The sequence below is a fragment of the Hemiscyllium ocellatum genome, chromosome 10 (genome assembly GCF_020745735.1).
Source record: "Hemiscyllium ocellatum isolate sHemOce1 chromosome 10, sHemOce1.pat.X.cur, whole genome shotgun sequence".
NCBI classification, from domain to species: domain Eukaryota; kingdom Metazoa; phylum Chordata; class Chondrichthyes; order Orectolobiformes; family Hemiscylliidae; genus Hemiscyllium; species Hemiscyllium ocellatum.
The window spans coordinates 15,130,808-15,252,703 of NC_083410.1; the positions used below are offsets into that span (position 1 = coordinate 15,130,808).

The 121,896-nt window shown below is 42.1% G+C and overlaps 1 protein-coding gene across 1 annotated transcript; it reads left to right on the forward strand.

Moving 5' to 3' along the window:
* The first annotated feature begins 44,067 nt into the window (after positions 1-44,067).
* efcab2 (EF-hand calcium binding domain 2) lies at positions 44,068-120,233 on the forward strand. Its single transcript, XM_060830809.1, has 7 exons — positions 44,068-44,103; positions 52,320-52,404; positions 69,405-69,477; positions 73,346-73,425; positions 98,703-98,745; positions 99,965-100,031; positions 120,040-120,233. Exons 1-7 carry the CDS (start codon positions 44,079-44,081, stop codon positions 120,153-120,155), a joined length of 489 nt encoding a protein of 162 aa, XP_060686792.1. The 5' UTR covers positions 44,068-44,078; the 3' UTR covers positions 120,156-120,233.
* Positions 120,234-121,896: the final 1,663 nt, after the last annotated feature.

Consider the following 121,896-nt stretch of genomic DNA (forward strand, 5'->3'; position numbering starts at 1 on the left):
TCCACTGACTGTGCATCATCGACTGGGCTGTTTCTGGATTACTAACTAGCTTCCTCTGACTGAGCATCATCGACAGGGCTGTTACTGGGTTACTAACTAGATTCCTCTGACTGTGCATCATTGACAGGGCTGTTACTGGATTACTAACTAGAGTCCACTGTCTGTGTATCATCGAGAGGGTTGATGCTGGATTACTAACACGATTCCACTGACTGTGCATCATCGACAGGGCTGTTACTGGATTACGAACGAGATTCCTCTGACTGTGCATCATTGAAAGGGCTGATGCTGGATTACTAACTAGATTCCTCTGACTGTGCATCATTGACAGTGCTGTTACTGGATTACTAACTAGATTACACTGACTGTGCATCATTGACAGGGATGTTACTGGATTACTAACTAGATTCCACTGGCTGTGCATCATCGACAGGGCTGATGCTGGATTACAAACTCGATTCCACTGACTGTGCATCATCGACGGGGCTGTTTCTGGATTACTAACTAGATTCCTCTGACAGTGCATCATCGACAGGGCTGTTAATGGGTTACTAACTAGATTCCTCTGACTGTGCATCATTGACAGGGATGTTACTGGATTACTTACTAGATTCCTCTGACTGTGCATCTTCAACAGTGCTGTAACTGGATTACCATCTAGATTACAGTGACTGTGCATTATCGACAGGGTTGTTACTGGATTATGAACTAGATTCCTCTAACTGTGCATCATTGACAGGGCTGTTACTGGATTCCTAACTAGATTCCTATGACTGTGCATCATTGACAGGTATGTTACTGGATTACTAACTAGATTCCTCTGACTGTGCATCGTCGACAGAGCTGTTACTGGATTACTAACTAGATTCCACTGACTGTGCATCATCGACAGGAATGTTGCTGGATTTCTAACCAGATTCCACTGACTGTGCATCATTTACAGGGCTGTTACTGTATTACTAACTAGATTCCACTGACAGTCTGTGCATCATCGACAGGGCTGCTGCTGGATTACTTGCTAGATTCCACTGAATGTCCATCATCGACAGGGCTGCTGCTGGATTACTAACTAGACTCCTCTGACTGTGCATCATCGACAGGCCTGCTGCTGGATTACTAACTAGATTCCTCTAACTGTGCATCGTCGACAGAGCTGTTAGTGGATTACTAACTAGATTCCTCTGACTGTGCATCATTGACAGTGCTGTTACTGGATTACTAACTAGATTACACTGACTGTGCATCATCGACAGGGATGTTACTGGATTACGAACGAGATTCCTCTGACTGTGCATCATCGACTGGGCTGCTGCTGGATTACTAACTAGATTCCACTGACAGTGCATCCGCAACAGGGCTATTACTGGATTACGAACGAGATTCCTCTGACTGTGCATCATTGACAGGGCTGTTACTGGATTACTAACTTGATTCCTCTGGCTGTGCATCATCGACAGGTCTGGTGCTGGATCACTAACTAGATTCCACTGACTGTGCATTATCGACAGGGCTGCTACTGGATTACGAACTAGATTCCTCTGACTGTGCATCATTGACAGGGATGTTACTGGATTACTAACTAGATTCCTCTGACTGTGCATCATCGACTGGGCTGCTGCTGGATTACTAACTAGATTCCACTGGCTGTGCATCATCGACAGGGCTGATGCTGGATTACAAACTTGATTCCACTGACTGTGCATCATCGACGGGGCTGTTTCTGGATTACTAACTAGATTCCTCTAACTGTGCATCATTGACAGGGCTGTTACTGGATTCCTAACTAGATTCCTCTGACTGTGCATCATCGACAGTGCTGTTACTGGATTACTAACTAGATTTCTCTGGCTGTGCATCATTGACAGGGTTGTTACTGGATTACTAACTAGATTCCACTGACAGTGCACCATCGACATGACTGATGCTGGATTACTAACTCGATTCCACTGACTCTGCATCATCGACAGGGCTGTTACTGGATTACTAACTGGATTCCACTGACTGTGCATCATTGCCAGGGATGTTACTGGATTACTAACTAGATTCCTCTGACTGTGCATAATCGACAAGGCTGCTGCTGGATTACTAACTAGATTCCACTGGCTGTGCATCATCGACAGGTCTGGTGCTGGATCACTAACTAGATTCCACTGACTGTGCATTATCGACAGGGCTGCTACTGGATTACTAACTCGATTCCATTGACTGTGCATCATTGACAGTGCTGCTGCTGGATTACTAACTGGATTCCACTGACTGTGCATCATTGACAGGGATGTTACTGGATTACTAACTAGATTCCTCTGACTGTGCATCATCGACAGGGCATCTGCTGGATTACTAACTAGATTCCACTGACTGTGCATCATTGACAGGGCTGCTTCTGGATTACTAACTAGATTCCTCTGACTGTGCATCATTGACAGTGCTGTTACTGGATTACTAATTAGAGTCCACTGTCTGTGCATCATCGAGAGGGTTAATTCTGGATTACTAACTCGATTCCACTGACTGTGCATCATCGACGGGGCTGTTACTGGATTACTAACTAGATTCCTCTGACTGTGCATAATCGACAAGGCTGCTGCTGGATTACTAACTAGATTCCACTGGCTGTGCATCATCGACAGGTCTGGTGCTGGATCACTAACTAGATTCCACTGACTGTGCATTATCGACAGGGCTGCTACTGGATTACTAACTCGATTCCATTGACTGTGCATCATTGACAGTGCTGCTGCTGGATTACTAACTGGATTCCACTGACTGTGCATCATTGACAGGGATGTTACTGGATTACTAACTAGATTCCTCTGACTGTGCATCATCGACAGGGCATCTGCTGGATTACTAACTAGATTCCACTGACTGTGCATCATTGACAGGGCTGCTTCTGGATTACTAACTAGATTCCTCTGACTGTGCATCATTGACAGTGCTGTTACTGGATTACTAATTAGAGTCCACTGTCTGTGCATCATCGAGAGGGTTAATTCTGGATTACTAACTCGATTCCACTGACTGTGCATCATCGACAGGGCTGTTATTGGATTACGAACTAGATTCCTCTGACTGTGCATCATTGACAGGGATGTTACTGGATTACTTACTAGATTCCTCTGACTGTGCATCTTCAACAGTGCTGTAACTGGATTACCATCTAGATTACAGTGACTGTGCATTATCGACAGGGTTGTTACTGGATTATGAACTAGATTCCTCTAACTGTGCATCATTGACAGGGCTGTTATTGGATTCCTAACTAGATTCCTATGACTGTGCATCATTGACAGGTATGTTACTGGATTACTAACTAGATTCCTCTGACTGTGCATCGTCGACAGAGCTGTTACTGGATTACTAACTAGATTCCACTGACTGTGCATCATCGACAGGAATGTTGCTGGATTTCTAACCAGATTCCACTGACTGTGCATCATTTACAGGGCTGTTACTGTATTACTAACTAGATTCCACTGACAGTCTGTGCATCATCGACAGGGCTGCTGCTGGATTACTTGCTAGATTCCACTGAATGTCCATCATCGACAGGGCTGCTGCTGGATTACTAACTAGACTCCTCTGACTGTGCATCATCGACAGGCCTGCTGCTGGATTACTAACTAGATTCCTCTAACTGTGCATCGTCGACAGAGCTGTTAGTGGATTACTAACTAGATTCCTCTGACTGTGCATCATTGACAGTGCTGTTACTGGATTACTAACTAGATTACACTGACTGTGCATCATCGACAGGGATGTTACTGGATTACGAACTAGATTCCTCTGACTGTGCATCATCGACTGGGCTGCTGCTGGATTACTAACTAGATTCCACTGACAGTGCATCCACAACAGGGCTATTACTGGATTACGAACGAGATTCCTCTGACTGTGCATCATTGACAGGGCTGTTACTGGATTACTAACTTGATTCCTCTGGCTGTGCATCATCGACAGGTCTGGTGCTGGATCACTAACTAGATTCCACTGACTGTGCATTATCGACAGGGCTGCTACTGGATTACTAACTCGATACCATTGACTGTGCATCATTGACAGTGCTGCTGCTGGATTACTAACAGGATTCCACTGACTGTGCATCATTGACAGGGATGTTACTGGATTACTAACTAGATTCCTCTGACTGTGCATCATCGACTGGGCATCTGCTGGATTACCAACTAGAGTCCACTGTCTGTGCATCATCGAGAGGGTTAATTCTGGATTACTAACTCGATTCCACTGACTGTGCATCATCGACGGGGCTGTTACTGAATTACTAACTAGATTCTACTGACTGTCCATCATTGGCTGGGCTGTTACTGGGTTCCTAACTAGATTCCTCTAACTGACTGTGCATCATGGACAGGGCTGCTGCTGAATTACTAACTAGATTCCACTGACTGTCCAACATCGACAGGGCTGTTACTGGATTACTAACTAGACTCCTCTGACTGTGCATCATCGACAGGGCTGCTACTGGATTACTAACTAGAATCCTCTGACTGTGCATCATCGACGGCCTGCTGCTGGATTACTAACTAGATTCCTCTAACTGTGCATCCACAACAGGGCTATTACTGGATTACGAACGAGATTCCTCTGACTGTGCATCATTGACAGGGCTGCTACTGGATTACTAACTTGATTCCTCTGACTGTGCATCGTCGACAGTGCTGTTACTGGATTACTAACTGGATTCCACTGACTGTGCATCATTGACAGGGATGTTACTGGATTACTAACTAGATTCCTCTGACTGTGCATCATCGACAGGGCTGTTACTGGATTACGAACGAGATTCCTTTGACTGTGCTTCATTGACAGGGCTGTTACTGGATTACTAACTAGATTCCACTGACAGACTGTGCATCATCGACAGGGCTATTCCTGGATTACTAAGTGAATTACACTGACTGTGCATCATCGACAGGGCTGTTACTGGATTACGAACTAGATTCGTCTGACTGTGCATCATTGACAGGGCTGTTACTGGATTACTAACTAGATTCCTCTGACTGTGCATCGTCGACAGTGCTGTTACTGGATTACTAACTAGATTCCACTGACTGTGCATCATCGACAGGGCTGCTACTGGATTACGAACTAGACTCCTCTGACTGTGCATCATCGACAGGCCTGCTGCTGGATTACTAACTAGATTCCTCTAACTGTGCATCGTCGCCTGAGCTGTTAGTAGATTACTAACGAGATTCCTCTGATTGTGCATCATCGACAGTGCTGTTACTGGATTACTTACTAGATTCCTCTGACTGTGCATCATCAACAGTGCTGTAACTGGATTACCATCTAGATTACAGTGACTGTGCACTATCGACAGGGTTGTTTCTGGATTATGAACTAGATTCCTCTGACTGTGCATCATTGACAGGTATGTTACTGGATTACTAACTAGATTCCTCTGACTGTGCATCGTCGACAGAGCTGTTACTGGATTACTAACTAGATTCCACTGACTGTGCATCATCGACAGGAATGTTGCTGGATTTCTAACTAGATTCCACTGACTGTGCATCATTTACAGGGCTGTTACTGTATTACTAACTAGATTCCACTGACAGACTGTGCATCATCGACAGGGCTGCTGCTGGATTACTTGCTAGATTCCACTGAATGTCCATCATCGACAGGGCTGCTACTGGATTGCTAACGAGACTCCTCTGACTGTGCATCATCGACAGGCCTGCTGCTGGATTACTAACTAGATTCCTCTAACTGTGCATCGTCGACAGAGCTGTTAGTGGATTACTAACTAGAATCCTCTGACTGTCCATCATCGACTGGGCTGTCACTGGGTTCCTAACTAGATTCCTCTAACTGACTGTGCATCATCGACAGGGCTGCTGCTGGATTACTAACTAGATTCCACTGACTGTCCAACATCGACAGGGCTGTTACTGGATTACTAACTAGTCTCCTCTGTCTGTGCATCATCGACAGGGCTGCTACTGGATTACTAACTAGAATCCTCTGACTGTGCATCATCGACAGGCCTGCTGCTAGATTACTAACTAGATTCCTCCAAGTGTGCATCGTCGACAGAGCTGTTACTGGATTACTAACTAGATTCCTCTGACTGTGCATCATCGACAGTGCTGTTACTGGATTACTAACTAGATTACACTGACTGTGCATCAACAACAGGGCTATTACTGGATTACGAACTAGATTCCTCTGACTGTGCATCATTGACAGGGCTGTTACTGGATTACTAACTTGACTCCTCTGACTGTGCATCGTCGACAGTGCTGCTACTGGATTACTAACTGGATTCCACTGACTGTGCATCATTGACAGTGATGTTACTGGATTACTATCTCGATTCCACTGACTGTGCATCATCGACTGGGCTGTTTCTGGATTACTAACTAGCTTCCTCTGACTGAGCATCATCGACAGGGCTGTTACTGGGTTACTAACTAGATTCCTCTGACTGTGCATCATTGACAGGGCTGTTACTGGATTACTAACTAGAGTCCACTGTCTGTGTATCATCGAGAGGGTTGATGCTGGATTACTAACACGATTCCACTGACTGTGCATCATCGACAGGGCTGTTACTGGATTACGAACGAGATTCCTCTGACTGTGCATCATTGACAGGGCTGATGCTGGATTACTAACTAGATTCCTCTGACTGTGCATCATTGACAGTGCTGTTACTGGATTACTAACTAGATTACACTGACTGTGCATCATTGACAGGGATGTTACTGGATTACTAACTAGATTCCACTGGCTGTGCATCATCGACAGGGCTGATGCTGGATTACAAACTCGATTCCACTGACTGTGCATCATCGACGGGGCTGTTTCTGGATTACTAACTAGATTCCTCTGACAGTGCATCATCGACAGGGCTGTTAATGGGTTACTAACTAGATTCCTCTGACTGTGCATCGTCGACAGGGCTGTTACTGGATTACCATCTAGATTACAGTGACTGCGCATTATCGACAGGGTTGTTACTGGATTACGAACTAGATTCCTCTAACTGTGCATCATTGACAGGGCTGTTACTGGATTCCTAACTAGATTCCTCTGACTGTGCATCATCGACAGTGCTGTTACTGGATTACTAACTAGATTTCTCTGGCTGTGCATCATTGACAGGGTTGTTACTGGATTACTAACTAGATTCCACTGACAGTGCACCATCGACATGACTGATGCTGGATTACTAACTCGATTCCACTGACTCTGCATCATCGACAGGGCTGTTACTGGATTACTAACTGGATTCCACTGACTGTGCATCATTGCCAGGGATGTTACTGGATTACTAACTAGATTCCTCTGACTGTGCATAATCGACAAGGCTGCTGCTGGATTACTAACTAGATTCCACTGGCTGTGCATCATCGACAGGTCTGGTGCTGGATCACTAACTAGATTCCACTGAATGTGCATTATCGACAGGGCTGCTACTGGATTACTAACTCGATTCCATTGACTGTGCATCATTGACAGTGCTGCTGCTGGATTACTAACTGGATTCCACTGACTGTGCATCATTGACAGGGATGTGACTGGATTACTAACTAGATTCCTCTGACTGTGCATCATCGACAGGGCATCTGCTGGATTACTAACTAGATTCCACTGACTGTGCATCATTGACAGGGCTGCTTCTGGATTACTAACTAGATTCCTCTGACTGTGCATCATTGACAGTGCTGTTACTGGATTACTAACTAGAGTCCACTGTCTGTGCATCATCGAGAGGGTTAATTCTGGATTACTAACTCGATTCCACTGACTGTGCATCATCGACCGGGCTGTTACTGGATTACTAACTAGATTCTACTGACTGTCCATCAACAACAGGACTATTACTGGATTACTAACTAGATTCCTCTGACTGTGCATCATTGACAGGGCTGTTACTGGATTACTAACTAGATTCCTCTGACTGTGCATCGTCGACAGTGCTGTTACTGGATTACTAACTGGATTCCACTGACTGTGCATCATTGACAGGGATGTTACTGGATTACTAACTAGATTCCTCTGACTGTGCATCATCGACTGGGCTGATGCTGGATTACTATCTCGATTCCACTGACTGTGCATCATCAACTGGGCTGTTTCTGGATTACTAACTAGCTTCCTCTGACTGAGCATCATCGACAGGGCTGTTACTGGGTTACTAACTAGATTCCTCTGACTGTGCATCATTGACAGGGCTGTTACTGGATTACTAACTAGAGTCCACTGTCTGTGCATCATCGAGAGGGTTAATTCTGGATTACTAACTCGATTCCACTGACTGTGCATCATCGACGGGGCTGTTACTGGATTACTAACTAGATTCTACTGACAGTGCACCATCGACGGGGCTGTTACTGGATTACTAACTAGATTACACTGACTGTGCATCAACAACAGGGCTATTACTGGATTACGAACTAGATTCCTCTAACTGTGCATCATTGACAGGGCTGTTACTGGATTACTAACTAGATTCCTCTGACTGTGCAGCGTCGACAGGAATGTTGCTGGATTTCTAACTATATTCCACTGACTGTGCATCATAACAGGACTGTTACTGTATTACTAACTAGATTCCACTGACAGACTGTGCATCATCGACAGGGCTGCTGCTGGATTACTTGCTAGATTCCACTGAATGTCCAACATCGACAGGGCTGCTGCTGGATTACTAACTAGATTCCTCTGACTGTGCATCGTCGACAGTGCTGTTACTGGATTACTAACTGGATTCCACTGACTGTGCATCATTGACAGGGATGTTACTGGATTACTAACTAGATTCCTCTGACTGTGCATCATCGACTGGGCTGATGCTGGATTACTATCTCGATTCCACTGACTGTGCATCATCAACTGGGCTGTTTCTGGATTACTAACTAGCTTCCTCTGACTGAGCATCATCGACAGGGCTGTTACTGGGTTACTAACTAGATTCCTCTGACTGTGCATCATTGACAGGGCTGTTACTGGATTACTAACTAGAGTCCACTGTCTGTGCATCATCGAGAGGGTTAATTCTGGATTACTAACTCGATTCCACTGACTGTGCATCATCGACGGGGCTGTAACTGGATTACTAACTAGATTCTACTGACTGTCCATCATTGGCTGGGCTGTTACTGGGTTCCTAACTAGATTCCTCTAACTGACTGTGCATCATCGACAGGCCTGCTGCTGGATTACTAACTAGATTCCTCTCACTGTGCATCGTCGACAGAGCTGTTAGTGGATTACTAACTAGATTCCTCTGACTGTGCATCATTGACAGTGCTGTTACTGGATTGCTAACTAGATTACACTGACTGTGCATCATCGACAGGGATGTTACTGGATTACGAACTAGATTCCTCTGACTGTGCATCATCGACTGGGCTGCTGCTGGATTACTAACTAGATTCCACTGACAGTGCACCATCGACATGACTGATGCTGGATTACAAACTCGATTCCACTGACTCTGCATCATTGACAGGGCTGTTACTGGATTACTAACTAGATTCCACTGGCTGTGCATCATCGACAGGTCTGGTGCTGGATCACTAACTAGATTCCACTGACTGTGCATTATCGACAGGGCTGCTACTGGATTACTAACTCGATGCCATTGACTGTGCATCATTGACAGTGCTGCTGCTGGATTACTAACTGGATTCCACTGACTGTGCATCATTGACAGGGATGTTACTGGATTACTAACTAGATTCCTCTGACTGTGCATCATCGACTGGGCATCTGCTGGATTACCAACTAGAGTCCACTGTCTGTGCATCATCGAGAGGGTTAATTCTGGATTACTAACTCGATTCCACTGACTGTGCATCATCGACGGGGCTGTTACTGAATTACTAACTAGATTCTACTGACTGTCCATCATTGGCTGGGCTGTTACTGGTATCCTAACTAGATTCCTCTAACTGACTGTGCATCATGGACAGGGCTGCTGCTGGATTACTAACTAGATTCCACTGACTGTCCAACATCGACAAGGCTGTTACTGGATTACTAACTAGACTCCTCTGACTGTGCATCATCGACAGGGCTGCTACTGGATTACTAACTAGAATCCTCTGACTGTGCATCATCGACAGGCCTGCTGCTGGATTACTAACTAGATTCCTCTAACTGTGCATCGTCGACAGAGCTGATGCTGGATTACTAACTAGATTCCTCTGACTGTGCATCATCGACAGTGCTGTTACTGGATTACTAACTAGATTACACTGACTTTGCATCCACAACAGGGCTATTACTGGATTACGAACGAGATTCCTCTGACTGTGCATCATTGACAGGGCTGTTACTGGATTAATAACTTGATTCCTCTGGCTGTGCATCATCGACAGGTCTGGTGCTGGATCACTAACTAGATTCCACTGACTGTGCATTATCGACAGGGCTGCTACTGGATTACTAACTCGATACCATTGACTGTGCATCATTGACAGTGCTGCTGCTGGATTACTAACTGGATTCCACTGACTGTGCATCATTGACAAGGCTGATGCTGGATTACTAACTGGATTCCACTGACAGACTGTGCATCATCGACAGGGCTATTCCTGGATTACTAAGTGAATTACACTGACTGTGCATCATCGACAGGGCTGTTACTGGATTACGAACTAGATTCGTCTGACTGTGCATCATTGACAGGGCTGTTACTGGATTACTAACTAGATTCCTCTGACTGTGCATCATCGACAGTGCTGTTACTGGATTACTAACTAGATTACACTGACTGTGCATCAACAACAGGGCTATTACTGGATTACGAACTAGATTCCTCTGACTGTGCATCATTGACAGGGCTTTAACTGGATTACTAACTTGATTTCTCTGACTGTGCATCGTCGACAGTGCTGTTACTGGATTACTAATTGGATTCCACTGACTGTGCATCATTGACAGGGATGTTACTGGATTACTAACTAGATTCCTCTGACTGTGCATCGTCGACTGGGCTGATGCTGGATTACTATCTCGATTCCACTGACTGTGCATCATCGATTGGGCTGTTTCTGGATTACTAACTAGATTCCTCTGACTGAGCATCATCGACTGGGCTGTTACTGGGTTACTAACTAGATTCCTCTGACTGTGCATCATTGACAGGGCTGTTACTGGATTACTAACAAGAGTCCACTGTCTGTGTATCATCGAGAGGGTTGATGCTGGATTACTAACACGATTCCACTGACTGTGCATCATTGACAGGGCTGTTACTGGATGACTAACTAGATTACACTGACTGTGCATCATCGACAGGGCTGTTACTGGATTACGAACGAGATTCCTCTGACTGTGCATCATTGACAGGGCTGATGCTGGATTACTAACTAGATTCCTCTGACTGTGCATCATTGACAGGGCTGTTACTGGATTACTAACTCGATTCCATTGACTGTGCATCATTTACAGTGCTGCTGCTGGATTACTAACTGGATTCCACTGACTGTGCATCATTGACAGGGATGTGACTGGATTACTAACTAGATTCCTCTGACTGTGCATCATCGACAGGGCATCTGCTGGATTACTAACTAGATTCCACTGACTGTGCATCATTGACAGGGCTGCTTCTGGATTACTAACTAGATTCCTCTAACTGTGCATCATTGACAGTGCTGTTACTGGATTACTAACTAGAGTCCACTGTCTGTGCATCATCAAGAGGGTTAATTCTGGATTACTAACTCGATTCCACTGACTGTGCATCATCGACGGGGCTGTTACTGGATTACTAACTAGATTCTACTGACAGTGCACCATCGACAGGGCTGTTACTGGATTACGAACGAGATTCCTCTGACTGTGCATCATTGACAGGGCTGATGCTGGATTACTAACTAGATTCGTCTAACTGTGCATCATCGACAGTGCTGTTACTGGATTACTAACTAGATTACACTGACTGTGCATCATCGACAGGGCTGTTGCTGGATTATGAACTAGATTCTTCTGACTGAGCATCATTGACAGGGCTGTTGATGGATTACTAACTAGATTCCTCTGACTGTGCATCATCGACAGGGCATCTGCTGGATTACTAACTAGATTCCACTGGCTGTGCACCATCGACATGACTGATGCTGGATTACTAACTCGATTCCACTGACTCTGCATCATCAACAGGGCTGTTACTGGATTACTAACTAGATTCCTCTGACTGTGCATCATTGACAGGGCTGATGCTGGATTACTAACTAGATTCGTCTAACTGTGCATCATCGACAGTGCTGTTACTGGATTACGAACGAGATTCCTCTGACTGTGCATCATTGACAGGGCTGATGCTGGATTACTAACTAGATTCGTCTAACTGTGCATCATCGACAGTGCTGTTACTGGATTACTAACTAGATTACACTGACTGTGCATCATCGACAGGGCTGTTGCTGGATTATGAACTAGATTCTTCTGACTGAGCATCATTGACAGGGCTGTTGATGGATTACTAACTAGATTCCACTGGCTGTGCACCATCGACATGACTGATGCTGGATTACTAACTCGATTCCACTGACTCTGCATCATCAACAGGGCTGTTACTGGATTACTAACTAGATTCCTCTGACTGTCCGTCATTGACAGGGCTGTTACTGGATTACTAACTATATTTCTCTGACTGTGCATTGTCGACAGTGCTGTTACTAGATGACTAACTAGATTACACTGACTGTGGATCATCGACAGGGCTGTTACTGGATTACGAACTAGATTCCTCTGACTGTGCATCATCGACAGTGCTGTTACTGGATTACTAACTAGATTACACTGACTGTGCATCATCGACAGGGCTGTTACTGGATTACGAACGAGATTCCTCTGACTGTGCATCATTGACAGGGATGTTACTGGATTACTAACTAGATTCCTCTGACTGTGCATCATCAACAGTGCTGTAACTGGATTACCATCTAGATTACAGTGACTGTGCATTATCGACAGGGTTGTTACTGGATTACAAACTAGATTCCTCTAACTGTGCATCATTGACAGGGCTGTTACTGGATTCCTAACTAGATTCCTATGACTGTGCATCATTGACAGGTATGTTACTGGATTACTAACTAGATTCCTCTGACTGTGCATCGTCGACAGAGCTGTTACTGGATTACTAACTAGATTCCACTGACTGTGCATCATCGACAGGAATGTTGCTGGATTTCTAACTAGATTCCACTGACTGTGCATCATTTACAGGGCTGTTACTGTATTACTAACTAGATTCCACTGACAGACTGTGCATCATCGACAGGGCTGCTGCTGGATTACTAACTAGATTCCTCTGAGTGTGCATCATCGACAGGGCTGCTGCTGGATTACTAACTAGACTCCTCTGACTGTGCATATCGACAGGCCTGCTGCTGGATTACTAACTAGATTACACTGACTGTGCATCAACAACAGGGCTATTACTGGATTACTAACTAGATTCCTCTGACTGTGCAACATTGACAGTGCTGTTACTGGATTACTAACTAGATTCCTCTGACTGTGCATCATTGACAGTGCTGTTACTGGATTACTAACTAGATTACACTGACTGTGCATCATCGACAGGGATGTTACTGGATTACTAACTAGATTCCTCTGACTGTGCATCATCGACTGGGCTTCTGCTGTATTACTAACTAGATTCCACAGGCTGTGCATCATCGACAGGGCTGATGCTGGATTACAAACTCGATTCCACTGACTGTGCATCATCGACGGGGCTGTTTCTGGATTACTAACTAGATTCCTCTGACAGTGCATCATCGACAGGGCTGTTACTGGGTTACTAACTAGATTCCTCTGACTGTGCATCGTCGACAGGGCTGTTACTGGATTACTAGCTAGAGACCACTGTCTGTGCATCATCGAGAGGGTTAATTCTGGATTACTAACTCAATTCCACTGACTGTGCATCATTGACAGGGCTGTTACTGGATGCCTAACTAGATTCCTCTGACTGTGCATCATCGACAGTGCTGTTACTGGATTACTAACTAGATTTCTCTGGCTGTGCATCATTGACAGGGTTGTTACTGGATTACTAACTAGATTCCACTGACAGTGCACCATCGACATGACTGATGCTGGATTACTAACTCGATTCCACTGACTCTGCATCATCGACAGGACTGTTACTGGATTACTAACTGGATTCCACTGACTGTGCATCATTGCCAGGGATGTTACTGGATTACGAACTAGATTCCTCTGACTGTGCATAATCGACAAGGCTGCTGCTGGATTACTAACTAGATTCCACTGGCTGTGCATCATCGACAGGTCTGGTGCTGGATCACTAACTAGATTCCACTGACTGTGCATTATCGACAGGGCTGCTACTGGATTACTAACTCGATTCCATTGACTGTGCATCATTGACAGTGCTGCTGCTGGATTACTAACTGGATTCCACTGACTGTGCATCATTGACAGGGTTAATTCTGGATTACTAACTCGATTCCACTGACTGTGCATCATCGACCGGGCTGTTACTGGATTACTAACTAGATTCTACTGACTGTCCATCAATGGCTGGGCTGTTACTGGGTTCCTAACTAGATTCCTCTAACTGACTGTGCATCATCGACAGGGCTGCTGCTGGATTACTAACTAGATTCCACTGACTGTCCAACATCGACAGGGCTGTTACTGGATTAATAACTAGACTCCTCTGACTGTGCATCATCGACAGGGCTGCTACTGGATTACTAACTAGAATCCTCTGACTGTGCATCATCGACAGGCCTGCTGCTGGATTACTAACTAGATTCCTCCAACTGTGCATCATCGACAGTGCTGTTACTGGATTACTAACTAGATTACACTGACTGTGCATCAACAACAGGGCTATTACTGGATTACTAACTAGATTCCTCTGACTGTGCATCATTGACAGGGCTGTTACTGGATTACTAACTTGATTCCTCTGTGCATCGTCGACAGTGCTGTTACTGGATTACTAACTGGATTCCACTGACTGTGCATCATTGACAGGGATGTTACTGGATTACTAACTAGATTCCTCTGACTGTGCATCATCGACTGGGCTGATGCTGGATTACTATCTCGATTCCACTGACTGTGCATCATCAACTGGGCTGTTTCTGGATTACTAACTAGCTTCCTCTGACTGAGCATCATCGACAGGGCTGTTACTGGGTTACTAACTAGAGTCCACTGTCTGTGCATCATCGAGAGGGTTAATTCTGGATTACTAACTCGATTCCACTGACTGTGCATCATCGACGGGGCTGTAACTGGATGACTAACTAGATTCTACTGACTGTCCATCATTGGCTGGGCTGTTACTGGGTTCCTAACTAGATTCCTCTAACTGACTGTGCATCATCGACAGGGCTGCTGCTGGATTACTAACTAGATTCCACTGACTGTCCAACATCGACAGGGCTGTTACTGGATTACTAACTAGACTCCTCTGACTGTGCATCATCGACAGGCCTGCTACTGGTTTACTAAATAGAATCTTCTGACTGTGCATCATCGACAGGCCTGCTGCTGGATTACTAACTAGATTCCTCCAAGTGTGCATCGTCGACAGAGCTGTTACTGGATTACTAACTAGATTTCTCTGACTGTCCATTGTCGACAGTGCTGTTACTGGGTGACTGACTAGATTACACTGACTGTGCATCATTGACAGGGCTGCTTCTGGATTACTAACTAGATTCCTCTGACTGTGCATCATTGACAGGGCTGTTACTGGATTACTAGCTAGAGACCACTGTCTGTGCATCATCGAGAGGGTTAATTCTGGATTACTAACTCAATTCCACTGACTGTGCATCATCGACGGGGCTGTTACTGGATTACTAACTAGATTCCACTGACTGTCCAACATCGACAAGGCTGTTACTGGATTACTAACTAGACTCCTCTGACTGTGCATCATCGACAGGGCTGCTACTGGATTACTAACTAGATTCCTCTGACTGTGCATCATCGACAGGCCTGCTGATGGATTACTAACTAGATTCCTCCAACTGTGCATCGTCGACAGAGCTGTTACTGGATTACTAAATAGATTCCTCTGACTGTGCATCATCGAAAGTGCTGTTACTGGATTACTAACTAAATTACACTGACTGTGCATCATCAACAGGGCTATTACTGGATTACGAACTAGATTCCTCTGACTGTACATCATTGACAGGGCTATTACTGGATTACTAACTAGATTCCTCTGACTGTGCATCGTCGACAGTGCTGTTACTGGATTACTAACTGGATTCCACTGACTGTGCATCATTGACAGGGCTGTTACTGGATTACTAACTAGATTCCTCTGACTGTGCATCGTCGACAGTGCTGTTACTGGATTACTAACTGGATTCCACTGACTGTGCATCATTGACAGGGATGTTACTGGATTACTAACTAGATTCCTCTGACTGTGCATCATCGACAGTGCTGTTACTGGATTACTAACTAGATTTCTCTGGCTGTGCATCATTGACAGGGTTGTTACTGGATTACTAACGAGATTCCACTGACTGTGCACCATCGACATGACTGATGCTGGATTACTAACTCAATTCCACTGACTCTGCATATCGACAGGGCTGTTACTGGATTACTAACTAGATTCCTCTGACAGTGCATCTTCGACAGTGCTGTTACTGGATTACTAACTAGATTACACAGATTGTGCATCATTGACAGGGATGTTACTGGATTACTAACTAGATTCCACTGACTGTGCATAATCGACAAGGCTGCTGCTGGATTACTAACTAGATTCCACTGACTGTGAACCATCGACATGACTGATGCTGGATTACTAACTCGATTCCACTGACTCTGTATCATCGACAGGGCTGTTACTGGATTACTAACTAGATTCCTCTCACTGTGCATCATCGTCAGGGCTGTTACTGGATTACAACCAAGATTCCTCTGACTGTGCATCATCGACAGTGCTGTTACTGTATTACTAACTAGATTCCACTGACTGTGCCTCATCGACAGGACTGTTACTGGATTACTAACTGGATTCCACTGACTATGCATCATTGCCAGGGATGTTACTGGATTACTAACTAGATTCGTCTGATTGTGCATCATCGACAAGGCTGCTGCTGGATTACTAACTAGATTCCACTGGCTGTGCATCATCGACAGGGCTGGTGCTGGATTACTAACTGGATTCCACTGACTGTGCATCATTGACAGGGATGTTACTGGATTACTAACTAGATTCCTCTGACTGTGCATCATCGACAGGGCATCTGCTGGATTACTAACTAGATTCCACTGACTGTGCATCATCGACGGGGCTGTTACTGGATTACTAATTAGATTCCTCTGACTGTGCATCATCGAGAGGTTTGATGCTGGATTAGTAACTCGATTCCACTGACTGTGCATCATCGACGGGGCTGTTACTGAATTACCAACTAGATTCTACTGACTGTCCATCATCGACTGGGCTGTTACTGTGTTCCTAACTCGATTCCTCTAACTGAGTGTGCATCACCGACAGGGCTGCTACTGGATTACTAACTAGATTCCTCTGACTGTGCATCATCGACAGGCCTGCTGCTGGATTACTAACTGGATTCCTCCAACTGTGCATCGTCGACAGAGCTGTTACTGGATTACGAACTAGACTCCTCTGACTGTGCATCATCGACAGGGCTGCTACTGGATTACTAACTAGACTCCTCTGACTGTGCATCATCGACAGGCCTGCTGCTGGATTACTAACTAGATTCCTCTAACTGTGCATCGTCGACAGAGCTGTTACTGGATTACTAACTAGATTACTCTGACTGTGCATCATCGACAGTGCTGTTACTGGATTACTAACTAGATTACACTGACTGTGCATCATCGACAGGGCTGTTACTCGATTATGAACTAGATTCCTCTGACTGTGCATCATTGACAGTGCTGTTGCTGGATTACTAACTAGATTCCACTGGCTGTGCATCATCGACAGGGTGATGCTGGATTAAAAACTCGATTCCACAGACTGTGCATCATCGACGGGGCTGTTTCTGGATTACTAACTAGATTTCTCTGGCTGTGCATCATCGACAGGGCTATTACTAGATTACTAACTAGATTCCTCTGACTCTGCATCGTCGACAGCGTTGCTGCTGGATTACTAACTTGATTCCATTGACTGTCCATCATCGACAGGGCTGATACTGGATTCCTAACTGGATTCCTCTGACTGTGCATCATCGACAGGGCTGTTACTCGATTACTAACTAGATTCCTCTGACTCTGCATCGTCGACAGCGCTGCTGCTGGATTACTAACTTGATTCCACTGACTGTCCATCATCGACAGGGCTGATACTGGATTCCTAACTGGATTCCTCTGACTGTGAATCATTGACAGGGCTGTTACTGGATTACTAACTAGATCCCACTGACTGTCCATCATCGAAAGAGCTGGGACTTGATTACTAACTAGATTCCATTGACTGTGCGTCATCGATGGGGCTGTTACTGGATTACTAACTAGATTCCTCTAACTGACTGTGCATCATCGACAGGGCTGTTACTGGATTACTAACTAGATTCCACTGACTGTCCATCATCGAAAGGGCTGGGACTGGATTACTAACTAGATTCCACTGACTGTGCATCATCGACAGTGCTGTTACTGGATTACTAACTAGATTCCATTGACTGTGCGTCATCGACGGGGCTGTTACTGGATTACTAACTAGATTCCTCTAACTGACTGTGCATCATCGACAGGGCTGCTGCTGGATTACTAACTAGATTCCACTGACTGTCCATCATCGACAGGGCTGTTACTGGATTACTAACTAGACTCCTCTGACTGTGCATCATCGACAGGGCTGTTGCTGGATTACTAACTAGATTCCTCTGACTGACTGTGCATCATCGACAGGCCTGCTGCTGGATTACTAACTAGATTCCTCTGACTGTGCATCATCGACAGTGCTGTTACTGGATTACTAACTAGATTTCTCTGGCTGTGCATCATTGACAGGGTTGTTACTGGATTACTAACTGGATTCCTCTGACTGTGCATCATTGACAGGTCTGTTACTGGATTACTAACTAGATTCCTCTGACTGTGCATCATCGACAAGGCTGATGCTGGATAACTAACTAGATTCCACTGACTCTGCATTATCGACAGGAGTGTTGCTGGATTACTAACTAGATTCCTCTGACAGTGCATCTTCGACAGTGCTGTTACTGGATTACTAACTAGATTACACAGATTGTGCCTCATCGACAGGACTGTTACTGGATTACTAACTGGATTCCACTCACTGTGCATCATCGTCAGGGCTGTTACTGGATTACAACCAAGATTCCTCTGACTGTGCATCATCGACAGTGCTGTTACTGTATTACTAACTAGATTCCACTGACTGTGCCTCATCGACAGGACTGATACTGGATTACTAACTGGATTCCACTGACTATGCATCATTGCCAGGGATGTTACTGGATTACTAACTAGATTCGTCTGATTGTGCATCATCGACAAGGCTGCTGCTGGATTACTAACTAGATTCCACTGGCTGTGCATCATCGACAGGGCTGGTGCTGGATTACTAACTGGATTCCACTGACTGTGCATCATTGACAGGGATGTTACTGGATTACTAACTAGATTCCTCTGACTGTGCATCATCGACAGGGCATCTGCTGGATTACTAACTAGATTCCACTGACTGTGCATCATCGACGGGGCTGTTACTGGATTACTAATTAGATTCCTCTGACTGTGCATCATCGAGAGGTTTGATGCTGGATTAGTAACTCGATTCCACTGACTGTGCATCATCGACGGGGCTGTTACTGAATTACCAACTAGATTCTACTGACTGTCCATCATCGACTGGGCTGTTACTGTGTTCCTAACTCGATTCCTCTAACTGAGTGTGCATCACCGACAGGGCTGCTACTGGATTACTAACTAGATTCCTCTGACTGTGCATCATCGACAGGCCTGCTGCTGGATTACTAACTGGATTCCTCCAACTGTGCATCGTCGACAGAGCTGTTACTGGATTACGAACTAGACTCCTCTGACTGTGCATCATCGACAGGGCTGCTACTGGATTACTAACTAGACTCCTCTGACTGTGCATCATCGACAGGCCTGCTGCTGGATTACTAACTAGATTCCTCTAACTGTGCATCGTCGACAGAGCTGTTACTGGATTACTAACTAGATTCCTCTGACTGTGCATCATCGACAGTGCTGTTACTGGATTACTAACTAGATTACACTGACTGTGCATCATCGACAGGGCTGTTACTCGATTATGAACTAGATTCCTCTGACTGTGCATCATTGACAGGGCTGTTGCTGGATTACTAACTAGATTCCACTGGCTGTGCATCATCGACAGGGTGATGCTGGATTAAAAACTCGATTCCACAGACTGTGCATCATCGACGGGGCTGTTTCTGGATTACTAACTAGATTCCTCTGACTGTGCACCGTCGACAGTGCTGTTACTGAATTACTAACTAGGTTCCTCTGACTGTGCATCATCGACAGTGCTGTAACTGGATTACCATCTAGATTACAGTGACTGTGCATTATCGACAGGGTTGTTACTGGATTACGAACTAGATTCCTCTAACTGTGCATCATTGACAGGGCTGTTACTGGATTCCTAACTAGATTCCTCTGACTGTGCATCATCGACAGTGCTGTTACTGGATTACTAACTAGATTTCTCTGGCTGTGCATCATTGACAGGGTTGTTACTGGATTACTAACTAGATTCCTCTGACTGTGCAACATCGACAAGGCTTTTACTGGATTACTACCTAGATTCCTCTGACTGTGCATCTTCGACAGTGCTGTTACTAGATTACTAACTAGATTGCATTTAATGTGCCTCATCGATAGGACTGTTACTGGATTACCAACTGGATTCCACTGACTGTGCATCATTGACAGGGATGTTACTGGATTAATAACTAGATTCCTCTGACTGTGCATAATCGACAAGGCTGCTGCTGGATTACTAACTAGATTCCTCTGACGGTGCATCATCGACAGTGCTGTTACTGGATTACTAACTAGATTACACTGACTCTGCATCATCGACAGGGCTGTTACTGGATTACTAACTAGATTCCTCTGACTGTGCATCATTGACAGGGCTGTTACTGGATTACTAACTAGATTCCTCTGACTGTGCATCGTCGGCAGTGCTGTTACTGAATTACTAACTAGATTTCTCTGGCTGTGCATCATTGACAGGGTTGTTACTGGATTACTAACTAGATTCCACTGACTGTGCACCATAGACATGACTGATGCTGGATTACTAACTCGATTCCACTGACTGTGCATCATTGACAGGGCTGTTACTGAATTACTAGCTAGACTCCACTGTCTGTGCATCATCGAGAGGGTTAATTCTGGATTACTAACTCAATTCCACTGACTGTGCATCATCGACGGGGCTGTTACTGGATTACAACCAAGATTCCTCTGACTGTGCATCATCGACAGTGCTGTTACTGGATTACGAACTGGATTCCTCTGACTGTGCATAATCGACAAGGCTGCTGCTGGATTACTAACTAGATTCCACTGGCTGTGCATCATCGACAGGGCTGGTGCTGGATCACTAACTAGATTCCACTGACTGTGCATTATCGACAGGGCTGCTACTGGATTACTAACTCGATTCCATTGACTGTGCATCATTGGCAGTGCTGCTCCTGGATTACTAACTGGATTCCACTGACTGTGCATCATCGACAGGGCATCTGCTGGATTACTAACTAGATTCCACTGACTGTGCATCATTGACAGGGCTGCTTCTGGATTACTAACTAGATTCCTCTAACTGTGCATCCTCGACAGGGCTGTTACTGGATTACTAGCTAGAGTCCACTGTCTGTGCATCATCGGGAGGGTTAATTCTGGATTACTAACTCAATTCCACTGACTGTGCATCATCGACGGGGCTGTTACTGGATTACTAATTAGATTCCTCTGACTGTGCATCATCGAGAGGTTTGATGCTGGATTACTAGCTAGAGTCCACTGACTGTGCATCATCGACAGTGCTGTTACTGGATTACAACCAAGATTCCTCTGACTGTGCATCATCGACAGTGCTGTTACTGGATTACTAACTGGATTCCTCTGACTGTGCATAATCGACAAGGCTGCTGCTGGATTATTAACTAGATTCCACTGGCTGTGCATCATCGACAGGGCTGGTGCTGGATCACTAACTAGATTCCACTGACTGTGCATTATCGACAGGGCTGCTACTGGATTACTAACTCGATTCCATTGACTGTGCATCATTGGCAGTGCTGCTCCTGGATTACTAACTGGATTCCACTGACTGTGCATCATCGACAGGGCATCTGCTGGATTACTAACTAGATTCCACTGACTGTGCATCATTGACAGTGCTGCTGCTGGATTACTAACTAGATTCCACTGACTGTGCATCATTGACAGGGCTGCTTCTGGATTACTAACTAGATTCCTCTAACTGTGCATCCTCGACAGGGCTGTTACTGGATTACTAGCTAGAGTCCACTGTCTGTGCATCATCGAGAGGGTTAATTCTGGATTACTAACTCAATTCCACTGACTGTGCATCATCGACAGGGCTGTTACTGGATTACTAATTAGATTCCTCTGACTGTGCATCATCGAGAGGTTTGATGCTGGATTACTAACTTGATTCCACTGACTGTGCATCATCGACAGTGCTGTTACTGGATTACTAACTAGATTCTACTGACTGTCCATCATCGACTGGGCTGTTACTGGGTTTCTAACTCGATTCCTCTAACTGACTGTGCATCATCGACAGGGCTGCTGCTGGATTACTAACTAGATTCCACTGACTGTCCAACATCGACAAGGCTGTTACTGGATTACTAACTCGACTCCTCTGACTGTGCATCATCGACAGGGCTGCTACTGGATTACTAACTAGATTCCTCTGACTGTGCATCATCGACAGGCCTGCTGCTGGATTACTAACTAGATTCCTCCAACTGTGCATCGTCGACAGAGCTGTTACTGGATTACTAACTCGACTCCTCTGACTGTGCATCATCGACAGGGCTGCTACTGGATTACTAACTAGATTCCTCTGACTGTGCATCATTGACAGGGCTGCTTCTGGATTACTAACCAGATTCCTCTGACTGTGCATCATTGACAGGGCTGTTACTGGATTACTAGCTAGAGTGCACTGTCTGTGCATCATCGAGAGGGTTAATTCTGGATTACTAACTCAATTCCACTGACTGTGCATCATCGACGGGGCTGTTACTGGATTACTAACTAGATTCCACTGACTGTCCAACATCGACAAGGCTGTTACTGGATTACTAACTAGACTCCTCTGACTGTGCATCATCGACAGGGCTGCTGCTGGATTACTAACTAGATTCCTCCAACTGTGCATCATTGACAGGGCATCTGCCTGATTACTAACTAGATTCCACTGACTGTCCAACATCGACAAGGCTGTTACTGGATTACTAACTAGACTCCTCTGACTGTGCATCATCGACAGGGCTGCTGCTGGATTACTAACTAGATTCCTCCAACTGTGCATCATTGACAGGGCATCTGCTGGATTACTAACTAGATTCCACTGACTGTCCAACATCGACAAGGCTGTTACTGGATTACTAACTAGACTCCTCTGACTGTGCATCATCGACAGGGCTGCTGCTGGATTACTAACTAGATTCCTCTGACTGTGCATCATTGACAGGGCTGCTTCTGGATTGCTAACTAGATTCCTCTGACTGTGCATCATTGACAGGGCTGTTACTGGATTACTAGCTAGAGTGCACTGTCTGTGCATCATCGAGAGGGTTAATTCTGGATTACTAACTCAATTCCACTGACTGTGCATCATCGACGGGGCTGTTGCTGGATTACTAATTAGATTCCTCTGACTGTGCATCATCGAGAGGTTTGATGCTGGATTACTAACTCGATTCCACTGACTGTGCATCATCGACAGTGCTGTTACTGGATTACTAACTAGATTCCATTGACTGACTGTTCATCATTGACAGGGCTGTTACTGGATTATTAACTAGCTTCCTCTGACTGTGCACCATCGACAGGGCATCTGCTGGATTACTAACTAGATTCCACTGACTGTGGCATCATTGCCAGTGCTGTTACTGGATTACTAACTAGATTCCTCTGACTGTGCATCATCGACAGTGCTGTTACTGGATTACTAACTAGATTTCTCTGGCTGTGCATCATTGACAGGGTTGTTACTGGATTACTAACTGGATTCCTCTGACTGTGCATCATTGACAGGTCTGTTACTGGATTACTAACTAGATTCCTCTGACTGTGCATCATCGACAAGGCTGATGCTAGATAACTAACTAGATTCCACTGACTCTGCATTATCGACAGGAGTGTTGCTGGATTACTAACTAGATTCCACAGTCTGTGCATCATCGACAGAGCTGTTACTGGATTATGAACTAGATTTCTCTGACTGTGCAGCATCAACAGGGTTGTTTCTGTATTACCATCTAGATTAGAGTGACTGTGCATCATCGACAGGGCTGTTACTGGATTACAAACTAGAATCCTTTAACTGTGCATCATTGACGGGGCTGTTACTGGATTCCTAACTAGATTCCTCTGACTGTGCATCATCGACAGTGGTGTTACTGGCTTACTAACTAGATTCCTCTGACTGTGCATCATTTACAGGGTTGTTACTGGATTACTAACTAGATTCCTCTGACTGTGCATCATTGGCAGGACTGTTACTAGATTACTAACTGGATTCCATTGACTGACTGTGCATCATCGACAGGGCTGTTACTGGATTACGAACTAGATTCCTCTAACTGTGCATCATTGACAGGGCTGTTACTGGATTCCTAACTAGATTCCTCTGACTGTGCATCGTCGACAGTGCTGTTACTGGATTACTAACTAGATTTCTCTGGCTGTGCATCATTGCCAGGGTTGTTACTGGATTACTAACTGGATTCCTCTGACTGTGCATCATCGACAGGGCTGATGCTGGATTACTAACTAGATTCCACTGACAGTGCACCATCGACATGGCTGATGCTGGATTACTAACTCGATTCCACTGACTCTGCATCATCGACAGGGCTGCTTCTGGATTACTAACATGATTCCACTAACTGTGCATCATCGACAGCGATTTTCCTGGTTTACTAACTAGATTCCTCTGACTGTGCTGCATCAACAGTGCTGTTACTGGATTACTAACTAGATTCCACTGACAATGCATCATCGACAGGGCTGTTACTGGATTACGAACTAGATTCCTCTGACTGTGCATCATTGACAGGGCTGTTACTGGATTACTAACTAGATTCCTCTGACTGTGCATCATCGACAAGGCTGATGCTGGATTACTAACTAGATTCCACTGACTGTGCATCATCGAGAGGAGTGTTGCTGGATTACTAACTAGATTCCACTGACTGTGCATCATCGACAGGAGTGTTGCTGGATTACTAACTAGATTCCACTGACTGTGCATCATCGACTGGGCAGCTGCTGGATTTCTAACTAGATTCCACAGACTGTGCATCATCAACTGGACTGTTTCTGGATTACTTACTAGATTCATCTGACTGTGCATCATCGACAGTGCTGTTACTGGATTACTAACTAGATTCCTCTGACTGTGCATCATTGACAGTGCTGTCACTGGATTACTAACTAGATTCCACAGTCTGTGCATCATCGACAGAGCTGTTACTGGATTACGAACTGGATTTCTCTGACTGTGCAGCATCAACAGTGCTGTTGCTGGATTACCATCTAGATTAGAGTGACTGTGCATCATCGACAGGGCTGTTACTGGATTACAAACTAGAATCCTTTAACTGTGCATCATCGACAGGGCTGTTACTGGATTCCTAACTAGATTCCTCTGACTGTGCATCATCGACAGGTCTGCTAATGGATTACTAACTAGATTCCACTGACTGTGAATCATTGACCGGGCTGTTACTGGATTACTAACTAGATTCCTCTGACTGTGCATCGTCGACAGTGCTGTTACTGGATTACTAACTGGATTCCACTGACTGTGCATCATCGACAGGGTTGTTACTGGATTACTAACTAGATTCCTCTAGCTGACTGTGCATCATCGACAGGGCTGTTACTGGATTACTACCTGGATTCCTCTGACTGTGCATCCTCGACAGGGCTGTTACTGGATTACTACCTGGATTCCTCTGACTGTGCATCCTCGACAGGGCTGCTTTTGGATTACTTACTAGATTCCACTGACTGACTATGCATCATCGAGAAGGATTTTTCTGATTTACTAACTAGATTTCTCTGACTGTTCATCATTGACAGGGCTGTTACTGGATTATTAACTAGATTCCTATGACTGTGCATCATCAACAGGACTGCTGCTGCATTGCTAACTAGATTCGTCTGACTATGCATCATCGACCGGGCTGTTACTAGATTACTAACTAGATTCCTCTGACTGTGCCTCGTCGACAGCGCTGCTGCTGAATTACTAACTCGATTCCATTGTTGACGATGCATCATTCACAGGGCTGTTGCTGGTTTACTAACTAGATTTCTCTGACTGTGCATCATCGACAGGGCTATTACTAGATTACTAACTAGATTCCTCTGACTCTGCATCGTCGACAGCGTTGCTGCTGGATTACTAACTTGATTCCATTGACTGTCCATCATCGACAGGGCTGATACTGGATTCCTAACTGGATTCCTCTGACTGTGCATCATCGACAGGGCTGTTACTCGATTACTAACTAGATTCCTCTGACTCTGCATTGTCGACAGCGCTGCTGCTGGATTACTAACTTGATTCCACTGACTGTCCATCATCGACAGGGCTGATACTGGATTCCTAACTGGATTCCTCTGACTGTGAATCATTGACAGGGCTGTTACTGGATTACTAACTAGATCCCACTGACTGTCCATCATCGAAAGGGCTGGGACTTGATTACTAACTAGATTCCATTGACTGTGCGTCATCGATGGGGCTGTTACTGGATTACTAACTAGATTCCTCTAGCTGACTGTGCATCATCGACAGGGCTGTTACTGGATTACTACCTGGATTCCTCTGACTGTGCATCCTCGACAGGGCTGCTTTTGGATTACTTACTAGATTCCACTGACTGACTATGCATCATCGAGAAGGATTTTTCTGATTTACTAACTAGATTTCTCTGACTGTTCATCATTGACAGGGCTGTTACTGGATTATTAACTAGATTCCTATGACTGTGCATCATCAACAGGACTGCTGCTGCATTGCTAACTAGATTCGTCTGACTATGCATCATCGACCGGGCTGTTACTAGATTACTAACTAGATTCCTCTGACTGTGCCTCGTCGACAGCGCTGCTGCTGAATTACTAACTCGATTCCATTGTTGACGATGCATCATTCACAGGGCTGTTGCTGGTTTACTAACTAGATTTCTCTGACTGTGCATCATCGACAGGGCTATTACTAGATTACTAACTAGATTCCTCTGACTCTGCATCGTCGACAGCGTTGCTGCTGGATTACTAACTTGATTCCATTGACTGTCCATCATCGACAGGGCTGATACTGGATTCCTAACTGGATTCCTCTGACTGTGCATCATCGACAGGGCTGTTACTCGATTACTAACTAGATTCCTCTGACTCTGCATCGTCGACAGCGCTGCTGCTGGATTACTAACTTGATTCCACTGACTGTCCATCATCGACAGGGCTGATACTGGATTCCTCTGACTGTGAATCATTGACAGGGCTGTTACTGGATTACTAACTAGATCCCACTGACTGTCCATCATCGAAAGGGCTGGGACTTGATTACTAACTAGATTCCATTGACTGTGCGTCATCGATGGGGCTGTTACTGGATTACTAACTAGATTCCTCTAACTGACTGTGCATCATCGACAGGGCTGTTACTGGATTACTAACTAGATTCCACTGACTGTCCATCATCGAAAGGGCTGGGACTGGATTACTAACTAGATTCCACTGACTGTGCATCATCGACAGTGCTGTTACTGGATTACTAACTAGATTCCATTGACTGTGCGTCATCGACGGGGCTGTTACTGGATTACTAACTAGATTCCTCTAACTGACTGTGCATCATCGACAGGGCTGCTGCTGGATTACTAACTAGATTCCACTGACTGTCCATCATCGACAGGGCTGTTACTGGATTACTAACTAGACTCCTCTGACTGTGCATCATCGACAGGGCTGTTGCTGGATTACTAACTAGATTCCTCTGACTGACTGTGCATCATCGACAGGCCTGCTGCTGGATTACTAACTATATTCCACTGACTGTGCATCATCGACAGGGCTGTTACTGGATTACTAACTATATTCCTCTGACTGACTGTGCATCATCGACAGTGCTGTTACTGGATTACTAATTGGATTCTACTGACTGTGCATCATTGACAGGGCTGCTACTGGATTACTAACTCGGATCATCTGACTGCATCATCGACAGGGCTGTTACTGGTTTACTAACTAGATTCCACTGAATGTGCATCATCGACAGGGCTGTTACTGGATTACTACCTAGATTCCTCTGACTGACTGTGCATCATTGACAGGACTTTTACTGGATTAGTAACTGGATTCTACTGACTGTGCATCATCGACAGGGCTGTTGCTGGATTACTAACTAGTTTCCTCTGACTGTGAATCATCGACAGAGCTGTTACTGGATTACTACCTAGATTCCTCTGACAGTGCATCATTGACAGAGCTGCTGGTGCATTACTAACTAGATTCCACTGACTGTGCAACATCGACAAGGCTGGTTTCAGATGTTGTTCAACATCGAATCATGGATGAGCCAGATTTTTCTTTTCACTTATTGAGTAAAGTTATCAGAATTCTCGATGAACTAATTTAAACATGAGAGTTTGACGTACTTTAAAACGTAGATGCTGGGAGACTGTTTCCTCAGCTGGATAATCTAGAATTAGGGAGTGCAATCTTTTGGAGAAAGAACAGAACATTTAGGACTGAGATGTGGAGAAATGTCTTTGTTCAGAAGGTAATGAATCCTTGAAATTCTTCAGCCCAGAGAGCTGTGGATTATCTGCCATTGATTGTATTCAAGATTGCAATCACTTGATGTTTTGGATGGTAAAGAAATGAAGAAGATTGAGAGAGAAAGGAAATCAGTCAAAGTTCAGCCAGCCTTATTGAATGGTAGAAAGGTCTCAGGGATCTCTTAGAACAAACAGAATAGAAAATAGGAATAAGAGCAGGAATTGTCTATGATATGAATGAAATGTGGGTGAAAACTATATGAATAAAGTACAGGGAATTGATATTAAAAGAGGTAACTGGAAGACTGATAAATTATAAATTGCATCGGCAGATTGACCTACTATTGTGCCATATTAGTTTGGATATTTAAAGTGGTAGCTGTGCATGCTTCATACATCAGTGTATATGGCAGTGTGTAGCAACTGTATAAATAGTGTTTAATGGAGGAAGTGACAAAGTGTTTCTATACAGCGATAAAAGAGTTGAATTTGAGGTAGGATTGCTGCTGGATTTTAAGTTCAAAATGTTCAAAGAATAAAGGGATAGATTCATATCTTGAAATCTAATGTTTCTTCTGGTGCTAATCAAAATTCTTTACTATCCTGAACAGTAATTAAGGCTTCCACTTGAAAAATACATTCTGAACTTTAAGATGATCATGTCTGGTGTTCACCACACATGGTTAGAAATCTCAGGCTGGATGTAAGTTCAAAATCAAATCTCTGGTAATCTTAATCATTGAATGATACAGGGCAGAATGAGGTCATTTGGCCCATCATGCCTGTGCTGGCTGTTTGATTGAGCTATATCTACTATTTGCATTCCCCTGTGGCCTTGCCTTTTCTTTTTACCTTTTAAATATTTATCCAATTCCTTTTTGTACGTCACTGTTCAATTTACTACCCCCACCCTTACATGTAATGCATCATAGATAAAAACAAATCTTTGTCATTTCTCATGTTACTTCTGGGTTGTCTTGTAACTGCCTTGTAATACATGCCGAATATAATAGTTCATATGATTTAGAGATGTAACCTTGTCGAAAATACAGAAATTGAATTTTAAATGTAAAGCGCTGTGGGGAAAGAATCTCTGGTAAATGTCTAAGGTCGGGAAAATCACATGCATTTAAGATAACTCCAATTTAAAAGTTAACTTGTACTTAAAGGAGAAAGTCAATTGAAGGGGTGAGAATCAAACATGTCAGCCAACCTTACTTAGCTAAAGAACTGGGGACAAGATGCCTCCAATTAGTCCAAGAAAAAGTTGGAGAAATTATGTGGTACAGAGGTATCTGGGTGTTCTTGTACACTAATCATAAAATAGCTCTATACAGATGCAGCAAATAATTCAGAAAGCAAATGGAATGTGGGCCTTTAACGCAAAGAGAATGGACTGTAAATTGCTACAGCTGTGGGTGGAAGGGTAGATGAGACCTCGTGTAAAATAATTCCTGACACTTTTAGCTTCCTTATATGCAGAGAGTTATGCTTGCAGTGAGGACTGTTCAAAGAAGCTTCACCATGTTGATTTCAAGGATGAAGGGATTCTCTTCTGAGGAATACTTGAGTGGCAGGGTCTATATTCACTGTATTTTAAAGACTGCAGGGTGATCTTATTGAAATGTATATGATTCTCAAGAGGCTTAACAGAGTAAATGCCAAGTGTATGTTATCTGCTTATCATGGAATTTAGAAGCATAGGACATAGTTTCAAAATAAGGATTCAATTAAGATAGAAATGAAGAGGAATTTCTTCTCTGAGGGTCATTAACCTTTGGAATTGTTAACTCCAGAGAATAGTGGACGTTGGGTCAGTAAATATACATAAAGCTAATTAGGTAGAGTTTTGATTTACAAGGGAGTCAACAATTGGAGGGAAAAAGAAGAAAAGTGGACATAAGACCACAATCAGATCAATCATAACCTCGTTGAATGGTGGAAGAGCTCATGCACAAAGTAGCCTATTTCTTATGGCTTATATAACATTTTAAAATAAATATCCTTTGTTTACCACTCTCCTCTTAGTGAAAACATTTTCTCTTCAATGTTTGATGTTGGGTTATTTTTATGGTAACAGAAGTTCAGAACAGACTTCTCAGTAACAGTTGAACCACAAATATTTCTGCACTGTATGGGATGGTAAGGCTACTTAGCAGCACATTTAGCTGTACAGGAACCAACTTCTTAAGGAGAACACTCTTTTATTCATTCATGGGACTTGGGTGTTGCTAGCTGGCCAGCATTCATTGCCTGTTCGTGGCTGCCCTTGAGAAGGTGGGGGTGAGCAGGATTCTTGAACCACTGCAATCTACATGCTATGGTTTGACCCACAATACTATTAGGGACAGAATTTCAAGATTTTGACCCAGCAACAGTGAAGAAATGGTGACACATTCCAAGCCAGGATGGTGAGTGGCTTGGATTGGAACTTGGAGGTGTTGGTGTTCCGATATATCTGCTGCCCTTGTACTTCTAAATGGAACTGGTTATGGGTTTGGAAGGAGCTGTCTAAGGGTCTGGTAAATTTTTGCAGAGCATACTGCTACTTCTGAGCATTGGTGGTGGAGGGAATGAATGTTTGTAGATTGGCGCCAATCAAATGGCTGCTTTACCTTGGATTGTGTCAAGCTTCTTGAATGTTTTTGCAGCTGTGCCTATCCAAACAAGTAGGAGTATTCCATCACACTTCTGACTTGTGCCTTGTCGATGATGGACAGGCTTTAGGGAGTCAGGAGGTGAGTTACTCGTAGCAGTCTTCCAGGCCTCTGACCTGCTCTTGTAGCTGCTGTGTTTATGTGATGAATCCAGTTGAGTGTATAGTCAATGGTAACCTCAAGGATGTTAACAATGGGACATTCAGTGATGGTAACATCATTGAATGTCATGGGGTGGTAATTTGCTTGTCTCCTATTGGTGATGGTCATTGCCTGGCATTTATGTGGTGTGAATATCACTTGGCACTTGCCAGCCCAAACCTGGATATTGACCAGATCTCGTTGCATTTGAACATTGACTGCATCAGTACCTGAGGAGTCATGAATGGTGTTGAACATTATGCAATCATTGGCGAATATCCCCAATTTTGACCTTATGGAGGGAAGGTCATTGGTGAAGCAGCTGAAGATGGCTTGGCCTAGAATACTACCTTGAGGAACTTCTTGCAGAGATGTCCTGGAGTAGAGCTGATTGACCTCCAATAGCCACAACCATCTTCGTGTGTCAGGTATAACTTCCAACCACTGGAGAGTTTGCCCCCTGTTACTCATTGTTTCCAGTTTTGCTAGAGCTCCATGATGCCACACTCGGTTGAATGTTGCCCTGATATCAAGAGCTGTTACTCTTGGAATTTCACCTTTGGAATCCTTTTGTCCATGTTTGATTCAAGGCTATAAAGGGGTCAGGAGTTGAGTGGCCCTGCTGGAACCCAAGCTAGGTGTCACTGAGCAGGTTATTGCTTAGCAGGTGCTGCTAGATAGACCTATTGGTACCTTCCATCACTTTACTGATGACTGAGAGTGGACTGATGGGGCAATAATTGACTGGGTTGGATTTGTCTTGCTTTTTGTATGAGGACATACCTGGGACATTTTCCACATTGTTGGGTAGAAGCCAATGTTGTAACTGTACTGAATGAGTTTGACTAGGAGACCAGCACGTTCTGGAACTCATGTCTTCAGAACTATTGTTGAAATATTTTCCGGGCCCATAGTCATTGCAGTATCCAATGCCTTCAATCATTTCTTGATATCGAAATGAATTGATTTGGCTGAAGACTGAATTCTGTGATGCTAGGGACCTCAAGGGGAGGCGCTGATGGATCATCCACATGGCACATCTGGCTGAAGATCGCTACAAATGCTTCAGCCTTATCTTTTGCAGTTACATGCTGGGCTCTTCCATCATTGAGGTTGGGGATATTTGTGAAGTCTCCTCCTCTAGTGAGTTGCTTAATTGTCCTCCACGATTCATGACTGGATGTGGCAGGACTGCTCAGCTCATATCTGATCTATTGGTCTTGGGCTCATTTAGCTCTATTATTTGCTCCTTACGCTGTTTACCATGCAAGTAGTCCTGTTGGGTAGCTCCACCAGGTTGACACCTCATTTTTAGGTACGCCTGGTGCTGCTCCTAGCATGCCCTCCTGCACTCTGAATGAATTAACACGTAACTACTGAGGTCACAGTGACATCACTGGTTACCTCATAGGCTCATTTACATAATCATCAAATCCTATCCTTGCATCCTCCAATTTGGTACACCACTATGCATGTACAGCAGATAATAAAGAACATGAATGTATTGTTGGCTTTTATAGCTAAAGGAATACAATATAAAGGTAAGGAAATATTGTTGCAGTGGTAATTTTTTGAAGAGATACCAAAGAGTTGATAAAGGCAAGCATGGGGATATGATGTACATTGACATCCAAATGGCATGGACACAGCATCGCATAGACTTGTGTTGAAAGTGACACATCATGAAATAAAAGGAACAGTTGCAATGTAGAAATAAAATTAGCTGAGTGATAGAAAACAAGTGTAATGAATATCATATATTTCATGTAAGTAGTGGAGTTCTCCAAGGATTGATATTGAAAGTATTGCTTTTCCTGATATATCTAGATAATCTAGATCTTAGTGTATCCTAGGATCAGTGTTTTACAGTATAGAAAGAAGCTGAAAATGTGTTGCTGGTTAAAGCGCAGCAGGTCAGGCAGCATCCAAGGAACAGGAAATTCGACGTTTTGGGCCAGAGCCCTTCATCAGGAATGAGGAGAGTGTGCCAGGCAGGCTAAGATAAAAGGTAGGGAGGAGGGACTTGGGGGAGGAGCGATGGAGATTTGATAGGTGGAAGGAGGTCAAGGTGAGGGTGATAGGCTGGAGTGGGGTGGGGGCGGAGAGGTCAAGAAGAAGATTGCAGGTTAGGAGGGCGGTGCTGAGTTTGAGGGAATCGACTGAGACAAGGTGGGGGGAGGGAAAATGAGGAAACTGGAGAAGTCTGAGTTCATCCCTTGTGGTTGGAGGAAGTATACGTTTGCACAAAGATCATGGAGAGTCAGTCTAAAATAAAGGATACTATTCGAAAGGAAGTGTGGCAACAGTGAGAACCAGGTCTGTGTGTGCATAATTCATTAAAGGTGGCAGGACAAGTGGGGAGACCGTTTGTTTATAAAGCACATAGTATTCTGGACTCCATTAATCAGACAAAGAGGAGGAAAGTTATGTAGACCTTATTTAGGACATTAGGGTCATGCTCTGGCCACCACAGTTTAGGAAGGATGTGTATGCATTGGAACAAGTGCAGAAGAATGATTCCAAGGATGATAAGCTTCAGTTACAAGGATAGATTGGGGAAGTTGAAACAGTTTTCCTTGGAGATAAGAAGGCTCAGGTACTGGTCTCTTTGAAGCAGAGAAGGCTAAGACAAGATTTGATTGAAGTTTTCATAATTATGAGCAGACTGGACAGAGTAGATAGGGAGAAACTGTTCCACTCTCAAAATGATTGAGAACCAGAGGGCACAGAGTTTTAAGTGTTCTGCAAAGGAAGCAAATGTGAATGAGGAAATCTTTCTTGCACAGCAAATGATTTGGGTTTAGAATGCAGTGTCCAGAAGTATGATGGAGGCTGGCTCAATTGAGGCATTGAAGGCACCAGTAGATGATTATTTGAAGGGAAATAACATTTAGAGCTAAAGGGAAAAGGTAGGAACCTGGCACCAAACCAAAATGTTCAGAGCCAGTGCAGACACGATCGGCCCAATGGTCTACTTGTGCATCATAACAATTCTACGATAAGGATCTATGTGATAAATTTATGGGTACAAAACTTAAGATCCTCGATATCTTTTACCCAAACAGATCAATATTAAATAAATGTAGAAAATGTCTGGAACTATGCAGCACATTTGTCAACATCTGTAGTTAAGTAATTATGCAGATTATAGAGTATTAAAATCTGTGTATTCCCATTCGTATGATTTAAATTTCACTGTTTACTTTCACTAATCTGTAATTGTTCTGCAGTCAGTATGAGAAGCTAGGCACTAAATTAAGAAGCACAGCCTCGAAGGTCATAACCTTTGCATTATTATTCTACCTGCATGCAAATTGGTATTGGATATCAGATCAGAGAAATAAGTGACGTGGGAGACATGGATTCTGGTTCATGGGACAAGGCACCAATACTGGAGAAAGTGGTATCAATGATCAGTCTGTAACTCAATTGCTCTGGGGCTGATGTTCTAATTTAATCAGGGTAGTAGAGAGGATTTTAAAATAGTGAAGTTAACGGATGAAATTTGGGAAGATGTGAATAGATGAGTACAATCAAGGTCAAATATGGGAAATGATGAACAGTCTGTGACAAAAGGTAAAGACAGCAAGAATCTATGAATCAACCAAATGATAAGACTAGAATTTACAAACAGAGTCAATGGATAAAACTAAAGGCTCTGTATATGAATGCATGTAGCATTTGACAAAACAGATGAACTGAGAGTGCAAATAGAAAAAAGTAAGTATGATATGATAGCCATTACAGAGACATGGCTGCAGGATGATATGGATTGGGACCTAAATTTTCAAGAGTGCAGGCTAGTTAGAAATGGCAGGCGACGAGAAACAGGTTGGAGAGGTGGCTCTGTTAATTAATTATAGTATTAGCAGAATAGAGGTAAGTTATGAAAATTTATGAAACAAGCAGTTTGGGTAGAAATTATAAAGGTAAAAGAAGCCACTTTGGGAGCAATTAACAGGCCCCTAACAATATACCATGTGGTATAATGGGGTATAAAGAGAGAAATAATGAGAGCCTGTCAAAAAGGTACTTTGGTAATCTTGAGACATTTGAATCCATATATAGACTGAAAATATCAGATCAGCAAAAGAAGCATAGGTTAGGAATTAATGGAATACTTTTTAAAATTTTCTTAGGACAGAGTATTTTGGAGTTGATCAGAGATCAGGCTATAATAGACCTGCTATTGTAACCTGTAACTAGATTGAATTGATTAATGATCTCACAGAGAAGGTTCTCAAAGATAGACCCTTGAGCCTCCTCTGTCATTGATAAGATCCTGACTGATCTGATTGTAACCTCAAACCTGCATTCGAGCCTACCCCTGATTATCTTTTATCTCCTATTTATTTTCACCTTTAAAGTATTCAAGGATTCTGCTTCTATCACCTTTCTAGGAAGAGAGTTTCCAAGGCTCATGACCCTCTGAGGGGAAAAAGGATCACTTAATCTCTGATTTAAATGGATGATCTCTGATGTTTAAACAGTGACCCCTTATTCTAGATTCTTTCACAAAAGGAAGTATCCTCCCCACATTCACTCTTTGTCAAAACCCCTCAGGATCTTCTGTGTTTCAACCAAATATCTCTGATTTTTCTAAACTCCAATGGAAGCAAGCCTAGCCTGTCTAACTGTGTCTGATATCACCGTCCACTTGTTCCAAATATGAATCTGATAAACTTGCTTTGATCTGCTTCCAATGTATTCACATTCATAAGGTGACCCATACTGTACTGTGTCTGGATTAAAGTGGTGCTGGAAAAGCACAGCAGGTCAGGCAGCATCCAAGGAGCAGGAAAAGCCCTTCATCAGGAATGGAGCATCGATTCATGATGAAGGGCTTTTGCCCGAAACGTCGATTTTCCTGCTCCTTGGATGCTGCCTAACCTGCTGTGCTTTTCCAGCACCACTCTAATTCAGACTCGGATTTCTAGCATCTGCAGTCCTCGTTTTTACCCAATACTGTACTGTGCACAGTACTCCAAAATGGTCGCAGTGGTATCCTGCCTAACTGGTGCATAACCTCCCTGTTTGTATAGTCAATGCCCCCTGCAATAAAAAATAACATTCTATTAGCTTTATTAACTAATTTCTGCACCTATTTACTCATCTTTTGTGATTCATGCGGTAAAACACCAAAATATCTCTGAATGCCGAAGCTCCACAATTTCTCACCATTTAGATAGTTTTTTTTATTCTTCCTGCCGAAATTGAACATTCTACATTAGATCCCAAATTAGATTCCATTTTCTACATCTTTGCCCATTCACTTAAACTATTTACTTCTTTTTATAGCCTCCTTATGTCTATTTCATAATTTACTTTTCTACCTAACATTGTGCCATCAGCAAATTTGGCAACCTTGTCATAGAATCATAGATTATACACAGTTGAAGTCCTAGCACCAATACCTGTGGCACACCACTCATTATGCCTTGTCAACCAGAGAAAGACCCTTTTATGCTTACTGTATGCTTTCTGTTAGCCAGTTAATTTTCTGTCCCTGTCAATATGCTACATCATGATTGGATGTAGGTTTGTTCGTTGAGCTGGAAGGTTCATTTTTAGCTGAAAACAAACCTTCCAGATCAGCGAGCAAACCTATATTCAGAACCTCAACCTGAGCTACAAATTTTCTCAAAACTTGCTAACTCCACTACTCTGCAAGCTTCATTTTCCACTGTAACCTTTGCAGTAGCTTCTAACATTTTCCCAATGACAGGTGCAAAATACATATTCAATTCTTCTGCCATTTGCTTATTTTCATTATTAATTCTCCACTCTCTCTTTGTATAACCTAATATTCACCTTGTTAACTCTTTTTGTATATATTTATAGGCACTCTTATTCTGTTTTTGTATTTCTAGCTAGCTTTTTCATACACCAGATTTTCCCTCATTTTTTCTTAGTCATAGAGTCATAGAGATATACAGCTTGGAAGCAAACCCTTCGGTCCAACCTGTCCATGCTGACCAGATATCCCAACCCAATCTAGTCCTACCTGCCAGCACCCAGCCCATATCCCTCCAAACCCTTCCTATTCATATATCCATCCAAATGCCTCTTAAATGTTGCAATTGTACCAGCCTCCACCAATTCCTCTGGCATATACTTTGCTTATTTTTTTCTATTGTCCAATTTTCTGTCCTGCCATTGTCTTTGCACAATTTTATGTCTTTTCTTTAAATATGATACTACTTTTAACATTTGTAATTAACAATGGATGGGTCCAACCCTTAGAATTTTTCTATCCCTTTGGAATGTATCTATTCTGTACATTCTGAATATCCCCTTAATTATCTGTCACTACATCTCTATGAACTATCCTTTAATCTCATTTATTAATTTTATTTTAGCCAGTTCTGCTTTTGTGCCCTCATTATAGTTCTTATTTAAAAATTTCAAATCTCTCAAACTAAATGTAAAATTCAATCACATTATTGTTGCTATTACCCAGGGGCATCTTGATGATGAGATCACTTCCTGCTCACTCTTTCCCCATAGTCTTGCAATCTTAGTCTTTCTCAAATATTTATACAATTTCATTTTGACAAGTTACACCCGAATTTGCTTCCACTACCCCTTCAGGCAAAGAGATCCAGATCACAAAAACTCATTGTGTAAAAAGCATGTTTCATCTCTTCCTGTGATTCCTTCACTAATGATCTTAAATCTGTGTCATCTTTTACTATACAGCTAACAGTCCCAATTGTCTGGCTGGGAATGGACAACATTCTCAACTGGTCTCAGTCCATGCACTGACAGGAAAGCCATTTTTGAGGCACACAGTTCAAACTATCTTTGTTAGACTGCTACAGTCCTTTACCCAGTCCAATGTGATTAAAAGAACTAAGAGAAGGAGGCCACTCAGCCCCACTAAAATGCTGTGCCATTCAACACCATCACAACTGATTCCCTAGATCAACTTTACTTTCTCATCTGTTCCCTTGATTGTCTTAGTATTCCAAAGCCCTCCCTCGTCAGTTTGGAACATGCTCAATAATTTATCATTGACAACCCTCTGGGTATAACCAAATTGATGCCAGCTCCTTAAAGTGCATTTGCAATATGGCAGATCTCTGTTAGTACAGTAGCTTCCAATGTTCAGACATCAATGTGGACTGGACATTATATTAAGTTTCCTACACTCCTACAGTAACGACAGTTCAAAAGTATAAAATTGTCTGTCAAAAACTTTGAGATGACCTGAGGTTGTAAATGGTTCTATATAAATGCAAGTCTTTTATTTTGCAATGATTTGCAAAAGCCAGCACCTTATGTTTGTCTGAAACAGATGGTGTATGCACTGGTCTTGCTCAATATAAAAGCAGCTTTAATCAGCCGGATTTATAGAAGCTCCTGCTTAGAAGGTGAATGTGTGGCTCATACTGAACTGTGAATCAGAGTGATTAGTACCATCCAAAATTAGAATATTGATATCTATATGCCTGTCACTGAACAATTGCTAAATAAGAACTGGCAAGTTGTTAAATGCATATGCCGGAAGACCATTGATTTGATTCCTTAAAGTGTTTTGCATATACTGTCACTTTGAATTTAAAAAGGTACTTGTACATCTAGTGAGCTAGCTAGAGCATCTAACTGGCCTGACTGTCTTATGTGGATACCTGAACCTTTGTTCAAGGAGAGTAGAGGGCATGTGGTATTACGAGATTGTAAGTCCATGGTGAAAAGATAATAGGATATCAAAGTGTTAAGGAGCAGCTGTTATTATACACAGGAGAGTAAGAAATTCATGTGACATCAAAGGCTGGAAAAAGTTGAACTAATTTGAACAATTTAAAAATTATAGAACTAAGTCACAGGGGCCTGAACAATTCAGGCTCTGGTGAGAAATATGGTAGAATCATGTCAGAAGTTCAGTAAGGCCTGTCTAGACATTGGGAACAACTTGTTGCATTTTGTTTAACTAAGTTTTGGATGTTAAGGCAGGATTTTCGCTATGCAGTAGCAAGTTACTGATTAAGGAGGATTATTGCTTCTTAAGTATATTAACTGCAAAGTGCGCCTCATTAAGACAGATATCTACCCTACCATCCACCGAGATTGAACTAGATGCTGAGAAGTCTCAACATGAAAGTCAGAGTGAGTACCTGGAAACTTCCACTGACTGCTGACGTCCATGTTGGTCATAGCGCAACAGCATCTCAGGGTACAACCTGTGGCTATCAGCTACATGCATCCCTCATCCACAGGCATTGGCATTCAATAATTACTCCTCTGTCAGGATTCTCATGGTACCTCTGATCCACTTGCAAAATGTTTTGAATTTTGAGAGCAGCACTCCTGGAAACACCAGAAACTAGCATTAAGATACCGCTGCAGCAACCTTTTAGGTGCTGGGGCAGGCAACAGGCTCACAGATTGGACCAGGCTGCATTACAGGATTGTTCACTTGCTTTTACAAAATTCAGTCATTTTGCGCACACTTGCATCATCACAACATTCTTGCCTTGACTTGCCATGCCATGACTCTTAGCCTAGCTACAGAACCAGGCAACTTGTCTTGTTAGTCATCAGACTTTGGACAAGGGGTGGACATTTTGCAATATGAGCAAGACAGAGATTCAAACATACAGATTTAGTGCAAAAATCTTACCATCTACGAAAAATGTGAGGCTTAATATACAGTGTGAGGCTTAACATAACATCCATGCCACCACCATTGCTTCAGGTTACTTTTTCTTCTTTCCTTCCTGTTACATCTCAACGCAATGTTGCGTACCACGACTGGAGTAGAGGGAGCCTGCTCTACACTGCAGCCTGTTGGGCTTGGAGGTTCGGTTAGGTGACCTTTGGGGGCATTTGCATCTAGATGACCCAACCAAGCTGACAGTCTCCTTGCTAGAGGCAAATGCATCCTCCTTGGCTCAAATTTCCACAGGTTGGAGGGGAACAGGCGGGATAGAGCTGGAAGGCCCAGCACTTCTGCAGTGTCCTCATTGGAAACTTCTGAGGGGCCTGTGTGCAGTTTCTCCTCCAGCAAGTTGCCTTCTGGAGGAAGGTGCACCTGGAATAAGGTCAAGTTCCCCTGATCCCTCTCACCTTGCTTTTGACCCTGAGGACCAATGGGTTGGTTGATACAGTGCAAATCCAATATGCTGTCCATCATATCCTGAAAGTGCTGGAACTGGCTCTGCATGGCAACTACCATCCTATCTATGGAAGTAGCCAGACGATCTTGAAGCAGCATGGGTCTCCAATTGTGTAGCTATAGCCCTTCAGCTTCTGGGCTAAAAGGTCCATTGCCTCGCACATACCTATCTGCTGCTCCTTTGTCTCCTTATGCATTTGAATGAAGTCCCTGGTTGCTAATTCTCCTGCTTAGGACCTGAAGGGTCTTTCTTACTTGGAAAGCTGTGGAGCTATCACAGTTTAGTGCTTACCAGCATATGCTCCCAAACACTATAAATCTGAACTTATGCCTATGTCTCATTTTTCTCCTATCTTTCCTTGTGCCCTCTCTGAACCTATCTTGTCCTGTAGACTTGTCTACTCCATCCTCATCTCTGACCTATCACCTTCATTCCCACTCCCATTCACCCATTGTTCTCTTTGCTACCTTCCCCCCACCGACCTATCACCTCCATCCCACCCCCATTGAACTATTGTACTCTATACTACTTTCTCCTCACCCCCATCCCCCTCTCATTTATCTCTCCACTCTGCAGGCACCCTGCCTGTATTCCTGATGAAGGGCTTTTGCCCGAAATGTCGATTTTCCTGCTCCTCGGATGCTGCCTGACCTGATATGCTTTTCCAGCACCACTCTAATCTAGATGTTGCTTTCTCGACCCTATTCCCACTAAACTACTGACCAGTCAACTTCTCTCCTGGCTCCAAAATAAGACAATATTATGAGCAATTCTCCCTCTTCAGATACTGTCCCCTTCCCCTTCAAATCTGCCATTGTGTTTGGAAATATTGTCACTTTCCAACCTCCCTATCTTCTCCACAGTCTGTGGAACTGTTGTCACTTCCTAAATTAAGGTCCACCTTTCCTGGATCACTATGATTGAATCCCTTCGGTCAGGTTTCTGTAACACCATATTAACTTACATCAAAGTTATAAGTGAAAGACTGTATGACTATGGCAATGTTAAATTATGCCCTGTCTTCTTTCTCAATCTGTAGGTTGACTTACATGTAAGTTGATTGAACTGTCCTCTTCCAATGACTCTGCTGTCAAGTAGACAGGTAGGACTTCACCCACCTGGTTCCAAATTTATATATCTAGTTGCAGCCAGAACATCACATTGGCTTTTTCTTTCCACTCACAAACCATTACCTCTTGTGACCTGCATGAATCTATCATGGCTCTCTCCTCATTCTTTTCTACACAAGATACCCTTTGCAACATCATCTAAAAATATATTAGTTTCCAGATGTATTGATGATATCCAGCTGTCCTCACCAGTACATCTTTAAATCCCACTATGTCTCTAAATTTTTGTCTGACATCAATACTGGATGAACAGTAAATTCCTCGAATGTTGAAATGATCGCAGCCATTTACTTTGGTCCAATCAGTGACTTCACTCCTTTGCCAAAGATCCCAATTCCTCTCTCAAGAGACTTAACCACATTAGTGTTATATTAACCCCAAGGTGAGCTTCCAACTACATATTTACATCATTACTAAGATAATTTATTTTCACTCAGCATTCAGGAGTTCACCTGCTTTTGAAACTCTTATCCATTCCTTTCTCATCTGTAGATTTGATTTTCCCTTCTGCCTGGTGTGGTTCCTGTGTCTTACCTCACACCAAATCCTGTTATGACATCAACCTTGCACTCACTGACTTACACTGGTTCACTATTAAGCAAGACGTTGACTTTAGAGTTCTTATTCTTGGTTCAAATCCCTTCATAGATTTATTCCTATTTCTGTAATCTTTTTCGACCTCACTACTTTCTGCAATCTCTACCCATCTTTAATTCTGGATTTTAAAGTCCCAGACATTAAACATTCCACCATTTGTGGTTGAGATTTTAATTACCAAGAACCTAAGCTCTGGGAATTACTCCCTCTTTGTCTCTCTAACTCTTTTCCTTCTTTAAGATACAACACTCCTTTATTATCTACCTCTTTTTGACCAAGAAGCTTTTGGATATTTGCCCAAATATATTTGTATGTTGCTTGATGTTTCAGAGTGCCCCTGTGAAAAGCTTTGTGGTGAGATATTAAAGATTCTGTGTCAATATATGTCCTATAATTGTTTAATTTAAAGGATAAAAATACATTTTGTTTTAAAATCATGAGAGCCATACTACACTAGGTCAAGGTACAAATGCATGTTTACATCTTTCTTTGCCTGCTGTTAAGACAGAAGATAACAAAAAGGTCAACAACTTTGATTTATATGCAACTTGCCTTCATTATAGGTGCTCCAGGGTGCTCACAAATAATGGCAAAAGAGACAGCAGTTAAGAAGTGGACATAAAGACAGGAGGTTGTAGATTTGATGGAAAGATTAAAAAAACCAGGGGCCATAGATTTAGGGTCGGGGCAGGATGTTTAGATGGCATGTGAGGAAAACATCTTTCAACCAGAGAGCGTTGAAAATCTGGAACTCTCTGTCTGTGAAGGTGGTAGAGGGAGGTATCTAATCTCACTGCAGAAGAATTTAGATGGACAATGTCAAGGCATACAAGGCTATGGGCCGACTGCTGGAAAATAGAAGTTAGGTTCATCCTGTGAAAGAGCTGAAAATGTTATGCTGGAAAAGCGCAGCAGGTCAGGCAGCATCCAAGGAACAGGAAATTTGACATTTCGGGCATAAGCCCTTCATCAGGACTCCTTGGAGAAACGTCGAATTTCCTGTTCCTTGGATGCTGCCTGACCTGCTGCGCTTTTCCAGCAACACATTTTCAGCTCTGATAGTCCAGCATCTGCAGTCCTCACTTTCTCCTCCTTCATCCTGTGAAGAACAAGCCCCTCAGGCCAGAAGACCTAATCTGTACAGTGGACCTCTATGGGGGTTTCAAGCGAGAGATCAAGCTGGACACGGTTTTTGCAGGCAGTAAATTTGTTAAAGCACCCTTTGTTACAAATGTCAAGGCTGCAAAGAAGAAAAAAAGAACGGGGTTTCTGCAACCTCTTCTCCCATTCCTTCCCTTCAATTCACAGCCTCCTTGACTACAGCGCTCCTTAGCAACCGTCCGAAACAATATGGCCGACGACAAAGAAGCGGCAGGTAAGCAGCGGCTTGGAGAAAGGACGGCGATGGTGATGGTGCAACCCTAATAAGATTTTCTTTAATCTATATAAAAAAGAACATCAACAACAAGGGACCCTTGAGGCCCGGAGCTTAACTCCAGCTCAGTCTTTTCCGCTCAGATTCAAGATGGAGCCCAGCTGGAGCCCTCCAGTCTTTGTTCTGAGCCCAACCCTGAGAGGACGATTGTGTGGAAAGAATTTTAACCCATAATTTGCAGAGAGGGAGGGCTGTAGCCGTCTTAGTGTTTTATTTTTGTTTCTCTCTCAAAAAGATCACGGGTACTCTATATCAAAACTGGCGGATCCTGAGTTCACCTCTTCAGGAGCTTTAAAACCCCATGGTGTTTTGAAGTCAATGTCAGCGACCATTTGAAAAATAACCATCTTTTTCCAGATTATAAACAGAAACGGTACCTTTGTTCAAAAAGGCGACAAATGAGTTTATTTAAAAATCCAGCCTGCCTGGTCACCATTTAACGCAATAAAACATAGCGAATGCTGGAGAGACTCAACAGATCTAGCAGTTACCTGTGCAGGAAAAACAGTTAACGTTTAAGAGCCCAGTCACCCTTCCTTTGAAAATTTAGTGCATATTATTTTGACAATTCATTTCCGATTTATAGGATTTTTACCTTTTTGTAGGAAATTGATTGTTTTAGCAGCAGCCCTACTTAAAAAAAACACCCGTTTATTGATATTTTGTGAACTAAATTAAACATAGCTTGTAGTTTAAAAATGCGCAATTTTTATATTGCATACAGCTGAAGAAGGGCTCTTTCGTGAATTTTTTTTTGCTGTGCAGGACCATCCACACGAATACCACTGTAAAGGAGAAACTACATTTATTCTGTACGAGGAAACTGCTGATTGATTAGCAACTGGTCTCCCAAATGGTAGATGCATTGCCATGGCAAATGCACCAGTTCAATGATGAGTGACAGTTAATTACCAAGATTTGTTTACATTTTAAACCAGACAGATTAACTTTGACTGGTCAAGATATTTCCCTGATAAATGAACCAGAGAATGGCCATCATTATTCTATTCTGATTGAAACACACACAGTGTGTGTACATATTCGTTATGTCTATAAAGACTAGGACCCTACAGCTTCCAGTGTGCATATGTATGTCACTTTGCAAACCTGACTAACATTCCTAAAATAGGAGCAAACTACTACGTATGCTGGAACCTGTGCTGAAAACAAGAAATATTGGAGATCACACCAGGTCAAGGAGCAGACATAAAGAGAAAGTAAGTTAATGTTTTGAGTCTAAATGACTTTATCAGAGCTGAAGTGTGGAGGGGACAGCATTTATGCAATAGGCTGGGTGGTGGAGAGGAAGGTGGAGTGCTGAGGGAGAAAGGATGTTGATGCTTAATCTAAATTATCAATATCCTTTCCCCTCCAGCACTCCAACCTGTCTGCTCCCACTATTGCATAAATGCTGCCCCCTCTGCACTTCACTTCATCTCTGATGAAGAGTCATCTAGACTTGAAACGTTAGCGTGCTTTCTCTCCATGAATGTTGCCTGACCTGCTGTGATCTCCAACAATCCTAAAATATTTGACAGTGTAATTCTTTGTGCATTCATGATCATGTTGCAAATGTTTTCCAGTTGCAGACTCACATGTAATATTTGGCACCATGTTTTGAATTTTTCAAACATGGACTGGTTTGTTACAGTCTTGTTTGCTGCAACAGCCAAAATGGTTTGTTGTTTGATATGATTTACCAGGTTTTGGGACACACGGCCCATACAGCTAACACTACACTGACACTGAAATTCATTTACCACATTACTCAGTTGTGTAATGGGATGAACATCTTTTTAGCTTGATGGCAGAATGCATGTTAGTGGCAAACAGCCCTTATGATACCACTGCATAGTAGCAGCTTTCAACAGCTAGCATGCTGATCAAACCTTTGAGATATCGCACCCTTTCATCTAAGCTGGATTGCTCAGAGGACCATGCAGTCAGAAACAAAAATGGAAAAAGTGCTGGTGACAGCCAATCTCTGGTTCATTTCTCAGAAAAATGCCTTGACCAATCAGAGTAGTCTTGCTTGATTTAAAATTTAAACAGATCTTGGCACTAAACTGTTAGTCATCATCTAATTGGTGCATTCTCCATGGCAATGCTAACCAGAATCAATTTGCCAACCAATCAACATTGTCCTCATACAGTATCAATATTGTTTTTCTTACATTATTCTTGTGAATTGTCCTGAGGAGTGCAAAATGTAAAACCTTGAAAAATGTGTCCTTTTTCAGCAATGTTCTGATTCTGTACTACTAAACAACTGTTTCTATATTGCTGTTAAGAAAAGAGCTGCATGAAATATTAAATTTCACAATTTGTATTTTACCATTTTATTCCTTCCTTTGCTGGTAGTATGAAATTCATTTTAAATTCCTTTCTTGAACAATAATCAGAGACCAGAAGCTGAAGAAAAGCGAGCTACGCTATTCCCAAAGCAATAAAAAGCAATTTATCTTGTTATTTCTGTGGGGTTTTATAATCTTGCCAAACAAAATTTCACTATAATCATATTCAATGGTGTTGATGTAGAATGTGGAATTATTTCAAAGGCCAAAATATGTTGTTTTCTCATACCATTAACAAAATTGTATCACAAATGATATAAAATAAAATCAAAAGAAGAAGCATTTCCACCCCATCATTATTTTGATGTTATTATCATCCTTGTTGTGGTTCTGTTTGCCGAGCTGGGAATTTGTGTTGCAGACGTTTCGTTCCCTGTCTAGGTGACATCCTCAGTGCTTGGGAGCCTCCTGTGAAGCGCAGGAGGTTATTATCGTCCATTTGGTTGGGCTGAAGATATGCTTTCTGCATACTTCTAACTTGAATTCATTTAACAGATGGAGTGGTCTTCAGAAATTGAAGTGGTAAGGTATATTTACTCCTCAGGCCTCCCAATTTTTCCAAACCTATCCACCTGAAAAAATCCTATTCAATCAAATAAAGCCACTGAGAAATGAAATGAAATCAGTCCTGGCTGCTCTATTTCTTTATTTTGCTGACTGAGAAAGATCTCACAATTATGTTAATTAGAGCTCCAATTCAGTAAAGTATAATTTTGGTCATTCTCCCTAATATCTTCAGAGATATTTGAGGAACTAGACTTGAATATCTACAAAGGCAAACACGGGCACAGTCCCACGGGTAGTATTTTCGGCCCAAATAAACTTCAGCTACTTTATCAATTACTTTCAGCTGCAAATTCAGAAGTCAGACTGATTGCATGCATTTGCAATGAAATATTCTGTACCTGAATACAGCAAGACCTAGGCAACATTCAGGCTGGAATTGAGAAGTAGCAAAGTGGAGTCACAAGTAGACAGGATGGTAAAGAAGGTGTTTGGCATGCTTACCTTTATTGGTCAGAATATTAAGTACAGGAGTTGAAATGTCATGTTGTGACCATAAAGGACATCGGTAAGGCCACTTTTAAATTATTGCATACAATTCTGGTTGACCTTGTTTAGGAAGGATGTTGTTAAATTTGAAAGGCTGCAGGAAAAATATACAAGGATGTTGCTGGGACTGAAGGGTTTGAGTTAGAGGGAGAGGCTGAATTGCCTGAGGCTTTTTCCCTGGAGCATCAGAAGCTGAGGGGTAACCTTAGAGTAAAAAGTGAGGTCTGCAGATGCTGGAGATCAGAGCTGAAAATGTGTTGCTGGTTAAAGCACAGCAGGTTAGGCAGCATCCAAGGAACAGGAAATTCGACGTTTCGGACCAGAGCCCTGCATGAAGGACTCTGGCCCGAAACATCGAATTTCCTGTTCCTTGGATGCTGCCTAACCTGCTGTGCTTTAACCAGCAACACATTTTCAGCTCTGAGGGGTAACCTTATCAAGGTTTACAAAATCATGAGGGACATGGATAGGGTGAATAGCCAAGGCCTTTTTCCTAGGGTAGGGCAATCCAAACATACAGGGCATAGAATTAAGGGGAAAGATTTAAAAAGGACTTTTTGCATAGAGGGTGGTTGTGTATGGAATGAGCTACCAGAGGAAGTAGTGGAGGCAGGTACAATAACAACATTTAAAAGGCATCTGGATGGATATGTGAATATGAAGGGTTTAGAGAGATATGAACCAAATGCTGGCGTATGGGACTAGGTCAGATTAGGATGTCTGTTCAACTTTGGACTGAAGGGTCTGTTTCTGTGTTGTATGACTGTATGACCTTACAACTCTATTTGTGTCATGCAATGGCAGGCAATAAGCATCTCCAACAAGAGACAATCTAACTGTATTTCCTCGATATTCAATTATAGTGCCTTCACTGAATCTCCACTGTCAACATTCTATAATCAATGCATAGATGCAGTATATCCACCAACCACACTACAGCAATTCAGGATTCTTCGATAGTATCTTCCAAATTTACGTACATTTGTCCACTTTGATGGAAATCTGCCACAAAGTAGTTCGTGAGACATTGAAATCAGTCCAGACCCTAGTTATTTAAATGAAGTTCCAACATCCATCTAACCAGCAATATTCCATTGATGTCCTCACCCAAATTGTTTAAAAGCCAGTAACAGAAATGATTCCAAAAGGATCCTGGCAGGAAAAATTATGACGTGACCTTATACAGAATCTCCTCTCATCAGTTGCTGTCACTTTCTCTCATAAGATCAGAGTGCCAATTATATATGACAAAATTTAACACTTGATTGAGTACAACATTTTATTGAAAGATTTCTGGATACCAAAACATAGATACTAATTATTAACATCTACCTCCTTTAGGATTATCATCCAATTCTGCAAAAAGCTTAATCACATAAGCAATGTTTGGTAACATTATTAATGCTTTCATCTATTTAGTTTTTGGCTGACAACTTTCAAGACTTCAGCCAATTCTACCCCACTGTACCTTGTGCAAAAACACTCTCTCTCTCTCCTATTAGCAGATCAATAATATACTTTTAAGAGCCTCAATCACTAAAACTGACATCCGTGTCTACCCTTAAAGTCATTAGAATCATAGAGTCGTAGAAATATACAGCACGGAAACAGATGCTTTGGTCCAAATGGTCCATGCTGACCAGATATCTCAACCTCATCTCGTTCTATTTGCCAGCACTTGTCCCATATCCCTCTGAACCCTTCCTATTCATATACCCATCCAGATGCCTTTTAAATGTTGCAATTGTACCAGCCTCCTCCACTTCCTCTGGCAGCTTATTCCATACATGCACCACAGGCTGTATGAAAAAGTTGTCCCTGAGGTTCCTTTTATATCTTTCCCTCTCACCCTAAACTGACGCTCTCTAATTCTGGATTCCCCCACCCCAGGGAAAAGACTTTGTCTATTTATCCTATCTGGGCCCCTCATAATTTTTAAACCTCTATTAGGTCATCTTTCAGCCTTCGACGTTCCAGGGAAAACAGCCCCAGCCTATTCAGCCTCTCCCTTGAGCTCAAATCTTCTAACCCATCCTTGCAAATCTTTTCTGAACCCTTTCAAGTTTCACAACATCCTTTCAATAGGAAGAAGACCTGAATTGCATGCAACATTCCAAACGTGGCCTAACCAATGTCCTGTACAGCCGCAACATGACTTCCCAACTCTTATAATCAATACTCGGACCAATAAAGGAAAGCATACCAAACGCCTTCTTCACTATCCTATCTACCTGCGACTCTACTTTAAAAGAGCTTTGAACCTGCACTCTAAGGTCTCTGTTCAGCTACACTTCCGAGGACCTTACCATTAAGTGTATAAGTCCTGCTCTGATTTGCTTTCCCAAATTTCAGCACTCACATTTATCTAAATTAAAATCCTTCTGCCACTCCTCAGCCCATTGGCCCATCTGATCAAGATCCCATTGTAATCTGAGGTAACCTTCTTTGCTGTCCACTACATTTCCAATTTTGGTGTCATCTGCAAACTTACTAGCTATACCTCTTATGTTCATATCCAAATCATTTATGTAAATGACGAAAAGTAGTAGACCCAGCACCAATCCTTGTGGCACTCCATTGGTCACAGGCCTCCAGTCTGAAAAACAACTCTCCACCACCACTCTGTCTTCTACCTTCAAGCCAGTTATGTATCCAGATGGCTTGTTCTCCCTGTATTCCATGAGATCTAACCTTGCTAACCAGTCTCCCATGGGGAACCTTGTTGAAAGCCTTACTGAAGTTCATATGGATCACGTCCACTGCTCTGCCCTAATCAATCTCTTTGTTACTTTTTCAAAAAACTCAATCAAGTTCGTGAGACATGATTTCCCATGCACAAAGCCTTGCTGACTATCCCTAATCAGTCCTTGCCTTTCCAATTATGTGTATATCCTGTCCCTTAGAATTCCTTCCAACAACTTGCCCACCACCAACATCAGGCTCACTGGTCTATAGTTCCCTGGCTTGTCCTTACCACCTTTTTTAAATAATGGTACCACATTAGCCAACCTCCAATCTTCTGGCACCTCACCTGTGACTATCGATGATACAAATATCTTGGCAAGAGGCCCAGCAATCACTTCGCTTGCTTCCCACAGAGTTCTCAGGTACACCTGATCAGGTCCTGGGGATTTACCCACCTTTATGCAATTCAAGACATGTAGCACTTCCTCTTCTGTAATCTGGACATTTTTCAAGATGTTACCATCTATTTCCCTACATTCTATAACTTCCATGTTCTTTTCCACAGTAAACACTGATGCAAAATACTCATTTAGTATCTCCCCCATCTCCTGCATCTCCGCACAAAGGCTACCTTGCTGATCTTTGAGGGGTCCTATTCGCTCCCTAGTTACTCTTCTGTCCTTAATGTATTTGTAAAAACTCTTTGGATTCTCCTAAACCCTATTTGCCAAAGCTATCTCATGTCCCCTTTTTGCCTTCCTGACTTCCCTCTTAAGTATACTCCTACTGCCTTTAAATTCTCCTAAGGATTCATTCGATCTCTCCTGTCTATATTTGACATATTCTTCCTTCTTTTTCTTAACCAAACTCTCAATTTCTCTAGTCATCCAGCATTCCCTATACCTACCAGCCTTCCCTTTCACCCTGACAGGAATATACTTTCTTTGGATTCTTGTTATCTCATTTCTGAAGGCTTCCCATTTTCCAGCCGTCCCTTTACCTGCGAACATCTGCTGACAATCAGTTTTTGAAAATTCTTGCCTAATACTGTCAAAATTGGCCTTTCTCCAATTTAGAACTTCAACTTTTAGATCTGGTCTATCCTTTTCCATCACTATTTTAAAACGAATAGAATTATGGTCGCTGGCCCCAAAGTGCTCCCCCACTGACACCTCAGTCACCTGCCCTGCCTTATTTCCCAAGAGTAGGTCAAGTTTTGCACCTTCTCTAGTAGGTACATCCACATACTGAATCAGAAAATTGTCTTGTACACACTTAAGAAATTCCTCTCCATCTAAACCTTTAAAACAATGGCAGTCCCAGTCAATGTTTGGAAAGTTAAAATCCCCTACCATAACTGGGCGGCACGGTGGCACAGTGGTTAGCACTGCTGCCTCACAGCGCCTGAGACCCGGGTTCAATTCCCGACTCAGGCGACCGACTGTGTGGAGTTTGCACGTTCTCCCCGTGTCAGCGTGGGTTTCCTCCGGGTGCTCCGGTTTCCTCCCACATTCCAAAGATGTGCAGGTCAGGTGAATTGGCCATGCTAAATTGCCCATAGTGTTAGGCAAGGGGTAATGTAGGGGTATGGGTGGGTTTCGCGTCGGTGTGGACTTGTTGGGCCGAAGGGCCTGTTTCCACACTGTAAGTCTAATCTAATCTAAAACTACCCTATTATTCTTACAGATAGCTGAAATCAATGATATGAAAACATGGAGTCATAGAGTTTTACAGCACAAAATAGACCCTTTGGTCCAACTTGACTGTACTGACTAGAGATCCGAAACTGATCTAGTCCCATTTACCTGCATTTGGCCCATATCCCTCCAAACCCTTCCTATTTATGTAGCCGTCCAGATGCCTTTTACATGTTATAATGTACCCGGCTCCATCATCTCCTCTAGCAGCTCTTTGACCATGAGTTAAGCTTCCACCCAACTGCCAGGATCGTCTATTGGCACTTTGGCTATATTGCTGACTTTAAATGTTTGATTATAATAAGTGCAAATTATTGTTGTAACTCAGCCAGAAATACTGAAATTGTCACATTCCCATTTATTACAGAGGCATTAATAGCAGAGCTTCAGAAGAACATCAAAGATGCTTTTGCTGTTTTTGATCATGAGTCAAACAACTCTGTGGATGTCAGGTCAGTCTATGATGTGGAGCTACATTTATGAAAGCAACAATTCTTGTTTTTGAGGGCAAAATTCGTATAGTTACAGAAGATTATTAAAATTTGGATGATAATTTTGTAATGGAGTTTGAGCTCTGTGTGAGGGATGTTCAATCACCTTCTTGTATAGAATTGAGGTCTGTGAACTAAAATGCTTGACAGAGTAATGCAACCCGACATGTTCTCGTCACATAAGGTGATATACATGATTGAGACAGGTGTAGTTATTTAAATAAGAATGTATGGCTTAAGTGGCTGACACATTGACAGCATACACAATACATTTGAATTACTTTAGACCTTGGATGTTTTGTATTGTTATACCTGAATGGAGTACTTGCCATTGCTTGTGTCTTTTAAATGAGTTTTTTAAAATTCATTTGTGGGGCATGGGTATTGCTGGCTGGGCCACCATTTATTGTCTTGAGAAGGTGGTGATAAGCTGCCTTCTTGAACCACTGCAACCCCTATCTTGCAGGTAGACCCACAATGCCATTCGGGGGAGAATTCTTTTAATTATGGTAGAAATTTGCAATGACCATTAAAAGTTCTGGCTGCCTTTGCTTTCCCTCCCGACCCATCCCCACTTACCATTCCCTCTCCTGACAATATTTACCTTGCAAGAACTGGATGGACATTTCATCTATCAGAAGGCAAATTGGAAAATCCTGTGCCCTTGCTGTTTTTTGCCGGGTTTCCCTGGTGTTCCACTAGACATCTTGTTGAAAACAGAGATCTTAAGTGGAAAGGGTCCCTGACGGAAATGGAAAATATTGAGAGAGAAGGATGTAGATTGGACAGGAATTGGGGAGAGAAAGACTGTACTCCATTTTGGATACTGCTGGTGGGGATGGCCCACCAGGGGAAAGCCATAGTTGTCAGGTCTCTGGCACTGAGGCTCAGAAGGGAAGGGGGGAGAATAGAAAAGCGCTAATGGTAGGCAATTCAATAGTTAGATGGATTGACAGGAGATTTTGTGGTCCGAAATGGGACCGCCGTAAACTACGTTGCCTCCCCGGTGCCAGGATCCGGAATGACACCGATCGGGTTTACAGGATTCTGAAGGGGAAGGGTGAGCACCCAGAAACTGTGTTACGTATTGGCATCAATGATATAGCTAGGGAAGGGATTGAGGATCTGAAAAGTGACTACAGAGAGCTAGATTGGAAGCTGAAGAACAGGACAAGTAGAGTAGTGTTCTCAGGTTTGCTACCGGTGCCACAAGATAGTGAGGTGAGGAACAGGCAGTGAGTGCAGCTTAACATGTGGCTGCACAGCTGGTGCAGGAGGGAGGTCTTCAGATATTTAGATCATTGGGATGCCTTCTGGGGAAGGTGGGACTGGTACATGAAGGTTGGGTTGCACCTGAATTGAAGGGGCACGAATGTCCTGGGTGGGAGATTTGCTCGTGTAGTTCGGGAGGGTTTAAACTAGTTTGGCAGGGGGGTGGAAATCAGAGCTACATATCTGAGACGGGGGTGGTTAGAAATGGGGAAGTGACAGGATGTAGTGAATCTATTGGGAAGGTTATTCATGTGATGGAACAAAGGGATCAGTTAAAGTGTGTTTGCTTTAATGCAAGGAGTGTCAGAAATAAGAGTGATGAACTTAGATCATGGATCAGTACTTGGGACTATGATGTTGTGGCCATAACGGTGACGTAGGTTTCACAGGAGCAGGAATGGTTGCTAGATGTTCTAGGGTTTAGAACATTTAAAAAGAACAGGGAGGGTGGAAAAAGAGGAAGGGGTGTAGCATTGCTAATCAGAGAGTGCATCACAGCTATAGAAACTAAGATTGTTGAGGAAGGTTTGTCTACTGAGTCAGTATGGGTGGAGGTTAGGAACAGCAAGGGAGCAGCGACCTCATTAGGGGTTTTCTACAGACCTCCTAATAGTAAAAGGGAGCTTGAAGATCTCATCGGCCAGCAGGTTTTGGAAAAATGCAGATGCAGCAGGGTTGTTGCTATGGGTGACTTCAACTTTCCCAATATTGACTGGAACTTCCTTAGTGCAGATGATTTGGATGGAGCCGTTTTGTCAGGTATGTTCAGGAGGGTTTCCTTACTCAAGGGGAGAGGCCATTTTGGATTTGGTGCTTGACAATGAGCCAGGACAGGTGTCAGATCTCGCGGTGGGAGAATACTTTGGTAACAGTGATCACAACTGCCTCACATTTACTATAGCCTTGGAGAGGGAAAGGAGCAGTTATCAAGGGAAGATATTTAATTGGGGAAAGGAAAATTATGACGCTATCAGACAAGTGTTGGGAAGTACAGATTGGGAGCAATTGTTCCACAGAAAGGGCACAACAGACATGTGAAGACTGTTTAAGGTGCAGCTGTTGCGAGAGATGCACAAATTTGTTTCTCTGAGACAGGCAAGAATGGGTAAGGTTAAGGAGCCCTGGATGATAAGAACAGAGGAGCTTCTCGTCAAAAGGAAGAAAGCAGCTCACGTAAGGTGGAGGAAGCAAGGATCTAGCACAGCTTTAGAGGATTACAGGCTTACTAGAAAGGAGCTCAGAAATGGACCTCAGGAGGGGGTATGAAAAAGGCTTGGCAGAAAGGATTAGGGAGAACCCAAAGGAATTTTGCTCACATGTGAAGGATAAGAGAATGATCAGGGAGAAGGTTGGGCCAGTCAGGGATAGCACAGTGAACTTGTGTGTGGAGTCTGAGCAGATAGGGGAAGTCCTAAATGCCTTTTTTGCTTCAGTTTTCACTAAGGAAAGGGACTTAGTTGTGAATGACAACTCTGAGGAGCTGGGAAACAGGCTTGAATAGATCAAAATTGATGAAGTTGATGTGCTGGAAATTTTGGCAAACATTAAAATTGATAAATCCCCAGGGCCAGACCAGGATTATCCTAGGTTGCTCCGGGAAGCGAGAAAGGAGGTGGCTAAGCTGCTGGTGAAGATCTTTGCTTCCTCACTGCCCACAGGAGTTGTACCAGAGGATTGGAAGGAGGCGAATATTGTTCCTCTTTTCAAGCAGGGGAATAGGGAAATCCCTGGCAATTACAGACCAGTCAGTCTTAGGTCTTGGTCAGCAAGGTGTTGGAAAAGAATTCTGAGGGATAGGGTTTATGACTATTTGGAAAAGAATAGCGTGATTAAAGGCAGTCAGCATAGCTTTGTGAGGGCAGGTCATGCATCACAAATCTTATTGAGTTCTTTGAGGAGGTGACAATACAAGTCGATGAAGGTCGAGCAGTGGTTGTGGTGTATATGGACTTCAGCAAGGCATTTGATAAGGTTCCCTATGGTAGGCTCATTCATAAAGTCAGGAGGTGTGGAATACAGGGAGATTTGGCTATCTGGGTTCAGAATTGGGGGTTGCTTGACAGAAGGCAGAGAGTACTTGTCGATGGAAAGTATTCTGCCTGGAGGTCAGTGGTGAGTGGTGTCCCGCAGGGCTCTGTTCTTGGGCCTCTGCTCTTTGTAGTTTTCATAAATGACTTGGATGAGGTGATTGCGGGGTGGGTTAGTAAATTTGCTCATGACACAAAGGTTGGAGGTGCCATTGATAGTAATGAGGGCTTCGCAGGCTGCAGTACAACATTGACTGGATGCAGAGCTGGACTGAGAAATGGCAGATGGAGTTCAACCTGGATAAATGCAACGTGATTCATTTTGGAAGGTTGAGCTTGAATGCTGAATATAGGATTAAAGACAGGATTCTTTGCAGTGTGGAGGATCAGAGGGATCTCGGTGTTCAAGTGCATAGATCCCTCAAAGTTGCCACCCAAGTGGATAGGGTTGTTAAGAAGGTATATGGTGTTTTTGCTTTTATTAATGGAGGGGGATCAAATTTAAGAGCTGCGAGGTTTTGCTACAGCTCTACAAGTCCCCAGTGAGACCACACTTGGAATATTGTGTCCAGTTCTGGTCGCCCTATTATAGGAAAGATACGGAGGCTTTGGAGAGAGTGCAAAGAAGGTTTACCAGAATGCTGCCTGGACTTGAGGGCTTGTCTTACGAAGAGGGTTGACTAAGCTTGGACTTCTCTCGCTGGACAGAAGGAGAAAGAGACCTGTTGAGGTATACAAGGTAATGAGAGGCAATATGGATGAGATGGATAGAGTCAATAGCCAGAGATTTTTATCCAGGGCAGGACTGGCTGGCACGAGGGATCATAGTTTTAAGATATTAGGAGGAAGGTATAGAGGAGTCCTCAGAGGTAGGTTCTTTATGCAGAGAGTTGTGAATGCATGGAATGCATTGCCAGCGGTGGTTGTGGAAGTGGAGTCATTAGGGACATTTAAGCGACTGCTGGACATGCACATGGACATCAGTGAATTGAAGGGTATGTAGGTTAGGTTATTTTATTTTAGATTAGGAATAATCCTTGACACAACATCATGGGCTGAAAGGCCTGTTCTGTGCTGTACTTTTCTATGTTCTACGTTCCAGTGGTAAATCCTACCAGCTATGTGACACATTGGGATTACAGCTTCATTATTAAATAAAGTAAGATTAGACTACCTGTTGCACTTATCTTGACCAAGCTGACAAAAGGAAAGTCTATGCCATAATGGGATTGATAGATTCTTCGATACTAAAGTATGAGGGGAATAGATAGGGTAGAAACCTCACCTTTTAAGAGACGCCAACAATCAGAGGCCATGGCTTTATGATAGGAAATGAGAGGTTTAGAGGGGATTTAAGGAAGAAGCTTTTCACAAGAGATTGGCGGGTATCTGCCCAAAAGCATGCTCGAGGTAGCAGCCATCATAGTATTTAGGAAGTATTTTGATGAACATTTGGAACACTATAGCATACAAGGCTAGACAGGTGCTTGATAACTGGCACAGGCAGAATGGACCAAAGGGCTTCTTTCTGTGTTGTAAAACTCTATATTGCTATGACATGGGGAGCTAAAGGAGAGGAAAAATGGAGTTTCCACAGAAGATCAGACGAGGTTTTACTGAATGTCAGAGGAGGCTGAAGAGGCCATCTCCTGCTCCTATTTCTTATAAACGTACTTAATCTCTATTGTAGCTACTACATAGAAGTGAAAGAACTGGAATAAAACTGACTGCTCTAATGGGAGCCCTAGTTAGTCTTGTCTGACTTTCCTGAACTTAAATATTTAGCATGATCTGTCAGGCATATTAGAGAAACAAAACAATGGACTTGTTTAAAATATAGAATGTTGCTAGGCTGTCATAAAATAGGAATTTTATTGCTCCCAGTGATCGTTTCTCATCTTTGACTGTTGTGTATTTTGTGTGTCAATTTTCTCCATAGCATCAGGTATTGCTGTGAAGTGGCTATCTTGTTTTTATTAGTCTCTATTGAACATTATATTTTGCTCAGTACTTGCCAATTGAGACTTCAACAGTCTAAAAGTGAAACTTAAATACTGCATTACTAATCATAATGTAATGTGGTGTAATACCTCACATGAGCCTAACTTCACTGTATATTATATAAAATAGGTAATAATTTTAAAAAGTGCCCTTGCAATTGAATTAAACTTATAGGAAAGTGTAGGTTGGGGCAGGAGGAACGTTAAAGGGGGATGATGGAAAAGGGTACCTGAACTAAGAAAATTAAAGTTACTTTGAAGAAATATTTTTGCCTAGAACTTGCAATCAGAGTGGCAGTAAATTCACAGAAATTCACTGCTATTGAAGATTGTTACAGATTTCATACAGCCAGCTTATATTTGAATCTTGAAGTTGCAGTTTACTTGGATGTACCCAGGCTGGGATCAATCAGCATACCTGGATCTCATAAAAACATTGATTTATGTTTGCATTATTTTTTCATGCAATTTGGTCATTGTTGGCAAGGCTACCTTTTCTTGCCCATCTCTAATTGCCCTGACTTGAGTGGTTTCAGATGGCATTTAGAGGTCAACCACATTATTGTGAATCTGGAGTCACATATGGCCAGACATGCTAAGGAAGGCAGATTTCCTTCTCTAAGGACATTAGTGTACTAAATGGGTTTTATGACAATGAAAGTTAACTTCACAGTCACTATTATTATGTTCCCAGCTGTTAAAAATACAGGACCAGTCAGGTACCAGAGTTAAACCTGGCTTGATAGACTATAAGTTTTACTTTTGCAATTTGCTTACTATGGTAGTCAGTCACTGAACATATTCATAAGATGCTGCCAATGGACATTTAACAAAAGAACTTATGTTTATCACATAAAGAGATAAAAACAAACAGCAAAAATAAAGATTTCCTCAGCAATATCCTTTACAGAATCTCAACTCCAATGAAGCTTCTGATTTGTTCATAAAATAGGGGGCATCTCTGGCTAGGTCAGCCCATCCCCAAATGCTCTGGAGAAAGTGGGTCTCTCAGCTCTGCATGTGCACCTGTTGCTCCGAGCTCTCCATCCATCCCCACCCCTCCTTCATTACCCTTCTCTCTATCTCCACCCTATAACTCTAGTTCTTCTGTCTCATGTATACCACAGAAGAGACCTGGGTGACAGATGGATGTAGGGAAACTAGGGATATAGAGAGGCGGGAACAAGATGAGAGCAGCTTTGGGAATGCCAGGAGGGTCAGGATGAACAGACCCCCATGTAATGGTGCTGATGAAACTGGGGGTATAAGGTTAATGGAAGCACTACTAGGGTTAGTTCAGGAGGTGCTGAGGGAGGGGAAATCTCGAAATGAAAGTAAATGAAAGAAAACATAAAGTGATCAAATGCACTTATTTGTTATTGAGCTAAAAGGACACAAGTTCAGTTTATGACAGGCCATGGAGCCATGACTCCATTGTTGATATTTCAAAAGCCAGCATTGTATGACTGTAGACATAACTCTCTTATCTGAAAGAATGTTCATTATCATTTACTGAAATTGATGACTGATTTCTGTCATTCAGGCATTAAAAACAATTTTACTCCACTTAAGTCCTGTGGTTCAATGTTGTGCTATTTGTTATACATTAAAGTTTATCTCACTTCAAATAAGGTTTATCATCTGGGGTGGGGTCTTATAGTAGGTACTATGATCACTAAGCGCATGGAAATAGTTAATTGAAAGGTTTCTCTTCCGATAAGACACAAATTCTGGCAAACCAAAACATCAAGGAGTTCAGTTCCAAGTCTAGCTCTTTATCACAGGATTTCTTCTTTTGATGATAAAAAGCAAAGAGGACAAATTTCAAATTGGACACAAATACATGATGTTCCCACTCCTCTCTGCCCACAAAAATAAAGGTTGAAAATCTCTTTGTATTTTTTACTGAGCAGCTACCAACATTTCTTTTAAGGTCTGCTAGCCAAGCCACACAAAACCTAATCCTACAGGTCAAGACAGGCCTGGTATTAGCAATGACCAATGTTACCTGAATTTTACATCAGAGTCAACTGGTTTCAGTAATTTACACCTTTAAGTAGCCTACACCTGTTGTGGTCATGCAACATGTTAGAGGGAAAAAGCCTTCCGCCACTTCAAATCAATTTGCATCTTGGAAGTCAGACCATCTCCGGGCCAGACCAGGCACGACAGTTCACAATGTGAGATTCAGAGGCCCAATATCAAGTCATAATATGGGCTGCCACAAATTGAATATCTCCATCAAATGATTTTTGTTAAACATCTTTAGCAGTCAAAGGTTTAAAAAAATCACTAATAAGTAAAACCTGAAGAATAATAGTTTATCAAAAAATCTTTTTTAAGGGGTAATTATTTTGTATAATGAACACAGAATTGGCCAATGAGACATTGTCACATATAGACATACTTCAGTGATAGCATTGTATTGGTTCTTAAATTGCAACAGCAAACTTGGACAGCACTGACATTCAGTGACCAGATTGATTACTGCTGTCAGTGCAAGATCATATCCACACAGACCAGTTTAAATGGTCCACATCTTCTATATTAAAAATATTGTGTTTAGATATTTTAATGTACTTCTAATTCTGCTAGTTGCTCCAAGTTGGAAGGTTGGTAGTGGGGAAGAATATAGATTTAGGAGCAATTTCAACTTGTTTTCACTGACAGTGAAATCTTTTGCATTTCTCCTATTTTACTTGCTTTGCTTGCTCCTAGATGTCTATATTGTTCTTCTTCCTCCCAGGTTCGCTCAAGAGCCTCTTCCATCCATGATGGTTCACTTTAAGTACATTGAGCTTTACACTGTTCCTTCAACATTGGCTCACTTAAGTGCTCCAGCTGTGTCTCCTACCTCACAGTGGTTTGTAATAATGTTCCACATTCTTCCAGCCAAGTCTATACAACTTTCTTTGGGTTTGTGCCCAATTGCTATTGCCATTGTTTTTTGAGAGTGCTGGCGGGGGGTTGTTTTTCAGACTGGAGGCCTGTGACCAGTGGTGTGTGTCAAGGATGGTGCTGTGTGCACTGCCTTTCGTCATTTATATGAATGATTTGGATGTGAAGATTGGAGGTATGGTTAGTAAGTTTACAGATGACACCAAAATTAGAGGTGTAATGGACAGTACAATGGGATCTTGATCAGATGGGTCAATGAGCCAAAGAGTGGCAGATGGAGTTTAATTTCGATGTGTTAGGTGCTGCATTTTGGAAAGGCAAATGAGCTTAGGACTTATACACTTATTGGTAAGGTCTTGAGGATTGTTTAACAAAGAGACCTTGGAGTGCAGTTTCATAGTTCCTTGAATGTGGAGTCGCAGGTAGCTAGAATAGTGAAGAAGGTATTTGGTATACTTTCCTTTATTGGTCAGAGTATTGAGTACAGGAGTTGGGAGGTCATGTTGTGGTTGTAGAGGACATTGGTTAGGCCACTTTTGGAGCATTGTCTGCAGTTCTGCTCTCCCTCCTATCAGAAGGATGTTGTGAAACTTAAAAGGGTTCAGAAAAGATTTACAAGGATGTTGGCAGGGTTGGATGGTTGGAGCTATAGGGACCAACTGAATAGGCTGGGGCTGTTTTCCCTGGAGTGTCAGAGGCTGAGGAGTGACCTTACAGAGGTTTATAAAATCATGAGTGGCATGGTTAGAGTAAATAGACAAGGTCTTTCCTCTGGGGCGGGGGAGTCCAAAACTAGAAGGTGAGAGGGGAAAGATTTAAAAGGGACCTAAGGGGCAGCTTTTTCACACAGATGGTGGTGCGTGTATGGAATGAGCTGCCAGAGGAAGTGGTGGAGGCTGGTACAATTACAACTTTTAAAAGGCATGTGGATGGGTATATGAATAGGAAGTGTTTAGTGGATATGGGCCAAATGCTGGCAAATGGGACTAGATTAGTTTAGCATATCTGGTCAGCATGGACCAGTTGGACTGAAGGGTCTGTTTCTGTGCTTTACATCTCTATAACTCTGTGACTCTATTCTGTTCTGTTCCATGATGCTGCATTCTTTGGATCTGTGCAGTCCTGCACATGGCCATTCTGAAAGTGCTGAATCTCATTGTAAATCTATAGCCTCCATATTGAACTGTCTTTATCTCGAGGGTCATTTTGCCAGAATGAAGAAGATTATTAAAACTTCTGTGAAACTGCACCTGGTTCCTCTGCATGACACTTTTAACCACATCCAAGCCTACATGCTTGCCTTGTTTCACTGGGTAAAAAATGAGGTCTGCAGATGCTGGAGGTCACAGCTGAAAATGTGTTGCTGGTTAAAGCACAGCAGGTCAGGCAGCATCCAAGGAACAGGAAATTCGACGTTTCGGGCATAAGCCCTTCATGGGTAGCTTTCTCCTGCCTTCTGTAAACAGGACATCTCTCCTCTCTCTTATTGCCTCCAGTAATGTTTCACGTTCCGAATCCTTGAAGTGAGGGACAGCCCTTCTCCATGTGGCAGGCATTTTCTCCTGGTCAGCTACAAGCTCTACTCCAAACCACACACTATCCTGACTTGGAAATATACCGTCGAACCTTCATTGTCACTGGATGAATATCCTGGAATTTCCTCCCTAATGGCATTGTGGATCCACCTACAGTATGTAGATTGCAGCACTTCAAGAAGACAGCTCATAACCACCTTCTGAAGGGCAGCTAGGAAAAAGTAATAAATGTTGATCAGCCAGTAATATCCACGTCCTGCTGGAGAGTCATAAAAACTGGAACCAGTGTGCTTCCAAACAGTTGGCATGATAATGGCTGCTGTGACGCCTTTAAATTGGACCCGTATTTCAGAAGCCCTAGCTCCATCCCACATCACGAATTATTAATTGGACACGAAAGCTTCCCTCAGCCGCTTATGTGAAAATCACAGATTGTGGGACGAGCTCCCCTTGACACCTCCTCTGGTGCAGAATTGGGATTCAAAAATGGTTCTGACATTTCCCTACCCTGGAGGCAATACCCTGCCCATTTACCATCATTATAATTGAAAACAGGTTGAAGTTTTCTCCTCTGGAAACTATCTGGTCCTTGAAACATACTAATTACCACAGGCTTACAACATTACCCAAGAGCCTGTGGAAAATGCATATCATTTACATTGCCTGTATGTGGGTCAGTGTGCTGACAGCAATGATCAAATTAACCACCAAGTGTCAGTGTATTCCATGTTTTTGCTGCTGCATGATGACATTTGTATTCAGGAACCTACTACCCTCAGTTAGCTTTGTTGCTTGTCAGCACCGAGCCCAGTTTTTGAATGTCATTGTGTACCTTATCCCCAAGTTCTCTTCCCGTTCTAGTTTCAAAACCCCTGCCTCCCTACTACTTTTCCTACAGTTAACTTAATCCACTCCCTCTTGACCTGAACCTGCTATGTCTTGCCTGTTTAAATCATACACCACTGTACAGCCTAACATCCCGGTGCAGACCTCAGCCACTGGCGTCCTTCCATGTAAATGAGAGCCTCTGCTTTCTCTCATTTATGCAAACTGGATTGTATTCTGGGCACATCAGGACAACAAATCTAGAAATCGTCCAGCTATTATAGACTTTCATCACAAGCATTGACTACTTTTTCTGTTTAAGATGTCTGTATCCTCACATTCCCTTAGCTCCTCCCTGATTCCTCTTACACACATTGGATTCCATTCCAGAATGTCTCTCCAACACCAAGAAAAAATGAGGTATACGTAAGAAATGGAAAGAGGGAGAAGTGAAGATCTTCAGAAAGGGCAACATAGGAGAAGTGTGTTTTTTTTGTTATATTTATATTGTATAAGCCAGCAATCGTGAAAATTGTAACATTCCGGGGACTTGGTGGTCCAATATTAGCTGCATTCTAGTTTCACAACTAGCTGCAGTTCAATTCTGCTTAGCAACAGGGATGGGGCTTGCTGTACGGTTTTCATAGGTCTCTCAAATATTCAAGGTCTAAAGCCAGTTAGAGTTAAGAGAGTGTGTGAGCATACTCCTTGCAGCAGCCCATGCAGCAGGCAGGCTGTGCAATTATGATGCTGAGAAGGTGACTGAAGGCCACTGGTTCTGTGTATTTAAGGCTCAGGAGGAAGTCCCAGAGCTTTTTGATAGTTTGGTGCAGGTAAGATTCAGGTGAAGTCCTGGCAGCTGTGGGGAGTTGGAAGAACCCTGTGAATCATTAAAATTCATTGCAGTAGAGAGTGGGATGCAAAAGCCCACAAGCAATGGTGCACTATGTAGCTGAGCCAGCTTACAGCTAGAAGCTGGATAAATGCGAGGTATTGCATTTTGATACAACAAACAAGGGTAGAGCTTATACAATTAATATTAGGGCCTTGGGTAGTATTCTAGAACAGAGGGACTGAGGGGTCCAGGTACATAATTCTTTAAAGTATGCATCACGTGTAGACAGGTGGTTAAAAAGGCTTGGCATGCTTACCTTCATTACTCAGTCCTTGGGTACAGGTGTTGGTAAGTCATATTTAGGTTTACAGGACATTAGTGAGGCCTCTTCTGGAATACTGTGTCCAGTTCTGGTTGCCCAATTATAGGAAGGATATTATTAAGTTGGAGAAGGTTCAGAAGAGATTTACCAGGATGCTCCTGGATTTGGAAGGTTTGAGTTATAAAGAAAGGCTGGATAGGCTGGGAATAGCTGAGAAGTGGCAGATGGAGTTTAATTCAGATAAATGCGAGGTGCTGCATTTTGGGAAAACAAATCTTAGCAGGACTTATACACTTAATAGTAAGGTCTTAGGGAGTGTTGTGGAACAAAGAGACCTTGGAGTGCAGGTTCATAGCTCCTTGAAAGTGGAGTCGAAGGTAGATAGGATAGTGAAGGAGGCAGTTGTTATGCTTTCCTTTATTGGTCAGAGTATTGAGTACAGGAGTTGGGAGGTCACGTTGCGGCTATACAGGTCATTGGTTAGGCCACGGTTGGAATATTGCGTGCAATTCTGGTCTCCTTCCTGTCGGAAAGATGTTGTGAAACTTGAAAGGGTTCAGAAACGATTTACAGGGATGTTGCCAGGGTTGGAGGATTTGAGCTATAGAGAGAGGCTGAACAGGCTGGGGCTGTTTTCCCTGGAGCATCGGAGGCTGAGGGGTGACCTTGTAGAGGTTTACAAAATTATGAGGGGTATGGATAGGCTGAATAGACAAAGTCTTTTCCCTGGGATCGGGGAGTCCAGAACTAGAGGGCATAGGTTTAGGGTGAGAGGGGAAAGATATAAAAGAGACCTAAGGGGTAACCTTTTCATGCAGAGGGTGGTACATGTATGGAATGAGCTGCCAGAGGATGTGGTGGAGGCTGGTACAACTGCAACATTTAAGAGGCATTTGGATGTATATATGAATAGGAAGGGTTTGGAGGGATATGGGCCGGGTGCTGGCAGGTGGGACGAGATTGGGTTGGAATATCTGGTCGACGTGGACAGATTGGACCGAAGGGTCTGTTTCCATGCTGTACATCTCTGTGACTCTATGACTCTATGAGGTTGAGAGGTGACCTAATAGAAGTTTATAAAATAATGAGAGGTGTTGATAGAGTTAATGGTAGGTGTCTTTTCCCAAGATGGGGGATTTCCAGACTAGGGAGCATATTTTTAAGGGGAGAGGGAGAGATTTAAAAAAGACATGGGGGGGGCAAATCTTTTACACAGAGGGTAGTCCGTCTGCGGAATGAATTTTCTGAGGAAGTGGTGGTTTTGAGTACAGTTGCAATGTTTAAGTGACATTTGGATAAGTTCTGGATGTAGGTTTGCTCACCAAGCTGGAAAGTTCGTTTTGAGACATTTCGTCACTAAACCAGGCAACATCATCAGTGAGCCTCCAGGTGAAGCACTGGTGGCATGGCCCACTTTCTATGTATGTGTTAGGTTTCCTTGGGTTGGTGATGTCATTTCCTGTTCTTTTTCTCAGGGGGTGGTAAATGGGATCAAAGTCAATGTGTTTGGTGATAGAGCTCTGGTTGGAATGCCATACTTGTAGGAATTCTTGTGCATGTCTCTGATTGGCTTCTCCGAGGATGGATGTGTTGTCCCAGCCGGGGTAGTGTCCTTCCTCATCTGTATGTAAGGATACTAATGAGAGTATGTCTTTTTATGGCTAGTTGATGTTCATGTGTACTGGTGGCTAGTTTTCTGCCTGTTTGTCCAAAATAGTGTTTGTTACAGTTTTTGCAAGATATTTTGTAAATGACGTTAGTTTTGCTTGTCTGTATAGGGTCTTTCAAGTTCATTAGCTGCTGTTTTAGTGTGTTGGTGGGTTTGTGGGCTACTATGATGCCAAGAGTTCTGAGTAGTTTGGCAGTCATATTCGAGATGTCTTTGATGTAGGGGAAGTGGCGAGGTTTTCTGGACATGTTTTGTCTGCTTTTTGGGGTTTGTTGCTGAGAAATCGGTGGACTGTGTTCATTGGGTACCTGTCCTTTTTGAATATACTGTAGACATGATTTTTCTTTGCACTGCATAGGTCCTCTGTGCTGCAGTGTTGTTCTAATGCAGCTTTGTTTGTGGATGTTGGGATGATTACTTCTGTAGTTCAGTATTTAGTCAGTATGGCTGGCCGCAAATTTATTTAGTTAGTATGTGTTGTTTTCCTATAGATGCTGGTTTGAAGTTCCCCATTGGCTGTTCGCTCTACTGCAACGTCTAGAACTGGCAGTTTGTTGTTGATTTCCTCCTCTTCAGTGAATTTTATGCCAGTAAGCGTATTATTGATGGTCTTGGAGATTTCTTCTAATTTGTTTTGTTTAGTGATGATAAAGGTAGTTTGGGTTGGATGGTTGGCAGAACTGTTTGTTTGAGTCTCTGCATTACTGCCTCTGCTAGGAACCCTGATATCAGAGATCCCATGGGTGTTCCGTTGGTTTGTCTGTAGGTTTTGTTGTTGAAGGTGAAGTGGGTGGTAAGGCATCGGTCCACTAGCTTGACAACATTGTCCTTGCTGATGCAGTTGGTGGTGTTTCCTGTATGGGTCTTTGGTTCTTCTAATAATGTAATCAGTGTTTCCTTGGCCAGGTTGATGTTGATAAATGTGAACAGGGCTGTTATGTCAAAGGAGACCATTATTTCATCCTCTTCTATCTTGGTGTCTTTGATGGTCTTCTGGAATTCTTGTCTATAGACAAACCAATAGAACACCCATGGGATCTTCAATATCAGGGTTCTTAGCAGAGGCAGTAATGCAGAGACTTGAACAAACAGTTCTGTCAACCATTCAACCCAAACTTTACGTCCATTACGTGGATGACACCTTTGTCATCACTAAACGAAACAATTTAGAGGAAACCTTCAAAACCATCAATAATACCCGTACTGGCATAAAATTCACAAAAGAGGAGGAAAACAACAACAAACTGCCGTTCCTAAATGTTGCAGTAGAGCGAACAGCAAACCAGCGTCTACAGGAAAACAACACATACTGACCAAATACTGAACTGCAGAAGCAATTATCCCAACACCCACAAACGAAACTGCATTAGAACATGGTTTCAATGAGCCACTGTACACTGCAGCACAGAGGAACTATGCAGAGCGGAGAAAAATCACCTATAAAATATATTCAAAAAGACTGGGTACCCAATGAACACAGTCCACCGACTTCTCAGCAACAAACCCCAACAAGCAGACAAAATGCGTCCAGAAACCCTAGCCACTTCCCCTACATCAAAGACATCTCAGAACTGACTGCCAGACTACTCAGACCTCTTAGAATCATGGTAGCCCACAAACTCAACAACACACTAAAACAGAAGCTCATGAACTTGAAAGGCCCGATACAGACAACAAGCAAAACTAATGTCATTTACAAAATACCTTGCAAAACCTGTAACAAACACTACATTGGACAGACGGGCGGAAAACTAGCAACCAGGATATATGAACATCAACTAGCCACAAAAAGACATGACTCACTTTCACTAGTATCCATACGTACAAATGAGGAAGGACATCACTTCGACTGGGACAACACATCCATCCTCGGAGATGCCAAACAGAGACACACACGAGAATTCCTAGAAGCATGGCATTCCAACCAAAACTCTATCAAAAAACACATTGACTTAGATCCCATTTACCACCCTCTGAGAAAAAGATCAAAAAATGATGCTACCACAGGAAATGATGTCACCACAGGAAATGCTGTCACCAACCCAAGGAAACCTAAACACATAATAGAAAATGGGCCACGCCACTAGTGCTTCATCCGGAGGCTCACTGATGGTATTATCTAGTATGATGATGAAACGTCTGAAAATGAACCTTCCAGCTCAGCGAGCAAACCTACATCCAGAACCTCAACCTGAGCTACAAAACTTCTTAAAACTCACTAATTTGGATAAGTACATGGATACGAAATGTTTGGAGGGATATGGACCAGGAGCAGGCAGGTGGGACTAGTTTAGTTTGGGATTATGTTCGGCATGGACTGGTTGGACCAAAGGGTCTGTTTCCATGCTGTGTGACACTGTGACTCGAAGAACTTGGTGAAGCTGGCTGCCTGTGAACAAACTGAAAGTGTGCCCATGAGTAGGTTCAATAGTGCAGTTTCCAGAAATCTGGAGAGTGTATTCCCAACTGGGAGAGCGAAGTACCAGAAATGAGCATTTGTTGAGACTGTCCGTGAAAGGTCTGCTTTTGACAGAATTCTGAAACTAAATCTTTGTAAGAGAAAAATTAGAATCACTTGGAAAGAATTCATGAGACTTGACGTCCCATGATTTCACTAAAGCATGGAGGGTTGCTGAGAAATCTGTGAGATCTGCCTTGACTGCATTTGTGATTTGACATTTTCCGTGGGATGCTCAGCTGCAGGTTGACTGTTACTGATATTAACCTTATGTTAATTTTGAATATTGGAACATGGATTGTACAACTGTATTATTGTTTTAACTTCATATGGCAAAGTTTATCTTTGTTTGTTCAAACAATGGCATCTTGTGGCTTTATTCCCTTACTAAGTTCCTGGAATCTCAGAAGTTAGTTTAAGAAATAAGTTACAGGTCCCTAGCTGTAGTGTAACATAACTTTGGTGATATGATCTGTCATAAAAATGATTTGAAGAAAGATTCAAAGTTGTAGATATAGCAATGACAAAGAATGTGGGACTTGTAGAGACTTATCATAGGTAGTTCTTCTATAACACGATGATGGTTGTGCTATTGTGCAACCCGTATTATAGAAAAATTGCACTTTAGAAACAGCACTTACTGTGTCGGTGATGTAATCATGTTACAGCTAACACATGTTTTAAGAGTTTATGCTTTAGAAACAGTGTCCCCAATTCGTCAATTGCATTTCACATTAATGAATTGAGCATTATAGCTCTATGACCTGTACATAATAAAAGATAGACTGGAGCAATAGAATGAACAAGAAAGTAAAGCAAAAGGACAGAGTTGGTTACAGAAAGAACCACATTTTTCATTTTTCTGTGAGCAACGCCCTATGAAATCAGTTTAAACATACATTGCTAGTTTCTGGCTGTGACTAAAACTTCAGATGATTTACAAAATATTTGAGTGTAACTATCATGGTTTTTGATGTAGATGAGATCCCTTATTAAAAATATTGCTATTTAAACACATTTCTGTGTTAAAGACATCTATAAATTTGATTATCTATCATCTGTATTTTATGAAATCCATTTATTAAATTGCATGGCTAATCTGTTTATCTTCTGTACATAGGGAAATTGGCACAATAATTAGATCTCTGGGCTGTTGCCCAAGTGAAGGAGAACTTCATGAATTGTTGGCAGAGGTATGCCAAGTTTAACTAGTACTATTCTCAAATGATATAAAATTGACATGCATTAAGAAAACAGAGCCAGGCAAAGCCAATTATTTACAGTTGCTGCCCTATGTGTATCTGTTCATTTGGCATAATGTCATGCAATAAATGATTAGAGGGCTCGCAATCCTTTGATTTTATCTTTTTGGACCTGACCTGTACCTCTGGGTATTAAAGAGATAATGTTAGAAGCTAATGATAATGGCACAAAAGCCATGCCTTCTAAGTCCTTGTTCAGACCTTATCAAGACCCATGCACCCGATACCAATCTAACCCCCACACACCCCTCCATGGTCTCACATACACTCCATACCAAGTTATGCCCTCTACCCTCGCCATAGCCCCTCATACTCTATATGCAAAGCTACGCAACCACCAGCACATGGCCTCTCATACCATCATGCTAGGCCACGATGCTGTATTCACCCAATGTATCAAACCAAATTTACACAACGTACTAAAAATGTTTTTAAAAATCATTTCACTTGAAACAGTCCTTTCATTAAAGGCCAATGAACATGTCAGTTACATAACTCCCTTTAATTATCAATAGCAGCAAGTAAAAGCACTTGAAACATGGGGATCAGCAATTTCAACATTCTAATGGGTGTTTGAGGTCTCAGCTAGGTCTCACCATTCATTCTTAGCTGAGGGATGTGAGCTGTGAGGGCTAAATGACCCTAACTGTCCCAGAGCTTTTATAAACAGCATGTCTGGTTAACCATGAGGTCTTGTGGTTACTTCCAAACGCTTCCTGAAATTGGCTGACTCGGCTAGTCTGGACTAACCACCCTACAATGAAAATCTTATATTTGGAGAAACTTTTCCCCAAGGTGGGTGTATATAGTCAGGAAATTTTTCAATTCTCAATACTCACCCTTAAGATAAAAAACCAGCCTAGTGAGCCCGTTGCTACAACACTCTCATATACTATGCAACATTCACTATTTTATATCCAGAAGTTCTGTGCATTCTAAGAAATGTATACATTACATAATCTTAAATGCACACTATTGTACAACAAACTGAAATACCATGTTTAATGAATATTGGAAGATTATGAAATAAACATTCTCCAAAAAGAATAAATTTATCCCTAAAATGTACAAATGTAAGCATAAGAAGGAAAACTCAACAGGACATTTCACTTAAATATGAAATTGTTGATTCATGAAATAAATCAAATATGTATGTTTGTATTGTGAATATGAAATCATTTTTATCAAGATTAAGCATTATAATTTGATATAGCAAAAGAAAATGCTGCAAACTACAGAAAGTTAAATGCTCTTGGTAGTCAACTGTCATGACATTTTCTGATAAATTAATATCAATTAAAATGGCACTTAATTACCTATGTTATGTTTTAACAATCTGGATTTTTTTGACATTTAGCTATTTTGAAAGCAATGTTGTTCACCCCCAACATTTTGACTTTGATTTATAACCTAGGTTTCAAAATTACCAGAAAAACTATATTATCATAGAGCCATAGTGTCATGCAACATAGAAACGAGGCCCTTCAGCCCACTATGTATGCTGGCCAACAAGCACCAAACTACACTAATCCCATTTACCTGCACGTGTTCCTTAGCCTATTGTGCCTTGACATTTTAAATGCTCAGGCAAAAGTGAGGACTGCAGATGCTGGAAATCAGAGTCTAGATCAGAGTGGTGCAGGAAAAGCACAGCAGGTCAGGCAGCATCTGAGGAGGAGGAAAATCAATGTTTCAGGCAAAAGTTGTTCAACAGGAATGATTCCTGATGAAGGGCTTTTGCCCGAAACGTTGATTTTCCTGCTCTTCGGATGCTGCCAGACCTGCTGTGCTTTTCCAGGACCACTCTAATCTAGATTTTAAATGCTGTGAGACTGCCTGTCTCTCAGGCACCATGGTCCATATTTCTACCACCTTCTGGGTGACAAAAAAAAATTCTAAGATGTCCTGTAAACCACTTGCTCCTCATCTTAAATGTGTGCCTTAGGTCTTAGACATATCTACCACGGGAAAAGATTCTATGACCTACTCTGTCTATGCGTATCATAATTTATTATACCTCAATTAGATTCCCACTAAACCTCCTCTGCTCCAAGGAAAGCAATCCAGCCTATTCAGTCTCTCCTCATAAATAAGACATTTAATCCTTGGTAACATCCTGGTGAATTTTCTCAGCAGTGTCTCCAGTATACTCCTTCCAATAGTATGGTTACCAGAACTGCATACAGTATTCCATCTGCGGCCTAGCCAATGTTTATAAGTTGTAGCAAGACCTCCTCGCTGCTATATTGTATGCTGTGGCTAACAAAGACAAGCATTCTGCCTTCTTCACCACCCTGTCTACCTGTGCAGATACCTTCAGGGATCTATGACTTGTAGGTCAAAGTCCCTTTGTTCCTCAGTACTCCCTCAGGATCTGCCATTCATTATGTATGTCTTGTCCTATTAAACCTCCCAAAATGCATCACCTCACACTTAGCAGGATTAAATTTCATGTGCTGTTGCTCTGCCCAATTTATCAGCTGGCCAATGTCAGAGATTGTAGCTCGAGACCATCCTCCTCACTATTAACACCACCAATTATTGTGTCATCTGCAAACTCACTAATTATACCTTCTATATATTTGGGGGAGGCAATACACTAGTGGTAATATCACCAGACGGGGCAGCATGGTGGCTCAGTGTGCCAGGACAACTGTCTGTGTGGAGTTCGCACGTTCTTCCCGTGTCTGCGTGGGTTTCCTCCGGGTGCTCTGGTTTCCTCCCACAGTCCAAAGATGTGCAGGTCAGGTGAATTTATCAGGTGAAATTGTCCATAGTGTTAGGTGGATTAGTCCATGAGTAAATGTCGGGGAATGGGTGGGTTACTCTTCAGAGAGACTTGTTGGGCCGAAGGGCCTGTTTCCACACTGTGGGAAATCTGTAGGGAATCTAGACTATAATTCCAGAGGCTCAGGTAATATCCTGAGGAGCCAGGTTCAAATCCCACCAAGGAGGATGCAGGAATTTGAATTCAATAAAAATAAGTTTGGAGTTAAGAGTCTCATGATGATCATGAAATTGTTGCCAATTGTTGGAAAAACTCATCTGATTCACTAATGTCCTTTAGGGAAGGAAACTGCCAATCTTACTTGGTCTGGTCTACATGTGACTCTGGACCCACAGCAATACGGTTGACTCTTAACTGCTCTCTGAGGAATTGGAGATGGGCAATAAATGCTAATCTAACCTAGCCAGCAATGCCTGCATACTGTGAATAAATTTTAAAGAAAAGTGACTCAGCACCAATCCCTGTGGGCTGCTGTTTGTCACAGTCTTCCAATTACAAAAATAACCTTCCACCATCACCTTTTGCCTCCTAATTGTAAGCCAGTTTGGATCCAGTTTGCCAACTTGCATTGGATCCCGAGGGCTCTTACATTTTGGACTAGCCTTCTGTGTGAAGTCTTGTCAAAGGCCTTAATGAAGTCCACATAAACCAAATCAACTGCATTAGCCTCATCAATATATTTAGTTACTTTTTCAAAAAAGTAAATTAGTCAGACAGCATCTCCCTCTAACAAATTTGTGCTGACTATCCCTGATCAATCTTTGTCTTTACAAGTATTGATTAATCTAACCTTCAGAATTTGTACCCAATAATTTCTGTACCACAGACTAATTGATCTCTAATTACATAGCCTATCTCTGCTGCTCTTCTTGAACATGGTCATTTGTGGCCAGCAAAGTACTGTATTGCAATTGTATCTGTTTGGTGTCTAGGGGAAGATTAATGGAATTAAAATATTAATGTATCTGAGTTGTTTTATATTGTAATTTTGTTTTGCAATTTCATTTAAAGGTGGAGGAAGAGGAACCGACGGGATATATACAACTTGATAAGTTCCTTCCTATGATGACTAGAGTGTTATTAGAAAGGAAGTGAGTTCTAAGTCTTTATTTGTTGATTTATATACTAATTTCTTTAAGTGCCTTGATAACTAATTTATGAAGTAAAAATTTATCACTGTGATGATCAAATATTTTCCAATCTGTTACAACATCATTTGTTAACATCCAAACAGATATTTTGCCACATTTTCTATAAATATTTTTAGGACTGCATATTAATTATTGTTCCACATTCCTCATCTTCCACAAATACTTAAATAAACTTCATTGGTGTTAAACTGCTGGGATGATTGGGAATTTTAGCAGTTTGTGAAAGTGAGGTGCCAGGCCTGAGAATGGCCGATTCCAACTCATTTATGTTGTTACCTGGTGGCATCAAAATCTTGTTTGAAAGATCTTACACAGGTAGCTGACGTGTTTTCATTGAAATTCCATGTGTCGCCCTTCTCAGTGTTTTCCTTAAGTCTCTCTTTGTGTTGTTCAGTGGACTGCAGTTGTGGGAGCCACCAATCTTCTCTGGGGACAACCTAGCAGGGACTAAGATCTAATTCAAAAGGTGTAACCTTTTTGAGCTTTCGTTTTTAAGTATGTAGGATTTTGTAAGATATTGAACTATCATAGAATTGAATAATGAAGCAACAGACATTGTGATGAATAGTGCCACCATGTGCCCAAAGTATTCATCAACATCCTCAAAACCCTTTTCCAACACAGACTTATTTCACTTTGAATTACAGCTCAGACAGTGATTGAGTTTCATTTTGAACGATTAATAACTTTGATTTGTTTCTATTGTTCTATGGCCGTGTTACAATTGAAACAATGGTATCCATGCATGAATCTGTCATGGTGGATTTTGTTTGGTCCTTTTAGCTTGTGTTCAAAGTTTTGGATTTGAAGTTTTGCCTTCTAATAACTTTTATTTCCTTGGAGCCTGTGTGTTAGTCAACTATATTCATTTTATCAACTGGATAGGTTTGGCTCTAGCAGGAGGTTGGAAAGGCAGTGATCAAAGCTGTACTGCTTACTGGGAGCAGATCCACATACCTAGCTGCCTGCAACAGGTGGTCTTAATTCATCACAGTTTCAGAGATTTTCATCACCCAAGGCATAGTTTATTTGACTTGAGAGCATAGTTAAAGCTAGAAATATTATGGATGGGATCTTATTAGAGCAGTTAAAGGTAGGACTATTATGAATGGAATCTAAAGGAGCCTGAACAATGTGGGCTGTGGTGAAAAATGTGCAGAATTCTGCAAGAAGTCCTGTGAAGCCTATCGTAATGTTGGGAACAACTTGCTTAATCTTTTAACTAAATTCCAGGCATCAGAGCAAGATTCTTACCAGGTAGCAGCGGGTTGCCTGTTAAGGGGAGTTTCCTATTAAGGAGCATTTTTACATATTAGTGACCTTATTAACTGCAAATCTCACCTCAGTAAAATGCATCTTTCTATTGGACAATCTGCTTTGATCAAACTAGATGCTGAGAATTCTTGACATGGAAATCATAGTGGGTAGCTGGCAACTTCAGCTCACCATGGGTTATGAAGAGCTTCCATGTTGGTTGCCATAAAACAGCATCTCAGGACACATTCTGTGGGCACGAGCCACACACACGCCCCATTATGTTTTATTCATTGTGGAGTGTGCGTGTCACTGGCTAGCCAGCATTTATTGCCTGTGCCTAATTGCCCTTGAGGAGGTGGTCATGAGCTGCCTTCTTTAACTGCTGCAATCCACAGTTATGACATCCTCATGTGCCAGCCTCTAAGAATGAAAACAGCATATCTCCAATCTGCTTTTAGGATACTTCTGTGTTTTAATGTTGCACATCAAGATGCAATGGCAACAATCATTGTCATGCTGCAGTAAGGTAAATTTTCACTTAAGAACATGCATCCAGCTCATGGTGGCCATATCTCCAGGCTGTTCACTGCTCTTTTGCACCCAATCATTTTCAGCCTACCTGGATGATCACAGCATCTTTGCCTTGCCTTGCCTCGCCTTTTTGTGCTTTGCCCCTCAGCCAGAGATTCCAGGCTGACTGTATTACAATAATGCTATACAATTTAGCATAGATACAAAGTCAGGAAGTTTGTCACGGTAGTTAACAGTCCTCGGTCAAATTAAAAGAGATAACCTTCAGTTAGGGGGTTCCTGCACAGTAAGTCAATGGGAGTCTCCAATGCTAGTCCAAAGGATTGGACACAATCAGTCTTTCTTCAGATGGCTGAGACTGCACTGACCTGGTGACACCCTCAGACCAGCTGGCATGGTGTGGTGTCATGGTCTCCTTCTATTTTGGGCAAAGAGGATGTCCACATTTCTGCCCACAAAGCAGGGCACCAGTTTTTCCTAATTGCCTTAATGTATGTATTCTGCGTCTCATAAACCCAACAGTATAAACATCTTACTCACTAATAGATTAGAGTCCCTTCAGTGTGGAAACACCAACCCTCCGAAGAATAACCCACCCATACCCATTTCCCTCTGACTAATGCACCTGATACTATGGGCAATTTAGCATGGCCAATTCACCTGGCCTGCACATCTTTGGACTGTGGGAGGAAACTGGAGCACCGGAGGAAACCCAAGCAGACAGGGGGAGATTGTGCAAACTCCACACAGACAGTCACCCGAGGCTGGAATTGAACCTGGGACCCTGGTGCTGCTAACCACTGAGCCATCGTGCCGCCCTGTACTCTACCGTAACCTTATGCTTTCTTGGAATTGATGCATTTAGGTTACTGTTCCAAATTGATTTTCTGATTTTTTTTAAATTCATAGAACTGACCCACATCTATTTACCTCTATTTCGAAATCCAAATCTAGAATATTTATAGATATATCAAGTGCACCTTTCACCACAACAGTTTAGATTTTTATAGAGTTGTTTTGTTTTGATTTACTGATGATTGATTAACAGTTTCTCTACATGAACATATTTCTCCAATGATATTAAAACTACATATTTTTTATTCTATTCATGCTGGCCTTGAACTTTTATTTATTCTTATTTATTCTTCAATGGGATCTGGGCATTGCTGCCAAGGCCAGCATTTGTTGACCATCCCACAGCCCTTTCACTGGGTTGCTTGCTAGGCCACTTTCAGGAGGCCGCTAAGAGTTAAGAACATTGCTGTGGTCCTGGAGTCACATGTAAACCAAACGAGGTATGGTTAGCAGATTTCCATCATTAAAGAACATTAGTGAATTCGATGGATTTTCAGTGACAATTGATGTTGACTTCATGGCTACCATCACTGAGCCTAACATTTTGCTTTCATATTTGCTTAATTGAATTTTAATTAGCCACTATTCATGGTGGGACATGTCCCTTCGGCAATACTTTGGGGTCTCTGTGTTACATTTTTGTTGACTACTATGCTACTGTCTCCCCTTATAATTAGCAATTACCTTGTTTGTGATGAACTAACAAACAAATTCAGTATTTTACCCTGTATAACCAAGCTTTCTTCAAAATGATGGATATTTGCATTTAGGAAAGAAGTTTACAGACTAAATTGGCTAATAATTAGATACTAAACGATAAATAACAAGTATTTTATGAGGATAATTGACTGCCTAATTATTATCCCTATTTACACAAGTGTTCCTTAAGTCTGTTTATTCACATGCTTCTGCATATTAAAAAAATGATATTTGTTATATGAAATGAAACAATGATGATGATTATATCAAGGAAACAAACCACTTTGTTATCTAAATGTCATAAATATCTGAATTTTCTTAATAGACTACGTTTCCAGAAATTGAAATTAATAATGTACTCCCTGTGCTTTGTACTGTACAGGTATATTTTCAGTTTAACTGCATTGTTTTTATTCTTTTATTCCTCTGACTTGCAAATTATATATAATCATCTGGTGTGGAACTCTAGCATTTGGTCACTGATGTGATGTGACAAAGATTAAAATGAAAAGAGGATTCCCTGTAAAATTGACTGCACAAAGGCATCATATTGTATTTAACAGTTATTATTTTCCCCATCTTCTGTACCAATTATGGATAGAATGAGAAAAATTATTGAGGCTGCAATTTACACATAGGTAGGAGAGAGGGAAGTTTCAGATGGCATTATAAACCAGAGTAGTGGTGCCTGAATGATTACTGGTATTATCTGAATCAATGGTAAATATTTCAGTCAATATTCTTTGATTTTTAGCAGTAAAATGAAATTATATGAATTGCAGTAGGATTACATTCATCACTCTAATCCTACTATTCCATGAGTCACATCAGAGTTGAGATAAGGGAACGATTTTCAGGATGGCAACATATAACCAGTGGGAGTGCCACAGAAATCAGTGTTGGGATCACAGCTATTAACAATATATATTAATGATTTGAATGAGGAAAGTGAATAGACCTGGTCAGGTTTGTGGGTGACACAAAAATAAGTAGGAAGGCAAGTGGTGAGGATAACACAAAGCATCTGCAGAGGTATATGGACAAATTAAGAGAGTGAGCAAAAACTTGGCTGAAGGAACATAATGTGGGAAAATGTGAGGTTATGCACTTTTGCAGGAAGAGTAGAGAAGCTGAGTATTATTTAAATGGTGAAAGCCTGCAGAAAGCTACTGAACAGAGGGATTTGGGAGCTCGTATGCATGAATCACAAAAAGCTAGCATCCAAGTTCAGTGCTAATAGGGAAGGAAAGTGGAATTTTGGCCTTTACATCTCAGGGAATGGAGTATAAAAATTAGGAGATTTTGCTAAAACTATATTATGTGCAATTCTTGTCTCCCTCCTATCAGAAGTATGTTAGAGTTATAAAGTCATCCAGCACGGAAATAGACCCTTTGGTCTAACCAGTCCATGCCGACTTCAATCCCAAACTAAATTAGTCCCACCTGTCTGCACATAGGCCATATCCCTCCAAACATTTCTTATCCAAATATCATTTAAACTCTGTAACTGTACCCGCAGAGTTGACTCAGCCCTAAATTCTGAAGTTCCCAGTCAAATATCTCTCTGTCTCTCTTCCTCGCTTGCCTCCTTTAAGACCCTCTTATAACTTACTTCTTTGACCATACTTTGACCTAATATCTCCCTAGTGGCTGTGTGTTACACTTTAATACTATTGCTCTGTGTCACAAGTTGGAAGGTTTAATTATTGTTAATAATACTTTATAAATATAAGCTATTATTGTTATGAATGAAATATCGGGAAATTTAATTTTAATTTGTTTTAATTAAATTTTATTTTAATTTTCTCAGCTGCCACCCCCTTACCCTTCCCAGCAATGCCAACATTGGGAACAAACCTGGATTTTACCCAGCTATTACCATTCTCTAAAATCACCATTACACCGACCTGTTAATATGACAAACTCAATTAATAATGAACTATGTTCTGATAAACATTAGGGAACAACATGTATTCAAAGTGTCATAGTGTTCTCAATTTTTATGTTGTGAAACCTGAAAGGATTCAGAAAAGATTTTCAAGGATGTTGGCAGGATTGGATGTTTTGAGCTAGAGGGAGAGGCTGAATAGTGAGTTTTGAGAAGATTTGTGGCTCAGGTTGAAGTTCTAAGTGTAGGTTTGCTCGCTGAGCTAGAAGGTTTATTTCCAGACGTTTCGCCCCCACACAAGGTAAAATGTTCAGTGGTGCCTCTGGGTGAAGCACTGCTGATCATTCCTGCTTTCTATTTGGGTTTCTTTGGGTTGGTGATATCATTTCCTGTGGTGATGTCATTTCCTGTTTTTTTTCTCAGGGGTAGTAGATGGGGTCTAACTCGATTTTGTGTTTGTTGATAGTGCTCCAGTTGGAATGCCATACTTCTTTTTCTTATAATATATTTTTATTAAGAAAAAATAGATTTTTAAATATTACAACAAAATACAAAACAATACAATTCAAAACAGTACAAAAATAATACAAAACTAAACCCAGATAATAAAAAAATTCCGCAACCCACCCTCCTATACGAATGTATAAACATATATAGAGAAGTATAAAATTAAAAAAACCTAAACTAGCTATTTAACTAAATAAATAAATACCTAACAACAAACAAATAGAAATAACTCAGCCCAGCCAAACAAAACACTCATACATTCACAGCTCCTCCTTCCTGGATATTGGACTCATGAAACACAATCGTTACGGCTATGTAAAAGCCCTTGTTAGTGTGTCAGATAAATCTGTGTCCAGGTATTTAAAAAAGGGTTGCCATGTCTTGTAAAAATTCTCAGTTTTGTGGTGTACCATATTTGTGAGAAAATCCAGGGGAATATGTTCCATAACAATCTTCCGCCAACCCGACAGGCCTGGGGTTTTTCTGATATCCAACCTAGCAAGATATTCTTCCTTGCACAGAATGTAAGAATATTGAAAAGTTTTGCCTTATGCGAGTCTGCAGGAAATACAATGGGTAGGTCCAAAAGGAGCGAAATAGGGTTCTTCTCCACCCCACACCTAAAATCCTCTCCATTGCCCCCACTACAGCACTCCAATATGTTTGAAGCCTGTCACAAGAGCAAAGACAATGGGTAAGAGTGCCCGTACAGATCTTGCACTTGGGACATGCTGAAGATACCCCTGTTTAAATTTTGACAAGCGGTCTGGGGCTAAGTGGACCCTGGGGAGAATCTTCAACTGTAAAGCATGGGACCTATTGCAAATTGATATCTTCCTTGCGTTCTCCCAAATACCCTCCCATGCCTCTGAAGAAACTTCAACACCCAGATCTCTTTCCCACATCTTGCAGAGTCGATCAGATTCATCTGAGGTGGCACCCCCCAATTGGTGATATAGAGTACTGACAGAGAATGTACTCTTTAACCCTTAGTACCCCTCTTTCTATGTCAGTTTTGTAGGGATCAGTCAAAAGTGTGGTCCTTTTTTGAATAAAATCCCTAACTTGAAAAAACGAAAGAGGTTTCTATTAGGTAACTCGTACTTCCGTACTAACTGATCGAAGGACATCATTATAAATCACCCATGCAAGATATACCCCTAGCTGCCCAATGTTTAAATCCTGAATCTATCCTACCCGGTTGAAAACCCGGCATACCCACTAAAGATGTAAACAAAAATGTTTGGCCAATATTGCCTTTCCTCTGCCAAATTGCCCTCCATGCTTTAACAGTATTGATGACTATTGGGTTATGGCAATATTCCCCAACTGTCCTCACCTTGTCCAAAAACAGCAAACTGGTAAGGGGGCACCTTGCCTGGGAGGCTTCAATATCTCGCCATATTAAAAGAAGGTCCCCACAAACCCAATCACTCACAGAGGTCAAAAGCGAGCTTAATTGGTAATTTTTAATGTCCGGAAGGTCTCCTCCCCCCAATCTGTGAGGCAACTGCAGTTTGGCTAATTTAATGATGGGCCATTTACAGTGCCAAATAAAGGAGCTGAACCAACCGTTCAGTTTCCTGAGTGTTTGTTTATTGAAAATCAGGGGAAGCATCTGTATAGGGCATAGTAAACGAGGGAGAATATTCATCTTAATAAGCGCTATCCGACCCAACCATGAGACTGGAAGTGCCTCCCATCTTTGGAGATCTTGTTTAATTTTTTCAAATAATTGAGTAAAATTGGATTTGAACAGCCAATCAGAACTGGAGTAATGAATATGCCCAAATACACACAACCCCCCTGTGACCACCTAAATGGGAATCTATAGTCACTCAAGAGCCAACTCTTTCGTAAAACCACCCATAGGCATAGCCTCTGATTTAGCAAAATCAATCTTATACGCTGAAAAAGCGCCAAATGCGTGAATGCATTGTATCAGGCAAGGCATTGAAATTGCTGGATTTGTCAAGAAAATTAGAACATCATCTGCATACAGCGAGATTTTATGTAATTTTGACCCCACTTCTGGAGCTGATATATTGAGATCCCCATGGATGGCCTCTGCCAACGGTTCAATCACCAACGTAAAAAGTAATGGTGATAGGGGACAACCCTGCCGGCTGCCCCTAGAAATATTAAAATTGCTTGATCGTACCCTGTTGGTAATAACCACAGCGAGTCGTACACCGTAGACAACCTTTACCCATCTTATGAAAACTTTGCCCAGACCAAACCAGTCTAGAGTATAGAAAAGGTACGGCCACTCAACTCAGTCAAATGCCTTCTCTGCATCTAAAGAAATCACCAATCACTGTATTGACTGCTGTCGGCATGCTTGAATTACGTTAAGCAGCCTCCTAACGTTATTGGAGGATCTGCGACCCTTTATGAAGCCCGTTTGATCCTCTTTAATAATAGAGGGTAACAAAGTCTCCAGCCTTAATGCAAGAGCCTTAGAGAGGATCTTAAAAGTCCACATTTAATAGCGAGATGCGCCTGTATGAAGCACAGTCTTCCGGATCCTTCCCTTTTTTAAGGATAAGTGAAATATTGGCCTCTCTCAGAGATGATGGGAGACAATCATGACTGTATGAATCATTAAACATATTCAGCATCGGGCCTGACAGCATACTTATAAATTCCTTATAGGATTCACTGGGAAGTCCATCAGGACCAGGCGCCTTTCCACTCTGAAGCTGCCTCACAGCTTCCTGCACTTCTTGCTCTGATAATGGGGCATTGAGAAAGGACTGTTGTTCGGGAGTCTCACCCGGGAGCTTCAGATCTCTAAAAAAGGATTCCATTTTGGCCTGCCCCTCCTCACAATTCTCAGACTGATATAACTTAGAGTTGAATCTCTGGAACACCACATTAATCTTTTTAGAATCACATGTTAGGTTCCCAGACCCTTCCCTAATTGCTATAATGGTTTGTGGGACACTTCTCTTTCTGGCAAGGTATGCTAAGTATTTGCCTGGCTTGTCACCATGCTCGTATAATCTTTGCTTTGCAAAAGCCAGCTCCTTCTTTGCCGTCTGCTTGAGCACAGAATTTAGTGCAGACCGCAGTGCCGTAATCCTCTGTAGTTTGACCAACGAGGGTCTGTCAAAAAAGGCCTTTTTGGCTGCCTTCAACTGTGCTTCAAGGAGATGTTGCTGCTCACCCTTCTGTCGCTTCCTACTTGTGGAATATGAAATAACTAATTCTCTGGCATATGCTTTGGCAGTTTCCCAAAGAACAGAAGAGCTATCAACTGAGCCTATGTTGATGTCTAGGAATGCCCGAAATTCCCCAGAGAAATACTCCACAAACTTGCTGTCCATGAGAGTAAAGGGGTCCATTTGCCAGTACCTTGAATCCACTGTAACATCCTTAATCTTAACCATGAGGTACACTGGAGCATGATCAGAGATGACAATATTACCAATCGTACAGGATGCCACCAGATCCAGGGTTACCGCAGGGGTCAGAAAAAAATCAATGCTTGTGTGACATCTATGCGGATTGGAGAAAAATGTGAAATCCCTACCTGTAGGGTGGAGACACCTCCAAACGTCCACCAATCCTAATTCCCCACACAAACCCAATAACTGTTTAGTTTGTGCAGAGGGTATCGAGGGACCTTTAGGCAACCTGTCTACTGTGGGTCCATGAGGCAGTTAAAATCTCCCCCTATAATGATGTGCTGAGACTTGAGACTTATCAGTTTAGAAAAAGCATCTACCAAGAATTTAAGAGGATGAGCTGGGGGACAATAAACATTTAAAATGCCATATACTTCCCCTTTTATCAAGGCTTTAAGAATTACAAACCTTCCGTATGTGTCTTTAACAGATTCCAACAATTTAAATGGGAGATTTTTCCTAACCAATATAGCCACTCCCCTACTCCTGGTATTAAATGATGAAAAATAAACTCGGTCAAAGCCATTCTGCTGTAATTTCAGATGCTCCTTGTCATCCAAATGTGTTTCCTATAACAAAGCAATATCCACCTTCTCCTTTCTAAGACTCAAGAGCACCTTCTTCCTCTAAATTGGTGAGTTACTTCCCTTGATATTCCATGTACACCATTTAATCAAATCCATAAGACCATAAGACATAGGAATGGAAGTGAGGCCATTTGGCCCATCGAGTCCACTCTGCCATTCAATCATGGCTGAGGGGCATTTCAACTCCACTTACCCGCATTCTTCCTGTAGCCCTTAATTCCTTGTGACATCAAGAATTTATCAATCTCTGCCTTGAAGACATTTAGCGTCCCGGCCTCCACTGCACTCTGCGGCAATGAATTCCACAGGCCCACCACTCTCTCGCTGAAGAAATGTCTCTGCATTTCTGTTCTGAATTTACCCCCTCTAATTCTCAGGCTGTGTCCACGAGTCCTAGTCTTCTTGCCTACCAGAAACAATTTCCTAGCGTCCACCCTTTCCAAGCCATATATTATCTTGTAAGTTTCTATTAGGTCTCCCCTTAATCTTCTAAACTCCAATGAATACAATCCCAGGATCCTCAGCCATTCCTTGTATGTTAGACCCACCATTCCAGGGATCATCTGTGTGAATCTCTGCTGGGCACGCTCCACTGCCAGTATGCCCTTCCTGAGGTGTGGGGACCAAAACTGGACACAGTACTCCAAATGGGGCCTAACCAGAGCTTTATAAAGTCTCAGTAGCACAACGGTGTTTTATATTCCAACCCTCTTGAGATAAATGACAACATTGCATTTGCTTTCTTAATCACAGACTCAACCTGCATGTTAACCTTTAGAGAATCCTCGACTAGCACTCCCAGATCCCTTTGTACTTTGGCTTTATGAATTTTCTCACTGTTTAGAAAGTAGTCCATGCTTGTATTCTTTTTTCCAAAGTGCAAGACCTCGCATTTGCTCACATTGAATTCCATCAGCCACTCTCCCAAACTGTCTAGATCCTTCTGCAGCCTCCCCACTTCCTCAGTACTACCTGCCTGTCCACCTAACTTTGTATCATCAGCAAACATCGCTAGAATGCCCCCAGTCCCTTCATCCAAATCATTAATATATAACGTGAACAGCTGCGGCCCCAACACTGAACCCTGCGGGACACTGCTTGTCACCAGCTGCCATTCCGAAAAAGAACCTTTTATCCCAACTCTCTGCCTTCTGTCAGACAGCCAATCCTCAATCCATACCAGTAGCTCACCTCGAACACCATGGGCTCTCATCTTGCTCAGCAGCCTCCCGTGTGGCACCTTATCAAAGGCCTTTTGGAAGCCTAGATAGACCACATCCACTGTGTTTCCCTGGTCTAACTTACTTGTCACCTCTTTAAATAATTCCAACAGGTTTGTCAGACACGACCTCCCCTCACTAAATCCATGTTGACTTGTTCTAATCCGACTCTGCTCTTCCAAGAATTTAGAAACCTCATCCTTAATGATGGATTCTAGAATTTTACCAACAACCGAGGTTAGGCTAATTGGCCTATAATTTTCCATCCTTTGTGTAGATCCTTTCTTGAACAAGGGGGTTACAACAGTGATCTTCCAATCATCCGGGACTTTCCCTGACTCCAGTGACTTTTGAAAGATCTCAACCAATGCCTCCACTATTTCCTCAACCACCTCCCTCAGAACTCTAGGATGTATCCCATCAGGGCCAGGAGATTTATCAATTTTAAGACCTTTCAGCTTTTCTAGCACTTTCTCTTTTGTAATGGCAACCATACTCAACTCAGCCCCCGACTCCCTTTAATTGTTGGGGTATCACTCATGTCTTCCACTGTGAAGACTGACGCAAAGTACTTGTTAAGTCCTCCTGCTATTTCTTTATCTCCCATCACTAGGCTTCCAGCATCAGTTTGAAAAAGCCCAATGTCTGCCTTTGCCTGTCGTTTGTTTCTTATGTATTGAAAGAAACTTTTACTATCATTTCTAATAATTCTGGCTAGCCTACCTTCATATTTGATCCTCTCCTTCCTTATTTCTCTCTTTGTTATCCTCTGTTTGTTTTTGTAGCCTTCCCAATCTTCTGATTTCCCACTGCTCGTGGCCACTTTATAGGATCTCTCTTTTTCTTTAATAGATTTCCTGACTTCCTTTGTCAGCCATGGCTGTCTAATCCCTCCTCAGATAATCTTTCTTTTCTTGGGGATGAACTTCTGTACCCACAAACTCCTGCCATTTTTGCTCTACTGTCTTCCCCGCTAGGCTCTGCTTCCAGTTTATTTTCGTCAGTTCCTCTCTCTTGCCCTCATAATTACCTTTATTTAACTGTAACACCATTTCAGTTAGCCATAATCTTCTGTAATTACATTTAAATTCCAGTGAGGAGGAACCCGAACCACAAATTGTTGAGCCTTAGTGTCGCATGATCCACCAAATATAAAAACTACATAAACTAAAACCACTACATTTAACAAACATACAAAATTATTAAGAATAAAAAACAACAAAACCCAGAAAACAAACCAACATGTAAAGCGCCAATAGCGTTGAGTAGGGGAACTCACCCTCTGCCTGGGGTGGGGGGCAACTACCCGTCCCGAACTGCCCATAAATCGGCATCTAACCATCTCAACCACCTTCAATTCTCCCAGCCAGAGCCGCATCGCAAGCACAAGCTAAAAAGAATAAACACCCCATAGAATATCAATATGAATAAAAAAAACATTCTTTTATCAAAAAAAGGGGAATAAATACCCCACCCATCCTTTGGTATGTCCTAACTTAGAAATTTAAAATGTACATCTTAACCACCGCCAGACATAGTTTGAACCAAATTATCATCATTAGAGGAAAAAAAAGGGGGAAAAACAAAGCTCCAACCGGATTTCCTCCATTTTTTTTACAGAATGATAAAAGCATACCCAAGCAACAATATTCATACATACTACAATTGTTTAACTTAGGTTAGTTTGTCCACAAAGTCTCTTGCCTTCTCCGATGTGTCAAAGAGATGCATGGATCCATCTAAGGTGATCCGAAGCACTGCCGGATATCTCAGGGAGTACTGAATCCCAAGCTCCTTCAATCTTCTCTTGACACCATCATACAATTCTCGTTTCTGGATCACCGCCGCTGAAAAGTCCTGAAAAAACATGATCTTAGACTCCTCGTAAATTAGGGCCTTGGATCCTTCCCCTGGAGTCTGGAAACCTCCATGGCTCTCTCCTTATCCCGGTAATGATGGAACCGCACCAGAAAAGGACAAGGGCATTGACCCAGACCCGACCTCCGCGCTGCAACTCGGTGAGCTCTCTCTATCTTTAATCCTCTCATGCCAGTCTCCAAGTCAAGGAATTTTGGAAGCCAATCTTCAACAAATTCCGCAGGCCGCTCACCTTCCTTACCCTCAGGCAGACCGATGATCCGAATGTTTTTTCTCCTGCCCCTGTTTTCAAGATCATCCACTTGGTCATGCAAATTATGAACCTGCATCTTCAGGGCTTGGATCTCATCCTTGAATGAACTGGCATCAGCTTCCACCATTGTGACCCTGTGCTCCACCTCATCCGTCCTCTTCTCCAGGTCTCCCAGCTGCTGCTCATGATTCTGCAGCATGAGAGAGACTGGAGCCAGCTTCTCTTCAATCTGTTTCCCCAACATCTCGCGAGATTTTGAGAGCTGGTTCACCAGGTCCTGGAGAGTAATTGGCTCTGAGGCTGCTGCAGACTGAGCTGCAGGCCCGGCCTCAGATGCTCCTCCTCCCTTTTTAGGCATTTCTGGACAGCTGAAAAAAGTCAATTTTTAAATGTTTCTTGGGGATCCACAATCTTTCCAACACCCCAAGAAATCTTGATGACCTGGGTTGGGTGGGTTAAAGGACCGTCCTGCTCCTGCTGCGATGCGAAGCTCTGCAGTGTGATCTCAGATCACCGCCATCTTAGATTCCCCCCAAAATGATTAACTTTTTAACAATATTAACTTTTGGATGTATAGTGAACAAAATGCAATAAGTACCGATAGACTTAGTACTGGTCTGAATGAACGAATGAATCAAAATGTGTTGTAGTAAGCCGAGTGGGCTAAGTAGAGTTGTGAATAAATCAATGAATAGAGACCCAATGTAATAAACAAAGAATGATGAATAGAGTTACCGGTATGAATGAATGAATGTGATTTTGTTTAAGTGGGCTAATGGAAACATGCAGTTTCCTTTGTAAAAGGTTTATAATGTGATATAGTAGGATGGACTTTTACATGACATATATGGAAAATACAAGATTTTTTGGCCAAAAGTAAAGGGGTGGACTTTTACTGAGATCGACTTTTACAAGAGTCTATACGGTACTTTTCCCAGTTATAGAACATAGAACAATAGTCCGCAGAACAGGCACTTCGGCCCTCGATGTTGCGCCGACCTGTGAACTATTCTCAGCTCGTCCACCTACACTATCCCAAAATCATCCATGTGCTTATCTAAGGATTGTTTAAATCTCCCTAATGTGGGTGAGTTGACTATATTAGCAGGTAGAGCATTCCATGCCCTTACCATTCTCTGCATAAAGAAACTGCCTCTGACATCTGTCTGAAATCTATCACCCCTCAATTTGTAGTTATGCCCTCTTGTACAAGGTGACGTCATCATCCTAGGAAAAAGACTTTCACTGTCTACCCTATCTAATCCTCTGATCATCTTGTATGTCTGTATCAAATCCCCTCTTAGCCTTCTTCTTTCCAATGAGAACAGACCCAAGTCTCTCAGCCTTTCCTCATAAGACCTTCCCTCCAGACCAGGCAACATTCTGGTAAATCTCCTCTGCTTCCAATTCTTTTTCAATGCTTGCACATCCTTCCTGAAATATGGGGACCAGAACTGTACACAATATTTCAAGTGTATAGTTTTGTATAGTTGCAGCATGATATTGCAGCTCCGGAACTCAATCCCTCTACGAATGAAATCTAATACACTGTTTGCCTTCCTAACAGCACTATCCACGTGGGTGGCAACTTTCAGGGATCTATATACATGGACTCCAAGATCCCTCTGCACATCCACACTACCAAGAATCTTTCTGTTGACCCAGTACTCTGCCTTCCTGTTATCCTTCCCAAAGTGCATCACTTCACATTTATCTTTATTGAACTCCATTTGCCATCTCTCAGCCCAATTCTGCAGTTTATCCAAGTCCCCCGCAACTTGTAACATTCTTCCAAACTGTCCACTAGTCCACCGACTTTAGTGTCATCTGCAAATTTACTAATCCATCCACCTATGCCTGCGTCTAAGTCATTTATAAAAATGACAAACAGCAGTGGTCCCAAAACAGATCCTTGTGGCACACCACTAGTAACCGTACTAGGAGAAAGTGAGGACTGCTGATGCTGGAGACCAGAGTTGAAAAATGTGGTGATGGAAAAACACAGCAGGCCAGGCAGCATCCGAGGTGCAGGAGAATCGACGTTTCGGGCATAAGCCCTTCTTCAGGAATGAGGTTGGTGTGCCAAGTGGGCTGAGATAAAAGGTAGGGGGGAGGGAATTTGGGGGAGGGGTGCTGGGAATACGATAGGTAGAAGGAGGTGAGGGTGAAGGTGATCGGCTGGAGAGATGGTGGAGCTGGAGAGGTCGGGAAGAAGATTGCAGGTCAAGAGGGCGGTGCTGAATCCGGGGATTGGGACTGAGATAATGTGGGGGGAAGGGAAATGAGGAAGCTGGAGAAATCTACATTCGTGGTCAGGCAGCATCCAAGGAGCAGGAGAATCGACGTTTCAGGCATGAGCCCTTTTTCAGGAATGAGGAAAGTGTGCCAAGCGGGCTAAGATAAAAGGTAGGGCGGAGGGACTTCGGGGAGGGGTGTTGGAAATGCGATAGGTGGAAGGAGGTTAAGGTGAGGGTGGTGAAGTGAGGGTGATAGGCCGGAGTGGGGTGGGGATGGAGAGGCCATGAAGAAAATTGCAGGTTAGAAAGGTGGTGCTGAGTTCGAGTGTTGGGACTGAGACAAGGTGGGGGGAGGGGAAATGAGGAAACTGGAGGAATCTGAGTTCATCCCTTGTGGTTGGAGGGTTCCTAGGCGGAAGAAGAGGCGCTCTTCCTCCAGCCGTCATGTTGCTATGGTCTGGTGATGGAGGAGTCCAAGGACCTGCATGTCCTTGGTGGAGTGGGAGGGGGAGTTGAAGTGTTCAGCCACGGGGTGGTTGGGTTGGTTGGTCCGGGTGTCCCAAGGTGTTCTCTGAAACGTTCCGCAAGTAGGCGGCCTGTCTCCCACAATATAGAGGAGGCCACATCGGGTGCAGCGGCTGCAGTAAATGTTGTGTGGAGGTGCCGGTGAATTTGTGGCGGATATGGAAGGATCCCATGGGGCCTTGGAAGGAAGTAAGGGGGGAGGCGTGGGCGCAAGTTTTGCATTTCTTGCGGTTGCAGGGGAAGGTGCCGGGAGTGGAGGTTGGGTTGGTTGGGGGTGTGGACCTGACAAGGGAGTCACGGAGGGAGTGGTCTTTTCGGAACACTGATAGGGGAGCAGAGGGAAATATATCCCTGGTGATGGGGTCCGTTTGGAGATGGCGGAAATGATGACGGACAACATTGTATCGTCCGTCGTCATTTCCACCACCTCCAAACGGACCCCACCACCAGGGATATATTTCCTTCCCCTCCCCTATCAGTGTTCTGAAAAGACCACTCCCTCTGTGACTCCCTTGTCACAGGTCCACACCCCCCCACCAACCCAACCTCTACTCCCGGCACCTTCCCCTGCAATCGCAAGAAACGCAAAACTTGCGCCCACACCTCCCCCTTACTTCCCTCCAAGGCCCCAAGGGATCCTTCCATATCCGCCACAAATTCACCTGTACCTCCACACACATCATTTACTGCATCCGCTGCACCCGATGTGGCCTCCTCTATATTGGTGAGACAGGCCGCTTACTTGCGGAACGTTTCAGAGAACATCTCTGGGACACCCGGACCAACCAACCCAACCACCCCGTAACTCAACACTTCAACTCCCCCTCCCACTCCACCAAGTACATGCAGGTTCTTGCACTCCTCCATCGTTAGACCATAGCAACATGACGGCTGGAGGAAGAGCGCCTCTTCTTCCGCCTAGGAACCCTCCAACCACAAGGGATGAACTCAGATTTCTCCAGTTTCCTCATTTCCCCTCTCCCCACCTTGTCTCAGTCCCAACCCTTGAACTCAGCACCACCTTCCTAACCTGCAATCTTCTTCCTGACCTCTCCGCCCCTACCCCCATTCCGGCCTATCACCCTCACCTCATCACCCTCACCTTAACCCCCTTCCACCTATTGCATTTCCAACGCCCCTCCCCCAAGTCCCTCCTCCCTACCTTTTATCTTGGCCTGCTTGGCACACTTTCCTCATTCCTGAAGAAGGGCTCATGCCTGAAACGTCGATTCTCCTGCTCCTTGGATGCTGCCTGACCTGCTGCGCTTTTCCAGCAACACTTTTTCAGGTCTGATCTCCAGCATCTGCAGTCCTCACTTTCTCCTAGAAATCTACATTCATCCCAACTAGGAGAAAGTGAGGACTGCAGATGCTGGAGACCAGAGTTAAAAAATGTGGTGCTGGAAAAACACAGCAGGCCAGGCAGCATCTGAGGAGCAGGAGAATCGACGTTTCGGGCATAAGCCCTTCTTCCGGAATGAGGTTGGTGTGCCAAGTGGGCTGAGATAAAAGGTAGGGAGGAGGGAATTTGGGGGAGGGGTGTTGGGTCCCAGTGCCCCTCCCCCAAATTCCCTCCCCCCTACCTTTTATCTCAGCCCACTTGGCACACCAACCTCATTCCGGAAGAAGTGCTTATGCCCGAAATGTCGATTTTCCTGCTTCTGGGATGCTGCCTGGCTTGCTGTGTTTTTCCAGCACCACATTTTTCAACTCTGGTCTCCAGCATCTGCAGTCCTCACTTTCTCCTAGTTGGGATGAATGTAGATTTCTCCAGCTTCCTTATTTCCCTTCCCCCCACCTTATCTCAGTCTCAATCCCCGGATTCAGCACCGCCCTCTTGACCTGCAATCTTCTTCCCGACCTCTCCGCCCCACCCCCTCTCCGGCCTAACGGCCTCACCCTCACCTCCTTCTACCTATTGTATTCCCAGCACCCCTCCCCCAAATTCCCTTCCCCCTACCTTTTATCTCAGCCTACTTGGCACACCAGCCTCATTCCTGAAGAAGGGCTTATGTCCGAAATTAGTAACAGTACTCCAGGCTGAATATTTTCCATCAACCACCACTCTCTGCCTTCTTTCAGAAAGCCAGTTTCTAATCCAAACTGCTAAATCACCCTCAATTCCATGCCTCTGCATTTTCTCCAACAGCCTACCATGTGGAACATTATCAAAGGCTTTACTGAAGTCCATGTCTACTACGTCAACTGCCCTACCCTCATCTACATGCTTGGTCACCTTCTCAAAACACTCAATGAGGTTTGTGAGACATGATCTGCCCTTGCCGAAACCATGTTGACTATCTGAAATCAAATTGTTGCTTGCTATCAAAATGACCAAAAAAACCCCACATTTATATCAGGTTTTATGCAACAAAATCAATCAACTAGATTTCTTGATAAACACAATAGATTTACCAGGATGTAGCCGGAATGGAAGGTTTATTTTATAAAGATAGGCTGGATAAGCTGGGACTTTTTTCATTGGAGCATAGGAGTTTGAAGTGTGACCTTATAGAGATTTCTAAACTTGTGACAGGCATAGATAAGTGAATAGCAAGGGTCTTTTCCCTAGGCCTGGGGAGTTCAAAACTAGGGGGCATATTTTTAAGGTGAGAGGAGAAAGATTTAAAAAGGATGTGAGGGGCAAGTTTTTTTACATAGAGAGTGATTCATATGTAGTGTTCAACACAGCTGTAAATCCTTCTGTTAATTAAACCAAGTACCCAGAAAAGCTCCCTTTGCCTCATAATCTGTTAAAATATGAGTAACAGAGAACTCCCAAATTCCACAATTTTTAGAAAATAAAATCAATTTATTCTTTAGCTCTAAAACTGATTATTAAATAACAGTTATTCACAACTCTAAGACCCCTTTCTCTTAACTGCTTATTATTTTCCCCCAAATCTATAACAATGTGCTGTTCCAATAAGACACTTATTAAAATTACATCAACTTACTTTCAAAACCATACAGTGGCTGTCATCTTGGTGTCTGTCTTCTTCTGGCTGAAGATCTCCCTGGGTCATCTTCTTTCTTTCACTGTGTATGTGTTTCATATGAAAAGATACCTTTAATAGAGAGTGTTTCAATGTCTTGGGTCTCTCTCGATGGCAGTTACTCTGTCTGATTTTCAAAATGTCTGCCTTTTTTATACCCCCAACATTGGATTGTCTCATTGGTTTGAAGTTGGCAAAACAGTAAATTCAAACTCGATTGGGTTGTAATATCCTGGGGCATAAATTAAACTGGTTGGTTAAATTTGAATTGTCAAAACAGCAACCAGCTCCGGTATCTATTTCACAGCCAAATGTTACATATTTTCAATTTTCCAGTACACTATGAGACTGCTCTTGCAAGATCTCAGTGCAGAACAGCATTCACTCTTTCTTAAAGGTACAGTGCATGTCTTCAACTGCCAGAGGAAGTGATGGATGCAGGTACAGTTACAACATTTGAAAGACATTTGGATAAGTACATGAATTGGAAAGGTTTGGAGTGATATGGGCCAAACGCAGGCAAGTAGGTCTAGTTTGGTTTGGGAACATAATTGGCGTGGACTAGCTGGACCAAAATGTCTGTTTCCATTCTGTATGACTCTATTGGTTTATTATCAATCAAAACATATATTCGATAACAATGTAAAAATAAATTAACAGTCAGTAATACAGAAATATAAAAGTATCTCCCTCTAAATAACCCACAAATCACACACAAACACATACTCTTTCGGAAAAGGGGAAAATAAACAAACTTTTCTGCAGAGATTGTCTTTCTGAAAAAAAAGAAAAAATGCTTTGACCTATAGGTTGCCTTCAAGGCTTTGAGCTAGAACATAAAGTATTAAATATTCTGGAGTCATTGTTCTGATGTTCTAGCATGGGTAGTGAAATCACAAACCATGTATTACGTGGTCTCTGAATCTTGCAGACACAAATTACTCAGGAAACATTGTGATGTTTCCTCAATCACTTTTTCAAAATAACAAATAGATTTCACCCTGAGGTCACTAACAGGGCTTTTTCAAAAATGAAAGAGATCAGTTATGCAGCATATTCTAAGCAGGCTTCCCTCCAAATGAACCAGGTAAAACAAGCCCCTTTCACTGTTAAGAAACAGTCCTAGCAAGGATGTACAGTTATCATCAGCCATGTGGCTTACAAGCAGCCTTTTTAAAATAAAATCTGATGTCCAAAGTGAACTCTCAATGACCTCTTTTAAATAAACTACTTCAGGTATTTCCACAAAATTTGAAATAAATCAATTTCTACAATCTTTCAAAACCTAAGTCTTCTAAACAATATTAAATGTAAAGTGTCTTTGTAATGTAAGGCATGTGTATAAAGTGTATATTGAACTTATTAACCATTCTATTGCCTTAGTATGAGGCAGTGCAATCCTAACCACTAGTGACACCATAACGTGTATGTTTCATAGCCTTTTGTGCAGTCAGATCCCTGTAGTGCTTATTTTCTCATTGACTCCACACATTCTTTTGATGGTTAGCTGAGAGTTTGATTTAAAATGGTCCCTCATGCTCTGAAATTGGACTATTCAAATAGCAAACCTTACTGCATGCATATAAAATTGCATGTTTCACTTTCTGAGAAATTAATGAGTTCATTGACTACATATAGGCATCCTTTTGCATTCAAATAAATATTCCCCTCAATAGTTAGTAGGATTCCTATATTCTATTTCCAATTGTGATGGATTTGCAGAGCATAATGTGGCTGTAGTTTACCCTGGAGATTCAGGTGACATCGTAAATCTGAAAATGTAGTTTAAGGTTCAAAGTGGCAAATTTCTTGTGATTGGCATGTAAATTTCACTTTCACATCTATGTAGTATTGGTGTACTAATTATCATTGTCTAATTCTGAAGACACTTTTAGCATAAGTTTCAGGATTAGATTTTATTCACTGACTCATGCGCACCATTTCTGTACAGTTGTGAAATATAGGGAGAACATAAAAGGAACAAGGGATGAGAAAGAAACCCATTTGAAAATTGATGGCACTGAGAATTACAAAATAGGATGACTGATAGGATATTGTAATTCAGAAAAGATTGAGCGTTTTAATGCACAGAATGGACAGCTCTTACATTCGAAGGATGACCATTGATAGTGCTAAAAATTGCAGTCAGTGTAATTTACCTTTGGGCTATGTTTCCCAGTATATAACAAAAAGATACTGTCAGACAATTCTAGTACATCTGCAGGCAAACATCTGTGTGACATTATAGGCTTGCAGAACAAAAGAAAACAACTAATTTCAAGATATGCCATAACATATCTTCTTTTTGAGAAAATGGAAATTAAACAAGTGAAAAATAATGTGTTGTTTTCCTCTATTGCACTTGCCTGACTAAGTAAAACATATCCAGATATTTAAAGGACTATCTTGTTGCATTTAGGAAATCACTGCTTTGAACAATACCAGATAACTCCATAAGTCAGTGATAAAGTATTCTTGACTGCAGAATGAGTTTTTAAAAATTCTTTACTGGGATGAGGGCATCACTGGCTATGCAGCATTTATTGTCCATCCCTAATTGCCCAAAGGGCAGTTGAGAGTCAACCACTTTGTTGTGGTTCTGGAGTCACATGTAGGCCAGACCAGGTAAAGACAGCAGATTTCCTTCCCTAAAGGATAGTAGTGAACCACCTGGGTTTTTCTGACAATTGGCAATGGATTTATGGTAATCATTAGATTCTTAATTCCAGATATTATTGAATTCTGCCATGGTGGGATTTGAACCTGGGGTTCTGGAATGTTATCTGGATCTCTGGATTAACAGTCCAGTGATAATAACAGGAGGCCATCACCTCCCCTCATTAAATTCTAAATTGCTGGTTCTGGGTTCTACTGCCAAAGATGGAAAAGTCTGTGTTATGGACCAAGCCAAACTCCCTCAAAGCATACCAAGAAAATACCCTAGGCCCTAACTTTTATCTTATTTAAAGGCAAGTGTAAGTTGCTGTTCCAGATGTGATTCAATTTGTCAAACTACTTGGCTTTAAGTAAAACACTATTTATTCTTGCACCACAGTTTAAGTACAAACAAAAAAAAGCATAACTTATTGAAATACTCAATAAGATAATATATTATTTAACTACAACTCATCAACTATTCCAAAATAGCAGCCTCTCATAAACACACACTTGGCAAAGGCAAATTCAGCAAAACAGATTTCCCTCGTTTGCCAGCTCCAGTCCAAGAGAAGGAACACTGTCAGAATGTATCTATCAGCAGAAACAGAACCAAAGCTTTTGCAAAAGCAGGGAGACAGAGCTGTATCCAACAGCTTTAACTCCAAAACCCAACTTCAACAACTGAAAGCAAAACTAAAACCGTGTGAGTGTGAGGCTGACTTCACCCACTTATGCTTCCTTTGTCTACTTTACAAAAAAACCCAAAGTTATTTACACTGCTTTCCATGGAGTGGACACCTTGTCACCAGGTTTACAACATGCCTCTTCAAGAGAAGCAGGACAGAAAAAATCCCTCTTAAAGGCACAATTCATCACACTGTAAAGGACAAAATCAGACAATCATCCATGTAACCTGTCAAAATTGAACTCCCAATGTCAGTGACCATGTCACACAACTGAAGATTCTACCTTTACTTACACTGTTAACACTTTTCTTGGGTTAAAGTGAGAATGAAGTCACAATTATATATCAAATCCTGGCATAAAAACCACTGGAAGGAAAAATACCTATCTATACATTATGGGCAACATGGTGGCTTAGTGGTTAGCAATACTGCCTCACAGTGTCAGTGACCTGGGTTCAGTTGTCTGAGTAAAGTTTGCATGTTTTCCCTGTGTCTGTATGGGTTTCCATCAGGCTTTCCTTTGTTCATTTACCGGATATGGGCTTTGCTGGCTAGGCTAGCATTTATTGCCTATCCCTAAATGCCCAGAGGGAAATTAAGAGTCAAACATATTGCTGGATCTGGAGTCACATATAGCCTAGACCAGGTAAGGATGGGTAGTTTCCTTCACTAAAGGGCATTAGTGAACCAGCTAGAGTTTCCCCACAATTGGCAACGGATTCATGGTCATCATTAGACTCTTAATTCCAGACCTTTTTTATTGAATTCAAATTCCACTATCTGCTGTGGCGGGATTAGAACCCAGACCCCTAAATCATCACCTGGATCTCTAGATTAACAGTCCAGCGAAAATACCACTGGGCCATCACCTTATTAATTGTCAACAATTAATAATCTTGAGAATTGTTCTGGGCTGTACTGAAGGATCTCTCTTGAGCTATCCAGATAATGAAACTATTGTTTCAGGCTGTTATACTGGTTTGCTTTATCAGAAACGTTGTCTTTGATTTGTTCTATATTGGCACTCTTGTCTTTGATCGAGTCCCTGATAGCATTCATGAGCCAGATTGCAAGGTTATTATATTCTATTGGCACTCCTAATCACCAATTTGCCCTGCAATAACCAGGGTGAACCAGAGATGTTGAGAACTGGCATAACATGAAAGTAGTATGACCACTGCTAGGAAACCAATGTACATGACGTCACTTACAAGTTGTGCATTGAGTGAATGGAAATCCTCTTCTTATTGTTTTTGTTCTCCACAATAAAGCCTTTCCCTGGCTACCAATTCTGTCCCTTTCTGCCAATGAGCTGAATCTGAGTCAGACTGTTCAAACTCTTGATGTGATTTCCTACATCTCTCCTCTATCATCAAGAAATCAAGAATGTGTACTTCTACTTCCATAAAATTGCCCACCTTCATCCCTGCCTGAACACCAGCTCATCTGCTGCTGAAAACCCCTATTCATGTTATTTTTTACCTCAAGACTTGCCTATTCCAATGTTGTCCTGGCTAACCTTCTATTGTCCATCCTACATTAACTTTCCCTTGTCCAAAATTTGTTGCCTATATCTTAACTTGCAGAATACCCTGATGAGCCATTGTTAGCTGTGCCTCAATTCAATGATGATGTCTTCTCAGGGTTGTGCTTTTTTGGTTGTGGGGGTCTTCATATGACTGAACAGGCTGATATTTGTAGATCTTTGGACACATGCATGACATCACATGAGATAGTGTGTTGTGGAGAGCAAGATTTGCTTCCTTTAGTTTCCTTCTGAGCTGCTCTTCCACGTTATCTTTAAGGCATTTGGACTGAAAACATGATATAGCTCAAGAGATAGGTTGTCACCATTTGTACAATTGGTAGCAAGCTCGTTCCAGTCATTGATGTCATTGCTACCATACTTTAAGGGAAGACAGAGTGTCTTTGCAGCATTTTCTTTACCCTCTCCAGAGCAGTGGCCAATTAAAAATTGAGAAAACTACACTTAGCAGGGAAAATGATTTTTTTCAGCTATCTAGGCAAGGTGTACAGTTCTTTATAGAGAGTTTTGCAGTTTTGCCTGAATACTTGTACAGCTATATTCAAGAAGTACATGAGCATTTATTCACTGTGCTCCCCCATCCCTTCCACTGAATAGGGAGGATGACACAAGACATTGTTGGTGGATTTTCTCTTGTGTATTACTGATACACAGTCGGGATATTCCTAAATAGTAGTGTGAATCCCTTTAAATAATGCACCTGAAGACTATTTAACTGTTCCTGCTGTGATTTGCTGAATGGATTTAAGAAGTGCTGATTTATGCATGCACTGACACCAATTTAATTAATGAGCCTTGGTCATTGATCAAAACCTTATACCTGTGTTTGTTTTAGACAACTACCAGGGACATCTATATAAGCACATGAGTAATAAACATATGTATGTATATATCTATCATTTCAGCTCAAGAACCTTTCATTGCAAAATGCCAGGGTGGTGAGGAGTTTTGATCTAGAAAATGGTCAGGAAGTCTAATCCATCCTATCCATAGTCTCACCAAGGCCACATGCAGTTTGAAACTGGTCTCACATGTCCTGTTTGTAGTGCCCCTTGTTTTCTGTACGTTTTAAAATTCTTATTTTATTTGATCCGCTGCTTGAATTTCCACTAATCACTTAATCAAATTTCAATTTGTTACATTTTCTGTACTGAATTTGATTTGCAGTTTTTCTGTCAGTGATAGAGCATCTCAAATCCTTTTTGAAGTTGTGTACATTGATATTCATTGATATTCTTCAATTCAGTAACATTTGTTTGGAACTTTAGGTGCAATTCCTTTGCCTAATTTATTCATAAAAACAATGAACAATCCATCACAGTGTGCTGCCTCACTGCCATGCCACCTTAAAGTTTCCTATTATCAGTGTTTATGGTTAATACCCTAATATAATGATTCACAGTGACTACTCTGAGATTGCAATGGTGCAAAATAAATGTATAAGTTTTATCTTCATGTGCATTTTTAAAAAAATTTCTTTATAGATACAGACCCCAACCAGAAGACGTTATTTTGCGAGCATTTGAGGTATGGTTGAATTTAAAATTCCATCTCCTAAAGCCTGCTTTGAAATAGCATAATTTACTAGTTTCAGTACTTCTGATCATTATTCATTTTGAGTGCAAAAAGTTAAGAAATTTTACAGATAGACAGCCCAGAGCAGCCAATTCAGCCCATCTTGTCATTGCCAGCTGTAAAATAACTATCCAGTCCAAACCAACTTTCCAGCATTCGGTCTTTAGCCCTGTCTTTTTCAAAATGTGATGATGATTTCTGCTTCTGACACCCCTTCAGGAAATGAGCTCCAGATCCTCAACAAATCCTCTGGGAGATTTGCAGGCACCAAAATCAGACAGTCCAACTTGTGAAATGTCACAGTTCACTGTCTCTTTCAAGCTGAGACAAAGGTTTAATCACATCTCATCCCAGACCCATTGGTTGAAATGGCATCTATTCATCTTAGGATATGCTTAAAATGAATGGCAGGAGATGGCTAATTTGAAGTGTATCTCAAGGGGGTGAGGAGTTGTTTTAATCAATAAACCAGGTAGACTACTAAAGGCAGGAAGTACAAGCATCTCAACACTCTCACTGGGTGGGGGAACAAACTGACAGTCATTTAAACAGACAGATAACATATAAAATTGATGGGTACTAAAAGATGAGCTGATACATTGAAGAGCCAATAAGTTTGGATGATGAGGATGGGGAAGAAACCTTGTGGAATAAAATACCGAATTAGACCAGTTGGATCAAACGGCCTGTGTCCATATGGTAAATTCGATGTGAAAGCTAATCTTTAGAAGATAGATGTCAAATAACAGCAGGTCAGTTTTTGCGGTTAGAAGTAGTCAGAAAGGAAGGCACTGCCAGAAGCAAGAAAGGAACAGGTCATCTAGTTGAATACTTTTTCCTTGCATCAACTGAAAAGTGAGACTAAGTTACATAAGTGTTACCTACTTTGACTATTACTCACTTGCAATCAGTGAAATGAAGTAGTTCAGCAATTACTGCTTGGCCTCACCTTATCAAGTACATGGCTTCAAAATGATTAGAAATGCACAGGGTAGGTCACACATGTTCCATAAAGAGAGCAATTTGGATCAGAATTACGGTGTCACTGGGACCTGTGAGTATCTGGCACTGCATTTGAGAAAATATCAAAAGTAAAACTTGCAAATATACATTAAGGAGTTCTAAATTTAATCATCAACCTTTTAATGTCACTGCTATATTTCATCTCCAGGTGTTGGATCAAACTAAAAAAGGATATCTTACCCAAGAGGAACTTACAAAGTATTTGACTGAAGAAGGTACTGTTTCTTTTCTGTATATTGTGTATATATGTATATATATGGCATGAACTTTCTGTAAATGTAACACCTCCTTCCAATAATACCTTCTTATGCTTTCTGTATTATGCTTCACCATTCTGGAGCTGAAAATACATGGCATTATGGTTGAGAAGGGAAAGATGACCAAATGGCAAATTTTGATTCTGGCTGGGGCTTTATTATACCAGCCTTGGAGCCCTTTTTGTTTCTGATGGAAAATTGCCAGGCACTTATGATGGGATAACATTCAACATGCTCAGTTTCCCAAATGCCCTCGCAGCATCGAATGAAGGGGAATGACTGAAAATCCTTCCCATGTTACTGCTAGATCTCAGTAATTCCACCAGTAACATGCTCCCACCACTGTAATAATCATCTGGATTCCCCTTTAGCTTATGCCATAACACACTAAGCAATATTACTCGAGTCCAATACTCATACCTGTTCCTAATAGCCACAAACCCTCCCCCTTCATTACTCCTAAATTGCACATATTTAAAACCAGTCTGTTGTATTTCCTACCACATTCCTCAGTCTTCTGGTCTTATGGTAATATCGTCTTACCTTTGACTTTAAAAGAAACAGTTAAAAAAAAGTAATTCTTTAAGACCACAGCTTCTAAGGAAAATCTAAGGAGTTGCACAATTTAATCAAAACTGCCACAATATCATGCAATGAAAATATAATTTGACTTACTCTGTTATTACAAACAAGTGGCCCTGCTAATATGTTGTGGCTGCAATTGTTCATAAGATAAAACATCTTTCGTTGCAAGACAGATTTTTTTTAAACTCACCATGGACAAAACCTTGGAATCTGTAAGTAATATTATTAAAAAAGTTCACACTGTCTACACTTCTTGTTAATTAGGTTTTGAATGCCTGTTGAAAATATATGTCATCATTGGCAGAGTATAAAGAATCAAAGGAGTCCTCAGGAACAATACATATTAGAGCCATAGTTTCTGCTTTCTCTCAGTCGACTTCTGTGTGAACAGTGTTTACATTTGTGACCTGAAAGGGGCACATAAAAACACATTGGTGGAGAGCAATGAAGAAATAATTTTAATTTATATAGTGCCTTATGTAAAGATGCCTCAAATCGTTCTACAGTAAGTGCAGTCACAGTTATTATATAGGCTGATACAGCAGCTGATTTCCATGTAGCATAGTTCTACAAACAGTAACTGAGACAAATAACTAGATAACCTGGTGGAGGTATATAGTATGAGAAAAAAGAGTTACAGGCTCAAGGTGTTCACTGACAATACCAGCAAGACTACTTGATCTTTCCTCAGGTACTTTATATCCACCTGAACAAGTGAGTGGAACCTTGTTTTATGTTGTTTTAAAAAGATGTCAGCTCCTGCAAAGTAGTGTTCTATCTGCACTGAGTGAGCCAGGCTAATACTTGTAGAAAATATTAGGATAGGTTTTCCTTTGAATGTGTGTTTTAGGCAACCAAGAGTCAGAGCAGAATTCCTCCCCTCCCTCATCCACTCCTGTGTATTCACCTGACCGTCAGCGAAAGTCTGGTCCATTTTGGGGCTAGTTATAACCAATATCTGGCATTAGTGTGCGTTAATATTAATATAGCCTGTGAATACTCCTGTTCCTCTTAGTCCCATAAAACTAAATCAATCTTTAGCATCTTATATACCTCAACTAAATTTCCTCTGATCCTCCTAAACTCTAGCACCTATAGGTCTAAGCTTAATCTCTCCTCATATGACAAGCCTTTCATGTCTGGAATTAATCTAGTGAACATTCTCTCAATTATATCTTTCCTCAAGGTAGTAGACCAAAACCTTTACATGGTACACCAGATACAGGCTCACCAATGCCTTGTACAATTGCATTATGGAAGAATAGAGACATGGACTATTTTCTAAATGGGGAAAGGCTGTGGAAATCTGAAATATAAGGGAAGTTGGGAGCCCTAATTCAGCATTTTCTTCGCAAGTTAGGAAGGCAAATGCAATGTTATAATTTATTTCAAGAGGGATAGAATACATGAGCAGAAGTGTATTGCTGAGACTATGTAAGGGTCTTGCAGACTACACTTAGAATATTATGAGCAGTTTTGCACCCCATAACTAAGGGAGAATGTGCTGGCTTTGGAGGGGATCCGAAGGAGGTTTATAAGAATGATCCTGGGGATGAAGAGCTTGTCATATGAGGAGTGGTTGAAGACTCTGGGTCTGTACTTGAAGAATCAGGGGAGATCTGTTTTTTTTATTCATTTGTGGGATGTGGCATCACTTGCTGGTCAGCATTTATTGCCCATCCCTAGTTGTCCTTGAGAAGGTGATGGTGAGCTGCCTTCTTGAACAAGCAAGAGTAAACCAGCTATGACACTGCAGTCCACCTGCTGTGGATTGACTTCCAATACCATTAGGGAGGAATTCCAGGACTTAACCCAGTGACAGCGAAGGAACAATGAAACATTTCCAAGCTAGGATTGTGAATGGCTTGGAGGAGAACTTGCAGATGGAGGTGTTCCCATGTATCTGCTGCCCTTGTCCTTCTAGATGGAAGTGAGTGTGGGGTTGAAAGGTGCTGTCTGACGATCTTGGGTGAATTTCTGCAGTGCATCTTGCTGCTACTGAGTGTCCGAGATGCAACAAGTGGATACTTGTTGATGTAGTGCCAATCAAGTGGGCTGCTTTGTCCTGGATGGTGTCAAGCTTCTTGAATGTTGTTCAAGCTGTACCCATCCAGACAAATACAGAGCATTTCATCACATTCCTGACTTGTGCCTTGTAGATGGTGAAGGGCTTATACCCGAAACGTCGAATTTCCTATTCCTTGGATGCTGCCTAACCTGCTGTGCTTTAACCAGCAACACATTTTCAACTCTTGATCAGATGGGCCAATAAGCTGAGGAGTGGCAGACAGGACAAATGCGAAGTGCTGCATTTTGGAAAAGCAAATCAGAGCAGGACTTATACATTTAATGGTAAGGTCCTCGGAAATGTTGCTGAACAAAGAGACCTTGGAGTGCAGGTTCATAGTTCCTTGAAATAGACTCACAGGTAAATAGGATCATGAAGAAGGCATTTGGTATGCTTTCCTTTTTTGGTCAGAGCATTGAGTATAGGAGTTGGGAAGTCACGTTGCTGTTGTACAATTTATTGGTTAGGCCACTGTTGAAATATTGCATGCAGTTCTTGACTCCTTCCTATTGGAAGGATGTTGTGAAACTTGAAAGGGTTCATAAAAGATACACAAGGATGTTGCCAGGGTTGGAGGATTGAGCTATAGGGAGAGGCTGAATAGGCTGGAGCTGTTTTCCCTGGAGCATCGGAGGCTGAGGGGAGACCTTATAGAGGTTTATAAAACCATGAGAGGCATGGATAGGATAAATACACAAGGTTTGTCCCTGGGGTAGGCGAACTTCAGAACTAGAGGGCAAAGGTTTAGGGAGAAATGGGAAAGATATAAAAGGGACCTAAGGGGGGAACATTTTCACACAGAGTGTGTTGCGTGTAGGGAATGAGCTGCCAGAGGAGGTGGTGGAAGCTGGTAGAACTACAGCATTTAAAAGGCATCTGGATAGGTATATGAATAGGAAGGGTATAGAGGGATATGGACCATGTACTGGCAAATGGGACTAGATTAGTTTAGGATATCAAGTGGATGAGTTGGACTAAGGGTCTGTTTCTGTGCTGTACATCTCTATGGCTCTTTGACTCAATTGTCCCAATATAGTAACATGCCATGAACACACTGAAATAACTGTAGAGGCCAGTATTCAATCACCAAATCACCCTTTATTTATATATGCACAGTACACTGGCTGTGACCAGCCAGCTCAGAGTCAGTCCCTGAACTCAGAAGGCTCTCTGAATACTCTGTTTATCTCTGTCAGCCAGGCCTCCTTGCTTGGTTCAGGTTAATAACCCCAATCAAAGATCTCATAGTCAATCAGATCTACCTGGTTCCAATCACTACAAACACCTTTCGGCAAAAAGGCAAATTCAGAAAACAGATTTTGTCTGACATGCAGTCCAGCAGCCTAAAATGAAGTCCCCAGCTTTTGACTGTAATTGAAGGAGGGAAAAATAGCTTCCACTTCTTCAAGCCCACAAAAGCAACTGCTTAAATCTAAATCTGCAAAACTAAAACAGCTAGAAATCCTGGTCTGTTGACACTGGCCATGCCCATCCAGGCCGCTTCTATTGTTCCAAACTTTAATAAAAGCCCAAGGCCTCACAAGTTATTTATCTCTCATGGACTGCTCTTCACCTGTCCCCCAATCTCTCTCTCTCTAAAAGAAACCAGGTCAAAATGCACCTCTTAAATCCACAGCATAAGATTATCCAATTCTTTATCCAAGCTAATATATTACTCCTAACCCTGTGTGATTTTAGAACCATATGGACCTGTCTCTTAGTGAAGTATTTTTGGGAACATAAGAATGTCTAACTGACTATGCATCCGAGTTGAAGTCTAGTCTGAAGACTTTTTAGAATTCTATGGCAGTCAATATTTTGGTCTCATCAACAGGATACTTGGAGAGCGGTTTAAAACCATCACATTTTATCCTTTGAGATCAGACACTTTGCCAAAACAGTTTTGTTTTTTAATCCAGTCATCTCTGCAGAGCTTTATTGTGTTGTTTGTTGTGTGAGTGTGTTTGTTAGGATTAAGGATATATAGTTTTCATCTGGAATACAGTTTAGTTGTTAAGTACAGGCTTACAGAATTGTAATGGCGCTGACGGAAGCCATTTGGCCCATGGTGCCTGTACCGCTTCTATTACTTAGTGCCAATTCCCTTCCTTTTCCCCATATTCCTGCACACGATTCCTATCAAAATAATCATCCAATGCTCACTTGAATGCCTCAATTGAACCTACCTTCACTACATTTCATGGCAGTGCAATCCATCCCTTAAGTTTTTCTCACATCACTTTAAATATATTGCCTTCTCGTTCTTTTTTTCAATTGCAAGTGGGAACAGCTTTCCCCATCTATTCTGTTCAGCTGGCTCATGATTTTGAAAACCTCTGTCAAATCTCCTCTCAATCTTCATCACCCCAAGGAGAACAGTCCAAGCTTCTCAAATCTACTCTCATAACGGGCGTTTTTTATCCCTGGAAACATTCTTGTAAATTGTTTCTGCACAATGAATTCTTATTTTTCCTATGAATGTGGTGTCCACAGTGAAAACAATACTGTAGCTGAGTGTCTTGTACAAGTTTAACTTCACATCCTTGTTGTTGTACTCCATGCCCCTATTAAAAAAGCCAAGAGTACTATATGCTTCATTAACTGCTTACTTCCCCTATCCTGCCACCTTCAATGATCTGAATACAGATGCACCCAGGCCCCTCTTCTCCTGCACCCCTTTAACCAATTTTTGCCACTTTAATGCATTTCATTCATCAAGAGTGAGTTATTTTTGAGTTTTGAAATAAATCTGGCGAAAGTCACTTTCACTCTGGATAGCAGCAACAAAGGGAAACAACGTTGGCCATTTTGGTATATTGAATCAAAACATTTACACCAATGTTGCAGCTTGTGGACTAATGGGGTTTGATTAGCTGCACATTCCGCCTGTCAGAGTCACAAAAGATTACCCATTGGTTCAAGCAATTCTTCTGAAAATCTAGCAAAATGGTCATGACTATCACAGCAATGGGGCAGAAATCTCTCCACTCTTATTTTCAGTACTTTATTCACTGGGGTGTCTCAAATCTTCTCTACTGTGTTTTAGATTATCTCCTCTTCCTGTCTTTCTAAAATGTTACATCTTCTGACTTGCCTTTCATGGAAGATAATGTAAGAAAACATTTGCTAGCAAATGTTATAAGAAGCTCTGTTCAGAAAATGTATAGTGAGTAGCACTTAAGGATGGAAACAATCACGCAACAATGACTTAGGTCAAAATTGAAATTCGTGCCCCGATGATGAGTCAATCGTATGGATTCTGTTTGATATTTATAGACTGTATTAATTTAACTGTAATTCTTTATGTAAAATGAAGCGTTTAAAGTTTCATGATTATCTCACTTTTAAAAGGGAGATCTTCCCTATTTCATAATTAATCTTGATGTATGTCATTCAGAAGTAAAATTAGGCTATTTTATCAAGTACATGGGTATAATTTTACTAATTACCAGACAGATTTTTTGCATTTGGGTTCTGCCCTCTTATTCCGATCAATACTTGACTCTTTCGAATTAACATGTTTCATTCAACAAGAATGAAAACTAAATGCATCTGGCTTGTACTTGTCTCAACTTTCCCAAAATTTATTTTGTAGAACATAATCACTTGAAGATCTTTGTTGAAGACATATTTATATTTATGCAATATTACAAATTTGACAGCACTTCCAGTTTTATTTTGTTGATGCTTTTAACATATTCTGCATTTAAGATTTGTTTTCCCTCCTAAATGTGGATGCACTAATTTGTAGTATATTTGTATTCCAATCTTTAAATGTGTGCCCATTTGATGATACAACTGCACTGTTACATAATGAAAAGGGTCAAACTAAATAAATTTGGTGATTTTAATAGTTATTCGGATGATGTCTTTGGTATTGTTTCTTTTATTACACAAATTTAATATTTTTTCCACATCTCCCAATAGCTAGATTGTTGGTGCTACAACATTTAAGATGTTTCTTACAGTAATGTTAGTGTAGTGTGTCATGAAGCTGAATTTTACCAAAATTGGCTAAATATCAATTTCAGAAGGTTTCATGGAGAGGTTTTCATTATGAATTCTAGATAGTTACCTCACACAATTCACAATGCTCACCATGCCTCTACGTCACTAACAGAAAGTGAGGACAACAGATGCTGGAGATCAGAGTCAAAAGTGTGGCGCTGAAGTACAGATGGTCAGGCAGCATCCAAGGAGCAGGAGAGTCTTCTGTTCCTCAGACATTCTGTGACTGGCTGTGCTTTTCCATTGCCACACATTTTGACTCATGTCTCTGCATCATCCCTCCTACCTTGTGTTCATCAACATTTGTGTACTTGCCTCTGCTGGGATCTTCTAAGATTCCTGCTGCCAGCACCATATTAACATGAACTGTACACCAGGTCAGTCACTGCAGGCCAAGAGTTGCCAGTACAGTTACAGTGTGGGGAAAAAAAAAAGATGCCCTGGAGATGCCTGACAGAGGCAAATTGTCACACAATTTTTGTCATGGGTCTCAAGGTCCTGTTAAATGGGGCAATGGAGAGGAGAACTGTCCTCTTTTTTCAGGACCACTCCAGGAGACCACAGCAGCAGCTCATGTCCTTCTGCATTCTGCAAGGGTAAGTGCCATCCTCTTCTCTCTGCTATCTCATACTCACTGTAACTCTGCTACTGCACCCACCTGCCACCAAGATTCTATGGCTAACACTCTCACTATTGCACATAGTATTTTCCCTTATTGCTGTCACCCATCCTGCCCGCTCCCCCCGCAGACAACTACCCCTGCATGCCCTCTGCCAATGCTACACACCTCACCACATTGCTCTTACTGCACCAGTTCTAACAGGTGTGCCAACCACTTTCATCTCATTCAATCCTCCCTTTCTCTCATTCCAAGAGAAAATAATCCACAACTGGGATGGATAATGGGATCCTGACATTTCTCTCCTCATCCCCTACAAGGAGAGAATCTTTGCTCTGGGTGTTGAGGATTGTGACAGCGGATGTGATGATACCAAGAGTTCATGTCCTGGTATCCAAGTAAGATTTGTTGTCAAGTGCTATGCTGCTCTGCTATTACCATCACTGTAAATGTATTCTTAACATGCAAAAACTTCTATTCCTATTTTGCAATGCATTCTCTCTTTTATCTCCAGGAGGCTGTGGTGCCATTGTCATTGTCCCCACCATGGAGAAAACACGATCTCTTGCTCCACCTCTGAGGAGGTGTCTGGCAGTGGGAAGGTTGACAGCTGCCTTGGAAAGCCAGTTTCAGCAACATTCAATGTTGCCTGGATATTCGGCACTGACCTGCCCTCTATCACTTTCTTAGCATCAATGGCAAGGCAGTAGGAGGATGAAGCCCCTTGACCTCATTCCAAAAGCTCATTCCTGAGAAGGAGATAGGATCTTGCCAATAAGCACCCAGCAGGAGTAGGAACAACACATAGGCCTCCTCTCAGGTCACTTCATAGAAGGCTAACACTTGCATCTCACCATCTGCAAGATCCACCCCCACCCCAAACCATTCTCCTTGCTGACTTGGAAATATTTTGCCATTCCTTCAGTGTTGCAGCATCTAAATCCTGGAACTTTTTTCCCTAATGACATTGTGGGACTTCCCACAGCACATGGAATGCAGCAGTCAAGAAGGCAACTCACCACCACCTTCTCAACAGCAAATAAGGATGGACAATAAATATGGGTCTGGCCAGCAATGCCCACTTTACACGAATGAATAGAGATATTCTCTGCTTGCAATTCACAAACCTGTGGGAGTTGAGGCTGAAGTGGGTGGACCTGCATCAAGGCAGAATACTCTTAGCGTGCCTGGTCCCTCCAGCCACAAATACTTCAGGGGTCATATCACCCAATGTTCCATGGTCAACAGGTTCCAATACAGGGCAGGCTCCTTCCACTTCAGCTGCGTCCCTTGGACTATACATTGACATAGTAGGAGGGAAAGGGAAAAGTAAATCTTCTGAGGGCACAGAGTTGGCATAGTTGGAATTTCATTGAAAACACATTTTCACATTTGTAAATCATGTTCACTGTTCCTTATCAGCTTTGATGTGGAAGTACTGGGGTGGACAAAGTCAAAGGTCACATGACACCAGGTTATAGTCCAACAAGTCTATTTGAAACTTCAAGCTTTCAGAGTCCCCACTCCTTTCTCAGGCAGCTGGCTTTGGGATGGGGGGGAGGTGGGATCCGAGAGCTTGTGGTTTCAAATGAAACTGTTGGACTATAACCTGGTGTTGTGTGATTTTTCTGAATGACTGTCATTTTAGCTACAACTACAAAAATAGGGACACTAATTATCCTTAGCACCACAAAATCCTAACCATGTCTGAATGATAGCTTTGTTTTTCATGATTTGGAGATGCTGGTGTTCAACTGGGATGTACAAAGTTAAAAATCACACAACACCAGGTTATAGTCCAACAGGTTTAATTGGAAGCACTAGCTTTTGGAGCAACGCTCCTTCATCAGGTAGACAACCACCCGATGAAGGAGCAGCGCTTAGAAAGCTAGTACTTCCAAATAAACTTGTTGGACTATAACCTGGTGTTGTGTGATTTTTAACTTTCTTTTTCATAGTTTCGCTACTAGCATGAAACTTTGTCATGATTAAATGAGGGAGAATCAGATCTTGTGAAAGCTTCCATCAGTATGCAATCTTAACTTCTATTAAACAAACAGGTAAAGCATTAAAAGATTGAACTGGTAAGCTGCATTTGCAGTTGGGATTCCATCTGCAGCATCAAAACATTTGCAGTTAGTGAAAGATGACTCCATGCAATCAATTCCATTGAACAGTGCTAACAAGGAACATTCTGTCTATGTTGTTTCAGCCAGTGTTGCTGAGCTGTGGGATGGTGGAAATGCTGTTCCTTCTGAAGAACATCTTCATTGTCTTGGCTTGGTACAATGCTGCAACTTTCATAGATCACCATCAACCATCACTTAATCTGAGTGCATCTTCCTGGTGTATGGATGAAAGAATCCAAGTAATGCCTTCTTCCTGAACAGTACTGCAACAGTACTCTCAGACATGACCTGAATGGGAACCTGATGTGATAGGGACATCTTATATCCCTCATTGGTCCCAGTGGAAGAAGGTGTGCTGCAGATACAATGGACATCTGGCTGCTACCTCTAAACAGAGTAAAGTCTCACTGCCCCTCTGTTATCTGCATGACATTCCATGGGAAACAGGCAACTGTGTTTACCTGCCCATTTACCAAATCATGTAGGCAAATTGTGTCCAACTTTGGACACCTTATTTAAGGCAGGATATTAAAGCCATGGGGAAAGTGCAAAGGAAATTTACTAGAATGATATCAGGAATGAGAAACTTTAAAGACAAAGAAAAATTTAGAGAAATTGGGTTTATTCTTGGAGCAAAGAAGATTTAGAAGTGACCTTATGAATATTTTTGACAGGGTAAAGAAGGATATTCCATTTTGGTACGTCAGTAACTAAGGGTGACAGTTTCAAGGCTGTCAGCAAGAGAGCTAGGAGTGAGATGAGGGGAAATGTCTTTACTCAGAGAGTTGTTAGGCTTTGGAATACACTGTCTGGGAGAGTGGTGGAAGCAGATTCCACAGGAGTTTTCAAAAGAGAGCTGAATATATGTTTGAAAGAGATAAATATAAGGGCTATGGAGATAGGGCTGAAGAATGGGGTTCACTAGGTAGCTCTTTCAGGAGCAGTACAGACATGATGGACTAAATGGCATCCTTCTGTACTTGAAATGCTATGATTTTAACATGAAGCCTCCTATGGCTGGAAGCACCGCATTAGGAGATGGTCCACGTCTGAAATAGATAGTGACATCTTGAAAAATGTCCATATTACAGAGGAGGACGTGCTTGATGTCTTGAAATGCATAAAAGTGGATAAATACCCAGGACCTGGTCAGATGTACCCTAGAACTCTGTGGGAAGCTGTGGAAGTGATTGCTGAGCCACTTGCTGAGGTATTTGTATCATCGATAGTCACGGGTGAGTCTAACAGTTGGCTAGTGTGGTGTCACTATTTAAGAAAAGTGTAAGGACAAGCCAGGGCACTATAGACCGGTGAGCCTGATGTCAGTGGTGGGCAAATTGTTGGAGGATTTGCACGTATTTGGAAAGGCAAGGACTGATTAGGGATAGTCCACATGGCTTTGTGCGTGGGAAATCATGTCTCACAATCTTGACTGAGTTTTTTGAAGAAGTAACAAAGAGGATTGATGAGAGCAGAGCAGTAGATGTGATCTATATGGACTTCAATAATGGCGTTTGACAAGGTTCCCCATGGGAGACTGGTTAAAAAGGTTAGATCTCAGGGACTACAGGGAAAACAAGCCATTTGGATACATGACTGGCTCGAAGGTGGAAGGCAGTGGAAGGTTGTTTTTCAGACTGGAGGCCTGTGACCAGTAGAGTGCCACAAGGATCAGTGCTGGGTTCTCTAGAGTCATAGAGTCATAGAGATGTACAGTATGGAAACAGACCCTTTGGTCCAACCCGTCCATGCCGACCAGATATCCCAACCCAGTCTAGTTCCATCTGCCAGCACCCGCCCATATCCCTCCAAACCCTTCCTATTCATATACCCATCCAAATGCCTCTTAAATGTTGCAATTGTACCAGCCTTCACCACATCCTCTGGCAGCTCATTCCATACACATACCACCCTCTGTGTGAAAAAGTTGCTCCTTTAGGTCTCTTTTATATCTTTCCCCTCTCACGCTAAACCTATGCCCTCTAGTTCTGGACTCCCCAACCCCACGAAAATGACTTTGTCTATTTATCCTATCCATGCCCCTCATAATTTTGTCAACTTCTATAAGGTCTCCCCTCAGTCTTCGACACTCCAGGGAAAACAGCCCCAGCCTGTTCAGCCTCTCCCTGGCAACATCCTTGTAAATCTTTTCTGAACCCTTTCAAGTTTCACAACATCTTTCCAATAGGAAGGAGACCAGAATTGCACGCAATATTCCAACAGTGGCCTAACCAATGTCTTGTAGAGCTGCAACATGACCTCCCAACTCCTGTACTCAGTACTCTGACCAATAAAGGAAAGCATACTAAACGCCTTTTTCACTATCCTATCTACCTGCGACTCCACTTTCAAGGAGCTATGAACCTGTACTCCAAGGTCTCTGTGTTCAGCAACACTCCCTAGGACCTTACCATTAAGTGTATAAGTCCTGCTAAGATTTGATTTCCCAAAATGCAGCACCTCGCATTTATCAGAATTAAACTCCATCTGCCACTTCTCAGCCCATTGGCCCATCTGGTCCAGATCCTGTTGTAATCTGAGGTAATCCTCTTTGCTGTCCACTACACCTCCAATTTTGGTGTCATCTGCAAACTTACTAACTGTACCTCTTATTCTCACATCCAAATCATTTATGTAAATGACAAAAAGTAGAGGGCCCAGCACCGATCCTTGTGGCATTCCACTGGTCATAGGCCTCCAGTCTGAAAAACTACCCTCCACCACCATCCTCTGTCTTCTACCTTTGAGCCAGTTCTGTATCCAAATGGCTAGTTCTCCCTGTATTCAATGAGATCTAACCTTGCTAATCAGTCTGCCATGGGGAACCTTGTCGAACGCCTTACTGAAGTCCATATAGATCACATCTACTGCTCTGCCCTCATCAATCTTCTTTGTTACTTCTTCAAAAAAACTCAATCAAGTTTGTGAGACATGATTTCCCATGCACAAAGCCATGTTGACTATCCTGAATCAGTTCTTGCCTTTCCAAATACATGTACATCCTGTCCCTCAGGATTCCCTCCAACAACTTGCCCATCACGAGGTCAGGCTCACCGGTCTATAGTTCCCTGGCTTGTCTTTACTGCCCTTCTTAAACAGTGGCACCGCGTTTGCCAACCTCCAGTCTTCCGGCACCTCACCTGTGACTATCGATGATACAAATATCTCAGCAAGAGGCCCAGCAATCATTTCTCTAGCTTCCCACAGAGTTCTCGGGTACACCTGATCAGGTCCTGGGGATTTATCCACTTTTATGCATATCAAAATATCCAGCACTTCTTCCTCTGTAACCTGGACATTTTGCAAGATGTCACCATCTATTTCCCTACAGTCTATATCTTCCATATCCTTTTTCACAGTAAATATTGATGCAAAATATTCATTTATTATCTCCCCCATTTTCTGTGGCTCCACACAAAGGCCGCCTTGTTGATCTTTGAGGGACCCTATTCTCTCCCTAGTTACCCTTTTGTCCTTAATATATTTGTAAAACCCCTTTGGATTCTCCTTAATTCTATTTGCCAAAGCTATCTTATGTCCCCGTTTTGCGCTCCTGATTTCCCTCTTAAGTATATTCCTACTTCCTTTATACTCTTCCAAGGATTCACTCGATCTGTCTGTACCTGACATATGCCTCCTTCTTTTTCTTACCCAAACCCTCAATTTCTTTAGTCATCCAGCATTCCCTATACCTACCAGCCTTCCCTTTCACCTTGACAGGAATATACTTTCTCTGGATTCTTGATATCTCATTTCTGAAGGCTTCCCCTTTTCCAGCCGTCCCTTTACCTGTGAACATCTGTCTCCAATCAGCTTTTGAAAGTTCTTGCCTAATACCGTCAAAATTGGCCTTTCTCCAATTTAGAATTTCAACTTTTAGATCTGGTCTATCCTTTTCCATCACTATTTTAAAATGAATAGAATTATGGTCGCTAGTCCTAAAGTGCTCCCCCACTGACACCTCAGTCACCTGCCCTGCCTTATTTCCCAAGAGTAGGTCAAGTTTTGCACCTTCTCTAGTAGGTATATCCACATACTGAATCAGAAAATTGTCTTGTACACACTTAAGAAATTCCTCTCCATCCAAACCTTTAACACTATGGCAGTCCCAGTCAATGTTTGGAAAGTTAAAATCCCCTACCATAACTACCCTATTATTCTTACAGATAGCTGAGATCTCCTTACAAGTTTGTTTCTCAATTTCCCCCTGACTATTGGGGGGTCTATAATACAATCCCAATAAGGTGATCATCCCTTTCTTGTTTCTCAGTTCCACCCAAATAACTTCCCTGGATGTATTTCCGGGAATATCCTCCCTCAGCACACCGTAATGCTATCCCTTATCAAAAATGCCACCCCCCCCCCCTCCTCTCTTGCCTCCCTTTCTATCCTTCCTCTAGCATTTGTATCCTGGAACATTAAGCTACCAGTCCTGCCCATCCCTGAGCCATGTTTTTGTAATTGCTATGATATCCCAGTTCCATGTTCCTAACCATGCCCTGAGTTCATCTGCCTTCCCTGTTAGGCCTCTTGCACTGAAATAAATGCAGTTATATTATTAGTCCTACCTTGTCCCTGCCTGCCATGACTCTTTGACTTACATCTGTTTACTTCTGTTCTCCGCTGTACTTGCCTCAGATCGATCTCTTTCCTCACTATCTCCCTGGGTCCCACCCCCCACCTTACTAGTTTAAATCCTCCCAAGCAGTTCTAGCAAATTTCCCTGCTAGTATATTAATCCCCTTCCAATTTAGGTGCTACTTTTCATCATTTATATAAATTTGGATATGAACATAGAAGGTATAGTTAGTAAGTTTACAGATGACACCAAATTTGGAGGTGTAGTGGACAGTGAAGAAGGTTACCACAGATTACAACTGGATCTTGATCTGATGGAGTTTAATTGAGATAAATGCGAGGTGCTGCGTTTTGGAAAAGAAAATCAGAGCAGGACTTATACAGTTAATGGTAAAGTTCTGGGAAGTGTTGCTGAACAAAGAGACCTTGGAGTGCAGGTTCATAGTTCCTTGAAACTAGACTCACAGGTAGATAGGATCGCGAAGAAGGTGTTTGGTATTCTTTCCTTTTTTGGTCAGAACATTGAGTATAGGAGTTGGGAAGTCATGTTGCTGTTGTACAATTTATTGGTTAGGCCACTGTTGAAATATTGTGTGCAGTTCTTGTCTCCTTCCTATTGGAAGGATGTTGTGAAACTTGAAAGGGTTCATAAAAGATATACAAGGATGTTGCCAGGGTTGGAGGATTGAGCTATAGGGAGAGGCTGAATAGGCTGGAGCTGTTTTCCCTGGAGTGTCAGAGGCTGAGGGGTGACCTTATAGAGGTTTATAAAATCATGAGAGGCATGGATAGGGTAAATAGACAAAGTTTTTTTTTCCCTGGGGTGGGGGAGTCCAGAACTAGAGGGCATAGGTTTAGGGTGAGAGGGGAAAGATATAAAAAGGACCAAAGGGGCAATATTTACATGCAGCGGGTGTGGAATGAACTGCCAGAGGATGTGGTGGAGGCTAGTACAATTGCAACATTTAAAAGGCGTCTGGATGGGTATATGAATAGGAAGGGTTTGGAGGGATATGGGCCAAGTGCTGGCAAATGGGACTAGTTTAGATTGGGATATCTGGTTGGCATGGGTTAGTTAGACCAAAGGGTCTGTTCCGTGCTGTACATCTCTATGACTCTATGCTGGAGGTTGCTGCTGCTCCAGATGCATGTGTTCCTCATCTATTAGTGTAGGTGCTCTTTGTGCAATAGCCTCAGAGGTGACCATAGTTCCTGTTCCTGAATCATTTAGGGATAGTTCCATTGAGCCTTCCAATCAGTGGGCAATATCACAAATAAAGTAGCTCCTCACTAATGTGATCATTCAGTAGTCATGCCATACACAAATAACATTTAAACATCTTCAGAACACTGTGACAGGGAGCCCTCCAACAAAGAAGGCAATGGGATGCTTTTAAATGGACCTAGCACATCCTTATCCTGATTCAATACATATATTGCTCAAGCCTTTTGGCAGACATACAGTCAGAGATTGTATATGTAGCAGCCATAATGGGAATCTGCCTCCCATCTCATCTCCCACATTATCTAAGAAAGGCAGCATTACCAGTAGGATAATGGTGTGGACATTTTACAGTTCATTTTATAGTGAGCACTAAGTTGATTCCACTTTTGCAACTAAAGTAAATCTTTACATCTTGCCTGACATTACTTGTGTTTCATCGCATGAAAATGTTGAATGATGTGGTCACGTTTGCTTGTGGCCAGGATTTGTTCTCGACACAGTAGGTCTGTACATGCAGTCCACATATAGCATTATGTACAGTGTGGATTTCTGTTTAATGCTGTTGCCCTTTGAAGGGCCTCTCGGTGCACAAAAGCAGGGCCCACTCCCTCAGAGAGAGGATAAAAAACACTCTGCTCACCCTGCATGTGGTGGCAGCTATAATCATTTTGATTGTGCATTTCTGTTTTTGATGAGGGTGGTAGGCAACGCAGGTATTGATTCATGGAGTGAGTTGCAGGTCAGCCTCTCACTGTAGGTGATCTGCCAAGCCAACTTATTCCTTTCTGCGTTGTTCTCCCCATCAACCCTATTGGCTTTAATGTTACCCACATTCCTACCTTAATGTTTTATTTAACTGCTCATCTTTCCATTTTACCCCCTGAACAGCTTAGCATGTCAGATGTGGTTATGCATTGTCACCTCATCGAATCCAGGGTGGTGATGACTGTCGAAAAAACCCTTTTCAAGATACCCCTTGCCCTCCCATGCTCTACCATCTCTCAGCTTTATCTATCAAGTTGCCCTAGTTCACAATTATTGCCTCTTCTGCATCTCAAATTGTTGCCTCTAAGCCTCAAATTTCCACCACAGTACTGGCCCCTGACTTTCAGTGAACTGGGCTGATTCTGACTGATGAGCGATCAGACTGACTGACCTATCAATAATCATTCAAGAGGTTGCACTGGACCTGCAGGACTAATTGTGACCCACTCCTTGACCTGTAATGATATGGAATTATTTCACTTAATGACTAGAATGCTCACATTTAACTTCTGTCCAAAAATAGTAAACTGCATATAAATGAGGTGAGATTAAGTTCTAACCAGATGCAAAAACACCTCTTGCTGCTCACTAGTGAGATTCTTGTCTTGCTGTTCAAACTTTGGTTGGAAAAGTAGACTTGTTATTTCTCAACTTCGAGGATCTAATTTTTCCAATCTCATTCCATTTTTCCAACTGACTTACAATTGCCCATGTTATTCAAGACTGGGGGAGCTCTCCCCACAATATGAATTGTGGCTCAGTTGGTATCACTCTTACCTCTGTGTCTGAAGGCTATGGGTTCAAGTCCATCTCTAGTACTTCAGTGCAAAATCATGACTGATATTCTTCCTGAGGAAGAATCACAGTATTGAAGGTGCTATCTTTCAGATGAATAGATAAGACCCTCTCAGGTATATAGAAGCAATCCTATATCACCTCTTTGAAGAAGAACATGTGCATTATCACCTTGTTCCATCCTAAGTCTGCATTACAAAAGCAGTGATCAAATCTCAATGAAGTTGCTATCTTTGAGTGTATAGATTAATGACTGCATCGGTGAGGATTATACCAGTGGACACACTACTGACAAGAGCAGGTTTGAGACCTCCAATTCGTCCTAAAACTAGCAGGAAAATTCGGCATGGAACTGGCAACAAGAAAGGCATGGTGTAAATGCAGGTTCTCCTTTTTCATAGAACATAGAACATAGAACATAGAAGGATACAGCGCAGTACAGGCCCTTCGGCCCTCGATGTTGCGCCGACCGAATCCTACCTAACCTATACTAGCCCAATAACTTCCAAATGCCTATCCAATGCCCGCTTAAATGACCATAAAGAAGGAGAGTTCACCACTGATACGGGCAGGGCATTCCATGAACTCACAACCCGCTGTGTGAAGAATCTACCCCTAACATCGGTCCTATACCTACCACCCCTTAATTTAAAGCTATGTCCCCTAGTAACACCTGACTCCATTAGCGGTAAAAGGTTCTTAGTATCTACCCTATCTAAACCCCTAATCATCTTATACACTTCTATCAGATCTCCCCTAAACCTTCTCTTCTCCAATGAGAACAGCCCCAAGTGCCTCAGCCTTTCCTCATAAGATTTTCCTACCATTCCAGGCAACATCCTGGTAAACCTCCTCTGCACTCGTTCTAAAGCTTCCACATCCTTCCTATAGTATGGCGACCAAAACTGCACACAATACTCCAGATGAGGCCGCACCAGAGTCTTATACAACTGCAACATGACCTCAGGACTCCGGAACTCAATTCCTCTGCCAATAAAGCCCAGTACACCATATGCCTTCCTCACAGCACTATTTACCTGGGTGGCAACTTTCAGAGATCTGTGTACATGGACACCAAGATCCCTCTGCTCATCCACACTACCAAGTAGCCTACCATTAGCCCAGTAATCCATCATCTTGTTATTCCTACCAAAGTGAACGACTTCGCACTTAGCTACATTGAATTCCATTTGCCACATTTCCGCCCAGCTCTGCAACTTATCTATATCCCGCTGTAACCTACCACTTCCTTCCTCACTATCCACAACTCCACCGACTTTTGTGTCATCCGCAAACTTGCTTACCCAGCTTTCAAGTCCTTCCTCTAGATCATTTATAAAGATAACAAAAAGCAATGGTCCCAAAACAGATCCTTGTGGTACACCGCTAGTAACTGCGCTCCAAGATGAACATAATCCATCAACTACTACCCTCTGTCTCCTTCCAGCCAGCCAATTCCTAATCCAAACCTCTAATGTATCCTCAATGCCATACCTCCGAAGTTTTAGCATTAGCCTACCATGGGGAACCTTATCGAACGCCTTACTAAAATCCATATACACAACATCTACTGCTTTACCCTCATCCACTTCCTTGGTCACCTTCTCAAAGAACTCAATAAGGTTTGTGAGGCACGACCTGCCCTTCACAAAACCATGCTGGCTATCCCTGATCACGTTATTCCTACCCAGATGTTCATAAATCTTATCCCTTACCATTCTCTCTAAGACTTTGCCCACCACTGAAGTCAGACTCACTGGCCTATAGTTGCTAGGGCTATCCCTACTCCCTTTCTTGAACAATGGGACCACATTCGCTATCCTCCAGTCCTCTGGTACTATTCCTGTTGACAACGACGACATAAAAATCCAGGCCAATGGCTCTGCTATCTCCTCCCTAGCTTCCCATAGGATCCTGGGGTAAATGCCATCAGGCCCAGGAGACTTATCTATATTCATCCTTTCCAATATTCCCAAAACCTCTTCCCTGCATATTTCCAGGGCATCCATTCTAATTATTTGTGATTCCATATTCACATCAGCAACAGTGTCCTGTTCCTGAGTGAATACTGATGAAAAGTACTGATTTAATGTCTCTCCAATCTCCTCCGCCTCCACACACAACTTCCCACTACTATCCTTGACTGGACCGATACCTACCCTAGTCATCCTTTTATTCTTGACATACCTATAGAAAGCCTTTGGGTTTTCCCTAATCCTACCAGCTAAAGACTTTTCATGTCCCCTTCTCGCTTCTCTTAGCTCCCTCTTTAGCTCCTTCCTGGCTACCTTATAACTCTCAATCGCCTCTACTGAACCTTCACGCCTCATCTTTACATATGCCGCCTTCTTCCCTTTCACAAGGGACTCCAATTCCTTACTAAACCACGGCTGCCTCACAAGGCCCTTTACACTTTCAGCTTAGTAACAATGCATCAGTACAGCAGCTTGTTAAATACTCAGTACCTGTGTAAGTTATCTTATTAGTAGCTCAGTGGTTAGCACTGCTGTCTCACAGTGCCAGGGACCTGGGTTCAATTCAACCCTCAGGCCACTGTCTGTATGGAGCTTGAACATTCTGCTGTGTCTGCTGGTTTCATCCCACAATTCAAAGATGTGCAGGTTGGGTAGATTGGCCAAACTAAATTATCCATTGTGTCTAGGGATGTGTAGGTTAGGTGGGTTAACCATAGGAAATGCAGAGTTGTGTGGATAGGGTAACGAGACTGGTCTGGGTGGGCTGCTGTTTGGAGGGTCAGTGTGGACTCAACAGGCTGAATGACATGCTTCCACACTGTTGGGATTATATGAGTTGTGTTCAGTACCTTTATTATCAGAGCATATGATGGTAAATATGTAAAAAGAACTGTGTTCCAATTATATGCAGAGAATATTACAGACATGTGTATTGCAAACATTCAGGCTATCCAAACACTTCTTCACCAGGACATCTCTCAACTTCAGTACAACTGCTTTCAAAATTGGTGTAAATATTTGTTAGTGTGACAGATTTGCAGTCGCAGTACTGCAATGAAATATCACAGTATTTAGACTCAGCTTTTCTTCTCACTTTATATTTGGTTTCACAGATTCCAGGTGAGTGATAATAGTCATGAAACTGCTTCATCAATCTTAGCCATTAACCTCAGGAAGAATGAGAAAAGAGGTGATTATTGTTATTCCTTCATTCCATAGGGGAGCCATTTACACAAGAGGAGATGGAAGAGATGCTATCAGCTGCTGTGGATCCAGAAAAGAATATCATCTTCTATAAAGATTTTGCGGCAATGATGACTATTGATGACACCTGACTACATTAGGAGAAATATCTTCACAAAAATCCAAAAGCAAACAGACTCAAACTTAGCAAGATTTCAAATAAGTGTATTCAGAGCATCTATTTTAAAATTGTAATTGTTCTACTTAGACAAAAATAAATCCTAATGCATAAGGCAGTAAAAAATATGTCTAAAATATTTTAAGATGTTTTTATTAGGAGGATTTATCCTCACTTATTACAGTGAAGTTATTACATTTTGTTGATGGATGTATAAATATTCATATACAGCTGTAGTTCTTTATGTCTGGATAAAATTGTGTCACAATTTCAAAGTTGAGACTTCACAGCTCTCAGTATCTTGAGGGTTGTTCACTTTAGTATACTCTCAAGACCAGTCCTTTCCATCCAGCATGTAATCAATGCAAAGCTAGACAGGCTGATCGAATTCAGCAATTTGTCAGAAGAATTTGTTTTTGGAGATTTATTGAGGTCAGGTATTTGCTGTCTTCAATATATCTCTGCAAATTGTTCAGTTTTTCTCAAAATTGGTTAAGGTTACTCGTGTAAACTTAAGAAATAGCATCTCATCTATAAGCCCCACGGAATTTAACATTGCTTTAAACAACTTCAAACCTCAGCATAACCTTCATGTGTCTGGGCACGTTAACTGAATGTTGAATTAATTAATTTGAGATTTTAACCTTCCACTCATCTTTTTCTTTGCTTGCTTTTTTGTTCTTATATATTTTCTTTGCTTTGAGAGGTTAACAGCATAGTTACAACTCCTCTAGATTTTTACTTCCATGTACATTAACAATCCCTATGGCCTTGGACTGTGAAACCTTTTATTTAAATCTTCCTCCCTTTCACGCTATAATCGATTTTTTCTTTTGCTTTTCTTCCTACCCTTTTCCTTTTCACTTGCTTCAAACCTATGATATCTCTAACTTTTTCCAGTTCTGATGAAAAGTCTCAGAAATGCTGGGCTAGATTTTCACCCTGGAAATGGCTTGCAGGAGTCAGTTAATTTACCTGTTTGCCCCACCCACCTCAGGAGAAAAGGTGCAATTTTCTTTCTCTTGGGGCTGGGTGCATGCTGGAGACAAATCCTCCACCTTGGAAACAGGACAGAGACAGCCACATGGATTGCCATGTACCAAAGTGGGCTGTTTAAAAGGCCTTGTGCTCATGAACTTGGTCCCAGGTGTTCTATTTAATGTTGGACCCTCGAGGCCTCAACACCTGCATTCCCCAAGCATTGCTCCCACACCTCCCCCATGACCCCCTCATGCTTTCCATGCCAACCTATGCTTTCCACTCTCCTCCATGGCCACTTTAACATGGATTGAAGATACACAGAAACGCTGGAAGTGGTGATTACAAGGGTCACATGGGAAGAGAGTGCTGGAGTGATTGTAATGTCCTTCTCTGACCGACCTCTGATAGGCTATCTAGACTTGTAAAAGCAGGCTTGGGGGCCCTGGCAAAATAGAAACCTCCCATTTGAGAGCCATTTCGATTTGCTAACTAGAGACTCAGCCAAAATTCATTTCTAAAATCAGCAAATGACCTGTTAAAAATAATAACATATCTTGCATATGAATATTTGTAATGTTGATGACATTATTTCTCCATATTCCTCCAATATTCATTAATCAATGTGTGATAGTGCAGAGAAAGGGATATTTATGCCATATTTGTGCCCAGAGTCATTCAAACTTAGTCACAGTGAAGAAACAAATAAACTGAATTAATATAGCACCTTTTGCAAT

Coding starts and splice junctions, on each gene's coding strand:
- efcab2 (XM_060830809.1), top strand. CDS start 44,079: ATGGCCGACGACAAAGAAGCGGCAG. Junction 44,104..52,319: donor CGACGACAAAGAAGCGGCAG/GTAAGCAGCGGC, acceptor CATTTATTACAG/AGGCATTAATAGCAGAGCTT. Junction 100,032..120,039: donor AAAGTATTTGACTGAAGAAG/GTACTGTTTCTT, acceptor TTCATTCCATAG/GGGAGCCATTTACACAAGAG.